The sequence below is a fragment of the Schistocerca piceifrons genome, chromosome 6 (assembly GCF_021461385.2).
Source record: "Schistocerca piceifrons isolate TAMUIC-IGC-003096 chromosome 6, iqSchPice1.1, whole genome shotgun sequence".
Taxonomy (NCBI): domain Eukaryota; kingdom Metazoa; phylum Arthropoda; class Insecta; order Orthoptera; family Acrididae; genus Schistocerca; species Schistocerca piceifrons.
The window spans coordinates 186940477-187084655 of NC_060143.1; positions in this window are offsets into that span (position 1 = coordinate 186940477).

Sequence of the window (144179 nt, forward strand, 5' to 3'; positions counted from 1 at the left end):
GACGTATGCAAATCACTATTTAAATAGGAATTAAAAAGTGAGAGGACAGCCTGGCATAAGCCGACGTCTCAAAAGTATTAAAAATGTTACAATAGCACCATTCGGTCGATTCAGTGGCTCCAAACCATTTTAAACACTTCGAATATTTTCGCCGTCCCAGAAAATGCCGTGTCACCAATTACCACAGGAAAAATATTAGCTGCCAATGACTCACCATGTGCATCGGGAAGGTGACAGAAAATAAGTCCGGGAGGTGCAGCGATCAACCTTCTATGGGATACATGTACTACACTTCACATAGCGGACATCGTCGACATTCAAGAAATGATCAAAACGAACCATTAACTTACACCATGAACACCGAATGAAAAATGACGCTCTGCAGGATCACAAAGGTTTGCACCATCAAGATCGAATGCGAACTCCTTGGGAGTTACAAACCGTGCAAGACGTTCAGCTAGGTATCTTAAGTAGCTTAAAGAATTCGTACAGAATTAAATTGGTGTAATGGGGTGTTGTGAACTGATGGAACGTGATGGCACACAAACGAATGCGAAACGGTCTGTCATGGAACTTATCGCGAAATTGGCTATGCTTTAAAGCGTATCTGCAGATAATGCGATGATGTGCTTTATAGGCACGGAAAAGAAACAAACATCCAGAGGCTGAATTTGTCCAGTGGTTCCTGGTGGTATGAACTGCAACGTCACACACTTTCCAGGAGGGTTGGTTTTCTCCAAAGGAGTATGGCTTTCATACGCAGACCAGGAACCAAGCAAAAGCAATTAATTTTGTCCCGCTATTGGCCAAAAGCAATGCTTGTACCATAGTTGTAGCTCTCTTACACCCATTTTTCGCACTCTTCCTTCTTCCGACGTATATATTCCCTATTGCCCTTGCCAGATCACGCACACGAGAAAGAATCGTAAGGGGCAGAGCACCTCTAACTTCTCGCAGCACAAAAGAATAACTTTGGCGCCAGTCTACCATCCAGGTTAACAGTAGGCATAGTTGTATACGAATGCGCTAAGGCACTGATGTTAGTTGATCTTCATATTGTACAACGCTTTTGGTACCCCCAGTTTCCAGAATTAATTTCCTGTGCATTTCCTCTTCAGTTCCGACTGGTCGGAGTTGAAAACAAATTCCTTACGCGAACGATGGTATAAGTTTGTTAATCCCATCCACAAATTTTCAGGCCTGTATATCGTCAAATACACGCTTTGTTTGAAATTCTGTTCTCTTACGTCATTCAGTTCTGTAGTACTGTTTGAAGTTATGCAACCATGCACTGCTTCCCTTGAAATCACTGCAATCTATGTCGCCCGCAATTTGTTGTGTATAACTCTAATGCACCAGCGATTCTTATAGTCTGCTCCCCACCAATTGGCACACAAGGATCGCTCTGAATGCGTGTAGAAGTGTTTATGTTCTGCCCTTCCAGGTAGGGGGCATGAATCGCGGAATTCGTTAGACATTAGAAGAACCGTTATTTTAGGATTCCTGATATAGTTTACTACCAAGTAATTTAATTTAATGAGGGTAGTGACTACTTTTAGGGAAAGTAACCGATTCCCTCTACTTTTATACTGTTTTTATTCTCATGTTGTTTACAAAATGATTCAGGATACTAATGGTTTACTGCTAATTAAATTTAGAAATGGACACACGAATCTTGATACAAGTATCACATAGTTATAGGTGACAATATTTTGCGCCCGAACAGTTAAAACAAATAAGAACAGAAGTAAACTCTGCAGAAAAGGATTCTGCAGTATGCTTTGCTTAAACAACGTTAATCAACGTAGTTTGACAGCCTTTCCTAACTGAGGTTCAACATTATGATTTTGGTTGGCTGAACACAACACGAAGGAAGATTTAGTATACTACTACAAACTAAACTCTGAACTGGACGAAGAGGCACCACTGTCACAACATCATATGTAACTTACTCCCTGCTCGATTGCAATGCATCATTTCATTTACCTTTGCTGCACGGTGTCTCGTTGGATTTGCTGGACGCCTGGCGACTGCATCTGCAGCAAGCTGCCTGTCAACCTATAAAACTGCCTATTCTTGACTGAAGTGTCAGTCATATACTCTTACCGAGTTCGTCTGTGAAGCAGAAGACTGTTTGTCCCTAGACTGTGTATAATGGCTGTGTACATTCACATTGTTCGTGGGGCAGCATGCACAGTAGTGTCCTCATACTTCTCGCAAGAACGTATTAACTAACACGACTCTTCTTGAAATATCCACTTGGAGAATATACGAAAGTCTCAGCTTATTTATAATCCGTTGTGATGAAATTGACGTAGAATAAATCTCTCTCCACGCCCTGCGAGCGTTAAGCAGTCCATGTATCAAGACAACATTTCAGAGATAGAGAGCTCATCCTTGTCTATAAATTGCATATATCGAGCTACCTCTCCCCTCTCTGTAAAGAACATTGCCTCCCTCTAAATTGGGGTCTATCAAACCAACTGATTCATACAGGAATTGTTTCTCCCACTCTCAGAACATTACTTTCCGTCATCCTATCCGTTGACTCCATCACCGCAAAGAAATGACATAAAACGTGGTATCTCCCTTCCTTCGAAATTTTCAGGCTGTTCTGCCATCTGCCAATGAAGAGCATTCTACGGGAGGCCCCGGACTTTACTAGCTCACATATATATATATATATATATATATATATATATATATATATATATATATATATATATATATATAATGTATTGTTCACGTGAATGCCGCATGCATGAAACAGGTGAGATATGTGTAATGAAAGGCAAAGTTACCATAAGTTCTATTGTTTATTGTAAAAGCAGTAAACACCATTGCTACGCGACTCTGTGGAGACCCACACTGTCTCCTTTGCTGTCTTTATATTTATGATCAATCGCTATCCTTCGAGGTAGGTCTGCAAAGTGGCTTTTAAAGAAAAATCTTGCACTGTGGTTCGTCGCCTCCTCTCTGTTCGAAGTCTGCGTTGCTACCGAAATGCCAGTACACTTTCATTATCCTTTGATAAGCAAATTAAGTCTGTTACACACAAAGTATCATTCCAATCATCTCGTCGAGGATATGTACATGGAAGGTGGTGAAAATGACTGCCGTCTTATCTGGTGCCCATGAGAGACGAAACTGGACTGCCATCTTACAGAACATAGTAGATCACCATCAAGCACATCCTGTAAACTGTACTGAGCATCTTTGAAATGCGCAAACACTATTTTTTGTAACAAGTGCACATTGTCTTCCCTTGAATATCCGCAATTTTTCTTATGCACTACACGATGATATTGCTATAGACTTATCTGAAATTTACTATGCTGTGTATGATCTTCCATGTACGTAATTTTGTGACCAGATGAGATATGTGTGTAATGAAAGTCGAAGTTACCGTAAGTTCTATTGTTTATTACAAATCCTCACACAAAACGAGTGCAGTAGCTGCACTGAAATATAACACGAACATGTTGAATAACATCCTGACAAATTATAGCAAGAACGTGAAACAGTTACAAGTAACTAACGTTGGCGGAGATTCAAGACAAGGAACTGATAATTAGGTTACGACATAGTCAGCACAATGATCCGTTTCACAATCTGTCGACAGCGACTGCCAAAATTTAAGTTTGTAAAATTATGCTTGCCAGAAGGGTGTCTTCCTCCTACTCTTTAACACTCTAATGTTTACTGAGTACATTGTGATCTGTACACGCACAAGCTGATTGCAGATCTTCCCATTTTTTATTGACAGCGTCGTTGTATTGTCCACCAGTACTGCTGTCAGTGGCCATTCTATTGGACGATGCCAGTGAACGCCGAAAAGCTACATAACACAAACTTTACATTGTGCTCCAGTTGGAGCTGCAAGTGACATGACAGATTCTCACACTGAACTTCAAATGGTTCAAATGGCTCTGAGCACTATGGGACTTAACATCTGAGGTCATCAGTCCCCTAGAACTTAGAACTACTGAAACCTAACTAATGACATCACACACATCCATGCCCGAGGCAGGATTCGAACCTGCGACCGTAGCGGTCGCGCGGTTCTAGACTGAAGCGCCTAGAACCGCTCGGTCACAGTGGCCAGCCACACTGGACTCTGCGAGCAGAATTCGAAGTGATTCTCTCACCAGCAGCGGACCGTCTCCTTATATTTACCGTACAAAACAGTCTTGACCACAAATTATTTATTCCGGTGACCGGTTTCGACCACAACTGTGGTAATCTTCAGACCTACAAGTCAAATACAAAGTTTGATCAGAAGGCTACATACATTAAAGAAAAAATATATAAAGTTACAAAGTTATAAAACGATGAATTACCAATGAGCAAGAACCTCCTTCTGGTGGTAAACCACTACTGGAGAAACCAGTGCACGTCTTGCTATACGCAGGGTGCTACAAAAAGGTACGGCCAAACTTTCAGGAAACATTCCTCACACACAAATAAAGAAAAGATGTTATGTGGACATGTGTCCGGAAACCCTTAATTTCCATGTTAGAGCTCATTTTAGTTTCGTCAGTATGTACTGTACTTCCTCGATTCACCGCCAGTTGGCCCAATTGAAGGAAGGTAATGTTGACTTCGGTGCTTGTGTTGACATGCGACTCATTGCTCTACAGTACTAGCATCAAGCACATCAGTACGTAGCATCAACAGGTTAGTGTTCATCACGAACGTGGTTTTGCAGTCAGTGCAATGTTTACAAATGCGAATTTCGCAGATGCCCATTTGATGTACGGATTAGCACGGGGCAATAGCCGTGGCGCGGTACGTTTGTATCGAGACAGATTTCCAGAACGAAGGTGTCCCGACAGGAAGACGTTCGAAGTAATTGATCGGCGTCTTAGGGAGCACGGAACATTCCAGCCTATGACTCGCGACTGGGGAAGACCTAGAACGACGAGGACACCTGCAATGGACGAGGCAATTCTTCGTGCAGTTGACGATAACCCTAATGTCAGCGTCAGAGAGGTTGCTGCTGTACAAGGTAACGTTGACCACGTCACTGTATGGAGAGTGCTACGGGAGAACCAGTTGTTTCCGTACCAAGTACAGCGTGTGCAGGCACTATCAGCAGCTGACTGGCTTCCACAGGTACACTTCTGCGAATGGTTCATACAACAATGTGTCAATCACTATTTCAGTGCAAATGTTCTTTTTACGGATGAGGCTTCATTCCAACGTGATCAAATTGTAAATTTTCACAATCAACATGTGTGGGCTGACGAGAATCCGCAGGCAATTGTGCAATCACGTCATCAAAACATTTTCTGTGAACGTTTGGGCAGATATTGTTGGTGATGTCTTGATTGGGGCCCATGTTCTTCCACCATAGTATAAATGAACATCTTTTTGACTGTACATGGGTTACCATCTCTAGGCCTGTTAGTGGACCATTTGGAACCACTGGTTGCCATGATGAGGTTATACACCGTTCCAAAGATGTGGCAGCATGCTTCTTTCCACTGAAGTTGTTGTAGAGTAGATAGGTAAACTAGTGGTTGCCATGGTGAGGGTGGACGCCATTCCAAAGGTGTGGCAGCAGACTTCTTTCCACTGAAGTTGTAAAGTCGATACAAAAGTAATCCGTTATATGTTTTAAATGAGCAACTTGAATTCAAAGACAAACATTTCTTTGAGCTTTTTGACGATCTGCTTTAGAATGTTCACTCGTCTGTCCCTCGTTTTTTTTTAAATTATTAATACCTTTATGAAATATTTTATTTTTACTTTGTAATTTTTATTATTTTGCAAATATTATTTTTTGACTGACTATCTGTTTTTAGGAAGTTAAATATACCGCTTTAAAACTGCATAACGCTAACTGACATCCATTTATTTCTGACACTACGGCTCGTAGTATTATAATTTTAAATTCCTTCCATTTTCATTATTTTTATTTTTTTATAAGGCTGCCATGCAACATAAGACATAGCAAAGCCTTAAAAATTGTCACATGTAAAAACTGCAATACACATAGGAACTTCATAGACAGTATTTCATAAATATGTAGAAGTACTGTGCCCTCTCGATTACTTTTTTTCTTAGTACTGATCTGTAAGAATTAATTATTATGTATCGAATAATCTATATAAATGGAAGCCTCTTATTATACCATGAAATCGTATCTGTGCAGCATGTACTACAACACGTCAGTTAACGATTTTTGCAGCCTTCTCATTGGAAAGCGCCCTGATAGAGCGTCTATGTTTCAATAAAAACATGTTGCTGCTCAATAGTACGTCGTCTGACGTGACAGTGTTTGCCATTCGACTTTCACAACAACTTCGTTAGAAAGAAGCCTGCTGCCACATCTTTGGAACGGTGTATAACCTCACCATGGCAACCAGTGGTTCCAAATGGTTCACTAACAGGCCTAGAGAGGGCAACCCATGTACGGACAAAAGGATGTTCATTTATCCTACATGTTTAAATATTTTTAACGCTTCTTAACTGACAATAGCTGTTGAACAAGATAAGTTTTATGTGTGTTTATTTTTCTTTTTTGTCAATGTTCTTTTAACTAATAAATTTTACGTTGTTGTTCGACCTACAACCCACTGGTTAGCGATGACATCATTCTGTCAGAAGTGGGCGGAGCCTCCAGTATATATAGTAAGACGTGCATTGGTTTCTCCAGTAGTGATTTACCACCAGAAGGAGGTTCTTGCTCGTTGGTAATTCAGCGTTTCATAACTTTGTAGCTTTATATGTTTTTCTTTAAAGTATGTAGTCTTCTAATGAAACTTTGACTTGTAGATCTGAAGATTACCACAGTTGTGGTCGAAACTAGTCACCGGAATAAATAATTTGTGATAAAGACTGTTTTTGATAGTAAATATTAGTAATAAAATTGATCACTGGTTGCTCCCATAATGTATTCAAATGTAATGAAGTCTCCTTAGTTCCTCGTGTCTTCCCAGGTAACATTCGCTCCTTCTTCATGAGCCTGTCCTGACCCCACACGAGCAGTCATCCAGTGAAAGGTGTCAGTTCTCCTGGAGCGTCCACCTATTTCTCAATTATTTTCAAAAACTACTACATTAGACCAGGCTGACCAATGAAATTCCTACATTTTCGCGCCCAGCTAAAGAAAGGAATGCGTGAGCCACGGCGAGGTTTGTTAGCGTCGCCTTTCGAATTCCTAGCGCCCCTAGCCCGATCCGTTGTGTGATGTCCCTTGGGTTTGAGGCCACGAAAATCTTTGCTCGAGGTTGTTGCTGGGGACGGGGCGTGTAGTGGCGTAGCGAGTTAGGGAGTGGCAACGGAGCGAGGAGGACGGTGTGAGAGGTGCGCCCGGCAAGTACGGCGAGCACTTGCGCAAACTTTTTGGGCACGGTGTCCGGCGAGTGGTTGCTGGGCATATTTGTGGGCCGATTTCAATCTGTGGCTGACTTCGAGTGTCGTCTTCATGCGTGACCTGGCCACCCAGCTCTGGGACGAGGCACACCGATGAGAGAGTTGGAGCTAGTTTCGCTGTACTGCATTCAGGGCCCGCTTTGGAACCGGTAAGCTTCAGCTTCGATTCGTGATCTTCAGTTAAGTTTTGGATTCTCAGATCGTAACTGTTATTTTCTTGTTGGTACATATGTCTGTTGCGATCAATGAGATTTCTTACCTGATCTATTCCACTACCAGTTGGTTTCTTGAATTATGTCTGTCGTGTGCTTTTCTTGAGTCGATACTGGCGTTGGTTGTTTTTTAACAGGATATCTTAAACTGTGTGAGCCGATGGTGTTTCCTGAGGCGGTTCAAATGGCTCTGAGCACTATGGCACTCAACTGCAGTAGTCATCAGTCCCCTAGAACTTAGAACTAGTTAAGCCAAACTAACCTAAGGACATCAACACATCCATGCCCGAGGCAGGATTCGAACCTGCGATCGTATCGGTCGCGCTGTTCCAGACTGTAGCGCCTAGAACCGCTCGGTCACTCTGGCCGGCCCTGAGGCTGTGTGATGACGTGTTTCTTCTATACTGTGGCCGCTCCCTCGACTCGCGACGGGTGTCCCTTCTTCCAGTCCAGCACACACAACAGCCTTAGGCGAACGGTGTCCTATCCGATGTCAGCGTTACCTTTTTCAACCTGCGTTACATTAATGGTGCCCTTGATACTGCTTTTATCTGCTGTCTGTCTGTGAAATTGCCAGCCCATCCAAATGTAATTCTCAAGAAACAAAACACCTACAAGTACTTCATGTATTGGCAATCACTATCAGATAATCTTTCATAAAAACAAAGGAATACACTGTATATCGATAATGTGAAAGTCAATAAAACCGTCAGTTTCGCCGCTTTCAACGACTGTCCTTTACTATGTTTCACTGGACGGGATTTGTGGCTCCCTATTCGACGAGGGTGATGAACTACATGGCTTAACACCCGTTTCAATATCACTTTCACTTGTTCAGCTCGTATCGGCATCATTGTACCGCACAGTCGAGTGTATACGACAGCACACATTCCGCTGACTCGTCTTGCACAAACGCTAATATTTCAACAGCCTCTGCTTTTTAACTTCAGTGTATTCTTTGGGTTCATTTCTGATGAAATGCCAGGTTCATCAACTGTTGTTTTAAATATAATGCAATGTTTGCCTCGTTTATTGTTGTCATTGCTCTGTTCTTCATAAACACCACTAGCACTGTACTGAGTTATTTGTCGACTAAGCAGGTCAACTACCCTCTGTACTACCCTCATGTTGTGCTCACCATTGTATACCTCCAGTCCTGCCCGCTGTTCTCATTAGCAGCCAATATTGTGGCTGTATGGTAGACAATATGTGGAGCTATTGTGAGATCAAACTTCTGTCCATTCCCAGACTGAAGAGATATTTCATCATCCCAGGAGGTAATGTACTGTTCCTACGATTAACTTTCTCAAATAATACAAAGAATGGACTTAGGTCTATAATGGGCTGTTTTTCGTAGCAAATGTGGTCATAATGCAAAAATATATCCGTTATTACATCATCTCTCAGTTAATAAATCACTGTCGCTTCGTTAGTGTAAAACTGATTTTTGAAAAATAGACATAAGTTGTGAAAATTATTAATGCAGTTATTTTTAAGGATTGATCTGACGGGCAAAAATACTTTCAGTAGATTGACTGGTAGCACTCTCCCATGCCACAGAATTTATCTAACACTGGTAAATATATGGCCACACGGTCGCATAAATTAGGCCTCCAATTTTATGCCTTCATTACACTGTGCTTTGATATTAATCAACAGATAATGCGCCTGTTATTAGCTGTAATTAGACCTTTGTGCTATTTAACTATGAAAAATAGCTTTTCCTTCTTCGGCAAATACCGAATTCCATATGTGACAGCAACAAGTCTGCACCATTGCTGTTATCAATACATAAACGTTGTGAAAACAGTAAATATGTGGAGTACTCAAGTTCTTGTAGTAATGCAAAATGTAAACAACAATGTCATACCAGCAGCAAGTGACTATTTGATGTTGGATACATGGGTGCTTACTCAACAGATGTTGAGACCGTTGACTGTCACGTTATGCCCTTCTTGACGTTTAGCCTCACATCAGATTAGTTCTTCTGAGTGCCATTGCGATGTGCTGCCATCAGCTTAGCATGAGTTGTCATACACATATACACACATTATATTATTCCAAATTCAGAAACTCTTCAGTGGATCAGGACATTTCAAACAGAAACGATTTCATTTAACTTTATTACCTATTAAATTTTTTACATCACTGGATAAGTGGTAAAAATTTTTTGTAGCTGTATACCTTACTCCTTTCCTTGGCACTCTACGGCGATGGGTAGTGTGATTTCTCGTTCTGGTATTACAATTACGAATGTTACAGTTGTTTTCGAATGTGATGCTCCCCAACAAACTTCATAAGGGCGTGAATATTCTGTGGGGCTGTTCTCACCGTGTCAAACTGTTTATAGCGTTATGTATAAGGAGTTCAATACTCACCTTCTCAGTGATGCGCTAACCCAGAATACAACATTAGTGAATGAAAGTAGGAGAATTATGTCCACTTTTTCATATTTTTATTCCCAAAATACAGTGTTATGTATAACGCAAAAGTTGCAATACTTAGACAATTAAGAGTATGTGATTTACAGTTATTACTAGAAAGCATTTAGACTGTTCCATTTCATTTATTGGTTTACCCTCATACATTATTTCTCATGCAGAATAGAACTGTATGTACTAGCCGGCCGAAGTGGCCGAGCGGTTCTAGGAGCTTCAGTCTGGACCCGCGCGACCGCTGCGGTCGCAGGTTCGAATCCTGCCTCGGGCATGGATGTGTGTGATGTCCTTAGATTAGTTAGGTTTAAGTAGTTCTAAGTTCTAGGGGACTGATGACCTCAGCTGTTAAGTCCCATAGTGCTCAGAGGCATTTAAAATTGTATGTACTGTGCTTAAGTTTAGAGACAGTGCATGTGCAGAGAACCATTACTAATATTCAGGAATATTTTATTTATGTTTTGTGGGCTTGACTTTTTCCATTAGGTGTGATTATAATATTTGCAACGCCGTCAAAGAGAATTAGATCTGCATCCTCGTCCAACAACCAATGATTGTATGTGATATCTGTGGCCCTGTGCTGCTGATTTATGACCGTTGGTGGAGGTCGTCGTAATAGTCTGTAAGTAGGCTGTTTATGTTTTCTTATTGGTAACGCCACGTAGCGCTCTGTGTGAGAATCACTGGCTGTACTGTGTGCAGTCTGTGGCTGGTTTGCATTGTTGTCTGCCATTGTAGTGTTTGGCAGCGGCAGCTGGATGTGAACAGCGCGTAGCGTTGCGCAGTTTGAGGTGAGCCGCCAGCAGTGGTGGATGTGGGGAGAGAGATGGCGGAGTTTTGTAATTTGTCATGAATTGCTATATATATTATGACTATTAAGGTAAATACATTGTTTGTTCTCTATTAAACTCTTTCATTTGCTAACTATGCCTATCAGTAGTTAGTGCCTTCCGTAGTTTGAATCTTTTATTTTGCTGGCAGTAGTGGCGCTCGCTGTATTGCAGTAGTTCGAGTAACCAAGATTTTTGTGAGGTAAGCGATTTGTGAAATGCATAGGTTAATGTTAGTCAGGGCCATTCTTTTGTAGGGATTTCTGAAAGTCAGATTGCGTTGCGCTAAAAAATATTGTGTGTCAGTTTAAACACAGTCATGTATAATTGGTCAAAAGGGGACGTTTCATATGGCGACCCTTAGCCGAGGATACCTCTCTGGAATCTTCTGATTTTTTCTTGTAGTTTGTGTAATTAGTGTAGCTATTGTTTATTGCTAGCGCGTAATCATAGAGAGAATTTCCTTTGTAGTGGTAGTTTTTCATTGTTGTACAGTAAAACAGTTGTGGCATGTATGTAGATTTGCAGCAAGTATTTCGCAGCTGCAATTAACTAGATACTATTTTCAGTGCTATGGTAATGTGTTCTCTTATTTTTGCTCTTCAAATTGTGCTTTTCTGTGTTATCGTGTGAAATATTGTGACAATAATGGCGTGTGAAAAACGTAACACTAGGCTACAAAGTAAACTGAGAAATAATAGGGACGACGAGCGTACCTTATCAGCACCACTGTGTAATGAATTAACAGACATTCAAAGTGGTAATTTGGTAATGGTGCATAGGGAAATGGAGCGGGTTGCAAATAATGGTGTACACAGTGAAACAATTACTGAACAGGGAAGCATTATCGATCGATCGGTCGGCAACAGCTCGCCTCAGGAATCCGAAATGACAGGAAACAATCTCGCAAATACTGTAGATTCAGGTTTTGGGTCCTCACCGTTTTCTCAAATAAGTCAAGACACATTTTCTGCTTGTCAAAATGTGAATGTTGCCGGTGCAAATGCACTGCCGAAACGCATAGAGGAACAGATTCCAGACACTAATACATTATTATTGCAATTAATGCAACAAATGAAACAAAATCAGAGACAAACTCAGCAACAGTTAGACACAGTGGAACAAAATCTCAAAAAGTTGGACACAGTGGAACAAAATCTTAAAAAGTTAGACTCATTGGAACAAACTCTTGAACAAACACGTGAAGATTCAACTACTGAGTTACATAACATTGAATGGAAATGTCAAAAAGTCTGTAATGACGTAAAAACTCAAATTTGTGAGCATTTTCAACCTAATTTTTCGCGGCATGAAAATGCATTACAGAATCACGAAGCAGCCATAAAAGAACTGCAAATTATTGTTCATGAAAATCATGAGACTTTGCAAGCTAAAATTGACTCAGTTGCATCTACCGATTCGGTTACGCAGCTTGCAAAAACTCAGGAAAACTTAAAGGACACAGTAGAAAGACACATGGAGGAAATTAGTACATTATCAGAGAAAGTAGTTGAACTTTCGGATCAGCTAAATAAATTATCTACGAAGGTAGATGATAATCTGAATGACACAAAACCGGTAGTCTTTAATGAGACAGAATAGTGCGAACAAATTAGGAAACTGAAACAAAATCTGAATCAAATTAATACGCAACACCAAAGAGAAATCCAGGAAGTACAGGATCAGTTGGCACAAGTAATACAAAAATTACAAATTTCAGAGGACACTCGCGTTCCAACACGGGAGGAGGGACTTAGAAATACGGAAAAGCCGCAAAATAATAACACAGGGCATTTCGGAAGTTATGAAAGAAATTGGCAATGTGCACCGAATTTTGAAATGGAACCGCCGAAACGACGTAACAATGACCGATATGCGACTCGCCGACATGATGATTTTGACTATAAGCTGTTCATTACTACACGTAAATTCAAAACGTTTAAGAATTCTGCCAACGACATTCATCCACAAGCATGGCTCCATCAACTCTCTCATTGATTTCCTCCCAACTGGTAGTTAGAACACAGATTAGAATTTATGTGTGGCTACTTAGAGAATGAACCAGCTGTAAGAATGCGATCGGTCATTCATGATTGCCACGGTGAAGGAGAATTTTACCATGCCTTCCTGTCAGCATATTGGTCTCAAGCCACACAAGACCGAGTAAAACATGGCATCATAATGATGAAACATTTCGAACAATCTGAATTCTCCAGTCTTGTGAAATATTTTGAAGACATGTTGCACAAGAATCAGTACCTGTCAAACCCATACAGCCCCTCAGAACTCATCCGCATTTGCTTAATCAAATTACCTGAACATTTACGACATATTATTTTGGCAGGACGTTGCAAAGACGACATTGAAGCTTTTCAGGGACTGTTACAAGAACTGGAAATTGACACTGACAATCAGGGAACACCGAAACAGGAGCACAACAATTACAGGTCACATCTGTCACAATTCCGCGATGAAAGAAATAATAACTGGACACGACAAGGCTATTCTCACAACACATATCGTGACTAAAACAGACACCACCCGTATGACAACCGTTGGCAGAGTAGTAATAATTACAGGGAAAGATCACCTCTCTGCGGTAGTGACTATCACAGAGACAATCAGAGAAACAGACAATATGGGAACCAAAATAATTATTATCAAGGGAGACAGAATAATTTTAGACGCAACGGTCCAGCGTGCAGTTACGATTCAGGGAGAACTTCTCCACCACGTGACCGACAAGAAAGAAACTATGGCATCTATCGATATGACGACACACGATATGATCGTAACGACAGACCTGAATTGCATCAGAACTGGCGGGATTCAAACAGAGCAGGGCTCTCTCGAGGAGGTGAATTTGTAGAAGTTAGGTCTCCAAATCCCAATAACGACGCGCGCCAACAAAGAGACAATAGGCAATGACTATACCGCTGACAGCCACGAAACGTACGTGTGAAACTGACGACGCAGCTGCCGTAGCTAGTAATTACGTCAAAATGGAAGACATTAGGGACATCTTACTCCAGGAACACGACGTAAAACATAACAACATTGCATATGCTGTGATTCACATTACAGTAAATGATGAAAAATTTACGGCAGTACTTGACTCTGGCAGTCCCATTTCAGTAATTGGTGAAACAGCCTTTAGCAAATGCAACAAATCGAACGACTGTCCCACACTTCCGTTACGTAAGATTAAATTACAAGGTACAATCTTTGGAAAAAGTGTAGACGTACGCCAACAAACCAATTTAGAATTCTTTTGTCAAAGCCACAGCTTCTCTATGAACTTTCTTATTGTTCCATTATTGTCGATGGAAATTATATTGGGAGTAGACTTTTTGAATGAATACAAAGCAATCTTAAACTTTCATGATGTGGAAATAAGTTTAGAGAAGGAAGGTAAGTCAATAGCTTTGAAATTTGAAGATTGGCTCTCAAACCATGACGAGGAAACTAATTGGCTTTACCTTCTGTTAGACAACAGTTCGGAATTTTCTATGGAACTAGACACTAACAATCACTCTGCAAGTACTGACAGGGATGATATCGACGGCATATTTGAAATTAATGAGTTAATCCAGAATAAAATTCAAACAATTGAGAATTGTAATGACACTGATAGGCAGGACCTTTTTGAGATTTTACAAGCACATTCCACAGTTTTTACTCATAAAACAGGAACAATCAAGGGGTTTCAATACCAATTTCGTGTTCGTGAGCATACTAAATTTTGTGTTAGACCATATGTAATTCCAGCACATTATAGGGACCGTGTTAGAACAGAAATACAATCTATGCTTGACAAGGGCATTATTGAGCCTGCAGTAAGCTCATACAACAATCCGTTACATGTTGTTGAGAAGAAAAATGGATCGATCAGGCTTGTCTTAGATTCGAGACAAATCAATACTATCATCATTCCTGAAACAGACAGGCCGCAAACGTTGGAAGAACTTCTTCAAAATTTTAATGGTGTAAAATGTTGTCTTCCATTGATCTCAGATCCAGCTTTTATCATATCGAACTCCATCCAGAATGTAGAAAATACACAGCTTTCCTTTGTTTCGGCGTTTGTTATCAGTTTCGGAAACTTCCTTTTGGTTTGAACATTTCTTCGGCAGCATTCATTCGCGGGCTAAATTCCATATTACCTGAGTTCTTAAAACGTCACATCACCTTATGTGTGGACGATATCCTAATAGCAGAAGCTTCATGGGAACAACATAATCGCATCCTTAACAGTTTGTAACGTATTTTTGCAGAATCTGGAATTACAGTTAACTTGGAAAAGTCTGAATTCGGTAGGTCAAAGGTGAGGTTTTTGGGACATATTATTTCTTCTGAAGGCATTCAGCCGGATCCTGAAAAGTTAGAAGCAATCAGAGCCATTCCAGTTCCATCCACAAAAAGACAAGTCCGCAGTTTTCTAGGTCTCGTAAATTTTTACCGTCGTTTTCTGAAAATGCAAATTCTTGTTACACCAAAACTTTGTTCTCTCACTGGAAAAAATACTATTTGGAACAGGGATGAACAAGCACAGTTGGAATTCAATTCTTTGAAAGAATCGCTACTTAATGCGCCAATACTAGCTCATCCAGATCTGTCACAAGACTTCTGCCTTAGCACGGATTCTTCTAAAGTCGGTCTTGGTGCCCATTTATTTCAAGAAGCCACAGAAAATGACATTACTGTTCAGAAAACCAATTCTTTTGCTAGCCGAGTGCTAACAAAATCTGAAAAAAATTATTCCGTTACTGAATTAGAAACTTTAGCTATCGTTTGGGCATTTAACAAATTCCGTTTCTTTCTTTCTGGTAAGCACGTAAAAGTATACAGTGATCATCATGCATTACAATTTCTTATGTCTTCAAAATTAAATCATGACAGGTTAAAACGTTGGGCATTGTTTCTGCAAGAATTCCATTTCACAATAGTCTACATTCCCGGGAAGGAGAACATTGTTGCGGACGCACTGTCACGCGCACCGGCTGGGCTTGAGAAAAGTAACACAGAAGGCAACCTCGAGAAAAATTTCAGTATTCTTTACATTCAGAAAGTCGCCTTTGAAAACTTCATCACCACATCTTTAAAGGACATTGCTCATGAACAAGATAAAGATCCGATTTGGAAAGACATCAAAAGCAAATGGCATGAAAAGACACACACACAGATTCGGCATTATTATCTGGTTAGAAACAACATACTATTCAAACGCTGCACTGTTGATGACAAGCTATGGGTACTTTGCATTCCTGACGATTTTGTTAATAAGCTCATTTGGTACATTCAGTTCAGCTACGCACATTTTGGTCCACGAAAATGTTATCATATTCTTCGAACGACTTGTTATTTTAACAATATGGAAAAAAGAATTCGAAGAGTCTTGTCTATTTGTAAACTTTGTCAAAAGGCGAAACCATCTACAGTCTCACATCGTACTCCGTTGTTTCCTATTATTCCTTCTAAATTAAAAGAATTTGCTGCTGTTGATCTCTTGGGACCGATTGTCAGAACATCTAATGGATTTTCGTACGTTCTAGTCACTGTTGAACTTACTTCAAAATTTGTTTCTTTCACTCCGTTACGTAAAGCCACTGGACGATCTGTATCCAACGCCTTTGTTAAAAATTTCTTACGTGAAGTTGGCCACGTTGCTAAAGTCATTTCAGATAACGGACCGCAATTTAGATCTGCTGTTTGGTCACGCATGCTTTGGAATCATTAAATCAAACCTGTTTTTATTTCATTGTACTCACCACATTGTAACCCATCTGAAAGGATTATGAAAGAAATCAATAAGCTTTGCAGACTTTATTGTCACAGAAAGCATCAGCATTGGGACAGATATTTACACTTATTTGAAAATGTGCTGAATGAAATGCCTCATGATTCCACTGCTTTACCACCTATTCTTGTACTGAAGAATGAAGAACCACCGAACAGAATCAGAGAGCTTTTACCTTTCCCGAATACACGTAAACTTCGACACAAAGACATAATTGATTTGGCTCTTAAAAATATAAAATCTGCAGCAGACAAAAGGAGAAAACTACACGGTAAAGCATATGCAAAGAAATTGTATATTGGTCAGAAAGTTCTCATTAAAGCTCATTCATTGTCACATAAGAAGAAACACTTGAGTCACAAATTCTTTCTAGTTTACAATGGACCTTACAGAATCCGACGTATACCACATGATAATTGCGTTGAAGTTGAAACTCTGCGTACTAGGCACTAGACCACATTTCACATGTAAAACCGTTTATTGAAAGATATTCTGCTTTTTAACTTTGTCTTTGCCATAAAACGTTTCACTTCATGTTACTAGTATGCTTTAGAAACTGTTACCATGCAACAATGTTTGAAGTTAAATATCCAGTCAAGAACCAAGAGAACTTATTTACACAGAAATTACGAAAGCATTGTTATTGCGAACAGACGACACAGTGTTATTGTGTGTGTGCATTCTTGCTTGTTAGTTGCACGATTACGTAACGACTATAAGGCTCACATACTTAGAACATTTACCAGTACTGCTAATGAAATTTTAATGCAACCTTTTGGTTTACTTGAAATTTGGTGTATCATGAGGTAAGTACATTGACTTCTGCAGAACTTAGCTTTCGGAGGACAATAACTACGACACTTCTACAGAGATTATCTCACAACAAGACGCACAGTTTAGCGCTACAGTACACGTATTTGAGTGATTAATATTGTACTTAAATCATTTGTTTTTAAAGATATTTGAAGTACAATGATACAAAGGTTTTCTGTGATACATTTCATTTCATTGTTGTAATCTGTAACACCTGATGGTATAATTACATTAATCCTCAGGGGGTACACGCCTGCTTTGTGTACCATGTGTTTGGCAAGCACAAGGAGCCCTAGCTAATATGGTATTTGCTTATACAACTTTACACATCGGTACCATATTTCTCTAACACATAATTACACAGCTATCTGATCATTTAACTGAGAGAGACAAACTTTTTTACTACGTCAGTGACAGATGTTTACGCAATTACACAGTTGGATAACTTCACACTTATGAAACTGTATTTTGTCTGTACTTTGTAAACTGTTCATATTTTTTTGGAACCATTGTGATACTATGAGAGCTTTGAATGATGTATTTGGTAGGGGATCATGATTTTTAAAGTGCGTTTGAGGCAGATGACACTTTTGACATGAGCAGAGAATTTTTTTAGGTTTTGAAATTATTGGAGGAAGCTACGACGATTTTGAGAGTTGACTGAGGTGTTATGATGTTATTATTACGATGACTATGTGTATTATGCTGTTGCGGTATGTTTATTACGTCAGTGACAGATGTTTACGCAATTACACAGTTGGATAATTTCACACTTATGAAACTGTATTTTGTCTGTACTTTGTAAACTGTTCATATTTTTTTGGAACCATTGTGATACTATGAGAGCTTTGAATGATGTATTTGGTATGGGATCATGATTTTTAAAGTGCGTTTGAGGCAGATGACACTTTTGACATGAACAGAGAATTTTTTTAGGTTTTGAAATTATTGGAGGAAGCTACGACGATTTTGAGAGTTGACTGAGGTGTTATGATGTTATTATTACGATGACTATGTGTATTACGCTGTTGCGGTATGTTTATGATCAGTAAGCTGATGCTACATGAGTTATTTGTTTATGCTATGTATCTGTTATGATGAAATATTGAAGAAGTGTCGACGAATAAGGTAAGGAATAATGAGTAGTGGTTAGGGACTCTGGTTTGTGAAAAAGGTTGTTGGAATCCAAGAATCGTACTTTAAGAGTTATGAGATGTGTGTAAATGCATGAATGTATCACAATGGCAGCGAAAATTTTTGGGACACTGCTATATTCATAAGATTTTGTATCTACACATTTGCAACGAAAATTCTCGACCTCTGAAATTTTTTATATGAGACTGCCACTGTAGCGGAAACTGCTGTCGAAAATATTTCCGTAAGAACGTTAAGTGACCACCTGCACGTAATGCGTTTTGGGCGCCCAGCTGAGAGGTAGATGTCTGACAAAAGAAAGCCATTAGGTGCAAAAAAAAAAAAAAAAGGGAGGCCATTATCCTCACTATTGACATTCCTTTGTAGAAACCATCGCAAACACAACACTCTCAAACTTGAAAACATATGATTATACTGTGGAGCTCTTAATTTATGATATTTACTAAAATGCCTAATGAAACGATGAGAAACATTTCACGGCTATTGTCTTGCTTGTTGAGAGAAATGCAATATGGCTTGCTTTATGTATTTATTTACTAATTATGTTTAATATCTAGTTTCTAGCTGCACTGCAGCATTGGTTAAAATAAAATTTTATAGATGTACTAATATAAATATTTTTTGTCTACAGATGGAGTAAATAATAATTTTTTCCACAAAAATGAGGGAGCACAAAGACATTTCCCTTCACAGGAACTGCATACATAATTTACTTTTCAACTACTTGGTAATTTTTTTTGTAGAATAACTTCTTGTGGTGCACCACTTTAATTACATAGACATTAAGATGTGAATATACATTTCCCTTATCTGCATTGTTGTCTTTAGTGTACTATTTATTTTGCTTGAGCTTTATCATGCTTAGGTATATGTTATAGCATTTACTGCTGCTGTTTGCCAGGCATAGTGCTAATGAATTTTAATTTGTGTTACTCTGCTAAGCCAGTTTACTACTGATTTATTTTTCTTGTTTGCTGCTCATTGCCTTATATTAGTTGTAATTTATGCTGCTTGCTTTGCCTTTTGTATTTTTTATCATTGCTGTTTGTGTTAATTGTTTTGTGCTGCTGCATTGCCTCGTTCCTTAGTTTAGTATCTGAGCTCAGTAGATTTAAGTTAGCTTAAGAGGGGGTAGCCTATAAGAGAATGAATTGCGATGAATTTGAAGAAATGCACTGAGAGGCTATACGAGAAAAGTACAGAAGGCAGGTATAGATAGGACTTTTGGAAATAATGAAGAACAAAGGGAGATCTCCATGAAGTAAAGAAAGTTTTGTTTGCAAGATACTGCAGTAAAACAAACCCTGTCCTTTCCCTTTCTGTTATTCCCTTATGTGTTTGTGTACTCTTGTATATTTGTGTTTTTCCTGTCTTTATGTGTTTAGCTAATAAGATTTATGTTGTAGAATTTCTCTAATACTCAGCTACATTCACTATGATGAGGAATACTGTTATCCTCAAATGTAATTTGCATTAATAATATGTTATTTACTTTGTAAAGATGTTTAGACATTATTTATCTATTGTGTTTTGTTGCTCATGTGTGAAGTTGATGTTTCAAAAGTTATTCTGATCTTTTATGTAGGTACTTATAATTCCTGTAACACTAATGTATATGTTATTTCGATTCTTTTGTAAAGCCTGTATTACTACAAATGTTATCTGTGTTATTATTTTTTAAATGATGTTTTCTGTATCTTTGTAATTGTGTTCTCATGTTATAAAATTGTAATTGTCACCAGTTCATCATATTATTAACTTGTGAGTTACATTTCACTGCACACATTTCTGTTGGTCATAGTATATGGACAATATGTGAGAAGTAGGGACTGTTAGTGTTTGCACGTGTGTTAATAATTCAGCAAGGGACTGGATAACAGCATTGCTGGTTCTAAGGACATTTCAAACAAATTTTTTGTGAGTGGACAAATGGTGGTTCATGGACTTGCTATATTATCCGCGAGACTCTTCAATGGTGATTGTGCACCTGCACAGTCACAACAGATGGCTGCTGGCCGTCTCTACAAGGACTACAGTGGGTCTGCACCTCTGATGGCCCACCAATACCGTAATCTCTACCAGGACTACGGTGGGTCTACTCTGTGATGACCTGCCTATCAATATTCTTCAAAACTTCGAATGACTCTGCTGTGGGTTTGCTCTGTTGTGGCCCATTACCTGTCTGCATGTCGAGAGTCAGCACTGTCTTTCCGTTGGAAGGACAACACCACTTCTTCAAGACTGCATGGAAATCCACTACTTCTGTGTGCATTTTCTTCTACTGCTCATCCTTTGAGAAAAACACTGCAATTTTACTGTGATAAATGATCAGGACTGTCTTTATGGACTGTGAGAAAATTTTAGCTTTTGACCAACATTGTATCAATAAGTGTGTGCATTTGATATCTTTGTTATTGTAATTAAGAAAAATTTTATCAAATCATTATTGGCCACTGCCCAAAACAATTTGTAAAATTTTTTGTGGGGAGCATGGGGGCTATGTAAGTAGGCTGTTTATGTTTTCTTATTGGTAACGCCACGTAGCGCTCTGTGTGAGAATCACTGGCTGTGCTGTGTGCAGTCTGTGGCTGGTTTGCATTGTTGTCTGCCATTGTAGTGTTGGGCAGCGGCAGCTGGATGTGAACAGCGCGTAGCGTTGCGCAGTTTGAGGTGAGCCGCCAGCAGTGGTGGATGTGGGGAGAGAGATGGCGGAGTTTTGTAATTTGTCATGAACTGCTATATATTTTATGACTATTAAGGTAAATACATTGTTTGTTCTCTATTAAAATCTTTTATTTGCTAACTATGCCTATCAGTAGTTAGTGCCTTCCATAGTTTGAATCTTTTATTTAGCTGACAGTAGTGGCGCTCGCCGTATTGCAGTAGTTCGAGTAACCAAGATTTTTGTGAGGTAAGCGATTTGTGAAATGCATAGGTTAATGTTAGTCAGGGCCATTCTTTTGTAGGGATTTCTGAAAGTCAGATTGCGTTGCGCTAAAAAATATTGTGTGTCAGTTTAAACACAGTCATGTACAATTTGTCAAAAGGGGACGTTTCAAGTCTTACGACTGTTTTTATCCGAATAGCATAACGTATCAGCTACCACATAGGCGCTTCCATAAACGTCGATGTAGCCGCCATGACATACTTTACGCATCTCTTATATTTGTCAGACCGTCGCTGCGACAAAAGCAATATTACTGCCCTCCTGAGTCCCACTTTTATTTTATGCATCACGAATTCCGCGGTGTGAACTGTACTGCATACTTCATCTGCATCTGTAAACAGACGAATGCCATGGCCAGGTAGGGCACCCCGCAGGCCGCCGCAGCTTCGTCACACGTTCCCTTTGCTTTTCTTGCCAGCTGCCGGCGACAGCTTTGCGCATGCCCAGCGCGCCTTCGGCGGTCCTGCCGAATATCGAGTTCTGGCGACCGCTCTGATCCGCCCACCTACACACTGACCCGATGCCCAACGAGAGGCAGTTTTCTTTTCCTGTTATCTGTTTCGAAACATTTTACATCAGTTGCACTTCAAAGAACATTCAGTGACAAACGTGGATACAAGAGTTCGATTAGGTAGAACCGATACACATTCTACACTACTGGCCATTAAAATTGCTACACCAAGAAGAAATGCAGATGATAAACGGGTATTCATTGCACAAATATATTATACTGGAACAGACATAGGTTACATTTTCACGCAATTTCGGTGAATAGATCCTGAGAAATCAGTACCCAGAACAACCACCTCTGGCCGTAATAACGGCCTTGATACGCCTGGGCATTGAGTCAAACAGAGCTTGGGTGGCGTGTACAGGTACAGCTAGCTGCCCATGCAGCTTCAACACGATACCACAGTTCATCAAGAGTAGTGACTGGCGTATTGTGACGAGCCAGTTGCTCGGCCACCATTGACCAGACGCTTTCAATTGGTGAGAGTTCTGGAGAATGTGCGGGCCAGGGCAGCAGTCGAACATTTTCTGTGGCCGGAAAGGCCCGTACAGGACCTGCAACATGTGGTCGTGCATTATCCGGCTGAAATATAGGGTTTCGCAGGGATCGAATGGATGGTAGAGCCACGGGTCGTAACACATCTGAAATGTGACGTCCACTGTTCACAGTGCCGTCAATGCGAACAAGAGGTGACCGAGACCTGTAACCAATGGCACCCCATACCATCACGCTGGGTGGTACGCCAGTATGGCGATGACAAATACACGCTTCCAATATGTGTTCACCGCGATGTCGCCAAACACGGATGCGACCATCATGATGCTGTAAACAGAATCTGGATTCACTCGAAAAAATGACGTTTCGCCATCCGTGCACCCAGGTTCGTCGTTGAGTACACCATCGCAGGAGCTCCTGTCTGTGATGCAGCGTCAAGGGTAACCGCAGCCATGGTCTCCGAGCTGATAGTCCATACTGCTGCAAACGTCGTCGAACTGTTCGTGCAGATGGTTGTTGTCGACTGCTAGAGATACGAGGCCGTTGGGATCCAGCACGGTGTTCCGTATTACCCTCCTGAACCCACCGATTCCATATTCTGCTAAAAGTCATTGCATCTCGACCAACGTGTGCAGCAATGTCGCGATACGATAAACCCCAATCGCGATAGGCTACAATCCGACCTTTATCAAAGTCGGAAACGTGATGGTACGCATTTCTCCTCCTTACACGAGGCATCACAACAACGTTTCACGAGGCAACGCCGGTCAACTGCTGTTTGTGTATGAGAAATCGGTTGGAAACTCTGCTCATGTCAGCATGTTGTAGGTGTCGCCACCGGCGCCAACTTGTGTGAATGCTCTGAAAAGCTAATCATTTGCACATTACACCACCTTCTTCCTGTCGGTTAATTTTCGCGTCTGTAGCACGTCATCTTCGTGTTGTAGCAATTTTAATGGCCAGTAGTGTAGCTTATTCAGGTGGTGTATTATTTCTAGGGCTGCTTGGAGAAGAGGTCAGTGCACCACTACACTATACTACTGGTAATGTTACCAATGACTGTGTCATTAAACCGCAATTGCTAAAGACGGATATCCGAAATTCTTTCACCAAAGAAGACAAAGTAAATACTCCAGAATTCTAATCAAGAACAGTTGACAAAATGAGTAACTTAGTAGTAGATACCCTCGATGTAGCGCAACAGTTGATGACATAATAAAGGTATGTCTTCTGGCCCAAATCGTGTACCAGTTAGGTTCCTTTCAGAGTATGCTGATATAGTAGCTCCATACTTAGCAGTCACACAACCGCTCGCTCGTTGAAAGATCAGTACCGAAAGACTTGAAAGTTGCACAGGTCACACCAGGTCTCAAATTAGGAAGTGAGATTAATCCGCTGAGTTGTAGAGCCACATCGCTGATGTTGATCTGCAGCAGGGTTTTGGAACATACACTGTGTTCTAACAGTATCAGTTACCTTGAAGTCAACGATCTCTTCTGCATAGACGTCAACGCTTCGTAGGCCACCTGACGGTGTGTGGCGAAGAGTACTTCTGGCACCACTAACTGATGTCCTTCCCCCCCCTCCCCCTACCCCTTTTCCGTGTTCCACTCGCGAATGGCGCGTGGGAAGAGTCATTGTTTGTAAGTATCTGTATTAGTTATAATTTCTCGTTGTGGTCATTTCGCGAGACTTATGAGGAAGGAAGTAATATGTTGTCTGACTCTTCCCGAAAAATGTTCAAATGTGTGTGAAATCTTACGGGACTTAACTGCTAAGGTCATCAGTCCCTAAGCTTACACACTACTTAACCTAAATTATGCTAAGGACAAACACACACACCCACGCCCGAGGGAGGACTCGAACCTCCGCCAGGACCAGCCGCACAGTCCGTGACTGCAGCGCCCTAGACCACTCGGCTAATCCCGCGCGGCTTCCCGAAGAGTTCTCTCCCGAAATTTCAATAGCAAACCTCTCTGTTATGTACAACAACTCTCTTACAGCATCCGCCACTGCAATTTATTGACAATCTCTGCAACACTCTCGGGCGGTCTACTCTAAACTGTCCCGGGGTAGCCGGCCGAAATGGCCGAGCGGTTCTAGGCGCTACAGTCTGGAACCGCGCGATCGCTACGGTCGCAGGTTCGAATCCTGCCTCGGGCATGGATGTGTGTGAAGTCCTTAGGTTAGTTAGGTTTAAGTAGTTCTAAGTTCTAGGGGACTAATGACCTCAGATGCTAAGTCCCATAGTGCTCAGAGCCATTTGAACCATTTGTCCCGGGGTGAAACGTGCCGCTGTCGTTCGATCTTCTCTATCTCTTCTAATTGTCCTATCTGGTAAGGGTCCCAGACTGATGAACAATATTCAAGAATCCGTCGAACAATCACCTTGTAAGCCAGTTCTTTAGTGGATGAGTTGCATATCTATAAGGTTCTTCCTATGAATCTGTCTGACAGCTGCTTTTCCCACTATTTTTTTTTTATATGGTCATCCCACCTAAGGTCGCTCCAGATAAGAACTTTTACATGACTGTTTCCTGTAATTTGCCATCAGCATTATAGTTGTGCAGTAGTGGATTTGTTTTCCAATGTATACGCAACATGTTACATTTATTTAGATTCAGAATCAAGTGCCAGCACCTACACCAATCACCAATCCTCTGTAGGTCCTTCTGCCAATCATTACTGAAAGCTGGTGTTGATACATTCTTATAGACATCCATATCAACTGTGAACGGCCTTAGCGAGCTTCCGACACATTCAGCTAGGTCATTTACGAGGGTTGGAACTTTAATAGTGGTAACTATTTATTTACAGCTCGTACAAAATAGATACGTGTATCAAAGTTTTACTGACCTTCCAAGTAGTCACCAGCGTTGTGTATAACCCGTTGCCAGCGATGTGAAAGTCGTAGGATGCTCTTAGCAGTGCCAGCTGTGTTGACAGTTTCCCGACGAATTTGTAGCAGTTCTGAAGCGTATGCCGCGAAGTGTTTCCTTCAGTTTAGAAATCGAGTTGACCTCACGAGGGCTTAAGTCAGGGGAGCAGGGGAGTGGAGTAAGTGCAGTATGTGGTATAGCACTTAGGAGCCTCATCAGTCAAACAAATCAGTAACAGTTTGCACTGTACGTGCTTCAGCATGCAACTTCTTCTTCTTCTTCTTCTTCTCTCTCTCTCTCTCTCTCTCTCTCTCTCTCTCTCTCTCTTTCTCTCTTTTATTTATTTATTTTTTTAATATAGTCAAGCACGATTCTCCAGCCGTCCTCACAGCTTCAATTCCGCCAGTACCTCGTCTCCCAGCTTCGACTTTCCCGCGAAAGACAAACGTCCCGAGTTCGAGTCTCAGTCCAGCACACGGTTTTGATTTGCCAGAAAGTTTCACCTTTACATCTGTTGATTTTGTTCTGTTTTTGAATCCAGTCGCAAATCTCGTCCGATACTCACCAAGATCGTATTTTTTACATTAATCTGTAGTGTGGGATATTGCCAAATTGACACATGGATTCAGAAAATATCATTCTTGTGAAACACAAGCAGCTCATTATTCGCACGACTGCTGTCGACAGGCGATCTCAAACTGCTTTCATGTTTTTAACCTTCCAAAAGACTTTTGACGTCGCTCCTCACAAGTGATCTCTATTCAGATTGAGTGCCTGTGGAGTATTGTCTCGGTTCAGCGGCTGGATTCGTGAATAACGTTCCTATCACAAAGATCACGGTTAGTAGTACTTGACGTAAAGGCATCGAGTACAATGGAAATGATATCTAGAATTCCCAAGGAAGCGTTCCAGACTCTCTGCCGTTCGTAATCTGTATCAACTATTTAGGAGACAATCTGAGCAGCCCTCTTAGATTTTTTGCAGATGATGCTATCATCTACTAATAAAGTCATCAGAAAAGCAAACCCAATTGCAAAATAATTTAGACTAGATGTCTGTATGGTGCGAAAACTGGTAATTTACTCTATATAAGGAAAAATGTAAGATCTCCCATCTGAATACTAAATGTAATCCGATAAATTTCGGTTACACGATAAATCACATACATCTAAAGGCTACCAGTTCAACTAAATACCTAGGAATGTGTTGGTGAAGGCGAACAAAAGACTACGTTTTATTGATAGAACACTTAGAAGATGCAAAAAGTCTGCTAAAGAGATTGCCTATACAACATTTGTCCGTCCTCCTCTAGAATACCGCTGCGCATTAAAGAATTCGTACCAGATAGGATTGACAGAGGACATCGAAAATCTTCAAAGAAGGGCACCTCGTTTTGTATTATCGTGAAATTCGGGCGAGAGTATCACGGTTATTGATGTAGCAATAATTAAAACAAAGACGTTTTTCGTTGCAGTGACATCTTTTCACGAAATTTCAATCACCAACTTTTTCCTCCGAATGTCAGATCGTTTTGTTGATGCCGCCCTATATAGGGAGAAAGATTTAAGTGTTCGTTTTCCCTGGTGGCTGTTTGAGACTGGAAAGGTGGTGAAGTAGTCTGGAAGGGATCAATAAACACTCTGGCGGGCACTTGTGCATGAATTGTGTAGTCACGCAGATGTAGAAGAAGGTGTAGAGAATATTAACATAGTAGACCCTAGGAAGGCAGTCAGAGGATAAACCAGACACCAAAAGTATCTCACGGCGAACAGAAGCAGTAAGGATAATAGCAAATTAGATCACCGTGGAGTAACTTTTAGAAAAGTGTAAAGTTGTAAGTCCCTCAGAGGTCTGTTGCACTGTAGGAAACAAACGGGTCAAGTAATGTTGAAAGACCCCTTTCATATTTTTATCGCTTTTAATGCTGCAATGGCATGCTCTTGTTGCACTTAATTTTCGATGTCAAAGTTACACTGGTATTCGAGAGAGGAAGGAATCAAGGTATTTTATCTTATTTTTCATTAAATTCGGCAGTCTCTCTCCTGTATTCATAATGGTTTCCTTTTTCGCCTTGACTGTTTGGCTTGAAAGCATGGGCGAGCTGTTTTGCATGCCTTGTAGAGACCAGGAAATCCCTTTACTTATCCTCCTGAGTAGCAGTACCAACCCCCAGAATCTCGCTTTTCCCGTATGTTTGATGCTGCAAAGAGGTCTCCGTGAATGAAATTTAGCGAATTGTGTCTTCTGGCATGCAGAGATATGTTGTAATCAGAGAAATACCTGTTTGCTAGTTTTCTGCTAGTTTTGCCAGTGAATCGTCTTGTCTTCTCCAAACCACAGTCCAAACAGCTCTAACATTCACTGCTGCATCTTTCGAAATAATTCTATAAGCATTAAACAGAAGGGCTGCACCTTTATGTTAATTTAAACCAGTAACTTTTCCTATTTGTGTGTTCGAGTTGCTTAACAATGATGTTGCTACTGGCTGGCTCTTTCGAATATCCTATGCTCGGAGTATCTGCTGTCATTGGCCGGTGAGATAAAATGACATGAGCTATGATTGGCTAACAAAAGTGCATCACACAGCACAGTCTTGTTTTCAGTGCTTTGGAAACTACCTTACTGTATTTGGTGGAATTCATATTTATACTTCCATAATACAAAAATATGTAGTGTACATGTTGCTGTGCATCAGATCTTTCCCAGTAATGTTGTTTTTTGCTAGGTTTCACTTCCTAAAGTACTGGGAAATTCTACACTGCTGTATGAAACCTTTACCATTCAAAGCAGTGAAAAGTTTTACAGTTTCAGTTGGAAGTATATTGTCACTTAACATTTAAATAATGCATTTTAACTGGTAAATCCAGCAAAAATCTGGGATTTTTTTTCTTGTCCACATATACACCCTGAGATTGGACCATGGATCAGCAAAAGTGTAACACTTGGTTTGATGAATCTTGTTTCTTGTTACACCAGGTCAGTGGTTGTATATTATACTGTGGGGAGGGGGGTGAAGGAGGAGCGGAGGAGTGTTCCTCCGGTCTTTCGTGGGACTTGCAGTGATACTTTACTTTTTTGTGTTAAAAAAAAATTTCTGTAAGTTCTTCAACCCAATATCAGGCCATGTCAAGTGCTCCTTTCTTGTCAAGCCATAGGTCATCAAAGGTACATCTCTGGGGTAGCTGTGACCTTGTAGATGAACTCCCATAGCCCAGACTTCACCACAGTCACATTTGTTGTCTGCTACATCTTTAAGCGTCCATTTAATTAGAATTGTGTTGACTAGCAATCCACTTGTTCTGATGCGATTCTGTGTTCTCCAAATCTTCCAGCTTGATACATTGTCACTAGTTATCTGTTGTGAGGTGTAGTAGTCCTCATTTAGCTCAATAGTAAGAAATACCTTGTAGGATTTAATCTGTGAGATCTACATGAAGCACCATGCAGTGGGCGGCGCCCATTGAAGGTCTGTTGAAACTTTTCTGTGTGCTTATGTGCAATTGTTCAGGTTCAGAATCTGAGAATATATAGCTTCGCAAGTGGTGTGGGTTTCATGCATCCTGTTGTTAGCCTCCTTGTGTGATTAAGTCTTACACTAATTTTTTTGGCATGTTTGAATCTGGACCCAATGGGACATGCATATTCAGTTGCGGAAATGCAAAATGCTTGGGCAGCTGATCTTAATATACACTCCTGGAAATGGAAAAAAGAACACATTAACACCGGTGTGTCAGACCCACCATACTTGCTCCGGACACTGCGAGAGGGCTGTACAAGCAATGATCACACGCACGGCACAGCGGACACACCAGGAACCACGGTGTTGGCCGTCGAATGGCGCTAGCTGCGCAGCATTTGTGCACCGCCGCCGTCAGTGTCAGCCAGTTTGCCGTGGCATACGGAGCTCCATCGCAGTCTTTAACACTGGTAGCATGCCGCGACAGCGTGGACGTGAACCGTATGTGTAGTTGACGGACTTTGAGCGAGGGCGTATAGTGGGCATGCGGGAGGCTGGGTGGACGTACCGCCGAATTGCTCGACACGTGGGGCGTGAGGTCTCCACAGTACATCGATGTGTCGCCAGTGGTCGGCGGAAGGTGCACGTGCCCGTCGACCTGGGACCGGACCGCAGCGACGCACGGATGCACGCCAAGACCGTAGGATCCTACGCAGTGCCGTAGGGGACTGCACCGCCACTTCCCAGCAAATTAGGGACACTGTTGCTCCTGGGGTATCGGCGAGGACCATTCGCAACCGTCTCCATGAAGCTGGGCTACGGTCCCGCACACCGTTAGGCCGTCTTCCGCTCACGCCCCAACATCGTGCAGCCCGCCTCCAGTGGTGTCGCGACAGGCGTGAATGGAGGGACGAATGGAGACGTGTCGTCTTCAGCGATGAGAGTCACTTCTGCCTTGGTGCCAATGATGGTCGTATGCGTGTTTGGCGCCGTGCAGGTGAGCGCCACAATCAGGACTGCATACGACCGAGGCACACAGGGCCAACACCCGGCATCATGGTGTGGGGAGCGATCTCCTACACTGGCCGTACACCACTGGTGATCGTCGAGGGGACACTGAATAGTGCACGGTACATCCAAACCGTCATCGAACCCATCGTTCTACCATTCCTAGACCGGCAAGGGAACTTGCTGTTCCAACAGGACAATGCACGTCCGCATGTATCCCGTGTAAGTCAACTACCCTGGCCAGCAAGATCTCCGGATCTGTCCCCCATTGAGCATGTTTGGGACTGGATGAAGCGTCGTCTCACGCGGTCTGCACGTCCAGCACGAACGCTGGTCCAACTGAGGCGCCAGGTGGAAATGGCATGGCAAGCCGTTCCACAGGACTACGTCCAGCATCTCTACGATCGTCTCCATGGGAGAATAGCAGCCTGCATTGCTGCGAAAGGTGGATATACACTGTACTAGTGCCGACATTGTGCATGCTCTGTTGCCTGTGTCTATGTGCCTGTGGTTCTGTCAGTGTGATCATGTGATGTATCTGACCCCAGGAATGTGTCAATAAAGTTTCCCCTTCCTGGGACAATGAATTCACGGTGTTCTTATTTCAATTTCCAGGAGTGTAGTTGGTCTGGCTCCACATTTACTATTTGCTAGTTTTCTCAGGATGTTTTGGTTGTAATCAGAGGTGACATGAAAGCTGTGAACAGTTCCAGAATGAGATTTTTAGTCCACAGTAGACTGTGTGCTTATATGAAACTTCCTGCCAGATTAAAACTGTGTGCCAGACCAAGTCTGGAACTAAGGACCCCTACCTTTCATGTGCAAGTGCTCTGCTGACTGGACATTATTGCAGATCAGGTGAATTCCTTTATATTCGAAGTCTGCCCTGGTGCTGACGTCAATTCCTAGCTGGGTAACTGTCTGCGTCATGAGGTCAGAATCATGCTACATGGTTTGTGGGATACGAAAGTGAACTCACATTGGTGTCATGAGCAAGAATTTGCCTGATGTGAACCCAATGGAACACATTTGGGATGTGTCTCAGTCACCAGCACCATGCTTACAAACCACTGGTGTACAATTTACTGTAAATGTTTGGCCTTTGGCCTGTGAATAGACAGCTGGTGGTATACCATATACCTCTAGATATCTACCAAGGACTTAAACAGTCCATGCCACACAGAACTGCTACAGTATTGCATACAAAAGGTGAAACAACGTGATATTAATGCTTCTGCAGTAGGCCATTTTGAGTGGTGAATGCTAAAAATGTCAAATGTTTTTAAATTGTCATTAAGTGTTTTATCTAAATTGCCATATATCATGCTGCATTGAGTTCAAAAATATGGAAAAACTACCGCTTGTGTATAGAAATGTGTAGTTTATTATGGAAGACCCAGATTGTCATACTTCTTCACTTTAAACTGTGTATAAGTGATGAAATAATAATTTTAAAAAGTAATATAAATTTGATTTTGTTTCCAGAAGGAAAGTTGCCACTTACCATACAGCGGAGATGCTGAGTTGCAGCTAGGCACAACAGAAAGACTCACAATTATAGCTTTCAGCCGTAAAGGCCTTTGTCAACGATAGATACCCGTTCGATTGTTTCCATATACTTAACACTACATTTGATTTAAAAGCAGTTCACTAATGTCCATAATACCTATATAGATTTCTGAATAAAACGTTATAAGAAAAATTTGTAATGTAATTTACAGAGCTAATAGTTACAATAATTGTACAGTACATTCCAGTCAGCGCGATATATGCAGTTCTGTGTCACCTGACACTTGTTCTGAAGAAGAATACATTTTTCCGAACCGTGTAAATGTTTTCATACTGGAGCACAAAACTGCCGAAGGCAATGTATGTCTTTTGTTGAATCCCATCTTAAGTAAGCATGCTATACACAGGCACCGACTCCAAAGGGCCTGAGAATTAAGAAAATTATTAGTTACATCATGCTTTGTAAAATCACAAAATTATGTTGGAATTTTTTATGTTCCTTGTTTGACGATATGAAAACGAGTGGTGTGAATCACGATAGTGTTTCGGTGCTGCGGACACACTTAGAATTTGTCCCGGTGCGCGAAGCTTCGGGTAAATTGTGGCGCCGGCGGGCTAGCGCTGCGGCCGCAGCGACATCAAAAGGACTGGAGCAGAAGCGCCTGGAATCCTCCGTCTTGCGTCACCTTGACGCTTCGAGACATTACGACGCTGAGGCTATATAAAGTCCGCCCTGCTGTCACAGTCATTCAGTATGGATAGCTTCGTTCAGTGCATGCTGCAGGCGTGTTTATTGTTCCGACTTTAGTGTCTAGTGGACTATTTTATATGACTATATTTTATTCCTTTACTTTAGTCTCTTGGTGTACTGTGAATTAAATTTGCAATGGATAAATTTGTTACCAAAAAGGCGCGCTTGGAAGTTGATGATACTGCAAGTCAACCTCCAACAATTACTGAGTCGTCAATTGCTATGTCCTCTTCAGGCGAGAACCGTTCACATCCAAAACCTGGACAATCCGGTAAGGGAAGATCATTTTAGAAGTCTTGGTTGATCAAATATACATGGCTAGAATATGAAGCATCTACAGACGAAAGTTTTCTGCAAAACCTGCAAAGAAGCAGATGCTAAAAATCTATTAGAATTTTCTTCAAAAAAAGAAGATGCATTTACTTCCATGGGGTTTTCTAACTGGAAAAAGGCTTTGGAAAAATTCCGTCTTCATGAAAACACGTTTACATATAAAGAAGGTGTTCTGAAACTAAATTCTATCACTAACCAAAGTGTGGCCTCCCAATTGAATGAATAGTTAGATAGTGACATGAAGAAAGGGCCGTTTAGCTATTAAAACAATTTTTACTACTGTGCAGTTTCTATGCCAACAGGGACTAGCAATTAGAGGGCACGAAGATGTAAACTCAATTTTTTTTCAATTGCTGGAACTCCGAAAGACTGACATACCTGAGTTTAAAGATTGGTTAGGACATTTGGGGTATAAGTGGACGTCCCACGAGATTCAAAACGAGATCATTGATCTACTTGGAAAGTCTGTTTTGAGAAAGGTATTACCTTCAATCAAGAAGACTGAACGTTATTCTATTATGGTTGACAAAACAAGTGATTCTTCGATTCACTAACAAGTGTCATTTTGTATTCGTACTGTCGATGATTCCTTAATCATTAACCAAGACTTTATTGGCTTATGCAAGACCCCCAAAACTGAATCACAAACTCTGTTTAGTATTTTAAAAGACTTTTTGCTCGTCTTGATTTGTCAATGAATAACAGGTGCCTCGAATATGAGAGGTAAGTTCAAAGGACTAGAAAAGCTAGTTTTGGATATACAACCAAAAGCACGTTATGTGCGCTGCACTGCTCACAGTTTAGATTTGGCAGTTGTAGACAGTCTCCACCGTCTTATGTCTGTGAGGGATATTATGGCTTTAGCCAAGTACTTAATAAAAACCGTAAGGGAATCCAAGAAACGGATGGGTCTTTTCAAAAGTATGCGCTTGGAGAGCGCCACCGACCAAGCTGGTCTACGACCCCTTTTCCCGACTCTATGGACTATGCGAGCTTCTAGTACCTTGAGAATATTGAAACACTTTGAAGAACTTCTAGAATTTTTTGAAACATTTTCTGAGGAGGACAAAACAGAGGCTGGTTACAAATGTGCAGACTACCTTGAGTCGATGTTACAATTCAAAACATTTCTTTTTACGTCTTTATTGCCACGCAATGAACCCAGTAGAGGACGTCAATGAAAAAATTCAGTGCCCTCATCTAAGTGTTGCTGATCTGGAAAAAATATATGAGGGCTTGGTTTGTTTATTGAATGGAAGGCGTGATAGTTTTGAACACTTTTGGGAATTGTATTTAAAAGAAAAACCTTCACAAGTGGATGATTCTTCTCTTCCTCGGAATCGAAGTACACTAAAGAAGTATGAAAACAACAAAGCCAGCTCAGCACACACTTTCAAAACCCCAAAGGAATAGTACAAAGCTATTTACATTGAAGTTTGTGAAACGGTGCAAGCTTGCTTTACTGAGCTGTTTGCTTCAACTGGACTCACACAGGTCTTTGCAGTTGAACAAGAGTACTTGCTTTTAGTAAACAGAGGTGAAACAAATTTGGAAAAATCAACTGAGTTTTTCAAAATGACCTAGACATTGACAGACTGCGCTTACACTTAAATATGTTAGCCGATATCGCTAATGAAAAACAACTGGTCCTAAAAAACATGTGTGATGCAAGAAAGTACATTACACAAGAGCCTGCAGTTGGAGAAATGTTATATGAAATAGTGAAGTGCATTAAGCTTCTCCATGTAGTTCCAATCACAACAGTAACAGCAGAACGGTCATTTAGCACCCTTAGACATCTGAAGTCATATATCTGATCAACAACGGGACAGAAGCGATTGAACAACCTGGCAGTTCTTCACGCCCACCGAGATGTTTTGGATGACTTGAATATCCCGACCAGTCATCAACGACTTCCTATTCAGTAATTCAGTCAGACGTCGGCATTTGCACCTTTCTAAAGACACTCTAGCCCTGATAATGGCATTTAGAGCAATATTAAAAATCTTTATAAAATAAATTAAATACATACGTAATATTAAATTTTCAGTTTCGTAATGTTAATAGGCCTACTACTTCAGTACTGAATTACTATATTACTATAATACTGTATTAGTTATTTTCAAATACTTAAATATTTTTAGGGTGTAAGGCCCAATTAAACCCGCTATTTACATATTTTTTGGCTGAAAGTATTAGGATACTGTATTAAGTTTATTGACTGTATTAAAGCATTAACTTTGAGATATTGTTTTTATTTAATGAACCCTGAGCCTTATTCAAAGTAAGCTTAAATTAGCTATTTCACTTATTAATCAAAGTGCTATTACTGTGCGACAGCAATATATTGTTTTATTCTTTTAATGATAGTTTAGGATTTATTTAAATATAATTTTAGTCTTTTCAGAGCTATATATTCACTGCTCTGTAATAGTCTATAAGCATGATTATTACTGTAAATTAAATTAGATTTTTAAGAAAATATTGACCGTGTTTATGTTTTGTTTCTTTTTTCAAAGCCAAAAGTGTGTCAGGCTTGTCGAGTTTCCCGGAGTGTCGAGTTATCGAGAGTCCAGTTTTCGGGGTTCTAATGTTGATCATATGACTCTAAAATGCTTAAAAAACTTTAAAACTCACTATTTTTCATCTAAAATTTAGAAAATTTCCCGGGGCAGGGCCCCCAGTATGCCCCCCCCCCCCGCCCCCCCCCCCCCCCAAAAAATATTTTTTGTATGTCAGCGCCCCTGATGCTATAAGATTTATTACCTCAGCTATTGTGACATTCTTACATTTTTAAATTGGGCTGGACAAAGTAGCAGCATGTTTAGATATAAATTACCTAGTTCAGCACTTTGTTTCAGTGACAGTTAGTTGAAGTAACCCTACAGTGAAAAGAGACTGAAATGTTCAATAGCAGTAGATCCCACTGGTGACATGTGCTGTGGCCCAGGCATCTCGTGAACTGATTGTTGGAGTGGTAGCACCTGTAGTATTTCAGACGAAATCATTTCAGTATGTCATATATTTTCTGCTCTATCTTCACTTTCAGTCAGTATACCAGCAAGACGATTACTGTCCCTTTCTGAACTGCTGCTACTTTCACTAAAATACTCTCTATTACTAGTATTTTCCGTAACTTACAGTTGTCAATATTAGACACATTTTATAAAAAATGCAAAAGTGAATGAAATAAAAAAAGTGCAAACAATAACTTAAAGAAAAATAGCACTGAAACAGTATTAAATAACAATACTACACAAAAAAATGGCGTTGAATGAAATGACACAATTTAAACAAATATTATGTAGCATGATGTCAACAAATAAACAATGCAGTAACAGAGTTACCTATAGTCAGTTTTTCACTGCGCTGATACCCAGAAGTTGAATTAACTATTGAAGTACACATAAATTGAAATGTTGAGCATCTAGAGATGAATTTCGCAAGCTGAGCAAACGTAACCACATTGGTTCTATCTCATTGGCTGCTGATGATGTCATTATGCCCATACAAGCGAGAAACCGTAGCAGCTCTGGCAGTCAGTGAACTCCTGACGACGATGGCGGAGACTGTCATCAAAAGCTCGAGGATTTTATTCGAATTGACGCGGCTTGAAAATCGAGACGTTTTATTCATGTATGCCGTCGCGAAAGACTCCGAGGACACATAGCTTTCCTCTACGGTTAGGACATAACGCGCAGTGTGTGACTGTTAGAAAAACTGCGGAAAAAGAGATCATATCTACTGAGTTATTTGGCATTTTTACAACGCTGCCAGGACGAGGAGGCAACTGCTCGCTTTGCAGTAATCAAGCACTACATTCGAACTGCTGCAGTGGACAGAATTTTGAAGGGGACCAGTCTCGCCATAGTGAGACAGCGGATACGACAGACAAGGTACGAGCTTGATCATAATGCCAGGAACCTATTTCCGTGTCATCTGTCTTTCTCATCAACATTGTCACCATTCGATTGGGAGTTCGTGGATGTAGCCACGGCAGTGCAACAACACTCAAGTTTATCCAAGGCAATGTGGAAGCAATGTGTCAAGTTCGACCGACTGAATCACGGAAGAACTGTTGACGTATCCGACAAGGCCCGCAGAACGGTTGTTAGTCTTTCCAACCAAGAACTGGACGATGGCTCTATATCTGAGCTGAGTAAAGGCCTCAACTTTTCTCCAGCTCCACGACATCTGCCAATATTGGATATAATTAGTGGAATAGAGCAGTGCATTAGGAATCTTTCGCACGATGCAGCCGAGGACGTCAGGCTAACTACCAGCCATATCCTGGCGAAAGTTAAGCCACCAAAATCTAATATTAGCCAGGAGGAACGGCATGGTTTACGATTATTACGTGAAAATGAAGACTTGATAGTATTGCCAGCTGACAAAGGGAATGCCACCGTGGTTCTGAACTCTGCAGATTACCACCTGAAGATGCTACATTTATTAGACGATACCACGTACCGCAAGCTTAGTTGTGATCCCACACAGGCCATTGTCAGAAAGACAGGCAAGTTATTAAAGGATTCTGCTTTACCAGATGAAGTGGTGAAGAAATTAACGCCTCGTGCCGCCAGACCTCCCAGGCTTTATGGATTACCAAAGATACACAAGGAAAGAGTTCCTCTGAGGCCTATTGTTAGTGCAATCAGTTCGCCCACCTACAGACTTGCTAAGCATCTGGCAGGATTATTAGCACCAAATTTGGGACATTGTAAACACCATGTTGTCAACTCGCAGAAATTTGTTGAGGCACTCAAGAGAATGAAGATAGGCTCAAACGACCTGATGGTTAGAGTGAACGTTATCACTTTTTACGAGAGTGCCAATACAAGATACGCTGCCTCTTTTGGCCCAACATTTTCCATCTGGAGTCATTAAGTTGCTCCGTCACGTTCTAACGACAACGTACCTTTTGTACTGCGATGAATATTATGAGATGACGAACAGCACAGCCATGGGATCACCACTGTCTCCAGCAGTCACAAATTTCTTCATTGAACGCTCTGAGGAGCAGGCTCTGCGAATTGCAACATAACGGCCGTCTTGCTTTCTACGATACGTTGATGACATCTTCCTGATATGGCCTCATGGTGAAGATACACTACAGCAGTTTGTCGATCACATGAATGGTGTCCGTCCCAACATTAAATTTACTGTTGAGATGGAGAAGCATGGGAAGCTACCATTCTTGGATGTTTTGGTTGAGCGGAAGGCAGGAGGCCAGCTTGGTCATTCAGAGTACCGGGAACCAACACACACTGATCGGTACTTGAACGCCAATAGTTTCCACCACCCTGTACACAAGAAAGCGGTCTTGAACACGTTGGTTCACACAGCCAAGATTATTTCTGACGACGACAGAACTTAAAACGTGTTTTCGGGGAAAATGGATACAGCAAAAGAGACATCGCAAACTCTTCCAAGGGCCATTGACGAAAGACACCTGGTGAATCAGTGGAAGAGTCGAGACGGACTGCATTCCTGCCATACTGTGGAGCAACTAGCAGCAAGTAAGGCCGTCTGCTGCAGAAACATGGGCTAAGACCAGTGATCCAGCCCGCCCTCAAGATACGAGATATGTTGCGCCCTGTCAAAGACGACATTGCTCTTCGAGTGTCTGGCGTGTATGGTGTACCCTGTGAATGTGGCAGCATGTATATCGGACAAACAATTCGCACGGTTGCGGATCGTTGTACTGAGCGCAAGTACCATATAAAACAAAGGGAGCTTGACAAGTCGGCCATAGCGGAGCATTGCCTAGAAAACGGACATAAAATACAGTTCGAAAATACAAAAGTGTTGGCTCATGCATCTACATAGTGGGACTCCGTTATAAAGGAAGCAGCCGAGATTCGTTTAAACGACAACAATTTCAACAGAGACCAGGGGTACACACTCAGCAGGTGTAATGTCGCCACAGCAAATACCCTCTACCACGCACCAATCATTTTCAATCAAACCATCCACATTCATTCACTTTGGAAAGGTTATCTGATCTGATTTTCTCGTAATATATGCGGCGACAGCTCGTTTACGCCAAAGTATTTTCTAGTGCATTTATTCTTTGAAATAACAGAGATGCATATATGTATTCTCCATGGTTGTTAGAGTGGTAACTAGGAGAGCTTCTGGAGTATCTGTGGAGGGATTGACGTGTTTCTGAGAGATACATATTCTGCTTTTCTTCTCGCTAAAGCGAGCCGATTAACATTTGTGCCGCTATCGGTTTGTTTTGAAGAGAAAGAGATTGTAAAAGGAAAACAATTAAGGCGTGGAATCACCGGAGATCTCCACCAAAGATTCTATTTAGCTGATTCTTTGTATCACGTAATGAAATCTTATATTAAAAACTATACATAGATAAAGGAGAGAAAGAGAGAGAGCGAATGAAAATAGAGATAATACTAAGAATCCTCCATTAGTCTAATTTTTCGCCTGTCTTATCGCAGATCAGCCAAGAACTGGGAGGGCCCTACTTTACTGTTTAGACTTATGTGTGAAGGTGAAGGGTTCTTAATGTCAACAGATACACCTCAATACAGACAAGACTTTACACAGAGATAGCGGCTAGCTGCGTTAATCATCTATTCTTAGATTAAAGAGACGGCAACTTATTATCCGAACATTAAAATGTTAAAATGGCCAATCCGTGACAGGACGTTGTTTTTGGACGTTGCTAAAATAATTTTGTTCTCTGTTTCATGTCAACTACGACGAGCTGTCTTAACTGACGCTTGGAAAAGAGAGGAAAGACTCGCAGGTGATATAATTGGATCCGCAAATAAAGCCGAAAGACAGATCTCTGTAGCCTAATCTACTTATAGTCCATTCGATGAACCATGGACCTTATCGTTGGTGGGGAGGCTTGCGTGCCTCAGCGATTCAGATAGCCGTACTGTAGGTGCAACCACAACGGAGGGGTATCTGTTGAGAGGCCAGACAAACGTGTGGTTCCTGAAGAGGGGCAGCAGCCTTTTCAGTAGTTGCAAGGGCAACAGTCTGGATGATTGAATGATCTGGCCTTGTAACACTAACCAAAACGGCCTTGCTGTGCTGGTACTGCGAACGACTGAAAGCAAGGGGAAACTACAGCCGTCATTTTTCCCGATCTGGCCTTGTAACACTAACCAAAACGGCCTTGCTGTGCTGGTACTGCGAACGGCTGAAAGCAAGGGGAAACTACAGCCGTCATTTTTCCCGAGGGCATGCAGCTTTACTGTATGGTTAAATGATGATGGCGTCCTCTTGGGTAAAATATTCCGGAGGTAAAATAGTCTGCCATTCGGATCTCCGGGCGGGGACTACTCCAGACGACGCCGTTATCAGGAGAAAGAAAACGCGTTCTATGGATTGGATCATGGAGTGTCAGATCCCTTAATCGGGCAGGTAGGTTAGAAAATTTAAAAAGGGAAATGGATAGGTTAAAGTTAGATATAGTGGGAATTAGTGAAGTTCGGTGGCAGGAGGAACAAGACTTTTGGTCAGGTGAATACAGGGTTATAAATACAAAATCAAATAGGGGTAATGCAGGAGTAGGTTTAATAGTGAATAAAACAATAAGAGTGCGGGTAAGCTACTACAAACAGCATAGTGAACGCACTATTGTGGCCAAGATAGACACGAAGCCCACGCCTACTACAGTAGTACAAGTCTATATGCCAACTAGCTCTGCAGATGATGAAGAAATTGATGAAATGTATGATGAGATAAAAGAAATTATTCAGGTAGTGAAGGGAGACGAAAATTTAATAGTCATGGGTGACTGGAATTCGAGAGTAGGAAAAGGGAGAGAAGGAAACATAGTAGGTGAATATGGATTGGGAGAAAGAAATAAAAGAGGAAGCCGTCTGGTAGAATTCTGCACAGAGCATAACTTAATCATAGCTAACACGTGGTTCAAGAATCATGATAGAAGGTTGTACACATGGAAGAATCCTGGAGATACTAGAAGATATCAGATAGATTATATAATGGTAAGACAGGGATTTAGGAACCAGGTTTTAAACAGTACGATATTTCCAGGGGCAGATATGGACTCTGACCACAATCTACTGGTTATGAACTGTAGATTAAAACTGAAGAAACTGCAAAAAGGGGGGAATATAAGGAGATAGGACCTGGATAAACTGAAAGAACCAGAGGTTGTACAGAGTTTCAGGGAGAGCATAAGGGAGCGATTGACAGGAATGGGGGAAAGAAATACAGTAGAAGAAGACTGGGTAGCTCTGAGGGATGAAGTAGTGAAGGCAGTAGAGAATCAAGTAGGTAAAAAGACGAGGGCTGGTAGAAATCCTTGGGTAACAGAAGAAATATTGAATTTAATTGATGAAAGGAGAAAATATAAAAATGCAGTAAAAGAAGTAGGCAAAACGGAATACGAACGTCTCAAAAATGAGATCGACAGGAAGCAAAAAATGGCTAAGCAGGGATGGCTAGCGGACAGATGTAAGGATGTAGAGGCTTATCTCACTAGGGGCAAGATAGATACTGCCTACAAGAAAATTAAAGAAACCTTTGGAGAAAAGAGAGCCACTTGCATGAATATCAAGAGCTCAGACGGAAATCCAGTTCTAAGCAAAGAAGGGAAAGCAGAAAGGTGGAAGGAGTATATAGAGGGTCTATACAAGGGCGATGTACTTGAGGACAATATTATGGAAATGGAAGAGGAGGTAGATGAAGATGAAATGGGAGATACGATACTGCGTGAAACGTTTGACAGAACACTGAAAGCCTGAGTCGAAACAAGGCCCCGGGAGTAGATAGCACACCGTTAGAACTACTGACGGCCTTGGGAGAGCCAGTCCTGACAAAACTCTACCAACTGGTGAGCAAGATGTATGAGACAGGCGAAATACCCTCAGACTTCAAGAAGAATGTAGTAATTCCAATCCCAAAGAAAGCAGGTGTTGACAGATGTGAAAATTATCGAACTATCAGTTTAATAAGTCACAGCTGCAAAATACTAACGCGAATTCCTTACAGACGAATGGAAAATCTGGTAGAAGCCGACCTCGGGGAAGATCGGTTTGGATTCCGTAGAAATGTTGGAACACGTGAGGCTATACTGACCTTACGACTCATCTTAGAAGAAAGATTAAGGAAAGGCAAACCTACATTTCTAGCATTTGTAGACATAGAGAAAGCTTTTGACAATGTTGACTGTAATACTCTCTTTCAAATTCTGAAGGTGGCAGGGGTAAAATACAGGGAGCGAAAGGGTATTAACAATTTGTGCAGAAATCAGATGGCAGTTATAAGAGTTGAGGAGCATGAAAGGGAAGCAGTGGTTGGGAAGGGAGTGAGACAGGGTTGTTGCCTCTCCCCGATGTTATTCAATCTGCATATTGAGCAAGCAGTAAAGGAAACAAAAGAAAAATTCGGAATAGGTATTAAAATCCATGGAGAAGACATTGTAATTCTGTCAGAAACAGCAAAGGACTTGGAAGAGCAGTTGAACGGAATGGACAGTGTCTTGAAAGGAGGATATAAGATGAACATCAACAAAAGCAAAACGAGGATAATGGAATGTAGTCGAATTAAATCGGGTGATGCTGAGGGAATTAGATTACGAAATGAGACACTTAAAGTAGTAAAGGAGGTTTGCTATTTGTGGAGCAAAATAACTGATGGTGGTCGAAGTAGAGAGGATATAAAATGTAGACCGGCAATGGCAAGGAAAGCATTTCTGAAGAAGAGATATTTGTTAACATCGAGTATAGATTTAAGTGTCAGGAAGTCGTTTCTGAAAATATTTGTAGCCATGTATGTAAGAGAAACATGGACGATAAATAGTTTAGACAAGAAGAGAATAGAAGCTTTCGAAATGTGGTGCTACAGAAGAATGCTGAAGATTAGATGGGTAGATCACATAACTAATGAGGAGGCATTGAATAGAACTGGGGAGAAGAGGAGTTTGTGGCACAACTTGACAAGAAGAAGCGACCGGTTGGTAGGACATGTTCTGAGGCATCAGGGGATCACAAATTTAGCATCTAAGGGCAGCGTGGAGGATAAAAATCGTAGAGGGAGACCAAGAGGTGAATACACTAAGCAGATTCAGAAGGATGTAGGTTGCAGTAGGTACTGGGAGATGAAGAAGCTTGCACAGGATAGATTAGCATGGAGAGCTGCATCAAACCAGTCTCAGGACTGAAGACCACAACAACAACAACAACAGTACAGTTGAAGGTATATGCTTTTTTTAATTAGTGTTATTTGATATTTGAACATTGATTATTTGTGTTCATGTTAGATATAGGAAGTGTTTTGATTGACCTGTCCCAGTTGCATTTATCTGTATGTGTACATTAAGAAATTAGACACAGAAGTACTCTCGTGGGAAGGAAGTTACATTTAGTGACAGTAGAACATTTATATAGTTTTAACTAGGGCAATGTTTAGGATGAGTCAAGCAGAGCAAAGCAGTACGCATCAGCCTTCAGCTGTTAGCACTGATAATAACGAAGCAGTAAGAAGCGTTGTAGGACCGATGGCTACAGATAGCGCAACAGAACGCCCTGTAGACACAGCTGCGGGTGTAACAGCGAGTACGCAGCAGGGATTAGATCCATTGGTAATTATCATGAGACAGATGCAGATGATAACCGAGAGCATGAGTACTTTGAAAACCGACATTAATGCGAAATTTGCCTCAGTTACTGAAGGGCAAAATGATTTGAATACGAAATTAGCCTCAGTTACTGAAGGGCAGGAAAATCTGAAAACCGATATTAAAGCACAATTAGTGACAGTCATTCAAACTCAAGAAGAGATGAAATTAGTCCAGGCTTAGATTAAGCAGCAGTTACAAGACAGTTTTTCCGAATTAGAGTAGCGGATAGAGGCGAAGACCAAGGAACTCAAAGATCAGGCCGAAGAGACGGAACGAAAATTAACTGCACAAATAGAATTGGTGAAAGCACAACGTGAGGTATCTACTCAGCGCGTACATGTCGAAATGAAGGAGTATGTGGCTACTAAGATAGATACCGTACGGGAACAAGTGGAAATGGTTCCGCAATTAGTACAAAAGCAAGACGCCATGGCATGTACAATTGCGCAACTTCCTGAATTGGCACGTACACAGACTAACCTAAAGGAAAGCGTTGAACATCTGACAGAGCGTCAAGACGATATAGACCACCAAATTAACGTATTAACGGGTAAACTATCCGAAATCACATTAGAAAACAAAAGGCTAATGTGTGAAAACGTTGAGCAAAATGTTAAGGCAGCATTCCAGAATTTATCTGGCAAACAGGAAGAGAATTTGTTTGCGAAAGGACTTGAGGAGGTGCGACAGCAGTTAGGCGCTGATTTTGAGCATTGGAAACAAACGATAGAAGAGTCGATGCGCGCTTCACAACAAAGCTCAGAACAAATGAATACAGGGCAGCAGCAGAAGTTGGCAACGACTATAGAACCAGTTACTGCCCATTCGCACACAATACCGACTTGTGCAAGTAATTCAAACATTAAATTGCCACAAGCTGGTTGTTCGCGTGAACTCTTACCTACCGGAGATTACGAAAGCCTTTGCCATGCCGAAGAAAAAATGATAAAGCATCGGCAATTACAGATTTTTAACCCTGACAAAAGGGGGGTCCATCCAATTGTTTTTATCCGAAGTTTCAGAGGAGTGCTATCCAGAAATTGGTCGGAGTGGCAGAAGATCAGTTTTGTTACAGGATATATACAAGGTTCGGGGGCGATCTGGGCCTCGGACATGACTTCTGTTTGCCCGAATATGACGATTTTGAGAAGGCGTTTTTAGTAAAGTTCTGGTCAGAAGGGGTACAGGAACGCCTAAGGCAGGAGGTGCTCTACTCAGACCCTTTCTCCTTTCCGAAAGGAAGCCTTAGAAGGTATTTCGAAAAATATATAAATAAAACGAGATACTGGGACAGACCTATGCCCTTGCCAGACATAATAAACATACTTAAGGCAAGACTACCAACTAGCATCCGGAATCAATTGATTTACGGCAACGACAAAGACTTGGAGTCGTTCCTCACGACGTTAGACCATAGAGATATTATCGAAGAGAACAACCAGAAAGCCCGTAATAACAGATTCCAATATAGGGCGATAGAACCTCCGCCAAACGGTAGGCAAGGCGGATGTATGGGTTATACCAATGGCGATCAATCGACACTTAGAAGGAATGAACAGAGATCGTTAAATAATGGAGGAACCCCTCAAAATCTCAATAGTAATCTTGGCAATGGTCTTGCGAGGGGCTATTCAAGGAACAACAGGAACGGGAAAAGATACAACCCCGTGTGGGGGAACGAAAGAAATTTCAGACCCCAAGCCTGGAATAATAACAATAATAGAAATTGGAATCAACCGGGAGGAATGAATTCTAATAGCCAACATCAGTGGGGACGGACATCTCCGAATCAACCGGTAATTACCGAAGTGACGGATGATGTCAAACAGCAGACAAATCAAAATCTAACAAACTCGTAATGACCGACTCGTGCCTCGGAGGAGCAGTCAATAATTGGTTGAGGGGCAACAGGATATGTGTATCCATGCTAACGTATAATGATGGACGATTACTGCCAGATGACCTGACCGAGGACTTAGAACCACAAGATGAGGATAAGGAACAGGTGGCAGTAGCCGAAGTGCAAGTCATTATGGAGACCGTACCTATAGTGGCGGTTTTAGACACAGCTGCAACCACAAATGTTATTTCGGAGGCACTATCCAACAGGATCAGAAATATAAGACAAGTACCAGTTTTTCCAGTTCAAAATTTCAGAATAATAGGCGCCGTTGGGGCTCGATCGGCTAATGTAAAGGTGCAGTCACTACTTTGTGTGGAATTCGGAAATGTAGCAATATTAAGCACATTCCTTGTTGCGAAATATTTGTAGCTTGCATTATCGGAGTCGACAACCTACTTCAATACAGATGCAGAATAGATTTCAAAACAGGAAAAATTTGGTTGAATGTTAATAAACAAGAAATTGAGTTGGAGTTGTTGAAAAAAAAAGCCTTACGAGAAAATATAATTGTGGGATCAGTGTGCAAGTGATCAGGACGGCCCAAAATTCTAAACAGCACGTAATTAATGAGTTCCAAGTCAAAGAAGATTTCGGTCAATTAGTGTTTGAAAAGTTAAATGAATCCGACTGCATTATCGAAGATCAGAAGAAGCAGCTCAATGAATTATTATTAACATATGAAAACGTTTTTGATGAAAGGCCAGGAGTTATTAAGGGATACATTGCCATCTCTACGTTAAGCCGCACGAAACGTATTGTAGAACTTTCTATCCTGTTCCCTGGAGGTTAAGGGCTCAAGTTCAAAAGGAAATAGATCGCGTGTTGAAATGGGGGTTAATCGAACCCTCTACAAGCCCATACTGCTCCCCATTGTTAGTCGTGCCAAAAGCAAATTGGACTGTTAGACTGGTACTCGACGCCAGAGAAATAAATAAAATCATAATTCCAGTGAGAACACATCTGGAAAACATAGACGAACTTATACAACAGTTCCAGGATGTCAAATATTTGACGAGCATTGATTTGCGGAGCTCTTATTGGCAAGTCAAGCTGGATGAGTCATCATCCACGGCTTTCATTTATTCTGGAAGAAGTTACCAATTCACCGTAGTTCCTTTCGGACTCAACATTAGTGCTGGAATCTTTATAGCAACTCTAGATTATGCATTAGGCCCAGAACTCAGAAGCAGGATAACAGTGTTTGTAGTGATTTGCTTATTGCATCGAAAACTTGGGAGGGGCATATTACCTTACTGAACCGAGTGTTGGACGTGTTCAAAACCACAGGAATAACTGCTAACCTACAGAAATCCCATTTTGCAGGAAACAGAATCAAGTTCCTGGGGCATATAATTGACGCAAAGGGAATTTTACCAACCAAGGAGAAGCTAATTGCGATTAGTAAGTTTCCAACTCCCAGGAACAGGGGGCAATTACAGGGTGTTTCAAAAATGACCGGTATATTTGAAACGGCAATAAAAACTAAACGAGCAGCGATAGAAATACACCGTTTGTTGCAATATGCTTGGGACAACAGTACATTTTCAGGCAGACAAACTTTCGAAATTACAGTAGTTACAATTTTCAACAACAGATGGCGCTGCAGTCTGGGAAACTCTATAGTACGATATTTTCCACATATCCACCATGCGTAGCAATAATATGGCGTAGTCTCTGAATGAAATTACCCGAAACCTTTGACAACGTGTCTGGCGGAATGGCTTCACATGCAGATGAGATGTACTGCTTCAGCTGTTCAATTGTTCCTGGATTCTGGCGGTACACCTGGTCTTTCAAGTGTCCCCACAGAAAGAAGTCACAGGGGTTCATGTCTGGCGAATAGGGAGGCCAATCCATGCCGCCTCCTGTATGTTTCGGATAGCCCAAAGCAATCACACGATCATCGAAATATTCATTCAGGAAATTAAAGACGTCGGCCGTGCGATGTGGCCGGGCACCATCTTGCATAAACCACGAGGTGTTCGCAGTGTCGTCTAAGGCAGTTTGTACCGCCACAAATTCATGAAGAATGTCCAGATAGCGTGATGCAGTAATCGTTTCAGATCTGAAAAATGGGCCAATGATTCCTTTGGACGAAATGGCGGCCCAGACCAGTACTTTTTGGGGATGCAGGGACGATGGGACTGCAACATGGGGCTTTTCGGTTCCCCATATGCGCCAGTTCTGTTTATTGACGAAGCTGTCCAGGTAAAAATAAGCTTCGTCAGTAAACCAAATGCTGCCCACATGCATATCGCCGTCATCAATCCTGTGCACTATATCGTTAGCGAATGTCTCTCGTGCAGCAATCGTAGCGGCGCTGAGGGGTTGCCGCGTTTGAATTTTGTATGAACAGAGGTGTAAACTCTGGCGCATGAGACGATACGTGGATGTTGGCGTCATTTGGACCACAGCTGCAACACGGCGAACGGAAACCCGAGGCCGCTGTTGGATCACCTGCTGCACTAGCTGCGCGTTGCCCTCTGTGGTTGCTGTACGCGGTCGCCCTACCTTTCCAGCACGTTCATCCGTCACGTTCCCAGTCCGTTGAAATTTTTCAAACAGATCCCTTATTGTATCGCTTTTCAGTCCTTTGGTTACATTAAACCTCCGTTGAAAACTTCGTCTTGTTGCAACAACACTGTGTTCTAGGCGGTGGAATTCCAACATCAGAAAAATCCTCTGTTCTAAGGAATAAACCATGTTGTCTACAGCACACTTGCACGTTGTGAACAGCACACGCTTACAGCAGAAAGACGACGTACAGAATGGCGCACCCACAGACTGCGTTGTCTTCTATACCTTTCACATCACTTGCAGCGCCATCTGTTGTTGAAAATTGTAACTACTGTAATTTCGAAAGTTTGTCCGCCTGAAAATGTACTGTTGTCCCAAGCATATTGCAACAAACGGTGTATTTCTATCGCTGCTCGTTTAGTTTTTATTGCCGTTTCAAATATACCAGTCATTTTTGAAACACCCTATAAAAGGATTTATGGGCCTTGCCTCATTTTTTAGAAGATTTATAACAAATCAGGCGATGAACGCAGCAGCTCTAAATAGTCTGTTGAAGAAGTATGTGCCCTGGCTCTGGACATTAGAGTGTCAAGAAGCATTCGAAGAGATAAAGAAGCAATTAGTAAATGCACCGCTTTTGTACCATCCGAACATGCAAGAAGAATTTTACTTGTCAACAGATTCTTCGAATGTGGGCATTGGAGCGTGCCTTTTCCAAGTACGCAAGATAAATGGACAACTCACCTTCTGTCATATTGCGTTTGGTAGTCGTGTTTTGTCCAACTGTGAACGAACTTACACGACGACAGAATTAGAGGCTCTTGCGGTCATCTGGGGATTTAAAAAATTTCATTATTATCTATATGGGTCAAAGACTGTCGTATATTGCGATCATCAATCATTAACGTTTTTACAAATGTGTAAACTGTTACACCCCAGACTGCCTAGATGGAATCTCGCTCTGCAACAATACCAATTTAAGATCGTGCATGTCTCAGGACAACAAAACATTATTGCTGACGCTCTATCAAGGTCACCACAGGGTTTGACTAAAGAGATTGAAGTAAATAATAACTCAGAATTCCCTGTATTGCTGCTGCAGGAAAATCCATATAAGACGTACTACGTCAATTTGTGTGCGCATATGGCACAGTTACAGAAAAGAGATGCTCAATGGGGAAGTGTCATTCAAAGGTTACAACAGCAACCTTCGGATCAGATGGCAAATTATTACAAGCTAGTAAATGGCGTATTATTTTTCCGCTGTGGAAGGCCAAACGAAGTCGGTTGGTGTGTATGTATACCTGAGGCACAAATAGACAAACTCGCATGGTTCACCCATTTAACCTGGAGACATTTCGGTGCGACAAAATGTGCAGACAAGATAAGTGTGTACTGTTATTTTCCCAACATAAAGTGCAGAGTGCATGAGGTCTTGAAGAAATGCATAATCTGTCAAAAAGCAAAGTCGGATTCAAAAGGGAGTAAGCACCCATTACGCTCTATATTAGTCCGAGACCGTTACCTACTTCAAGAGGAGGTGTTAGATATGTGTTGGCATTTCTTGATGTGTGTACGAAATACATAAAGCTATACCCAATAAAGACGGCTACAGCCAAAGTAATTGTAATAAGACTGACAAGGCGATAATAACAGACAATGCTAAGATATTCACGGGACTCCGATGGAAACAGGCTTTGTCTCAAGTCGGTATGAAACACATACTAACATCATTTTACCGCCCACAAGGCAATTTGGTTGAGAGAATTTTTAGAGAGTTCAATCGCTTTATGAGGGCCTATTGCCATAATAAGCAGACTGCGTGGGCAAATTATGTGGAAGAATTTGAGCAGTTATACAACAACATGCCCCACTCTTCCACTGGTTATACACCTCATGAATTGATGTTCGAGGCAAAAGAAGAAAACTTCTGGACTGAACATATGCCCAAAACTCAGGAAACTGAGATGCCTTGGGAAGAAAAAATAAGACAAGCTATCATAAATATGACGCAAAAGGCTGATCAGAGAAAACAACAATATGACAAATTAATGAAGAGGGTACAGGCGTACCACGTCGGAGAGAAGATACTAGTCAAAAGACATACCAAATCATCCTTAATAAAGAAGAGTATAAAGAAATGGGAGTTATTATATACTGGCCCATACATCATTCTACAAATTCCGAACCCTGCGGCTTATCTGTTAGCATACCAGGGATCTAACAAAATTAAAGGGTTATTTTCCCATAATGAAGATTAGAAGACAGGGATGAATGGTGTTGTGAGTGACAGGGATGAACGCTCGTAAAAACATAACAATAAACTGTGTGTGTTTAGTGTTGGAAAACTTTAAACTGAAATAATTAATCAGTGACACAGATTATAGAAATAGTGAATAACTATAACTATCGAGTGATGTAAAGAAGATAGTGGAGATAGGCTTCACCTGTGTTTGGGTAAACATAGAACTTTAGCATAGCGAATGTCATCAAGAATTATAAAGGATCTGAATGACCTTCAAGAAGAAAGAAATATTTCCCGAAAATGACGCTGCACAATCAAAAGAGGTTCCCAGTGAATGTGCATGTATAATTTCAAGTGCACGCTTAGATGTGTAAACGTGTGAAGTGAAGTGATGCGTTTAGGCAGTGGACCACTTTGTAAGAGACTCTCATCAAATGCGAGGGGAAACTGATTGATGTTCAACTTCAAAAAAGTGTCATAATTAGAGGTTAAGAGTTCTTGATTTACTGTTGAATGTCAAAAGAAGTTAATATTCATAGAATTCGTAGTTATTTAATGGGTCTTGTTCACTTTGGAATTTTGTTTGAAAATCCATTTCCATATATGTGCATGTATGAATGCCGGATGAATCAGAGAATAAATGAAAGAAGTGAATCCACATTCCTCGCCACTAATAACTTTAACATTACAGCAATCAAGCGGAGAAATATATGTATTTAGGATAAAACTTTTATGAGTATAGATAAATGATATGACTTTTCAAGGAAGTGAGACATTATGTCTTTGGATAAAATGAACCACACTTTCCATTATTCGATGATTTGAATCCAAAATCTAATGCAAGTTGCATGAATCCTTTAAATTACGAAGAGTAAATCATTGACAGAAAATGTGTCAGAATGTTTGGACTTAGAAGCACAAGTGGTGATTAAGTGATATGCGAAGTCCAAAAGACAATTCAAACTAGAGTAAATATTATGATGTTTTCGGCAACAGCGTTAGTCAATGGATAAATGGAAACCTTAAGCCAATGGCAAAATTCCTTGCAGTACATCGTAAGAAAAGGGATGCATGAAGCCATAGGGATTTTGTTTTCAAAAAGGAGAATCTTGGACGGTGCAACCTAACCAGTTCTTTTACAGGAAGAGTTTCGCTTTTGATCATTGCTAATTCTTTGGGAATGAATGTTGCATGTAAAATCTGGTATCCCTGTCCCTTCTTCTCTTCCCATTGTGGGCTGCGTAGAAGACCGACTACAAATTTGGACGTCGGGGACACGCAAGATCCGGGGGAGTTTCAGCACCGCAAGATATTGTCCTGGGAACAAGACTAAAAAAATAAATAAATAAATAAAAAACTTGAGTTATTGATTGTAAACTTTTTTTAGCTAGAGGCACAAATCACTCTTCTCCAAATCGTTATATAAATCTATCCCTATCTTTCCTTTAGAGATCAATTTCAAAATTATTTTTTCTCTTCTGTAGGCTATCCTTTCATCTATGTTCCGTAGGCTGGGGGTCTAGTCTTAAGAGGTTTCCCAAGGTTTCCCTGCTTAAGAAAGTTCCCGAATGGGTAGAGCCTGATAATAGTTTCATGAAAAATCATCTTCCTTGGTTGTGCACAGCAGACATAACACCTTGATGCACGTAAAAGCAATACAGCCGCAGTACCTGTCTCTTCATTTCTTCCGTTTCCAATGTTTCTTCTCTTCGTCTGTCTTATACATATCTTTTTTTTTTTTCAGTCAGAGTACTGACACTCATCACTTCCGGGTTACCCACACTAATAGATAGCTCGCGAAGTGTGTTCGGTATATCAAAATTAGGCTCACAAACTTCGCTCACTGCGAGGGGCATTGTAATGTCCCCACAGCAAATACCCTCTACCACGCACCAATTAATAATTTTCAATCAAACCATCCACATTCATTCACTTTGGAAAAGTTATCTGATCTGATTTTCTCGTAATATATGCGGCGACAGCTCGTCGACGCCAAAGTATTTCCTAGTGCATTTATTCTTTGAAATAACAGAGATGCATATATGCATTCTCCATGGTTGTTAGACTGGTAACTAGGAGAGCTTCTGGAGTGTCTGTGGAGGGATTGACGTGTTTCTGAGAGATACATATTCTGCTTTTCTTCTCGCTAAAGCGAGCCAATTAACATTTGTGCCGCTATCGGTTTGTTTTGAAGAGAAAGAGATAGTAAAAGGAAAATAATGAAGGCTTGGAATCATCGGAGATCTGGACATGTAATGGAGATGGATTTAATACACGATTACATCCGTAAATAAGGTTTGTGACTTTTTTATTCTGGAGTGAATGAACGAATGAGTTTTTTCTGAATCATTTGTTGATCACGTTGGCCCTGTAATTAGCGGGGAAGTTTCAGCTGTGTCGAAGAGAGCCTGCAATCACTGAGTCTGTGTTAAATCGTCCAAAAAGGCTTCGTGCACATCTAGAATTCGCAATCTTTCGTAAAAGGAACAAATTGTGTAAACTATTGATTCTCCCGACTGACTGCAGTGTTTAACAGTAATAATAAATGTAAAGATCTCTTACAGCAAGCCAGCCGCTGATTACCAAGACGAAGGACTCCACCAAAGATTCTATTTGGCTGATTCTTTTTATCACTATATCACGTAATGAAATCTTATATTAAAAACTATACATAGATAAAGGAGAGAAAGATAGAGAGCGAATAAAAATAGAGATAATACCAAGAATCCTCCATTAGTCTAATTTTTCGCCTGTCTTATCGCGGATCAGCCAAGAATTGGGAGGGCCCTACTTTACTGTATAGACTTATGTGTGAAGGTGAAGGGGTCTTAAAGACAACAGATACACGTCTATACAGACAAGACATTACACAGAGATAGCGGCTAGCTGCGTTAATCATCTATTCTTAGATTAAAGAGACGGCAACTTATTATCCGAACATTAAACAGGGCATGGGGGCGGGGATTGGACATCGAAAGAAAGCAAAGATAGATGTGCGATGCGGGAGCGGCAGTTTCAAACGTGGCGCCTGCCCCTGGCGCCACCTGACGTCACCGGTGTTGCTACGGGCAATAGCTCCGTTAGCTGCCCGGGACGACTTACGCGCGCGCGCCACGTTTGGGCTATCTGATTGGCTCCTAGTGATGTCATCATGCCTATATAAGTGAGAAACCGTAGCAGCACCGGCAGTCTGTGAACTTCTGACGATGATGGCGAAGATGGTCATCGAAAGCTCAAGAATTTTATTCGAACTGACGTGTCTTGAAAACCGACCACGGTTTATTCAGTGTACCAACAAATTGGCACTCTTACAGTACTAGAATCGGTAGGGAGTAATGATAGATTGTTACCTAGACATTCAGAGGGTCAAGCAGATGGTCATAATGGTTTGGTTCATGAGTGTATGTGTCTGTCAGCAGTATAAAATATTTTGTCTCTGTAAGGTAATTATTTGGAAGCTGTTGTCTCTCATAGTTTTATAGTCTTCTGCTGAATTTTCCTCTTAATTCAATTTCTGTAACTTTTGTAGATTTACTGCTACTACACTGTGAAGCTTTTAAATTACTCATATGAACTCTTCTTTAATCCAAGGTGGGACATGATGCAGTGTAACTGCCACTGCCGTCAGGAGAAATATGGTAAGAACTGCTGTCAGCAGTGCCACTGTCAGAACAGTGCTGCCTGCGACCCACAGATAGGTCAGTTGTTGGTGAAATTGTAAATGTAGTGAGGTAAGATAATCACCATTCAGTTGATAGGTGGGCATATTTCTGTAGTAACTAACAACTCAGTTTGTGTGGATTTTCATTTTGTAACCTGCATTGAAAATAATAATAATGGAACTGTTATACTTATCAGATAACTTGTACAGGGAGCCTCAAAACGTTTTGGGTCAAACTGAGGAAGGTGGTAATTGGTCCACAACTGAGTATATTGAGATAGGGAACCAGTCTAATGCATCCATAGGGAACCAAGCTAATGCATCATATTTATTGCGTTTTGGACATCAAGTAATTCTTCAAGGTGATGACTGCGAGTCTTGGTACTGTATTGCAACAATGCATGCAGTTCTGCCATTATCTCATAAAGATCCTGGGTGTATGTTGTACTATTTATTTTTTATTTTTTTTATTTATTTATCTCTTGTTTCGGTGATCCATGTAGTGACAGTATCACAGGATATGGAACGTGTCAATTTTACAAGCTTCTGGCCAGAATTTATGGTAATACATAAAACAAAACAGTAAACAGTAACTTAGGTCCCACTACAAAAAAAAAATACATTTTAGAAATAGATAGAGAATACAAAACAAAAAACAGTAAACAGTAACTTAGGTCCCACTACAAAAATAAATTTTAGAGAGAGATAAAGATTACAAAATAATAAGTGTTACAGAGAAATAAATATTGCAAAATATATGTTTACAATAAAAATATTCGGTATTACAAATACAAATTTGGGCATACATTTGCAATTTACAATACAAGAGATGTTAAACACTGTAGTTCAGGAACTCTTCTAATGTATAAAATGATCCTTGCAATAGGAACTGCCTTAAGGTTTTTCTAAACAGGAGATCATCATCTACCAAACACTTAATTCTTGAAGGGATGGCATTAAAAATCTTACAGCTACTGAAATTGGCTCCTTTCTGCACCATACTTAGATTTGGCTGTTCATAGTGGATATCATGTTTCCTTCTAGTATTGTGACTGTGATATGCACTATTCAGCTACACTGGAACAGGCAGCAAGTGATAAACAGCATTCACCCCTGAAATCAGCAGACAGACATACTTTACGCAACTTAGTTTGTAGCACACATGTCAGGTCATTACTGCATGACTGGTGCTTTGATCTGTGATCCATGTACACCACTATCCCTGGTGCATACATGTAGTCAAAAATGTAATATTACTCATCACGAGATTTGGCAGCCATTTACTTCAGGCACAGTGTGGCAGGATGCAGTGCCTTGTGAAGCAGCATGAGTGTACAAAGAACACTTTCCCTCAAGTGTTGGCCTAATTGGAAGAAGTTTATCTCTGTGCATACCAAATTGTGAGATCTGGGGTCATTCATGCCACAGATAGAAGGCCAAGGTTCTTGCCAAAGAGACATCCGAACACTAGGCTTTGACTAGGAAGTGCTGGATTATGCGAGCAACCACCCAGGAATAAACACTCATCAAACTGCCCATGAAATGCACACTTCAAAGCATATAGTGTGGAGAGTACTGGTAGAATAGGTATTACACCCTTATCATAGAGAATGTGTGCAAGCACTGGGACCAACAGATTTTGAGCCCAGTTTTCTCTTCTGCCTACGGATTATCCACCACAGTGCTGTAGTGCCAAACTTCAAATAGTTTCTATTGTTCATGGATGAGGCCTTATTCAGCCATGATGATGTTTTCAACGGTCACAACAGCCATGTGTGGCTTGAGGACAATCCCCACACCTCCCACATTGGTGGCTAGCAGCAATGATTCTCTGTTAATGTATGGGTGGGCATTATTCAAGAGGAGCTGATAGGACCACATTTCCTACCTCCCCGGTTGACTGGTTCACGTTACTTGGTGTTCCTTCAAGATGTACTGCCACTGTTCTTGGAGACTGTAACTCCTGTTGCCCATGAAAGGATGTGGCTTCAACATGTCAGTGCACCAGCCCATTTTAATCATCTTGTGGTGTTGCAGTTCTTCTTGTTGTGACCGTACTTGCTACAAAATGGGAAGAGGAATTCTGCCTTATGAAAGACACATTTTTTTCTTTTTTGTTTCACCTAGACATATTTCAGCACATTTTGTGCTACCTCCAATGGGTAATTTTTTTATTTACTAACTTTCATGATGCTATTGGGCATTTATTTTCATAGCTATTCTGCTACACAATCTACAACTTATGGTTTTGATATTGCGGTGCTTCCTCATATATTGTTGGCAAAGTGAATAGGCAGATTTCATGACTTGTGGTCCTTTGATGCTGCACTCTCTCCGATTTTTCAAAACATAGGTAGAGTTTTCACCACCATTACATGTTTTTGTGGCTGTTTACAGCTGTGGCTAGCACAATCATCATACATTATACTAATGGACATTTTCCTCTGGTGTTGCATCAAGACATTCTTATATGAAACCTCCATAGAAATATATGAAGACCTGCTTGATAGGTCCATCTGCCTTTCTCCTCGTAGAACAGCCACCAGCGATCTTTTAGAAAGTGTGGCACAACTTGATGCACCATTGACATGGATTATTAGGGACTAGAGATTGTCACTTTGAACAATTACTGTGACTTATGTTGTTGTTATGTAGTGTGCACTGTGTATGTCTGTAACACAACTAATAGTCATTTCTGACCATCAGTTCCATATCTCAATGTAATCTGTTGTGGACCCACTACAACCTGTTTCAATTTGATCCAAAAGGTTTGAGACTCCCTGTAGAAACAGAACTCATGTGCAAAATGAAGGTTAATTGTCTATCAAGTAATTTCTCGTTAGAAATATTATATTTATCTGTTTAGAAAATATGAGATATGTCCAGAAATTAAGTGTATTCAACTGTTTAAAAATTGAAAATTCACATTATGTTTGGATGTTGTTCTCCAAGCACTGTGTAAACTGAGGGATAAGCTCTCTTACTCCTCTGTCAGAAATGTCTCCTCTCCCCCCCCCCCCCCTCCCTCTCCCCATGTCTTCTACCCATTGTATGATGGCCCTCTCGATCTCACCGTCAATATAAAACATACTCTACATATTTAATGAGAGAGAGAATGAAAATATAAAGGGTCCAAATTAGGGTTGTGAATGGAATGTTGATGATGCTCAATCACACGAGTCAAAGAGTTGCTTTGCAATGTTGGCTGTGCGGGAAGGTACATTGCCGTACAATGAGCACACTGCTTTTGTTAACATTTCCCTTCTTTTGTTCTGTGTCATTCTCATAGTGTCTTAGGGTTTTAAAGTACCCCATAACATTATTTTTCATTGGTACAAAAATTTAATGAGGAGAAGCCCTTTATGGCCCAAAAATGAGAGAGACCATGATTTTTTACCAAAACTATAGTTCTGAATTATTTTCACTGATGGTGAGGATTGATGTCACCGCTTCATTGATTGTATTTTCATCTCAGGGGTGTAGTGGGCCACCCATCTTTTCTTACCAGTCAAAGAATTATTATACCTTCCAGTTTGAAGCACTCAAGAGAATTCCCAGGGAGGTGAGATTCTGTTGACTTTGTGCTGATGTGTGAGCTGGTTTGGTATCCTTCTCATGTGCAGTTTTCGAAAACCAAGTGTTCCAGTAATGATTTCATGTAGAAGAGAGAGATTCGTGGAAACATTTCCTCAAACCTCTTCACCACTTTATCAGTCACAATTGAGGAATGCCCACACCTTTATTCATAATGAACATTCTTCTGCCAACTCCAAACTCCCAACACCACTTGTACATACTGGTGTAACTCGTCACACCACCCCCATAAACAGATTCGATTTTGTATTAGATCTGGAATGTCACATTTCACTTTACAAGGAGAAACATTATAGTCCTCACTTTCCAGCTGCTGGTATTTGAAATAGACACATGCATTTCCGCATGGCACTACAACAATATTGTTAAAAACTCATGACTACATACAGCTTCACCACTCAGTTTACTGAGTAATCAGCTGACAAACACTTACGCTTTTTATAAGACTTTTAATGACACTATTACTCATTTCTGTATTGGTTTCCACAGAAATATGCCCAGTTTGATCCTTTAACTAAGTAGCCATTCTCAGTTTGTTTGCATGAACATGTGATTCACATAACCCAACAGGAAATAGTTACATGGCATCATACCGGAAGATGTTCATGGTCAGTTCTGGTCTCCATGACATGACATGACATGACATGAAATGATATGACCCAGAAATTTCTCCTACAGTAGTGCACATTTTTAAAAAAAAAAACTACACATAAATCTACATCTATCCTATGAAGTGCATGGTAAAGGGTACATCCCACCGTGCCAGTTATTAGGGTTTCTTCCCATTCCATTCATGTATGGAGCATACGAAGAATGATTGTTTGAATGCCAATATGCATGCAGTAATTATTCTAATCTTATCCTCATGATCCCTGTTTATGACACACATAGTGGACTGTAGTGTATTCCTAGAACCATCATTTAAAGCTCGATCTTAAGACTTTGTTTATAGACTTACATCGGATAGTTTACACCCACCTTCAAAAGTCTTCCAGTTCAGTTTGTAACAATACTATATTCTACAATGTTACTTAAATTAACTTAACTTGGCCTGGAGTTCATTTGATGAAAGAGTATAACAGTTTCCAACTTCACAAAATTTATTGACAACTGAACTGCATACTAGTCATGTTAACAAAACACTGATTGACATACTTCACAGATCTCTTTGACTGACTGACAACTCGACTTGCACACTCGCTGCATCACTTTATATAGTACCTTAACAATAAATTTCAAAATAACTGATTATTAATTTTGTACAATTCCGATGTTACACTTAAAATTTGCAAAATGTAAAGAAACTAATGTTACAGGCAAATAAGGTATAAAATACAATATCGTTTTACATAAATTTTTATAGTATCATCACTAAGTTTTAAATATGAATATCGATCTGAACTTTAATTACAACATTGTCTCTTGTATTGTTTTAGTTACATAATTAATTACAGTTTCAATTTGGTTACTAACATTCAGTGACAGTACAAATCTCATGCTTTATGTGATTGCATACGAGAAAGTTACGAATAAGGCCTCAAATTCTGAAAATTGTTAAGTTGTGTGATGGAAACAACTTTAGAGTTAATTATAAATGTAATTAAAAAGGATAACAAATGAATATACATCACTTGGTAATAATCTTTAAGCCGTTTCTAAAGATAATGAGGTTCTCTGTGTCAACCCACCAATCAACTGCAATTAAGGTGATTAGAGGTGCCAGCCACTCATAACATCTGTTACTAAACATCTCTTATTTCAGCTTCTCAACTAGGTTTTTGATTTGGAACCGGTACATAATTTTATTAATGACAACAATCCACAGACAATTATGATAATATATGCCCTTCCAGAATAAGACCAGAATAAGAACTGTATTTTGGCAAATTGAACTGAACAATGCGTCCAAAACACACACAAAAGTCTCCAGGAAGCACTGAATCATCCAAAAACCATCCAGATGCATAAAAGAAGATGGTGTCAGACATTTCATATGAATCTGGGATGGGGGGGGGGGGGGGGGGTGGCTGTACCATTATAAGTTCCTTCAATATCTCTGTGACACTCTCCCAAAGATAAAAAAATATTCCACACGTGCTGCCCTTCTCTGTATACATTCAATGTACATTGTTAGTCTTGCTTGGTATGTGTTCCAAACACTTGAGAAATGTTCTAGAATAAGTCACGTGACTGTTTTATAAGAAATTCCTTTATAAGCTGGTTGCACTGTATGTGTGGATGGATATGTGCGTGTGTGCGAGTGTATACCTGTCCTTTTTTCCCCCTAAGGTAAGTCTTTCCGCTCCCGGGATTGGAATGACTCCTTACCCTCTCCCTTAAAACCCACTTCCTTTCGTCTTCCCCTCTCCTTCCCTCTTTCCTGATGAGGCAACAGTTTGTTGCGAAAGCTTGAATTTTGTGTGTATGTTTGTGTTTGTTTGTGTGTCTATCGACCTGCCAGCGCTTTCGTTCGGTAAGTCACCTCATCTTTGATTTTATATATAATGAATATTTATGCAGCTTTTTTCAGACTAGTTCTCCTTAGTTTCAAAAGCATGCTTGTGGCTGGATTAATGCAAATAATGCTATTAATGCATATAATTGTAAAATTTTGTTTCTTCTACATTTCCCAGAACTGTTATATTTCATTGACATTTTCCACAGTACATATTTATCATTCAGATCAGAAGTCTCTCCGCAGACTTCTTCCAACTAGACACTAAGACATTACTGCTACAATTTTAGTAAGAACTTCTCATTACTACTCCTCATTATGTAGTACTCCGTACAGCCTCATGCCCTGGCAGTGTCAGAGCCACAACGAAAAACATACTCTTAAGTTTAATTCTACTCTTATTTTGCTCCTTCATCTACTCCCCAGTTACCTATTAGTGTACATTAAAACTATGCTGTCCAGTGACACCACGGTGTTGCCGTGCACAAAATAGCAGTCAATGGCCAGTGACATCACAGTGGTGTCGTGTGCAAAATAGCAGTCAACAGCTGGAGACACCACAGTGGTGTCGTTTGCATAGTATTGCTCAGTGGCCAGCGACACCACAGTAGTGTCGTGAACATAGTGTTGCGCAATGTCCGGTGACAGCACTTTAGTATCATTTGCATTCAGTTGGTGTTTTGTTTAGGTAACAGTAAGTTACACATGTCAATAAGTTTTTTTTTTTTTTTTTGTTTTAATAAGTACTTGCACCCTTTCATCATGGCATATGAAATAGACGATACGATTATTTACGATGAATGTGCAGATGTCTTGTCTGACATTCTGGATGACTTGGCCAATTGGGATGAAGACATTGGATATCAAAAAAGTGAAAGTGAAGCATAATTGTTGGAAGATAGCAAAATAAATCAGAAGAATTCAGCAAATGCTACAGTTGCCAAATGATTTTCATGAATCAGATGAAGACAGTGCACAATGGTCAGACTTTGATTTACCGAGGACCAATAATAAATTTGAACGACCTCTGGGTCCAAACATATTTCCCAAAGACACACAGAGCATCAAGGATATTGTAGAATTATATATTGGGAATGATCATTTGAATATATTAGCAATGAAACCAATAAGTACTACAGTCAAAATTGCAATAGAAGGACTCTGTATTAAAAAAATCACAAATTTGTCAGTGTTATGGGACCCAAACTTAGAAAAGCAAAATGATGTCCCGCAACCAATTCGGACAAATATTATCATTTTTACATTTTTCTGACAACAACAATAAACCAGATAATGGTGAGAAGCTTTTCAAAGTGCAATTCATAGTTGATTATTTGTCCAAAAAGTTTAAAGAAACTTTTAATCTAAGTCAAAACATTTCAGTTGATGGAGGAATGATACCATGGCATGGATGGTTAAATTTTAAAGTCTGCAATCTGTCAAAAATTACAAGATATGGCACACTCATTCAGATCCTATGCGATCGAGTACAAGATACATTTCCTCATTCGAGATATAATCCAGCACTGGACAGCCTTTAGCAAAAACAGTGATGGAACTGTTGACACCTTCTTATGGAAAGTCGCATCACCTCTACATGGATAATTATTATAACAGTGTAGAGCTTGCAGAGAAGTTACTTGAAAAGAAAATTTGAGTTCGTGGAATGATATGGCAAAATAGAGGATTTCTGGAAAAATTAAATGTGCAAAAGTCAATGTGTTTGAAGCTTGTCATCAATGGAAAGGTGAAGTACTTGCACAGTTATGGAGAGCTTCAAAAACTAAAATGATATGAATGATCTCTACAATACATAATGCCACTTTGACTGACACTCAAAGAAAATGTAGAAAAACCAATTGCACAATAAAAAAACCTGAAAGTGTATTAGAATACAACAAATACTCAAAAAGAGTGGATTGGGCAGACCAATATTTGAGTTATTACCCTATATACAGAAAAACTATAAAATGGTCAGAAAAGGTTTGTATGTACCTCTTTAATTGTACATTACTTAATTCATTCCATACATGTCAATATTTCAAAACAGAACACAAAAGTTTCATGAATTTTTATTGAAAGTGTCTAATCTTTTGATAAAAGACCATGTACCTGTTTCTGAGCAAAACTTGAAGGCTGCCACTACATTTCATACATTTCATCACAATCCAGTTGACAGACTTTCTGGTCACATAAAGCAACACCAACTAATACTTATTTCCAAAACGAATAAACAAAAACAAAGGAACTACCATGTATGTTCCAAAAAGAAAAAGGAACAACAACAAACTTCATGAGCAAGTCTTGTGGAGTCACATTACATCTTGGAGAATGTTTTGCTGCATATCATATGAAAGAGAAATACTAAGTACCAAAGACGATGCTAATAAACAAATTGTTGTTGATGTGGTCTTTAGTTCAGAGACTGGTTTGATGCAGCTCTGCATGCTACTCTATCCTGTGCAAGGTTCTTCATCTCTGAGTACCTACTGCAACCTACATCCTTCTGAATCTGTTTAGTGTATTCCTCTCTTGGTTTCCCTCTACAATTTTTACCCTCCACACTGCCCTCTAATACTAAATTGGTGATCCCTTGATGTCTCAGAATATGCCCTACCAACCGATCCCTTCTTCTAGCCAAGTTGTGCCACAAATTTCTCTTCTTTCCAATTTTATTCAATACCTCCTCATTAGTTATGTGATCTACCCATCTACTCTTCAGCATTCTTCTGTAGCACCACATTTTGAAAGCTTCTATTCTCTTCTTGTCTAAACTATTTATCGTCCACATTTCACTTCCATACATGGCTACACTCCATACAAATAGTTTCAGAAACGACTTGCTGAGACTTAAATCTGTACTTGATGTTAACAATTTCCTCTTCTTCAGAAATGCTTTCCTTGCCATTAACAGTCTACATTTTATATCCTCTCTACTTTGATCATCATTAGATATTTTGCTCCCCAAATAGCAAAACTCGTTTACTACTTTAAGCGTCTCATTTCCCAATCTAATTCCTGCAGCATCACCCGATTCAATTAGTCCATTATCCTCATTTTGCTTTTCTTGATGTTAATCTTATATTTTCCTTTCAAGACACTGGTCCATTCCGTTCAGCTGCTCTTTCAGGCCCTTTGCCATCTCTGACAGAATTATAATGTCATCGTCAAACCTCAAAGTTTTAATTTCTACTCCATGGATTTTAATTTCTTCTCCATGGATTTTTCTTTTGTTTCCTTTACTGCTTGCTCAATATACCAATTGAATAACATCAGGGATAGGCTACAACCCTGTCTCACTCCCTTCCCAACCACTGCTTCCCTTTCGTGCCCCTTGTCCCTTATAACTGCCGTCTGGTTTCTGTACAATTTGTAAATAGCCTTTCGCTCCCTGTATTTTACCCCTGCCACCTTCAGAATTTGAAAGAGAGTATTCCAGTCAACATTGTCAAAAGCTTTCTCTAAGTCTACAAATGCTAGAAGTGTAGCTTTGCCTTTTAAGGAAAGATTTTCTAAGATAAGTCGTAGGGTCAGTATTGCCTCACATGTTCGAACAGTTCTACGGAATCCAAACTGATCTCCCCCAAGGTCAGCTTCTACCAGTTTCTCCGTTCATCTGTAAATAATTTGTGTTAGTATTTTGCAGCCGTGGCTTATTAAACTGATAGTTCAATAATTTTCACATCTGTCAACACCTGCATTCTTTGGGATTGGAATTAATATATTCTTCTTGAAGTCTGAGGGTGTTTCGCCTGTCTCATACATCTTGCTCACCAGATGGTAGAGTTTTGTTAGGCTTGGCTCTCCCAAGGCTGTCAGTAGTTCTACTGGAATGTTGTCTACTCCCGGGGCCTTGTTTCGACTTAGGTCTTTCTGTGCTCTGTCAAACTCTTTATGCAGTATCATATCTCCTATTTCATCTTCATCTACATTCTCTTCCATTTCTATCATATTGTCCTCAAGAACATCGCCCTTGTATAGACCTTCTATATACTCCTTCCAGGAAACAAATTTTGTATTTATTTACATATATTTAACCTTGAAATTTCATGAAAGTAGGGGAACAAGGTTGAGAACTTACAAGAACTAACAACGAGATTAGTAAAACTTAACAACTTATAATCTGCGGATAGTGTCGAGAATGGCCGTAGATGGGCCGAGTAATCCCAATTAGCACTGCCAGTGCCGAGTGAATAAATTTGTGCGAGATGTACAGACGGCAAAGTGTTAATATGGAGTGTGTCCAGCCTTCAGTTTTATGACAGCCTGAACTCAGATGTGGACACTCAGTGATTTGTCTAGATTTCAATGGGGAAATGGCAGTCTATTCTTCCATAAATGCCAAAACCAGAGATAATCATGATGTTGTGTGCTGGGGTCTGGGATAAGATCAGTGTTCTGACTCTAAAGGTACTTTACCACCTGCTGCTTCCTCCACACAGATGTGGGATGTGTGGAATATATCATGCTGTTTTGAGGGCACTATCCATTCTGCTTAACTGCTCCTACAAGTCCTTCGCATCTCTAACACAAAATGTCATCAGCAAATTTCAAAAATTTCATTTCATGTCCCTTAACTCAATGTGTACCAACAATTTTTACTGTGATGGAACTCAGTGAAGTACAGCTGGACAAAGTTAGCTGATTACAGCATGTATATGCCCCAGGACCACCAAGAAATGTGGGGAAAACATGGAATTTTTTTATCTGGGTAAAATCTGGAAATTTTTTAGAATTTCAGGAATTTTTCATTGTTTTAATTTTCAGTTAAACTTCTTGAATTGGGACTGGTAATGGCTGATACTCTAAGAAATAATTGTAATTTAGCCTGCTACTGCAGAACAATACTGAAGCAATAAAATATAAATGAGAGAACAATACTAAAATAAAACTTTGGTTGAAAAGAAAATGCCCTATTTACTACAACAAACCACAGTACACACGTAAGCATCTGCTGACAGCAAAATGTGTCAAAGGCTTTAGGACGAAGACAGTGCAGTACTTCGAACAACAAATTACTTTCAGTGAGTGTTGCATCACAGCTATTTACATTTCTAACAGACTGTGGGAAAATGTTGTGAATGGTGGTTTGAGAATCATTACTTTTAAAGCAAATTTCCTTTTACATGAAATGAATTCTGTTACTTGCAAGAATGTGTGATGAATTTCTTAAATTGTGGAGCTTTTGACTCTGATACAGACTAGTCACTTAGACAACCTACAGACCCTCAAGACCAGCCATTTATGCTATTATTTAAAATTTTACTGGCACATTTGTGTTTGCTATATCTTAAAGAGTAACACACACCAAAGAAGACCAAGCCTCAAGGTTAGTGTTTCATAATTATTTTAGTTATTTCATAGATTACAAGTTATGCAACAATGATGACAAAAAATATAATTAACCTTAAAAAGAAAAATGTGTGCGTTAAGTTTTTGATCCATTTCTCATGTAACTGGTTTTTCTACAGAAAAGTCAAAGTGCTCAACAGAATATGTGTTTCTCCAGGTAACACAGAGAATGTTGAGTGCACAACAGTGAAGTTTATAATAGTGCTTGTCAGGAATATTCAGCTGCTGCAATTTAAGCTGTGGCCTTAGGATCCTGCCTAACCACACTTTGGAGAAAACAGGAAAATATTTTGACCCTCAGTATTATACTTGAAAGCTTAGCTTTTCTTGTAGCTATACTATGTGAATATTAGTTTAAACCATTAACTTTTCCTATTCGTATACTTCACAGTAACGTTGTTATTGGCTGGCAACATTACATGTCCTATTCTCCAAATATCTGTTGCCATTTGGTGGCAAGATCACATGACATGAGCTGTGTACTATCTGCAATGGATAGCTCAGTCTCAATTTCAGTGCTTCGGGAGGTACTGTGGTATGTTCATTGAAATTTGTGCTCATACTTTAGTAATACAAAAATATGCAAAGTACAGGTTGTCGCTCATCAGAGATCTTCCAAAAACACATAATTTTTTGCTGGGTCCCATTTTCTGCAGTGCTGGGAAGTTCTACCTAATGTATAAAACCTGTACCAGTCATAGGATTGATAAGTCTTACATTTCTGAGGAAATGTATATTGTCACTTAGCACAGAAAAAGAATGCATTCACTTGTTGTATAGAGCATTTTCACCCAGAGTATAATGGGTTTTTTTCTTTTTTTTTTTTTTTAACTGGGTAATCCAAGGAATTCTTTATTTTTTGTCTGAGTATACACCTTGTAATTACCAAATTATGCAACAGTATTGATTTAAAAATAAAAAAAAATCACTGCTTAAACAGGAAAATGACTTCCTTTAAGAAATTCACATCAGTTGTGAACCTTTATGTGCAAGACTACTGATACAAAAAGTGCACTTGCGACAGTGCACTGAAATGTGTGGTGTCTGGGTACATGCACATGCTACCCCAGCTATGTGGGGGATCTGTGTGAGCAACCATGTGACTCAGGCTGGTTTGTCCTCAATTGTACACAGATGTGCCCGTGCCACAGCAACAACAGCATCAGCTGTGACCCAGAGACTGGTCGCTGTATCTGTATGCCTGACTGGAAGGGCGAGTCCAAATCTCTGTGTATGTACCCAGAATACTTACTTAGCTCTATTGGCACTGGTTTACGGCACGACTTGCAACTGTACCTCCATATTGACATACATAGGCAATTGGTCTAGGGATGTCTCGATAAAGTTGGAGGATTGAGTCGCAAACATCTGCTGCCCACAATCTATCACATACATGTGATCATGTGATTCAGGTAGGACTGCCTTCTTCCACATCTTAACCTAAAAGTGTCCTGAGTGCACTCAAAAAAAAAAAAAGACTGTCTTCACTTGACTCCAGTAGTGTTCCACCACTGCCTAGTTCTCATTGGCTGAAGGCCAACCCAGCAAATTTACATTGTCCTCATATTCTACAGATATGACTTGACTCAACTTCATCACTTTCTAAACTAAACTAATAAATTATAACAATAAAAGAATGTTACATACATTTGGTCATTGACAGACCATTTATAATAACTATAAATAATAGTTTCTTCATAAATAAATAAACCAGCTTTTTTTTATCCATGAGTGCTCATGTTAATTGGGAATAAAATGTTGTTAAATATTGGTTAACACTTAGACCTGTTTGACAGAAGCTTCTTCTAGCACTCTTTTCAATGTCACTGCCACCTAATACATGCAGTTGACCACTTTCAAACTACAATGGTTTTTAATATCAACTGTAATCAACATTTAAGTAAAGTTTCTGGGAAAATAGTAAAATATTCATTAAATAGTTTGCTGTGTTATTGTGGAGAATACAATTTTCTGACAGGCATTAGCAAATGGAAAATACATGAAAAGTAATTAGTCAGTAAATAGAATAGATACAGATTTGTCACTTTCGTGGATGATAGCATCTATCATCTAAGACATTGTTTGTTGAAATTGCACAAAGCATTTAAAAGCTGTCAATTTCAAGGTTTGTTGTGAAGATGGTCACTGTAAATTATTACATACTATAGATTTTAAGATATTGGAAATAATATTGTTTCAATGGATGCACCTCAATTTTCTAAAATCGCGGATGTGTTCATTTTGCTTTGCTATGGATTTATTATCGAATTTCCAACAGTTGTTAGTAACCGTATTTCAGACTGCCTTAAACACAACCATTACAGGTACATCTTCTGCACCCCAGTCATGTGAGCAATAGTCATCCATATTCTCCCTGTTCTGGGATTACCCACAAGCAGCAATGTGCTGATTGCCTCTGGAGCAGCAGCGTAGCCTCCTCATCAGCTGACACACACCCAGCCAAGCAAGCAAATTCATCTCCCTTCAGTACCAACCCTAGGTGGCCAAATAGCTTGCTTAAATACATGTAATGTTACAGGCTGCATCTTATGCGCTTTTTTTATGTTTCCATACCTCAGTCAATTCCTTATAGTATCAGTTTGTTGTTCACCTGTCTGCCTCACTGTTAAGCCTCCTTTTTTCCTAAGGAATGGTTGGAGGTATAAAGACAGAATTTATGTAAATGCTAAGGTCTACAGTCCCTTGCCAGTATAAATAACTGAAGCCTCTATGCCCATGCTATCAAATGACAGGATATTTCCATTGGTCATTAAACAGTGACTTACATAGTAATATCTAATAGTTTTTGTAAATCTCTGATCAGGCACTTTAAGGCTTTTTGAATTTCTTTTTCCTAATTTTGATCAAGCCAACTAAATATATGCTGCTGCTTCTTCTTCCTCTTCCTTTTCTCTCTTTTTTTTCCATCCCGATGTTAATTATTTAGCATGATTTTATTTTCATTTTCTGTTACGTATGATGGTTGCTAAATAAGTAAAGTAACCCCTTTTATCCTCAGCCAGTTTCAGTTGAAAAATGTGGAATTTGTTGTGGGACATTGCAGAATATTCCCACTTCAGCTCCCATAGTTTCATGAAGTTCAGATAGGTGGCATTCCTACACATAGTGGTGTCTGCAATGGATGTGCATTCCAAACAGAGGGGCATCATTGAGTTTCTTTTGGCATAAAACAAGAGCATTCCAGATACTCATAGGTGCTTGCAGAATGTCTCTGGAGACCTGGCAGTGAATGAAAGCATGGTGAGTTGTTGGACGAGGCATCTGTCATCATCGCAATAAGGTCGTGGAGACCTGTCCAATGTCCCACGTGCTGGATTGCCGCACACTGCTCTGACATCTGCAGTGTTGAAATGGGCAGACACTCTCATCTGAAGTGATTAGCAGATCACTCTCAAACATGTTGCTCCTCAGCAGGACTTCTGTGTTGGTAGTGCTGACACACTTGTCCACCAATTTGGATACTCAAAGTTGTGTGCCTGCTGGTTTCTCACCACCCAATAGAAGACAATAAAGAGCAATGAGAAACTGTCTGTGCAAAATTGCTTGCATGTCACAAAACTGATACTGACAATTTTTTGTTGAACATTGTCACAGGCTAAAAATGTGGGTTCATCACCTTGACCTGGAAACAAAGTGACAATCCACGAGGTGGCACCGCATCATCTCTCCTCTGAAGAAATAGTTCAGAGCCACACCCTCAGCTAGTAAAATCATGGTGACAGTCTTCTGTGACTGAAGGGGTTATTCTGTTTGATGTGTTCCATCATGGTGAGACAATCAACTGTGAAGAGTATTGTGCTACACTCAGGAAATTGAAGAAGTGGCTTCAGTGTGTTCACTATAACAAAAATGGAAATGAATTTTCCTTTTCCATGACAACACAAAAATCGTCACACAAGTCTGTGCACCCAAGATGAGCTCCCAAAACTTCACTAGGCTGTTTTTCTTCATCCACCTGACAGTCCAGGTCTTGCACCTTCTGACCTCCATTGTCTGGCTCACTGAAGGATGCACTCCGTGGGAAGCAAAGCACCACATGGATGATGGAGATGTTACTGATGCAGCAAGACACTGGCACCAGCATTGACCAATAGAGTGATACTGAGTGAGTGTACAGGCCCTCCCAGTAAGGTGGTGTAAGGCCACCACATTGAATAGTGATTATATTGAAAAATATGGTTTAGTAGGCAAAAGAGTGGGGAATAATATGGTGTATTGGACTCCTGAAAAAAACCAGGCTGCTTTCAGCAAAAAAAAACGTGTTGCAGTACTTATTGAATGCCCCACATATTTTGTAAGAATCCATTGCATGTAGTGTAGAAATATTCATGTAATAGTCACTGTACTAGGTGCTTTTGTTAAATGTGGACAAACTACAGTTAACAGTTCATGTGAAGAGAAGGAGCAAATAAGGTCACAGTGACATACATCCTGAAATTTGCCCCAATGGATGTACACCCACATTTTTTTAAAAAAATCTCCAAAATCATGGCACATGTGAGTACATGAAATTACAACATGAAAGTAATAACAGATAAAATAAAATGTTATAAATCCCAAAATAGGCAAGCCATAAGTTTATTAAGTTTATGTAAACATAATCAACAGTATAATACAGGAATCAGCTAATTTTTCAAGGAATCCTCAACAGAATAGGAAGAGTGACCCATGAGAAAATTCTTCAATTTCAATTTGAAAGCACATGGATTACTGCTAAGATCTTGGAATTCTTGTGGTAGCTTATTGAAAATGGATGCAGCAGTATACTGCACACCTTTGTGCACAAGAGTCCAAGTGCAGTCCAAATGCAGATTGTATTTCTGCCTAGTATTAACTGAGTGAAAGCTGCTAATTCTTGGGAATAAGCTGAGACTGTTTACAAGAAATGACAGTTTGAGAAGGCAGTGTCAGAAAACACAGACTAATGAACAGGGGTCAACAAGAGTTTCACGAACTTATATCTTTTATTGCCTGAACTGCTCATCTCTAAGCCAAGAATATTCTTTGAGAATGGGAAGAGTTACCCCAAAAATATAATACCATATGTCATAAGCAAATTAAAAAATAGGCAAAGTAGACTACTTTCCATGTCGAACTATCACTTAATTCAGATAGTGTCTGAATAGTAGAAATGGCAGTAATAAGTCTTTGAACAAGATACAGAACATGGACTTTTGACTACAGTTTATCATCTATCTGAACACCTAGAAATTTGAACTGTATAGTTTCACTAAACACATGCCCATTCTGTGAAAATTAAATGTTGGGTTCTCTTGAATTACTTGTCAGAAACTGTAAAAACTGAGTCTTACTATGATAAACTAATGTTAATTTTCTACAAGCCATGAACTTATGGCATGAAGTGCACTATTTGAAACAGAGCCAATGTTGCACACAACATCCTTTACTACCAAACTAGCATCATCAGCAAACAGAAACATTTTGGAATCATTTTTAATACTAGACAGCATATCATTAATATAAATAAATAAAGAACAGGAGTGGCTCCAGCACTGAACCCTGCGGCACCCTCCATTTGACCATGCCCCACTTAGACCCCACATCATAGCCATTCTCAAAACTGTGGATAATGACCTTTCTGTCTGCTGTTAAAGTAAGAATTGAACTAACTGTGAGCTACTCCCCGTATTCCATAATGGTCCAATTTCTGAAGCAATATTTAGCAATCACCACAATCAAACTCCTTAGTTAAATAAAATACTGCCTAGCATTCAAAACCTTTCATTTACTCCATCCAGTACCTCACAGAGAAAAGATAATATAGTGTTTCCAGTTGTTAAACCACTTCAGAAACTGAACTGTGCATTTGATAGCAAATTATGTAGAATAAAATGATAAATATCCTTACATACACAACCTTTTCAATATCTTTAGGAAACACTGGTGGTACAGAAATAAGTCCAAAACTGTCTGTATTATTCCTTTCTCCCTTTTTATAAAGTGAATTTCGTTTGGGAAAATGACAATTCTTAAAGGAAAAATTGCAAATAAGGCTAAGTACAGGATTAAAATGCGCAGCACAGTATTTCAATATTCTGCTAGGCACTCCATCATATCCTTGAGAGTACTTAGTCTTCAGCAATTTAGTTGTTAATCTTGAAAAGACATTTTGCAAGAGAGCTATACGATTCCCTGCAGAAACTAAGTTCTTATTTAATTCACCAGAAATGCTCAGAAAGTGATTGTTAAATACAGTACATATATCTGATTACCAGTAACAAAAATATTTTTACTACAAACTGACTTTATATCATAGCGTGTAGGCTTTCACAGCCAGCGTCTTCAGTAATTAAAACCTCCCAGCTAAGAGGCCGTGGTCCAATAGTAGAAATATTTCTCCCTGACGTTTCGTTGCCAGCTGCAGGCTACATTATCTGAGGTGAGTCTACGACTGGCTGCTAGGCCGTGGCGGTCCTGTTTATACAGAGTGTGTAGAGGGTGCCACCACTCATCACAATATGTGACGAGTAGTGGCCCCCTCTACACGCTCTATATAAACAGGACCTCCATGGCCTAGCAGCCAGTCGTAGACTCACCTCAGATGATGTTGCCCACATCTGGCGATGAAACATCAGGGAGAAGTATTTCTACTATTGGGCCACGGCCTCTCCGGAAGTTTTAATTACTGACTTTGTATCGTTGACTTTGTGCAGTTGATCAGACACTTCCTTCCCAACTGACCATATGGTTTTACTTTTATCCTATGAATTAGCTATTCTATTTGTGTAGATACTCATTGCCTTCCTAATAACATTTTTAAGCACCTTACAATACTGTTTGTAATGGGCTACTGTAGCTTGCTTAGATTAGATTAGATTAGTACTTGTTCCATAGATCATGAATACAACACTTTGTAATGATGTGGAACATGTCAGGTTAATAAAAGGTGTCTATACAAGATATTACATTAGACAGGGTTGGGAAATTACCCACTTACAATATCCAAAAATTCATCTAATGAGTAGAAGGAGATGCCATTAAGAAATTCTTTTAATTTCCTTTTAAATGCTATATGGCTATCTGTCAGACTTTTGATGCTATTAAGTAAGTGACCAAAGACTTTTGTGGCACCATAATTTACCCCCTTCTGAGCCAAAGTTAGATTTAACCTTGAGTAGTGAAGATCATCCTTTCTCCTAATGTTGTAGCCATGTACACTGCTATTACTTTTGAATTCGTTTGGACTGCTAATAACAAATTTCATAAGTGAATATATATATATATATATTGTGAGGCTACAGTGAAGATTTCTAGCTCTTTAAGTAAGTGTCTGCAGGATGATCTCGGATGAGTTCCAGCAATTATTCTGATTACACACTTTTGTGCAATGAACACTCTTTTACTCAATCATGAGTTACCCCAGAATATGATGGCATACGAAAGCAGAGAATGAAAATAGGCGTGGTAAGCTAATTTACTCAGATGTATATTGCCAAAATTTGCAATGACCCTAATAGCATAAGTAGCTGAACTCAAACGTTTCAGCAGATCTTCAGTGTGTTTTTTTACAGTTCAACCCCTCATCAATGCATACACCTAGAAATTTTGAATATTCTACCTTAGCTACCAATTTCTGATCAATGTCTATATTTATTAATGGGGCCATTCAATTTACTGTGTGGAACTGTATGTACTGTGTTTTGTCAAAGTTTAATGAGAGCCCATTTGCAGAGAACCACTTAATGATTTTCTGAAAAACATTGTTTACAATTTCACCAGTTAATTCTTGTCTGTCAGGTGTGATAGCTATATTTGTATCATCGGCAAAAAGTGCCTGCTTTGCATCTTCGTGAATATAGAATGGCAAGTCATTAATATATATTAAGAACAGCAGAGGACCCAAGACCGAACCTTGCAGCACCCCATTCTTGATTGTTCCCCAGTTTGAGAAATCACCTGTTTTTTGCATATTATGTGAACTGTTTATTTCAACTTTCTGCACTCTTCCAGTTAGGTATGATTTAAACCATTTGAGCACTGTCCCAATTTTACCGCAGTATTTGAGCTTTTCTAGAAGTATTCCATGATTTACACAATCAAAAGCCTTTGATAGATCACAAAAAATCCCAATGGGTGACTTCTGGTTACTCAGAGCATTTAATATTTCATTAGTGAAAGTATATTTTCCGTTGAAAAACCCTTCTGGAAACCAAACTGACATTTTGTTAAAACTTTATTTTTACAAAGGTGTGAAGCTACTCTACAATACATTACTTTTTCAAGATTTTGGATTAGGCAGTCAGAAGAGACATTGGGCGGTAGTTGTTGACATCAGATGTATCCACTTTTTTATGCAGTGGTTTAACAATGGCATCCTTCAGTCTATCTGGGAAAATATCCTGCTTCAGAGAGTTATTACATAGAGTGGCTAAGAATCCCACTTATTTCTTGGGAACAAGCTTTTATTATCCTGCTGGTAATGCCATCAATTCCATGTGAGCTTTTATTCTTGAGAGAGTTTATTATCTTCCTAATTTCAGAAGGAGAGGTGGGTGGAATTTCAGTTGTGTCAAATGGTGTGGGTAAGGCCTCTTCCATTAACTGCCTTGCTTCTTCTAATGAACATTTAGATCCTATTTTCTCTACAACATTTAAAAAATGATTATTCAAGATGTTTTCAACTTCCGGCTTGTTGTTTATCAAGTTTCCATTCGCTTTGATGGTGATGCCGTCATCCTGTAGTCTTGGTTGTCCTGTCTTCCTTGTGATAATATTCCAAATTGTTTTGATTTTGTTATCAGAGGTATTAATCTCAGACATCATGCGCATGCTTCTGTAGTTTTTAATAACCTTTTTTAATGTAGCACAGTAGTATTTATAATATTTGGCTGTTTCTGGGTCATTACTCTTTCTTGTTGTTAGATACAGTTCTCTTTTGTGGTTACAAGATATTTTTATTCCTTTAGTAAGCCAAGGTTTTTTGCATGGTTTCTTATAATTAGATTTAACTACTTTCTTGGGGAAACTGTTTCCAAATTTTCTTACAAGTGCTTTTGACTACTCCTAACATTTCGATACAATTCCACTTTGTTCTACATAATACCCTTATCTCACTTATCAGCCACCCAGGCTGCCTTTTACTGATAGTACCCCAGTTAGAACATTCTAATGGAAAGCAACTCTCAAAGAGCATGAGAAATGTGTTAAGGAATGCACTAAACTTGTCATTTATGTTACTGGCATTATAAACATGCTGCCAATCTTGTTCCTTAACAAGATTATACATAACATTTGTTTGAGTACAAAAGCCTTTTACTGTTAAGATTTGTGCATCATGGTCTGAAAGGCAATTTACCCTTTTACTAGCAGAATGCCCATCTAGCAATGAAGAATGATTAAAAATATTGTGTATGGCTGTGCTATTGTTCCCCTGCACCTAAGTTGGAAAAAACACAGTCTGCATTAGATTGTATGAGTTTAGGAGATCTACCAACACCCTTTTCTTTGCACAGTCATATAAAAAATTAATACTGAAGTCACTAAATTAAACTAATTGCTGGTACTTCATATAAAGTGAACAAATATAGAATTTTAACAGTAATTAATTTATATATTCTTGACAGTGTTAACTACATACTTGCTGAACTACCTAATTTAAGTGTAACAAATGAAAGGCATGACTACTATATAGGAACGTGTATTTCTCTGCTGTTGTCACAAAATAGATTAGCTAAAACTAACAATAGTCATAAGTATATGGCAATTAAAATATATAACGAATTGTCTAAAAATGGGTCAATGAAGCCTGACAAATTATTTAAAGACAATGTTCATAACTTCTTGTTAACTAATCCATTCTATTCATTAGAAGAATTTTTAGAAATGCCCAATATCAACTTAAATATGTAAAAATTTATTTTGTAAAATTAATAGGTTAAGTGAACTGACAAAGTCTATTGCATGTAATAATGCTGAATGACTAATAAAGAATCTGAATCTGAATCAAGAACCCTCTCTAGTTTGAGCAGAAGTACTCTGAAATCAGAGTTAGGGGAACTGTAAACAACAACAATTAGAAGTTTAGTTTCACTAAATTCAAATATCTGTTCAGTACAGTGCCGTGATACATCTATGGACTCAAATGGAATACTGTTTTTTTTACACAAATTGCCACCCCCCACCACACAAGGAACTCCTTGAAAAACAGCCAGCTAACTTGTATCCTGGTAAAGGAAGCCTCTGAATTGTCAAATCATTTAAGTGGTGCTCAGATATACCAGTAATGTCAGAGTCAACATTTATAAGCAGCTCACTACTTTTATCTCTAACACCCCTTAAATTTTGATAAAGTATGCTAATTCATTCACTACTGAAATACCTGACCTTCCCTGAAGGTGATTCCTTTGTTAGAGGAACTTCATTTAAGCAGGGATACCTATCAGCTGACTACTTCTCTACTACTAATTCTATTTGCAACACGTTTTGCAGATAGTTTTCACATACCAATGGTAAGCAACGAAACCTCTTAACTCTGTCGCTCTGTGAAAACCCTCAATTGCAGTAATTAGTAACTCCATTATTAAAGGGAGATTTGAAAGTACAAGGATTTCTCTAATATAGTAACACATGTAGTAACTTTGTCCATATCACTTTATATATTTTTTAAACAACTTTTTTTGCTTCTCCTGCAAAATTTAGCAAAATGGAGTTCCAAGGCCTTCATTGCCTACCATTGATATACCATGGAGTGCAGCAAAAGTGGTATATCTTCTGATGACACACAGTTCAGGAGCTATTATGTCACAAATGTTATTTAGGAGATATGACTTCATAAACATTGAAAGGCACAGAAAACCAACTTTCATAAAATTGTAGCACAAATTATCCAGAGTATAGTCTTTCAGTGTTTAATAATGAGAGCACTTAGTGACTTCCAACAAACTATAAATATAATTTCAAACCTTTTGTCACTTTAATCCTTTCCATTCTAATTTTTCTATTCACTTCATTTTCCCCAAGTCTCATTTATTTTATGCAGGTAAGGATGTGAGAGATTACAGGCTATTATGCTGTGTTTAAAACGATGCAATATGGGGTTAAATGATAACTTTATTTTTTTTACACTAGCTTTTGAAACTACAATGGTGTTTGTTTATGGTTCTTAATATTTTTTTATATGGCACTTCTTAAAAAAGTGCCCAATTTCAAGTTCCAGCTACCTCTTTCATGTTTCACTGCAGAAAATTGTCTCTCTCATCTTCCTCCTTTATCCTTGTGTTTGCTGCAGTCATACAATCCTTTGTTGAGATTTTCATTTTGCATTGCAAAATGTATCTTTCAATTTAGTCTCTCCTTGGCATCATAAGATGATTGTCATCCTCTTTTCTTTGAATTTGTGTTCTCAGTGGCCAACTTGCTGTCTGCTAGATTTCTTCTGTAAGAAAGATGTGTCTGCAGTTGTTCTCTATGTTCATTTTTTGTCTGTTGAGTAAAGAATATAGCTGTTCATTGCAGCAACTTCAATCATTTGTAAGAATAATTTCTCTCTACACTTGTATGAATGTGACAGGAAAAGGAAATTTCATGAGATCAGCCACCGTCATGATAAACTTCCCAGGTATTTGCTACAGGTTTGTTTTCATCATTGCCTTATTGCCTTCCATTCCATCAGGTGATTCTGATGCACTAGAACTTACATCACTGCACATGGGGGAAATTTCTCCCCCATCACTTGCATAACTAAATTCCCCTTTGTCCTCAGTGTCTCAGATACACCATCTGGCAATATGAAATGCCAGATAACTATAGACCAATATCAGTGTCCCTATACTGGGCAAAATCAAGAGAGCTGCTCACACACACAGATTTACATGTATTTTAAAAGCAATAAATTACTTAATGGATTTCAAACTAATCAGTCAACCATAAAAGCTATTGAAAGCCTGATAACTGAAATCCACAATGCTTTTGAAAGGAAACTGACCACCTGTGCAACACTCGTAGACTTGAGCAAAGCATTTGATTCAGTATCACATGAGATAATTGTTAGGAAATTAGAATATTATGGTACTGCAGACAAACCACTTATTTTGATTAAGTCATACCTAAATAACAGGCAACAGTTAGTGTATATGAACACTGATAGGTCAGTTCTAATGAAAATTAAGAGAGGAATTCCACAGGGCTCTGGTCTTGGACCCTTCCTCTTTATTATTTATGTTAATGACTTCTCTAACTATATAGCCTTCAAAAATGTTTTATATGCTGATGATATGACCATAATCTCCACAGGTGAGAATATGCAAGAGATGGTAAACTTTATGAAAAAGTAGGGTGTGGTGTATTGCTAACCAGTTATGTATAAACAACACAAAAACAGAGGAAATTTATTTTAATATGAAGGTGTGGGAAGCAGAGAACCACAGCTGCAAACTATTGGGACTAAAAATAGACCAAAGGCTCTCATGGGATGACCATATAAGCTATCTGACAGGCAAACTTGCACATGTAATATTCCTGCTGTATAAACTAAGATATTCTGTCAGTAAAAGTTTATTGATGATTTGCTACTATGCATTCTTTCAGTCACAGCTACAAGATAGGATTATGTTATGGGGTAATTCACCAGGCAAAAACTGTGTATTCAAATGGCAAAAACAGCCATTAAATGTATACAAGGATTGGGCCCTAGAGAAACCTGTAAGGAGCACTTCGGTATATTCAACATAATGACACTCCCAAGTCTCTATATGTGTAACTGCTTAATATATGTAAAAGAAAATATACAATAATTTACACAGAGAATGAATTTACATTTGCACAGCTCTTGAAACAACTGCATGCTTGATACACCATGTTACAGGCTGTCAATGACACACAACAGTCACAAACACTTAAATCCAAAGTTATATAATAATTGCCACAATCCGTCAAAACCTCCTCCTTCTTTAAATTTAAGGAGGTATTAGACACATGGCTCAAAAACAAAGCATACTATTCAATTGAAGGTAATTGAAAGTAATTTGGAAGGAATGTATAAACAATGAAATAATGTAACTATCATTAACTAAATGTGTAAAACCATATAATTAATTCCTGAACGTAAACTGCATAATGATTATTGCTGACATTGTCTGATTAGTAAGAGGCTTTTGTATTTATGTATATGTAAAATGATGATGTGAGTAATATGTACAAATTCCTAACTATTGAAAAGATTTATGTATATGTATGCATAATGTATAATGTAAAAATTAGTAACAACTATACTTTTATGAAAAATGTAAAATGTATTTTGATGAAGTCAGTGTCATGGGAAATATACTGAACGGTTAATAAATTCAGATTCAGATTCTTTATTGGTCATTCAGCATTATTACATGCAATAGACTTCATCAGTTCACTTAACCTATTAATTTTACAAAATAAATTTTTACATATTTAAGTTGATATTGGGCATTTCTAAAAATTCTTCTAATGAATAGAATTGATTAGCTAACAAGAAGTTATGAACATTGTCTTTAAATAATTTGTCAGGCTTCATTGACCCATTTTTAGACAACTTGTTATATATTTTAATTGCCATATACTTATGACTATTGTTAGTTTCAGCTAATCTATTTTGTGGCAACAGCAGAGAAGTACACGTTCTTGTATAGTAGTCATGCCTTTCATTTGTTACACCTAAATTAGGTAGTTCAGCAAGTATGTAGTTAACACTGTCAATAATATATAAATAAATAACTGTTAAAATTCTATATTTAATGAACAATGGTTTACAATGTGCTCTATTATTTACCCTGGCCATTATTCTGATTGCTTTCTTCTGGATCACCATAATTTCATTTATTTTTCTGCTGTTTTCCCAGAGTATTAACCCATACCTTAGAACAGATTGAAAAAAGGCAAAGTACGCTGTCCTTACGTACTCAAATGTCACACAACACATCAGTCTCTTCAACAAATATATAACTGTTGACAACCTAACCACTATGTGATCAACATGAGAGTTCCATGTTAGACTGTTGTCAAGTACAATACCTAAAAACTTTGCCTTTTGTTTTTCTATTTTTGTAGTCTTTGATAGACTGAACCACATATTCTGGGTCTTTTCCTCATTTAATAGCAGACCATTGGCATTAAACCATGATGTTGCATTTTCTTTCACCAATTTCATATCACTTACAAGGTTATCAAGTACATGGTTTACAGATAGAAAAGTTGTGTCATCTGCATACATATATGTCTTTACATCTATATTTCCTGGTAAGTCATTTATGTGTACAAGGAAAAAAAGTAGTCCCAAGTTAGATCCCTGTGGCACTCCGTGTTGAACCTCGAGTATGTTTGACAGGTGACTTCCTGAACTCACCACCTGTTTCCTTTTATTGAGGTATGATTTGATGAGTTTTAAACTTTTATCACATATTCCATAGTACTCAAGTTTAGAGAGAAAATGTGAGTGGTCAACACAGTCAAAAGCTTTGCTCAGATCACATAAGGTTACCTGTGTGTGCGCATGGTCCTCAAATGCTGCTAGAATGTCTCTGACTAAGGGTTCTATGGTCTGTATAGCTGACCTTCCTTCTCTGTAACCAAACTGTGATGGACTTAACATACCATTTAGTTCTAGGTACTCATACATGTGCTTATATACTATGCCTTCAAAGACTTTTCCTAGAACTGGAATTAGTGAAATTGGTCTGTAGTTTGCAGGATCTGATTTGACACCCTTCTTAAAGACTGGAGTTACCTTGGATAGTTTGAGAGGATCAGGAAAAAACCCTTCTGTGAGACACAGATTTATAGAATATGTCAATGGTGCTGCAATGTAATGTATGATATCTTTCAATAGATTGTTTGACATATTAAAAACATCTGTACTGTAAGAATTTTCCATTTCTTTGACTATTTTAAGAATTTCATGTTGGCACACCTCTTTGAAGTGTTTCAATGATGATCTGGCCCTATTATGATTTAGGTTCGCTCTCTTAAGATAATCTATACATGTTACATTGGGTTTACTGATCAGCTTTTTGATATCATCAGCACAGCTTACAAAATATTTATTGAATGTATCTGCTGGTATTCGGACTGTCTTGTTGAAGTGTCTGACTTCACCTTTAACAGTATTAATTACTGACCAGGCTATTTTGCATTGTTTTTCACTATTTTTTATGAAATTTGTGTCGTATCTTTGTTTCGCCAATTGCAACTCTTTCTTATACAGTTTCCTAGTGATTTTTTTCGAGATCCTTAATTTCATTAGAATTGTTTACTTTGTCAAGGTGCTTCAGCAGCAGTAGCTTATTTTTTACATTCTCCAGTTATTTGGTGTACCAAAATTTACCCTTTCTTGTTTTATAGTATTTCTTTTGAACAAGATGGGCTTTTAAAATACCTGTTAAGTAATTGTGGAATGCTTCATAAACTGTTTGGGCACTGGAATCACAGTTTTGAAATAATTTGTCCCAGTTTGTTATGCTCAGCTGGTGTGTTAGTTTTATGAGATTGTGTTTTGTTAATATTAAGGTATTAGATATGAAACATATATAAAACACTTCTGTACACTCCTGGCATCTAATGGTAATCCTCTGCACCAGATGCAATTCCTGTTTGTCATAAGATATAATTCTTAGCATCATGAGAAGTATACATCCCACCAAATAACATTGTTTTAAAGGCACTTGGGAAGTATACCTACCACCAAAGTAGTTTCTCCAGGACACTTTAGAAATATACTTACAAGAAACTGAATGTGTCTTTTGTGGACCTTGGAAAGCATATTTACTGCCAACTTTTGGGTTTTATAAAGACTTTAGTAATATGCCTTACATCTCAGGTGTGCCTGACATGTTGTGGTAGTACACTGTACCAGTTGAATAAGAACTGCTACAACACTCAGTTTCTGTTTGTCATGAGATTGCTAATCTTTTCACTCGTGAACTCAGAAAAATATGCTATGTTTTTAGCAGTAAATATGGTTACCATCAAATAAAAGTGGCCATGGGAGATATACATACTACCATAGGTTTGGGTCATAAAAGAAAAACATAAAATTATAAACAATAAATTGAATATTGGTTACAGTTCTAATAAAATGCAAAAAGAAATTAGTGCTGAGTCGTAATCACAAAAGGGTTAGAGGGTCTGTGTTGGGGTGTTTATTGGTAAGAAGAAAGCAATTGCAAAAGTTTGACTTGCATAGTGAGACATGATAAGGTAAATATAACTAAAATGACTGATTTACCGGGAATGAAGGAAAACAATCATTTTATAGCCAAACCCGGTGTTATTTTTTGCCACATTCAGTGTTACTTTTTTTCAGAATAGATGTTATCTTCTTCCAAATTTAGTCTTATTTTCAAAAATTAAATAATACTTCTGGCAAATTTGTTGTTTTTGCCAATTTTTGTGTCCCTTTTGCCACATTAGGCATCATTTTCTGCCAAATTCAGTGATGATTTTGAAATTCTTTTTGTCAGTTTCATTGCCTATTGCCAAATTTGTGTTTTCTTGCAAAATTTGATGCCATTTTACTGCCAAATTTGGTGTCATTATATTGCCAAATCTGGTGGTACATTACTGCCAAATTTTGTGTTGTATTTTGTCACTCTCTGTGTTACAGTATTTTTTGCAAAATTTATTGTTGTATTCTGTCCAATCAGGTGACATTTTCTGCCACATTTAGTGGTTTTCCCCAAATTTTGTTACTTTTCAGCCAATTTTGTGTAATTTTTACCACATTCAGTATATTTTGTAAATTTGCTGTTCTCCTCCAAATTCATTGCTACTTTTGCTGGTTTTGGGGGTATTTTTGTCAACACATCAATTTTCATTCATGAGCAACAAAATGTTAGTTTAAATTTATACATTAACCTCAGCCTTCAGGAGATCAGAAGTCAAAACACTGAATAATTATCAGTTACAGTAAACTACCATCCTCAGATTTATAACATTTTTATACGGCAAAATTACGAATTTCACAATATCTCTTAAAAAAATCACTGATTTTCCATTATTATGCTAAAAATGGATAAATCTGTGTTATTTTTCACATTATCATTCTCTTAAAATTTTCCTGACCCTACTGATTTGAAAAAGAGGTAGACAATTTCAAGCACTTTTATCTTGCAGCTGAATGTGTCTGTTATTTTACATCAGAACTGACTTCAGCTATATGAAAATTTCGGTTACAATGGACAAAGGATCTTCCTTCTTAAGAAGTTGAGTTGCTGAGAATCACAGGAATCCAAAGCACAGACATAAAGTTTTGAGGAAAATAGATGGTTTGTGAAAATCAAATTTGTGGGCTATCCATTGGTCTCATGGGTTTGACTTGGTTTTAACCAAGTTTCACCGTCCTATATTTATTATGCAAAAATCATGTAGCCAGTTATGTTAACAGATTTTAATTAATCTTTAGGATTATTATTATTAGTACCAGTTCACCAAATTTTCATGTATGGCCTAATGGCAATAGTGCCTTTTGGACTGTTGTGTAGTTTGTAATTAATGTGAAACCAGAACCGGAACATAGGGAACAGGTACCAAATGCATCACACACACAAATATGACCTATCCCAACATGTCCTGTTTCTTGTTATCATTAGTTTCATTAAGTATATTCTCTGGCTTGAGGTTCAGATGAAACACTCTGTTCACTTAGGATTGAAATCTAAAGTGTTGCTCAGTCTGCATGTTTGAAGTTTGTTACAGTAGTCTCATTGTCTTTCTTTTTGAAGGATGATTTTTGCCTTCCACATCTACACTCCTGGAAATTGAAATAAGAACACCGTGAATTCATTGTCCCAGGAAGGGGAAACTTTATTGACACATTCCTGGGGTCAGATACATCACATGATCACACTGACAGAACCACAGGCACATAGACACAGGCAACAGAGCATGCACAATGTCGGCACTAGTACAGTGTATATCCACCTTTCGCAGCAATGCAGGCTGCTATTGTCCCATGGAGACGATCGTAGAGATGCTGGATGTAGTCCTGTGGAACTGCTTGCCATGCCATTTCCACCTGGCGCCTCAGTTGGACCAGCGTTCGTGCTGGACGTGCAGACCGCGTGAGACGACGCTTCATCCAGTCCCAAACATGCTCAATGGGGGACAGATCCGGAGATCTTGCTGGCCAGGGTAATTGACTTACACCTTCTAGAGCACGTTGGGTGGCACGGGATACATGCGGACGTGCACTGTCCTGTTGGAACAGCAAGTTCCCTTGCCAGTCTAGGAATGGTAGAACGATGGGTTCGATGACGGTTTGGATGTACCGTGCACTATTCAGTGTCCCCTCGACGATCACCAGTGGTGTACGGCCAGTGTAGGAGATCGCTCCCCACACCATGATGCCGGGTGTTGGCCCTGTGTGCCTCGGTCGTATGCAGTCCTGATTGTGGCGCTCACCTGCACGGCGCCAAACACGCATACGACCATCATTGGCACCAAGGCAGAAGCGACTCTCATCGCTGAAGATGACACGTCTCCATTCGTCCCTCCATTCACACCTGTCGCGACACCACTGGAGGCGGGCTGCACGATGTTGGGGCGTGAACGGAAGACGGCCTAACGGTGTGCGGGACCATAGCCCAGCTTCATGGAGACGGTTGCGAATGGTCCTCGCCGATACCCCAGGAGCAACAGTGTCCCTAATTTGCTGGGAAGTGGCGGTGCGGTCTCCTACGGCACTGCGTAGGATCCTACGGTCTTGGCGTGCATCCGTGCGTCGCTGCGGTCCGGTCCCAGGTCGACGGGCACGTGCACCTTCCACCGACCACTGGCGACAACATCGATGTACTGTGGAGACCTCACGCCCCACGTGTTGAGCAATTCGGCGGTACGTCCACCCGGCCTCCCGCATGCCCACTATACGCCCTCGCTCAAAGTCCGTCAACTGCACATACGGTTCACATCCACGCTGTCGCGGCATGCTACCAGTGTTAAAGACTGTGATGGAGCTCCGTATGCCACGGCAAACTGGCTGACACTGACGGCGGCGGTGCACAAATGCTGCGCAGCTAGCACCATTCGACGGCCAACACCGTGGTTCCTGGTGTGTCCGCTGTGACGTGCGTGTGATCATTGCTTGTACAGCCCTCTCGCAGTGTCCGGAGCAAGTATGGTGGGTCTGACACACCGGTGTCAATGTGTTCTTTTTTCCATTTCCAGGAGTGTATATTCTGCAAGGCTTCTACAAATGGCAAAGAAATAACAAATTGTGGTCTCCCTTGATGTGACTTAAAGAAAATGGTGGTGACCTCCCATGACTGCAATGAAGAATATGATACATTAAACAACAGTTCATGGAAACCTGTTGAAAACTTCACCTCTCTAATATTTCTGAAATGTGTATTGTTAACAGGAATATTAACTTTTGGTCTGGTAGTGAGGGAACCATTTTTACTAAACAAGGGGGTGCAGTGGTTAGCACACTGGACTCACATTCAGGAGGACAACAGTTCAAACCTGCATCCGACCATCCTGATTTAGGTTTTCTGTGATTTCTATAAACTGCTTCAAGCAAATGCTGGGTGCTTCCTTTGAAAGGGGCATAGCTGACTTCCTTCCTCACCCTTTCCTAACCTGATGGGATGGATGAACTCATTGTTTGGTCTCCTCCCCTAAATCAACCAACCAACCATTTTTACAATATAGCTCACACCGTGCTCCTTGTGCAAAGTGTTGGATAATGCACAGCTGTACAGAAACTGCGTGGGTTTCCTGGTAGACCTCTAACAAAAAACAAACATCGTCATAATTTTTGAGCCTTCTCCTCTGAATGCTAATGTTGCATGATAATGGAGTTCTTGAAAATGCTGACATGGACCATTGTGGATTAATGCATTTAAAGAATTTTCATCAAACCCTCATAGGTGTTCCTGATAGTGGAGAGTCACTAATGTCAAATCAGTTCTCCTTAAAATGAGAAAATCATTCCTTGCTGTGCTCTTGCCAATGACACTATCTCTAAACATGATGCAAATGTTTCCAATTGCCTCCACTGCTGTCACCTCTCTGACCTCAAACAGAACAACATGCTGCAATTTTTTTTTTTTTTTCTGTACCAATAGCATGAATAGAACTAAAAGACCATATCTCTAATCATTATTTCTGTGTGATGAATAATTGGGGATCCACAAACAAAAAAATCAAGGAACATATTGTTTATTTGGAACTACCTCAGGCCTGTGCCACACTCTGAAAGCCTTCCAGTTCCTTCAGGGCAAACAGATGAAGAAAACGATAGTGGCAGTAAATTGGTTGGCAGTAAAGAAATAACACATCATGAAAGAAAAAAAGTCTTTGTTGCAGGACGCATGTACCTGTTCAACACCACACTTATCAAAAACAGGCAGATTTAAATGATTTAGTGTGTGACGTAGGACTACGTAAGCAAAAGGCAGAAGTGCTTAGTTACAGATTACGGAACACTATCTTCTCCACCAGAGAACCACCTCATTGAATTTAGACAGATAACACACATTTGTATTTCATACTTTGCAGTTGAGGTGGAACTGCCATTTTGCAATGATGTTGTAGGTTTAATGAAAGGACTAGACTTAAAATACAATCCACAGGAGTGCAGACTCTTCATAGATGTGTCAAAAATAAGTCTCAAGGGTGCCTTCTCAACAATGGAAATAAAATGCTCATTGTCACAGTTGCAAAAGTCAGGTTGGCTGAAGAAAGTTACCAAATTTCAGATCAAGCTCTCAAATTAATTACATATAGTGAGCATAAATGGAAGATTTCTAGCAGTTTTGAAGTAATTGCATTTTTACTGGGAACACAACAATGCTAAACAAATATGTTTGTTTTCTGTACAAGTGGGATAGTTGTGATAGAAAATCCAAGTATATACAGTGCCAGAAAAAAACATTAGTGCACACTTTTAAAGGTATCCAATTCACTCAAGATTTATTGATGCAACAATCCATATGAAGTACATGAAATGATTGCATTCACATATCAATAGCATAAGCAGTTCTGAGGTACCACATATCAACCCATGTGGAAACACTAATATTTGTACATGGTGTAGCCTCTATGGGTTGCAGTGTAGGTGCTGACTCTGGCGTCTAGTCGATGGCATCCAGATGACAAATACTGTCCTGGGATACATTATGCCATGCCGGTCTGGCCTGTTCATGTAGTTCTGTGAGAGTTGCTGGTTGACAAGTTTCACGAGTCAAGTTTTGTCCCATCATATCCCATGTGTGCTTGATTGGAGACAAGTGTGGAGATCATGCTGGCAAGGGAACTTGACACACATCTTGCAGAGCTTGTTGTGTTTCATGGGCAATGTGTGGGTGAGCAGTATCCTGTTGGAACAACACATCACCTTCCTGTTGCAAGAATGGCAAAAGAACGTGCCTCACAAAATTCTGCACATACGAAATGCTGGTTAGTGTCCCCACAAAAACACCTAAGGTGAATGAGAGTTGTAGCTTATTGAACCCCAGTCCACAAGGCCTGTTGTGGGATCAGAATATCATGCACAAATGCACTCTATGAGACACCACTCACCAAGTCCACATCATATATGCAAACAACCATCAGGGGTGCAGGCAGAATCTCTTTCATTGCTGAATATCATGGCATGCAACTCAATCTTCCAAGTGCTCCTCTGATGGCAACAGTTGAGTTGTGCACATCAATCCTGTGGCGTGAGTGAAAAGCAGGCTAGAGGTAATTGCATATCCATAGTCCCACTGCTATTAATCAGTTTGCAATAGTTTGTACTGACACATCTGGGCTTACAAGCCCTCTTATCTGTGCTGTGGTAGCTGCACAATCTGCCACCACTGCCATTACAGTACAACAATCCTGATGGGTGTCTGTGATGCATCCAGAATCTTGTCTACTGTTGTGAGAATGTATACATCACAATTGATACTAGCATCATTGCACAACTGATGGAGCATGTCCAAATTGTGTGCCAATTCTCTGAAACAACCATCCCACCACTTGGAACACTGCAATTTGACCCCTTTCTAACTCACTCAGTTGGCTTTAGGAAGCAAGAGTTAGTCTCCACGGCATGGTTCCCTGCTTGCTTCACATGTTTGCAATACACTGAACCTTCTGGCTGTGAACATTCCCTTTTAAAGAGTAGACACAGAAGGTGCTCTGCTAGTTATGCCCTATCAGTGTATAATGTTGTAACCAGTATCAGTAGACCTACTGATCCCCAGGTGGCATATGCTATTGTCGGATCAAAAACGACATTGTCTTTGCAGGTGAACTAATTTCTTTTTTTTCTAGCAGAGTTTTAAAAAAATACTTTGAACAAAATTGTGAAGTGTGTCTGTGGCAATTGGCGGTGGGGATCATGAATAATTAGCATCAAAGTCTGGTAGCTTGTGACAATATCATTGCATCTATTCACATCAAATTCAGTTTAATTAAACAATTTGTGAAGGTAATGGATCAAAGTGGCGGAGGGTTTGCATTTCTTGGTGAAACATTCTTATTTGAAATCTTCAGAATATTATGGATAATGCAATGCTCTTGTGCTCTGCGAGTGCATTTACAATACTATACGTGATCTGAAGATGGTGTTAAATATGATTGAGACAAGATATAGAAAATTTTGAAAGTTTGAAAAAGCTTTATAGACATTTTTAAAAATACTTATAATTTTACACTTGATTATATGTTTATGTCCTATTCTGACAATGTCAATTACATTTTACTGTTAACATTAGTTGACACTCATATCTCAGTTGCCTCCTTGATAATGCTTTTCCAGAAACCATTAGCAGAGCAATGGCTGTTGTCTTTTTGATACTGAGCATGTGCTTTTTCATTAAGCTGTGCTCAGCCATTGCAGATTTACTTTTCAGTGCATCGTACATTGCGTATACTTTCAGTGTAATATTGGGAAGCATAGTGCTGCATCCATCTGATGTAAGATTTTCCACATTCACACGGAATGTAATGGATCCCAGGTGTATGAAGTCTAAGGCTAGCTTTCATTCTGCATAAAGGGTTCCTTACTTTTTTCCAGGTGCTCCAAGTTTTAGCTGGGTATCCTTTTTTTCTTTTTGCCTACTTATACACCTATAGTCTGCAAACCACTGTGAACTGTATGGCAGAGAGCACGTGCAATTGTACCATTTATGTATATACGGACCATGGGAAGAATGATTTTTTGAATGCCTCTGTGTGTGCTGTAATTACTCTGATCTTGTCCTTACAATACCTATTTGAGTGATACATAGGAAGTTGTAGTATATTCCTAGAGTAATGATTTAAAGCTGGTTCTTGAAACTTTGTCAGTATACTTTCTCATGTTGGTTTACAATCATCTTCAAGAGCCTGCCAGTTCAGTTTCTTCAGCATCTCTGTGACACTCTCCCATGTGTCAAACAAACCTGTAACCATTTTGCTGCCCTTCTCTGTATATGTTCAATATCCCCAGTTAGTACTACTTGATGTGGGTTTCACACACTTGATCAATATTCCAGAATGGGTTGAACAAGTGATTTTTAAGCAATCTCCTTTGTATACTGACGTCATCACTCCATTTCATATCACTTTTTTGAGTCATCACACTTCTGTCCAGTTCGATGTTGTTGTTGTTGTGGTCTTCAGTCCTGAGACTGGTTTGATGCAGCTTCTCCATGCTACTCTATCCTGTACAAGATTCTTCATCTCCCAGTACTTACTGCAACCTACATCCTTCTGAATCTGTTTAGTGTATTCATCTCTTGGTCTCTCTCTACGATTTTTACCCTCCACACTGCCCTCCAATGCTAAATTTGTGATCCCCTGATGGCCCCAGAACATGTCCTACCAACCAATCCCTTCTTCTAGTCAAGTTGTGCCACAAACTCCTCTTCTCCCCAATTCTATTCAATACCTCCTGATTAGTTATGTGATCTACCCATCTAATCTTCAGCATCCTTCTGTAGGACCACATTTTGAAAGCTTCTATTCTCTTCTTGTCCACACTATTTATCGTCCATGTTTCACTTCCATACATCACTACACTCCATACAAATACTTTCAGAAATGACTTCCTCACACTTACATCAATACTTGGTGTGAACAAATTTCTCTTCATCAGAAACGCTTTCCTTGCCATTGCCAGACTGCATTTTATATCCTCTCTACTTCGACCATCATCAGTTATTTTACTCCCCAAATAGCAAAACTCCTTTACTACTTTAAGTGTCTCATTTCCTAATCTAATTCCCTCAGTACCACCCGTCTTAATCAACTGCATTCCATTATCCTCATTTTGCTTTTGTTGATGCTCATCTTATATCCTCCTTTCAATACACTGTCCATTCTGTTCAACTGCTCTTCCAAGTCCCTTGCTGTCTCTGACAGAATTACAATGTCATCAGCGAACCTCAAAGTTTTTATTTCTTCTCCATGGATTTTAATGCCTACTCCAAACTTTTCTTTTGTTTCCTTTACTGTTTGCTCAATATACAGATTGAATAACATCGGGGAGAGGCTACAACCCTGTCTCATTCCCTTCCCAACCACTGCTTCCCTTTCGTGCCCCTCTGGTCTTATAACTGACATCTGGTTTCTGTACAAATTGTAAATAGCCTTTCGCTCCCTGTATTTTACCCCTGCCACCTTTAGAATTTGAAAGAGAGTATTCCAGTCAACATTGTCAAAAGCTTTCTCCAAGTCTACAAATGCTAGAAACATAGGTTTGCCTTTCCATAATCTTTCTTCTAAGATAAGTCGTAAGGTTAGTATTGCCTCACGTGTTCCAACATTTTTATGGAATCCAAACTGATCTTCCCCGAGGTCGGCTTCTACCAGTCTTTCCATTCTTCTGTAAAGAATTCATGTTAGTATTTTGCAGCTGCGACTTATTAAACTGATAGCTTGGTAATTTTCGCATCTGTCAACACCTGCTTTCTTTGGGATTGGAATTATTATATTCTTCTTGAAGTCTGAGGGTGTTTCGCCTGTCTCATACATCTTGCTCACCAGATGGTAGAGTTTTGTCAGGACTGGGTCTCCCAAGGATGTCAGTAGTTCTAATGGAATGTTGTCTACTCCCGGGGCCTTGTTTCGACTCAGGTCTTTCAGTGCTCTGTCAAACTCTTCACGCAGTATCATATCTCCCATTTTATCTTCATTTACATCCTCTTCCATTTCCATAATATTGTCCTCAAGTACATCGCCCTTGTATAGACCCTTGTAGTGTAACGACGTATTAGGTTTTCGTTTGATATATGTATGACCATGTGCAGACTTCGTCACCTACGTCAGTTACCACCCACTTCAAAAATGATTCATATTCTTTAAATTGTCATAGAATGGTTCTTGAACGAAACTGTAAAACATCAGTTGAGTCGTGTGCAAAGAATTACATCACTTGGGCCAATTGGTTTTTGTAACTTTTTCGAATTTAAATTTCGTTTGTTTCTCCTCAGAAATTATATTGACACACGTTATCTTGATCTAATCGATATCAGAATCACACATTAAATAAACTTTTGAGATTCAAAGTTTCGGTGAACGACGAAGAATCACTAATCTTGTCAAATATATTATTAATCCGTTCACATAATTCTTCATAAATAAATCTTCAAGACACGTGTTTCAACTTTAGTAGCATACACTATTTTATTAGCTTCCTACACATACAGATGTGAACTTGAGCGTTGAGAGTTAGTGACTGACATTTCAATAAGATTAAGCTCTATATGACGTCATTGTTGTACAAAAAGAGTATAAAACTTCATTTTTAATTTTTAGAAACACGACGCAACAACTCGGTTCCAGGATCTTCTGTTGCTCCTTGGCTGTCGACCCGCGACATATAGCGGCCAGCAATTTCCTCTCTGGTCGCGGCAACGAAGATGCTGTCCCCGTTCGTTGCGCCGACCTCTCCGTACATGAAACACATAAAAAAAATACAAAACTTTTAAATAATTCACATCTATTACAAATAATAAGAAAACACATAAACAAAACTAAATTAAACTTATAGTCACCTGCAAACTGGGCTGACTTTGGTGGATGGGTGACGCTTAATTTCGTCCCACTACATACCCCACCCACAAGCTCAGTTTGTCAGGTTTTAACCGAAATTAAAACTTTTCAATATACAATATTTAACTGTTAATACATTTTCCTCACATTTTACGTAACCTAGAGTCCTTGCTCTTAGATAGATTTAATCCTTTTAATACGATATTGTTGTGACTATTTGTCATTTACTCTTAATTGTGCTATTATGGTAATTCGTAACCGAATATAGGGAGATTACTCCTCTTCAGTTAATAGTTGCTAATAAATACTAATTTAGTACGTTCTTTAACGTTGTTACATTAGGACAGAGCGTTCATATTGTGATAGATTAGTTTGTTTCATTTATTTACTAGAGTTATTCTTTCCAAAAATGTATATTACTACTAAGTTTCTCACAATAACTAATAGTACTATTTACTTTACGTCATTCTTTTCCCTAATGCCTTATTTATACCTGAGGTCAAGAAGAAATCAAGCAAAACTTTCTTTAGAATCTCGGCACGGCTTTCTTTGCCTTCGGACACCTTGTTGGGTAATGGCAATTTATTTAGGAGAAACAAGCGAGAGTGCCCCGTTTGGTGTGTTCTATATTAACACTATTACAAACCTCTATTAAAGGCACTCTGCTATGTTCTCGTGAGCCGTATAGCTCTGGACGCCCATGGTCCCTAAACTATTAACCATCCCCTTTGGTTCCTACTATCCGAGTAAATTTAAAATATGCAAAGTTCCTTTTGACCTAAGAGCAAAATTTCTTCCATATAAATCCCCCTTTTGGTTATCTTTCTCTTTTTGAAGTACCAGTAGATTATTGTAGAACACTTGTTTAAGCTTTCTGTTCCATTCTTTAAAATAATACGTAACTATCACGAAAAACTTCACATGAATAAACTATGAACGCTCTTCCGTGTGTAACATCTACTAACTATTAACTTATTTAGGAATGAAGGGTTTCATCTGATCAACACTATATAATCCTTTAATTACACCTGATGAAGGTTCCATAAGAAGTAATGCTTTGGGATGTACAATCTTATGTACAACATATGGACCTTCAAAGATAAAGAAGAATTTTCTACATTCCTTACAGATCTTAGAACTTTTAGGATGAGATCGTACTAACACAAGATCTCCTACCTGAAATGAGGGTTCTATAGCCTGTTGATTATAACTTTTAATTCTCCGTTCGGCATTTTTTACAATCTGTTCGCAAATTTTTTCGTTTGGATAGACAATTCGTAGATTAACATTTTTCTTTCCCTTATGTAATACGGTAACCTACTAATTAGGACTCGTATTAGGTGACTTTCAATAATTGGTTCTTCAATTAATTTAGCACGGTTTAAATGCCATTCAAAATAATTCCTATAACCTCCCCACCGTTTAGAATATGGAGGAGGGTCTAACAACTCTAAAGTTAAGTGTTGTTGTTTTCCTCTTGACCAATAATTTTGTTTAAACTGCTTAACAAAATCATCCCAATCCCTGAATTCAGTTCTATGCAGTACTGCCCATTCCGCAGCTTCTGCTTCTAAATATCCTATTACAAATTGAATGCGTTTTTCATTACTCCATTTAGGAGATAATGATGTTTCAAAAGCTTTTATAAAGATTATAGGGTGAAGTTCGCCTCCTGGTTTGAATACAGGAAATCGACTTGCTACATTTGAATTTGTCGTTATGTCATCCAGACATTCTGCGAGAGAAATAGTCGGATTTTGTTTAGATTGCAGAGACGGAGTTGCATCGGATTGGCTTGCCGTGATTGCTTTATTCATATTGTTGTCGTCCGTGCTAGCAAATTCGATGCGACTGTTGTCTCTGATTATGTTATTACCTCTGCTACCTGAAATGTTCTCGTTATTATCTAATTCCGATAACCGTTTAGTAATTTCCTGTATCCGCATTTCTGTATTGGATACGCGATTAGCTAATATCGATTCTTCACTGTGCTCACGATGTGAACGCTCTGTACCTTCATCAATGTTATTATCTTTGGCAGTCTCAAGGTTACTGCATATTTCAGTAATTAAAAATTTCATGTTTTCGATTTCGGTATGGTCCTTTTCTACTTGATGGGTTAATGTCTCTAATTCTACATTATCTATTGAAGAAATCTCTACAGGTTTGGTAGAGACCTCTTTAATAGATTTCAATAATTCTCTGCGAACAGTTTCTGTTTGCATAGAAAATTCATCTCATAACATATCGTTATTTTTCTGTATTTCATTTACAACTAAGATATGGACACTAGATAGTCTCTCGGTTAAGTCAGTGATATCGTTTCGCATGCGAGCTCTTTCCTCGCGCGATTCCTGGATATGTTCTTCTAACCTTTTACAATTATCAGCAATCTTATTACTAAGTCCTACTAATTTTGCCTGCATTTCAACTTTAGAAGACTCTATTTTATCACTTAATTCTCGACTGGTTTCATTAAGATATTCCTGCAACCTGTCTGTAGATTTTGTTAGCTCCCCTTTAAGTCTAGCAGTAGATTCCTCGTTAGACTGTTTTAATTCCTGTTTTAGTTCCTCTTTTAATCTAGCAGCAGATTCTTCGTTAGACTGTTTTAATTCAGCTAGAAAATCCCCGTTAGATTGTTTTAATTTAGCGATCGCCCTAAAAAGGGATCTCATGCTCCTATCGGACATAGATTGCTCTTCGTCTGACATTTCACTTCCCGACATTATTGTAAGATATTAACTATTTACACACGCAGACTTGGAATCAACAATCCTATAAAAGCACACTCCCTATATACAACACTCCACTTCCAACTTGAAACAAACTCACCGGACACTTAATATTGTAATTTGTAGTTCTCGATGATCAGACTGCTGCTATGGGGCTGCAGAAGAAACAGCTGTCGATGCAGCCGCTGAGATGCTGCGACCCCGCTTCCGCAACCGGCCAGGACGCTGAGTCGAACACCGGAACGTCACCGGCTGCCACCACGTTCGGCACCGCCGTAGACAGGCGAGGCCCTCAGCAACACCTCTAATACCAGCCGGAGGAACACCCCGCAGCTGACGTACTGGGCCTATTAGTTTAGTGAGAAAAAAGGTTGTCGGGTTTTGCAGCGTTCAGCTACTGCCCAACAGACGCGCCTTCTCGTGGAACAACTGCGTGACCGTACTGCTTGGCTGCGCTCCGTCAGTTGCCCACACCCGCGAAGTCGCCGCTGGCTGGTGCAGGCTCCACGAAAACTCGCGTTGACTTCCGAAGGACTCTTGATGCTTTGTTTCGTACCTGTGTGCCTTAGTTGCACACAAGTCCTGTTTCTAAGGTCGCCACGGTGTAGTGTAACGACGTATATGTATGACCATGTGCAGACTTCGTCACCTACGTCAGTTACCACCCACTTCAAAAATGATTCATATTCTTTAAATTGTCATAGAATGGTTCTTGAACGAAACTGTAAAACATCAGTTGAGTCGTGTGCAAAGAATTACATCACTTGGTCCAATTGGTTTTTGTAACTTTTTCGAATTTAAATTTCGTTTGTTTCTCCTCGGAAATTATATTGACACACGTTATCTTGATCTAATCGATATCAGAATCACACATTAAATAAACTTTTGAGATTCAAAGTTTCGGTGAACGACAAAGAATCACTAATCTTGTCAAATATATTATTAATCCGTTCACATAATTCTTCATAAATAAATCTTCAAGACACGTGTTTCAACTTTAGTAGCATACACTATTTTATTAGCTTCCTACACATACAGATGTGAACTTGAGCGTTGAGAGTTAGTGACTGACATTTCAATAAGATTAAGCTCTATATGACGTCATTGTTGTACAAAAAGAGTATAAAACTTCATTTTTAATTTTTAGAAACATGACGCAACAAATCGGTTCCAGGATCTTCTGTTGCTCCTTGGCTGTCGACCCGCGACTTATAGCGGCAACGAAGATGCTGTCCCCGTTCGTTGCGCCGACCTCTCCGTACATGAAACACATAAAAAAAATACAAAACTTTTAAATAATTCACATCTATTACAAATAATAAGAAAACACATAAACAAAACTAAATTAAACTTATAGTCACCTGCAAACTGGGCTGACTTTGGTGGATGGGTGACGCTTAATTTCGTCCCACTACACCCTCTATATACTCCTTCCATCTTTCTGCTTTCCCTTCTTTGCTTAGAACTGGGTTTCCATCTGAGTTCTTGATATTCATACAAGTGGCTCTCTCTTCTCCAAAGGTCTCTTTAATTTTCCTGTAGGCAGTATCTATCTTACCCCCATTGAGATCAGCCTCTACATCCTTACATTTGTCCTCTAGCCATCCCTGCTTAGCCATCTTGCTCTTCCTGTCAATCTCATTTTTGAGACATTTGTATTCCTTTTTGCCTGCTTCATTTACTGCATTTTTATATTTTCTCCTTTCATAAATTATATTCAATATTTTTCTGTTACCCAAGGATTTCTACTAGCCCTCATCTTTTTACCTACTTGATCCTCTGCTGCCTTCACTACTTCATCCCTCAGAGCTACCCATTCTTCTTCTACTGTATTTCTTTCCCCCATTCCTGTCAATTGTTCCCTTATGCTCTCCCTGAAACTCTGTAGAACCTCTGGTTTAGTCAGTTTATCCAGGCCCCATCTCCTTAAATTCCCACCTTTTTGCAGTTTCTTCATTTTTAATCTACACAATAGATTGTGGTCAGAGTCCACATCCGCCCCTGGAAATGTCTTACAATTTAAAACCTGGTTCCTAAACCTCTCTCTTACCATTATATAATCTATCTGATACCTACTAGTATCTCCAGGATTCTTCGATGTATACAACCTTCTTTTATGATTCTTGAACCAAGTGTTAGCTATGATTAAGTTATGCTCTGTGCAAAATTCTACCAGACAGCTTCCTCTTTCATTTCTTAACCCCAATCCATATTCACCTACAATGTTTCCTTTTCTCTCTTTTCCTACTCTCAAATTCCAGTCACCCATGATTATTAAATTTTCATCTCCCTTCACTACCTGAATAATATCTTTTCTCATCATACATTTCATCAATTTCTTCATCCTCTGCAGAGCTAGTTGGCATATAAACTTGTACTACTGCAGTAGGCATTGGCTTTGTGTCTATCTTTGCCACAATAATATGTTCACTATGCTGTTTGTAGTAGCTTACCTGCACTCCTATTTTTTTATTCATTATTAAACCTACTCCTGCATTACCTCTATTTGATTTTGTGTTTATAACCCTGTATTCACCTGACCAAAAGTCTTGTTCCTCCTGCCACCGAACTTCACTAATTCCCACTATATCTAACTTTAACCTATCCATTTCCCTTTTTAAATTTTCTAACCTACCTGCCCGATTAAGGGTTCTGACATTCCACGCTCCGATCCGTAGAACGCCAGTTTTTTCTCCTGATAACGACGTCCTCCTTGGTAGTCCCCGCCCGGAGATCCAAATGGGGGACTATTTTACCTCCAGAATATTTTACCCAAGAGGACGCCATCATCATTTAACCATACAGTAAAGCTGCATGCCCTCGGGAAAAATGATGGCTGTAGTTTCCCCTTGCTTTCAGCTGTTCGCAGTACCAGCACAGCAAGGCCGTTTTGGTTAGTGTTACAAGGCCAGATCAGTCAGTCATCCAGACTGTTGCCCCTGCAACTACTGAAAAGGCTGCTGCCCCTCTTCAGGAACCACACGTTTGTCTGGGTTTTCAACTGATACCCCTCCGTTGTGGTTGCACCTATGGTACGGCCATCTGTATCACTGAGGCATGCAAGCCTCCCCACCAACGGCAAGGTCCTTGGATCATAGGGGGGAGTTTGATGTAGCCCACCAAAAATTCCTCTCATCTGCCAACCTTTTCATCTCAGAGCAGCACTTGCAGTCTACACCCTCAATTATTTGCTACATATATTCTAACCTCTGTCTTCCTCTAAAATTTTTACCCTCTCCAGCTCCCTACAGTGCTGTGGAAGTTAAACTGTGATGTTTTAACATGACCTAATGTCCTGTCCCTTCATCTTGTCAGTGTTCTCCATATAGTCTTATCCTTACAATTCTTCCTAACTTCTTACCTTACCTGTCCACCTAATTTTCAACATTCTTCTGTAGCACAACACCTAAAGTGCTTCAATCCTCTTCTGTTCCCATTTTCCCACAGTCCACATTTCACAACCAATCCCCACAAAGCATTAAATGCAGGTATAATTGTGAGTTGGCTGATTCCAGCAGTGACTCATTGATATTATATTCATAGGATACTACTTTTTTTTTTTTCGTTTTGTGAAGTGAACAGTGTTAAATTTCTGAACATATAAAGCAAGTTGGCAATCGGTTGCACCAGTTTCATCTTATCAAGAACTGACTGAATATTTGTGCAGCTTTTTTCAGACAGTACTTCATTATAGATAACTGCATTATGTGCGAAAAGTCTGTTGTTGCTAATATTGTCAACAAGGTCACTAATATACAATATGAACAGTTATTTCTACATCTGATGATGACTCTGCATCCAAGGAAACATGCTACCTCCTTCCCACCAAAAAGTCCTCAATCCAGTCACAAATTTCCTTTATACCTCATTTGATTATACTTTTGACAATAAGCTTAGGTATGTTACTGAGTCAAATGCTTTTTGTAATTGAGAAATACTGCATCTACCGGCACGCCTTGATCAAAACCTTTCAGTTTGTCATATGATAAGTGCAAGTTGGATTTCACATGATCAGTGTTCTTGGAATCCATGCTGGTGGGCACAGAGGAGGTCATGCCTCATTATGTTTGAGCTCAGAATATGTTTCAAGATTCTACAATAAATTGATGTCAAGGATATTGGATGGTAGTTTTGTGTATCACTTCTACTGCCCATCTTGTAGATGGGTGTGACCTCTGCTTTCTTTCAACTACTGGGCATGATTTTTTGTACAAGGAATTTATGACAATGTGTAGTTAGATGAGGGGCTAACTCAGCCTCAAATTCTATATAGACTCTAACAGGGATTCCATTGGGCCCTTGAGCTCTGTTCTGGTTTAAGGATTTCAACTGTTCTCAATGTTACTGGTACTAGTAGATATTTCACTTATCTTTTCAATGGTACATGGATTAAATTGAGGTAATTCTCTTGAGTTTCCCTTTGTGCAGGAACATTTGATAACAGAATTAAGTATTTCAGCTTTTGTTTGGCTACCCTTAATTTCAATCCCTGTCTCATTTGTGAGGGTTTGACTCAAAATTTGGTGCCTCCAATGCCGCTTTCATATGACCAGAATTTCTTCTGGTTTTGCGAAAGATAGTTTGACATTATTCTGTTATGGAAGTCATTGAAGGCATCACACATTGCTCTTTTGACAGCCAAATATGTTTCATTCAGCATGTCTCTATCTGTCATTCTTAAGCAGAGCTCAGCTGTTTCTTGCAGAAGCTGCACCTACATACAGCAAGAATGCGATCTTTTGTTCTCTTTCATCGTTTTGTTCTCTGCTGCTCTCATTGTTGTCTCTGTGTGCCCCAACTGCCTCCTCAATTTCTTTAGCCACACCAAAGATAGTCATTATAGCTTGCACTTCACACTGGAATTCAGGTATATTTATGAGTCTTACTAAAATGTCATTAGCCAATGTTTTAACTTACATCTGGTTTAGTCCACAATTTCTGTGTACAGATTTCACTTCAGTGTTTTGCCAATCATTGCTGGTGATTGTGATTGCGCTGAGCTTTGTGTCTTTATTCTGCAGGTATTAGTGCATGTGACCCAATTACTGGGCAGTACTTGTGCAACTCAGGCATTACAGGGTTCACCTGTGCCTAGTCAGTACATACGCCCCTAACTGCCAGAAAAAATGTGCCTGCGAGAAAGGCTTAGAACATCACCACATTACAGGTTAGTATACAGTGAGATTATAATATATATATTATGTTTGTATGTGCTTACAATTGTAATGTGATGATTTTCATAACTCCACAAACAAGTAGAGCTGTTGAGTTTTCCAAGCAAAATTTAAAGAAATTATGTTAGTGCTGTTGCACAATTGTTCAGCATTCATTCATGCTGTTATTGGTGTTATTGATCATTTATTCTATATTTATGTAATGTGATAATGACATTGGCACCTTCCTTTCCCAAGACTTATATGATTTCGAATTCTAAACGCTAACAGTAAGGTGCAGTAGATGAGTACTACTTTTCCCTAATTGCGGTAGTGTTGCCAGTGCAAGATTTTGTGCACAAACTGACCTCTCAATTATGTCCCATAAATGTTTAGTAGGTGGCCAAATCATTTGCTAAATGTGCAAAATCTTCTTCAAACCAGTTGACAACAATTGTAGGCTGGTGACATGGTGCATTGTCATCCATAAAAATTCCGTTGTTGTTTGGAAGCATTAAGTCGATGATTGAATGGCTGCAGATGGTCTTCAAGTAGCCAAACATAACCATTTCTAGTTGACAATCAGTTCTGTTGGAACAGAAGACCCAGTCAATTCCATGTAAACACAGCCCACACCATTATGGAGCCACCACAATGCCTTATTGACAGCTTGAGTCCATGGGTTCGTGGGGGTCCACACCACACTCTAACCCTACTATCAGCTTGTACCAACTGAAATTGAGACTCATCTGACCATGACACAGTTTTCCAGTCATCTGGGGTCCACCTGATATTGTCGCAAGCCCAGGACAGGTGCTGCAGTCTGTTATGGCATTAGCTAAGGCACTCATGTTGATCATCTGCTGCCATAGCTGCCATAGGATAATGCCAGTTCTTGCAAAAACATGTATCTGAGTAATAGCTTCATTCTCTTGCAAAATATCACTTAGTTAGAAACTTGCTGAAACTTTGTCTCAGCATGAAATGAGTTCTTGACCAAGAACCCAGAAAGACTTGTTCATTGAGAGACCCTGCTTTTACAGAAATTCTTCTTGTACATGGATATGAGATCCTTCTACATAACTAAATAAAAGACCATTTGTTTCATTCCAAATGCATTATACTTGTTTTTATTTATTAAATACCTTTAGTGCTATGCAATACAGATTTGTTTTATGTATGTAATAATTGTGTCATATGTTTCTAGATATGTAACTACATTACAGTTTTTCATTATTCTGTTACTGTTAGGTAAGAAACAACTTTTGGAGTGCAAGTTTTGTACGGTTAAATTACTGTATGGTTCTTTTTATTATTTTGTGATGGTATTATTCCATGTGTCCTCTTGGAGATGCACTTACTTGTCCTGCAACCATCAGGAAACCCCATTTCTAGCATTTTTGAGCACAATTCACTTCCACTGTATATATTACTGATGGCTATCACTGCGTGTTTTGGTGTCTACATAGCAAAGCAACACATACAGTTGTGGCACTCCTGATCTTTTTTGTTATATGCTGGAACAGGTGCACACTGTTGAATACAGTATCTGATGAATGTGTAATTCTCATTTATATTGATTTGTAACATGGTTTGTACAAAAGGGAACATATGGAAGTGCAGTAAATTGTAGTGATAATGAAAAGAACACAAGGACTACCATAGACATCAAACAGCATATTATAGGATTGTTTAGTTATGATGTTCTTGTGATCTTCAAACATGTATGGAAGAATAACATTTTTTTTAAGAAACTAAACAATTAGGGAGGAAAGGAGACCACTCACTGAATAGTGGAAGCATTGAGTCATCTACGGGCAAACTTTTCATTCTTTTTTGTGTGCCTGTTGACAAATCAATGTTTCAACTATTTGGTTAGTGTCTACTTTATTCCTAAATTATTTGCATTTTGGCAGAATGCTTTTTCTAAGAACAAGAAATACATAGTATGCAACAGAGGACATGATTAACTGTGGAAAGATGTTATGAAATTTTACTCATTATGCTTTGAAACAAACCAGATTGTGAATTAGTAAAATAGAAAACCAGTATGGAGTGCAATATCTACATTATTTTATGTAGCACATGAACCAAAATGAGTGTGGCTGAAGAGAAAACTAGCACAAAGGTGTGATGATAAAATGACAAAAACAATATCTTTTTCCCCCTCTCAGAAGAGACCAGTTCTGCAATTGTTGCTACATCAGAGTCGTAAGTGTCAGAATTTTTCAACACAAACATTTTCCTGCAAAGAATAATTATATTGAACAAATATTTGTGAATGGGAAAGTCAAATGAAATGCAGCAAAATTGTCTTTGCAAGATTGGTGCTTTCTCTGACATGCAACAGGTTTACACAAACAGTCAGCAACTGAAACATAAGCTTCTTATAGGTGAAATACTGAGTTTAAATTCTCTTGTTTTTATTGGGATAAGTTGCAGGTGTATGTATGTTTTGGGAGTATTTCTTCATGAAGGCAATGTAGTTTGTGTCATTTCCTTCATTAGTTTTGACCCTGTTTACATTTATTTTATGATTATTCAGGTCTCTTGATATTTTACTAATGACTAGGATTAAAAAATATAACTATTTTATAAATGAACTAGGAAAACAACTGAAAATGGCCATTAATCTATTCGCATATGGCAATAAGTGTCAAATGGCTTCTTAGCTGCTAATGTGTCTTCAGCTATCAGAAAATAACAATTTGATGGTTGTGAATATCAGTATCATTACTGTATATGTTAGATTTTGGTACTTAGTTTGAAATCTGTTTGTTACTTATGGAGGTGTGTGGGGTTGGGTTGATTTGGTGGAAGAGACCAAACAGTGAGGTCATCGGTCTCATTGGGTTAGGGAAGGATGGGAAATGAAGTCAGCTGTGCTCTTTCCAAGGAACCATCCCAGCATTTGCCTGAAGCAATTTAGGGAAATCACAGAAAACCTAAATCAGGATGGACAGATTGAACCGACGTCCTCCATATTCTGCATCTCATTTTGTTATTATTTTAATGGCTAATGTGATCAGAGAGTTGTTACTTATATTGATGAGGTTATAATGGTACAGCCTCTCCCAACATTCATATGAAATGTCTGATACCACCTTTTCTTTTATATGCACCCGGATAGTTATGAGACAATTCAGTGCTTCCTAAGGTCTTGTATGTGTGTCTTTATGTATATCATTCTGTCCAATTTGCTAAAACACTTTATATTCATTGTGAAAGAATATAGAATATTCTGGAAGCACATGCATTGTCATGATAGTCAGTAGAGTGTTGTCATTAATAAAATTATGCACATATGCTAAATTAAATATCTAATCAAGAAATTGAAGTAATAAATATTCAGTAACAGATAAGAAGAAGCTGTGGAAATGTTGGCATAAATAACTATTGCTTCTAATTGCCATAATTGCAATTGAGTAACAAGTAAACACACAGAACCTCATTATCTTGACAAACAGCTTAAAAGGTATTACCAAGCAATGTATTTATAGATACATACTTAGATACTGTATAGATACTTTACAGACACACACTTAATAGATTAAGCTCATTCATTACTGATGCTGTAGAACCAAGTGGCTGTGTGTTAAATGAAATATGATTACAGATAACTGAAGCAACATGCTACAGCACCAACTCTGTGCACACTTACCTCCAAATAAACACAAAATAGATTACTTCTCTTTATTTTTTTCATATGATAATTTCAACTTTATGGCTACTGTTCATACAGACTGTGCAACATCCCTGCTTAAAACATTTTTGTGACAATAAATTATAAGTGTAGACAACCTCCAATGTGGTGTACCCCAGGCATATTATTCCCCACTCTTCTGGCTACAAATCTCCATTCGATGTGTTGGCCTTATGCCACCTTACTGGCAGGGCCTGTATGCCCACATGGTATCACTCCACTGGTTGACTTAAGAGCCAATGTCTTGTTGTATCAATAAGCTCCCCATCATCTGTGTATTGCTTCCATTGGAATGCATCCTTGATTGGGCCAAACATGTGGAAGCTGGAAGGTGTGAGATCCAGACTGTAGGGCTGATGAGGAAGAATATTCCAATGAAGTTTTGTGAGCTGCTCTTGGATGCACAGACTTGTATGTGGCCTTGCATTGTAACTGGGAGAGAGAAGTTAATTTGCATTTTTGCAGTGACACACATGCTGAAGTTGTTTCTTCAGTTCCCCAAGGTAGCACACTACACTTCAGAGTTGATTGTTGCACCGTGAGGGAGGACATCAAACAGAATAACCCCAGAAGACTGTCTCCATGACCCTACCAGCTGTGGGTGCAACTTTGAACTTGTTCTTTGGCGGAGAAGTAATGTGGTGCCATTCCAAGGATTTGGTTAGAAGTGATGAACCCATCTTATATCTCCCATGATGATGTACAACAAAAAACCATCATGATCAGCCATGTAATGTGCAAGAAATTCTGCACAGATGGTCCTTCATCACTCTTTATGGTCTTCTGTTAGGTGGCGAGGAACTCGGTAGGCACACAGCTTTGAATCCCTCAGCTGGTGAACAGATGAACAGATGTGTCATCGCTACAAACAGAGAAGCTCAGTTGCACAGCAAGGTGTTTGACGGTGCTCCCACATATTCCAACATTGCAGCAGCCACAGCTGCATGCAGCTAGGCATCCTGTGGGAGACCAGATGGGTTTGTGCGGTGAACTAGTTGCTGCAATGACAGATGCCTCACCCAATGACTCACCATGATTTTGTTAAGTTCCAACTCTCCATAGACATTCTGCCATCACCTATGAATATCTGTGATGCTCTGTTTTTTTGCAAAAAGAAATTCAATGACAGCTCGCTGCTTGGAATGCATCTCCATTAGAGACACTATTTTAAGGCTACATGTAGTGCCAGCACTCGTCAGAACTTCATGAAGCTGTAAGGGCTGAAACAGGAATATTCCACCATGTTTGTCAACAAATTACACACTTTTTTAACCAAAAAAAGTTTTATTACTTACGGGCCACACCTGGTATGTTCTTGGTGCTACAAAAGCTGGGTACAGGTACCATTAGTAATAATTAGTATAAGTGGAAAAAATGTGTATTCGTTTACATTTATCTGCAAAATGCAGTTTGAAGTATATTGTTATCTTTAGTACACTGATGTATCGTGCTCTAATATTTGTGGGTCTCAATTAGATTAGAACATTCATGGAAGCAGTGCACGAATTACATGGTTTCAGAGATCCTGCTTGCAGCACAATGCCAGTACCCACCTGGCTGTTTGGGCAGTGACTGTTCAGAGAGGTGCCCAGAGGACACACATGCCACAGGCTGCAATCAGCACTGCATGTGGTAGAACAGTGGGAAGTACCGCAGCAATGATGGTGCATGCCACTGCACTGCTGGTTGGATGGGCAAGCACGCACACGAGTTGAGGACAGGGGTGAGAACTACTGGTATTTGGGTTTATAGATGTACTGTGTTTCTTGTTCACTACATTTTAGCCTTAAGTTCTGATGATGTACAAGGGGACACGCAAAAGAAACTGACTAATTTTTTGATGGGCAGAGATTTTGCAGCACCATGTTTTGCCACTATGAGCACATACAACAAATGTTCCAGAGTCTGTATGATAGGTGCTGTTACTGAAGGGGGTTCAGGACTAGTTGTGTCAGAGCTTATAATGACAACTGTTTTGAGTGATTGCAAAAATGACAGTGGCTGAATGGCTGATTTTCATGGACAGTGTGCGGCAGTGAACTTGATATATTAAAAACCAGCATAGTATGAAACAGACCACTGAAGAAGTACAACACACACACACACACACACACACACACACACACACACACACACACACACACAGAGAGAGATGTCAGTCTAGGCGGAAGTACAGAGGCAAAGATGTTGTTGAATGATGACAGATGAGGTATGAGTGGCGGCAACTTTAAATTAGCGGAGGTTGGGGCCTGGGGGGTAACGGGAAGAGAGGATATATTGAAGGGCAAGTTCTCATCTTCGGAGTTCTGAGAGGTTGGTGTTAGTGGGAAGTATCCAGATAACCTGAACAGAGTAACACTGTGCCAAGATGTGCTGGCTGTGCACCAAGGCATGTTTAGCCACAGGGTAATCCTCATTACCAACAAACACTGTCTGCCTGTGTCCATTCATGTGAATGCATAGTTTGTTGCTGGTCATTCCTACATAGAAAGCTTCACAGTGTAGGCAGGTCAGTTGGTAAATCACGTGGGTGCTTTCGCACGTGGCTCTGCCTTTGATCGTGTACACCTTCCGGGTTACAGGACTGGAGTAGGTGGTGATGGGAGGGTGCATGGGACAGGTTTTACACCGGGAGCAGTTACAAGGGTAGGAGCCAGAGGGTAGGAGAGGTGGTTTGGAGATTTCATAGGGATGAGCCAAGAGGTTACGAAGGTTAGGTGGACGGCGGAAAGACCCTCTTGGTGGAGTGGGGAGGATTTCATGAAGAATGGATCTCATTTCAGGGGAGGATTTGAGGATGTCGTATCCCTGCTGGAGAGTCACATTCAAGTCTGATCCACTCCCAAAAAGTATCCTGTCACAAGTGGGGCACTTTTGGGGTTCTTCTCTGGGAGGTTCTGGGTTTGAGGGGATGAGGAAGCGGCTCTGGTTATTTGCTTCTGTACCAGGTCGGGAGGGTAGTGACAGGATACTTTCAGGGACTGGATCAGACTCTGAATGTGGCTCTCCAGCAGGGATATGACTTCCTCAAATCCTGCCCTGAAATTAGATCCATCCTTCATGAAATCCTCCCCATTCCACCAAGAGTGTCTTTTCCCTGTCCACCTAACCTTCATAGCCTCTTGGCTCATCCCTATGAAATCCCCAAACCACCTTTGCTACCCTCTGGCTCCTACCCTTGTAACCGCCCCCTGTGTAAAACCTGTCCCACGCACCCTCCCACCACCACCACCTACTCCAGTCCTATAACCCGGAAGGTGTACAGGATCAAAGGTAGAGCCACGTGTGAAAGCACCCACGTGATTTACCAACTGACCTGCCTACACTGTGAAGCTTTCTATGTAGGAATGACCAGCAACAAACTATGCATTCACATGAATGGACACAGGCAGACAGTGTTTGTTGGTAATGAGGATCACCCTGTGGCTAAACATGCCTTGGTGCACGGCCAGCACATCTTGGCACAGTGTTACACCGTCCGGGTTATCTGGATACTTCCCACTAACACCAACCTATCAGAACCCCCATTATGCACCAGGCCTCAACCTCTGCTAATTTAAAGTTGCTGAGGTTCATACTTCACCTGTCATTCAACAACATCTTTGCCTCTGTACTTCTGCCTCAACTGACATCTCTGCCCAAACTCTTGTGTGTGTGTGTGTGTGTGTGTGTGTGTGTGTGTATTTTTCCCATGTGGAAATATACATACTGTGTTTTTTATTGTGTCTATCAACAGACAGTAACTTTCTCATTTGGTAAGTTACTGCATCTTTGTTTTTATATGTATTTTTCCCACGTGGGATGTTTCCTTCTAAATCCGGGTTCAAGACCAAGTGTGGTACAAACTTCCATTATTGTCATTTCCATTATATAGCTGATGGTTATGTACATTTGCAACTGCAGATATGTTTGATGTATTTCTTCAGTGGTCAGTTTTTGATCTTTTTTTATGATTGCATGAGTGTTTTCAAAATTTTCATGTGTTCAGGCAATGATAGGATGACATGAACAAGGTTAGTCATCAACTGGCATGTCACCATTTATGAAATGGGAAAACCAATCAGACTTCATTTTTCCCCCACATCACCCCCATACTATGCTGGTTTTTAATATATCAAGTTCACTGCCGCACACTGTCCATGAAAATCAGCCATTCAGCCATTGTCATTTTTGCAATCACTCGAAACAGTTGTCATTATAAGCTCTGACACAACTAGTCCTGAACCCCCTTCAGTAACAGCACCTATCATACAGACTCTGGAACATTTGTTGTATGTGCTCATAGTGGCAAAACATGGTGCTACAAAATCTCTGCCCATCAAAAAATTAGTTCAGTTTCTTTTGCGTGTCCCCTTGTACATCATCAGAACTTAAGGCTAAAATGTAGTGAACAAGAAACACAGTACATCTATAAACCCAAATACCAGTAGTTCTCACCTTTGTCCTCACCTCGTGTGCGTGCTTGCCCATCCAACCAGCAGTGCAGTGGCATGCTCCATCATTGCTACAGCACTTCCCACTGTTCTACCACATGCAGTGCTGACTGCAGCCTGTGGCATATGTGTCCTCTGGGCACCTCTCTGAACAGTCACTGTCCAAACAGCCAGGTGGGTACTGGCATTGTGCTGCAAGCAGGATCACTGAAACCATGTAATTCGTGCACTGCTTCCATGAATGTTCTAATGTAATTGAGACCCACAAATATTAGAGCATGATACATCAGTGTACTAAAGATAACAATATACTTCAAATTGCATTTTGCAGATAAATGTAAATAAATACACATTTTTTCCACTTACACTAATTATTACTAATGGTACCTTTACCCAGCTTTTGTAGCACCAAGAACATACCAGGTGTGGCCCGTAAGTAATGAAACTTTTTTTGGTTAAAAAAGTGTGTAATTTGTTGACAAACATGGTGGAATATTCCTGTTTCAGCCCCTACAGCTTCATGAAGTTCTGATGAGTGCTGGCACTACATGTAGCCTTAAAATAGTGTCTCTAATGGAGATGCATTCCAAGCAGCGAGCTGTCATTGAATTTCTTTTTGCAAAAAAACAGAGCATCACAGATATTCATAGGTGATGGCGGAATGTCTATGGAGAGTTGGAACTTAACAAAATCCTGGTGAGTCATTGGGTGAGGCATCTGTCATTGCAGCAACTAGTTCACCGCACAAACCTGTCTGGTTTCCCACAGGATGCCTAGCTGCATGCAGCTGTGGCTGCTGCAATGTTGGAATATGTGGGAGCACCGTCAAACACCTTGCTGTGCAACTGAGCTTCTCTGTTTGTAATGATGACACATCTGTTCACCAGCTGGAGGATTCAAAGTTGTGTGTCTACCAAGTTCCTCGCCGCCTAACAGAAGACCATAAAGAGTGATGAAGGACCATCTGTGCAGAATTTCTTGCACATTACATGGCTGATCATGATGGTTTTTTGTTGTACATCATCATGGGAGGTATAAGATGGGTTCATCACTTGTAACCAAATCCTTGGAATGGCTCCACATTACTTCTCTGCCAAAGAACAAGTTCAAAGTTGCACCCGCCGCGTGGGATTAGCCGAGCGGTCTAGGCGCTGCAGTCATGGACTGTGCAGAGGTTCAAGTCCTCCCTCGGGCATGGGTGTGTGTGTTTGTCCTTAGGATAATTTAGGTTAAGTAGTGTGTAATTTTAGGGACTGATGACCTTAGCAGTTAAGTCCCATAAGATTTCACGACACATTTGAACATTTTTATTTTAAAGTTGCACCCACAGCTGGTAAGGTCATGGAGACAGTCTTCTGGGGTTATTCTGTTTGCTGTCCTCCCTCATGGTGCAACAATAAACTCTGAAGTGTAGTGTGCTACCTCGGGGAACTGAAGAAACAACTTCAGCATGTGTGTCACTGCAAAAATGCAAATTAACTTCTCCCTCCCAGTTACAACGCAAGGTCGCATACAAGTCTGCACATCCAAGAATAGCTCACAAAACTTCATTGGAATATTCTTCCCCATCAACCCTACAGTCTGAATCTCACACCTGCTAGCTTCTATGTGTTTGGCCCAATTAAGGATGCACTCCAATGGAAGCAATACACAGATGATGGGAAGCTTACAAATTCCCAAACTGTGCTCAGTCCAATCCTGCCATAAAATGATGATGAAAGTATGAGGACAACACAAACACCCAGTCATCTCGAGGTAGGGGAAAATCTCTGACCCCGCTGGGAATTGAACGCGGCAGCAGGTGCTCAGGAAGCGAGAATGCGACCCTGAGACCATCAGCTGCGGACTATGGCGTTATTGGAATCATGAACAGCACCAACTTGCTTACAGAAAAAAAATGTGTTGCATTACTTATTGAATACCTCTCATAATTATCTGTCACAAACAGAACATGACCTCAATCCTTAACACAGATGTAAGAAGAATAATGTATATAAAAAAATGTACACTTTGATAGAAACATGACACAATAGTGCGCAGCTGAAGCTGCCCGATTTCTGACAGCTGGGTGACTTTTTTTTCCATTGTGAAAACACCCCTGCTCACACACCACTGTCTGTGTAACAGTTTTTGATAAAAATTGGTATGGTCCCTGTTTGTTATCCCACCCACTCACTGATATTGCCCTGTGTGACTTTTTTGCGTTTCCTAGAATGAAAAAATACATGAAAGGAAAGTGTTCCACTGATATTGTTGAGGTGAAGAAAAAAATGATGGACGCTCTGTCAATCATCACAAAAGATAAAGTTAAGCAATGTTTTGAGAAAATGGAATAAAAGATTAGGCAAGTGTATTAGTGCAATGGGATTGAATTTGTGCTTAAAATGTGAATAAATATGTAAGAAAATAATAATAAAAATAAAATAAGAAATGTTTGGTTACATTGAGGTACCCCCTTGTATGTTAAACTTTCTTCACTTTTAACTTCTATAGCTCTCATTTGCCCATATTTTAAGTTTGTTTACTTGGTATTGGGTCTTCAGTAGCCTCATAGTGATAACTGTCTTCAATCTGCTGAAGGATCAGGTGACCACATGTCAAATAATTTATGCAAAACTGCCATAATTAATTTGCAAACTCATCATGTTTACTCATAACCAATGTTCCCTTTTTGGTGATCAACTTTGTTTCAAATTATGGTTAAAACATTTGCAGCGGGCAGGCAAACCTCATTGATAGATAGCATATAGTGGCAAGCTAACATAATGTTTGATAGTCTTGTAGGTCAAGGAGATTCACATTTTACAGTCTGGCACTGACTGACCAGTAACACATGACTTTTACATTTCAATATCTGACCACAGATTGTCTCAAAGCCAAGGTACACTTTAACGCGCTGTTGACTATGCAGTGTATATCTTTTGGTAGGCTAATGCCCCCTTTTAACAGCTGTGTACCGCAAGTCTCTAGAGGAATGGAAATTTCCAAATGATTGGAAAAGAGCACAGGTAGTCCCAGTCTTCAAGAACGGGCGTCGAGCAGATGCGCAGAACTATAGACCTATATCTCTGACATCGATCTGTTGCAGAATTTTAGAACACGTTGTTTGCTCACGTATCATGTCGTTTTTGGAAACCCAGAATCTATTCTGTAGGAATCAACATGGATTCCGGAAACAGCGATCATGTGAGACCCAACTTGCTTTATTTGTTCATGAGACCCAGAAAATATTAGGCTCCCAGGTGGATGCTATTTTCCTTGACTTCTGGAAGGCGTTTGATGCAGTTCCGCACTGTCACCTGATAAACAAAGTAAGTGCCTACAGAATATCAGGCCAGCTGTGGGGCTGGATTGAAGAGTTTTTAGCAAACAGAACACAGCATGTTGTTATCAATGGAGAGATGTCTACAGACGTTAAAGTAACCTCTGGCATGCAACAGGGGAGTGTTATGGGACCATTGCTTTTCACAATATATATAAATGACCTAGTAGATAGTGTCGGAAGTTCCATGCGGCTTTTTGCGGATGATGCTGTAGTACACAGAGAAGTTGCAGCATTAGAAAATTGTAGCGAAATGCAGGAAGATCTGCAGCAGATAGGCACTTGGTGCAGGGGGTGGCAACTGACCCTTAACATAGACAAATGTAATGTATTGCGAATACATAGAAAGAAGGATCCTTTATTGTATAATTATATGATACCAGAACAAACACTGGTAGCAGTTATTTCTGTAATATATCTGGGAGTATGCATGCGGAACGATTTGAAGTGGAATGATGATATAAAATTAATTGTTGGTAAGGCGGGTTCCAGGTTGATTCATTGGAAGAGTCCTTAGAAAATGTAGTCCATCAACAAAGGAGGTGGCTTACAAAACACTCATTCAACCTATACTTGAGTATTGCTCATCAGTGTGGGATCCGTACCAAATCAGGTTGACGGAGGAGATAGAGATGATCCAAAGAAGAGTGGCGCATTTTGTCACAGGTTTATTTGGTAACCGTGATAGCATTACGGAGATGTTTAGCAAACTCAAGTGGCAGCCTCTGCAAGAGAGGCGCTCTGCATCGTGGTGTAACTTGCTCGCCAGGTTTCGAGAGGGTGCGTTTCTGGATGAGGTATCGAATATATTGCTTCCCCCTACTTATACCTCCCGAAGAGACCACGAATGTAAAATTAGAGAGATTTGAGCACGCATGGAGGCTTTCAGACAGTCGTTCTTCCCACAAAACCATACGCGACTGGAACAGAAATGGGAGGTAATGACAGTGGCACGTAAAGTGCCCTCCGCCACACACCGTTGGGTGGCTTGCGGAGTATAAATGTAGATGTAGATGTAGATCACTTGTAACACACTGTTAATTTTCTGGCAGCGAAACAGGAACTGACTGACATGCCTAGTCATGTTAGGTTGGTGCACAAGTTTGTAGAACTTTCGTTCTGCGTGTTGATATTTCAGTTGCTATGGGTTTATTTATTGGTTTTCAATTTTCACTGTTGCCACCTCAGTTAACATATTGTAATTTTGTGACTTGGGGATTTTGTCTCACCAGGGACTGGGTGTTTGCATTGTCCTCATCATTTCATCATCATCATTCATAATAATGGCTAGATGGGATTTCATTAAAAATTTGGATTGTGTAAAAATTGGGACTTTCTACAGGTGCTGATGACTGCACAGTTGAGCACCCCACAAACCAAACATCAATGATCAATTTTGTGACTCATAGATAGTGAGTGCAACTGTGGACAACAGAATATGGAGTACCAAGTGGAAAATCAGGACACTTCCAATATATTCTTCTATTTGAGTTCAAAAGAGTGGTGGCAGCAGTGTAGACAGTCAGAAACATTTGTGCTGTGTATGGGGATAATGCCATCGGACAGAGCATGGGAAGGAAATGGTTTTCTCATTTTAATTAGGAGTGTTTTGACATTAGTGACTCTTCATGTTCAGGAAGACCTTTGGGATTTGATGAAGGTCATTGAAATGCATTAACCCACTATGATCCATACCAGTGTACTTGAGAACTGGCAAATATGATGAACTGTGAACATTCCATCACCATCTGTCATCCGCACATAGTGGGAAAGGTTCAAAAGTCAGGTGTATAGGTACTGAATACTTTAAGCCAAAATCACAAAAATCTATGGGTGGCCTATGTACATCTCTGCTCGCTCATCATCAATTGGCTCATGAACAACACTGATCATTCCTGTTCTGTATAGTTACTGGTGATAAGAAATGGTACGGTTTGGTTGAGACAAAACAAAGCAGCAACTCCCTGAAAAAAGACCTGCGCACATCCACAAAGAGATAATGTTGTGTATCTGGCAGAACAGTGATTGTGTGGCATACTACAAATTGCTTCCCCATGGTGTATCTATCACTACTGACATTCATTGTCAACAACTGAGATGTCCTGCACAGTCCAAGAAAAATGAACAGGAAGACTACATGAAGTAATTCCGCTCCATGATAAAGCCTACCCGCATTCTGCTGGACTAACAGAAAACACCAAAGAATAGTTAACATGAAGTCATTCTGCACCCACCTTATTCACATTATCTTGTGCCCTCAGATTTTCACCTTTCTGCTCTCTATTGAACAACCTTTGAGGAACTTCCTTTCTCAGTGAAAATGTGCTCTGAATATGACTTGATGAGTCATCATCTCAAAACCACATGATTTCTACAGGTGTGGAATTGAAAAGTTACCAGAGTGTTGACAAGTATTGTAAATAATAGAATAGAATATACTACTGCTAACTAAAATCTCTGTTATGTAGATATGTTGTGTTTATTAAACTTATGGGAAAATGCTATGACGTAGAGGTGCATGATATTAAAGACTAGAAGTTGTTAGTACCTTTCAAATGTAGATGTAAAAGGAAAAAAAAAATAGGACACAAAGTCGTAGTAGACAAAGAAACAAGCCTGTTTGATTATGATGTGTACAGTTGGAAAATAGCAAAAACAATATCTACTACTATATGAAGGTAAACTTCTGTGGACTCCCAAACCTCAGAGAAAAGTTTTGAGAAAGTTAAATGTTTAAAATTGAATAATTTACAAACTAGCAAGTTGTTCTAGTCAAAGTAGACATTTTTTGGAATTTGAAAAATCTGTGCTACAAGATTAGAGTACCAAATTTTAAAAATAATCACTAGCTGACTTATCAACTTCTGTGGAGCCATCAGTGGCCACAGCTGGCAGCTCTGCTGCACTGCTGTCAGCCTCATGACAGTCAGCATGTTGAGACTGGGACAATCTAGTACACGAATACTATGAATATGTATAACTTTTGAGATAAAATATTTGGAAAAAGTGGGATATTTTTTAGAGGGCTTTCAAATGAGCTGTATTACTTTAGAAATAAACAGTTGTTTCCTCACTGAAAATGCCATCTGACAGTGTTTTGTCTGACTTGTGAGTCCTTAATATTTCTTTAAATTAAATATTTTGATAAAAAGTAAATGTACTACTCCCATTAGCATACCTTAAAATATCAAGTGTATAATAAATTTTGGACTGATAAAGTGTGAATAAGAAATTAGCTGTTTTGTTGAACTATTATGTATGTGCACTTAGCAAAATGAGATCAAATAGAGAAAACATTATATTAATACGAGGAGTGGTATAAATAAAAGTAGGAGGCTTCACCTTGCTCTCTTACAATGTGCTGTCCATTATTGTACAGGGTGTACAAAAAAGCCAGCTAACAAGATTAGAGTAGCCTGAGGGATATCAAATTGAACTAAATTTTCTAAATAACTGGAATTGAGAAATGAACTGTTTTGGAGCACTGTCCAAAAAATGAGAAAGCCAACTGAAGACAAGTATGCATTAGGCTCATTGCAGATGAGCAAGTAACAACCACATTTGCTCATCACATCATCAGAAATGTTTCAGTACACACATTGTGACATTACAGTAACAATATTGTGCAGTAATAATTGACTGGAAGGCAAACTGGTGTGGCTATAAGCTGAAGAAATCAGGCAGTGTGGCTGCTACATAGTAAACCAATGATTACATTAACCGTTATTATTGACTGAAGATTTCTGTATTCAAGTGAAAGGGCTCTTGCCAGGACACAAAGCATTTGCTGTATAATTCTATTTCAAGTTTTTAATGACCACATATGAGAAAAAATTCCCCCAGCACAACACAAACATAAAATAATTTAACAGTGATGAGTCTTTATGCCTTTTCGTAGTTGATCCTGGTATGATGCAAAATCCTCACAAAATTTTTCAGGCTCTTTATACTGTGTAGATCTGTTCTTAATCTTACCACAGTACTCTTTGCAAGTTGGATATCATATTTCAGGCTACTTCTTCACCTCTTCAATAAATGGATCCACATTCAAACTGGCTGCATCCATGGTAGCTGTTGCAGGGCTGCAAACAAATGTGTGCTGCCCAGATCTTCCACAACAGCTGCTGCTGCTGCTGCTGCACTAAAAATTAATGCCATTAGTTTGTTAAGGAGATACGCTGTACTGCAGAAACAGCAGTGCACCAAGATAGTAGACATGTTTCACTATAAGGTGCAATGTTATTAATAACGAAATCTAAAGAAAACATGTTTTAATTTGTGATAATTTACAGAGAGAATGAATGAAATTTTAGTGAAGTATAGCAGCCACAGCAGAAACTTAGTCCAGTGCTTCCCAACATTCCTGAAATCATTACCCTTGATTAACATTACAGGGTATTAATACAATAACAATTTCAGCATACAATGTTACCCATTGCACAAGATTTAAAGTTGACTATTATTGTGTACTGCTGGAAGTTAACTGGACTGTACTTCATTACCTGAAAGGTTACGTATTGAAAGGATGCAATAGTTATACTTGTGGCAGTTGAACCAATGGTAGGTTGTTAGAAAAGTAAAAGCTGTAATCATGCAAATAAATATGGTTGCCAGCCTAATTAGGCAAAAGTAATTTCAAGCAGATGAACAGAAAATCAAGTAAATTAACTGTTGTTAAACTTTGGTTCAAACGGAAATTTATTAGATAAATCGAACCCAAAATCAGCAGCATGTTCTATCATGTATTAGCAGAATGATTATTTGTGCTGCTATCTGGTTAAGTTTAATGGCAACAAACTCCTTCACACCAACATGCACCATTTGTTTTATAGTGTGTAAAATAATGCTAATTACAATGTATCACCCAACAGAAGAAAAATACTGATAATTTTGACATGAAATGACACTAATACTTTGTCACTGAAAGACAGTAATTTTGAAAAAGTTACCAGGCTATTATATGAGTCCATGCTGGAAAGTAACACCTCCAGGTTTTTTATGTGACAACTCGTAAAGCATTTAAAATAAACTTTGCTAACATTCTGTATCTTTTCTCTTCATGTCTGCATACTTTCTTCTGAACATACTGGTAGCCACCCTGGTGATGAACACATTTATCCCAATGAAAGACCATTTTGTTGATACTATCACTGCTAATGTTTGACTTCGTTGATGAAGCCACAACCTCACATCTGGTTTCACTGCTTCACTACGATCAAAGTCTCCAGTCCTCGAAGGGGTTCTTTAAGCTTTGAGAAAACATAAAAATTCGATATTCACAAGTTGGGACTTTATAGAGGATGATCAATGACAACCTGAGATGGATTACTGCAGATGTTGCAGCACTCATGTTTGGTGTGGCATTTCCTTGTTGAAGGACAGGGTACTCCATATGTGGATTAACTCTTCGTATCCAAAACTTGATTATAGCACACTGTTTCTCACACACTGACGTAGTTACGTTACATGCCACCATGTTACGTCCTGCAATTCAGTGCCTTCTGCAAATGTGTAGACATGTAAAATAAAGATTTCAAATATTAATAGCATTTTTTTTTTTATTTGAAAAGCCTTAAAAATTCTCGCATAAGAAGTTCAGAGGCATTTCTTTGCAGCACGCCCTTATACTAACTTTGCACTATTAGTATTCATGGAATGCATATAAGCTTTTGCACTGTACAGAACATGAGTGATATATGGGGATCTACTATAGTTGCACTCAGTCATTGCCACTTATATTTTCAATTGTGACCCTGCACCAACTTTCACCATAAAATAGTAAATCATTGTCCCATCAAGTGGAAGGGGGGGGGCTGTGAGGGGGGGGGGGGGACAGGTCTAATGACATGGTTTTACACTAAAGCCCATAACATGACACAAGAACAGTAGACTCATAAACACAGATACACAATCAAAAGCCACAATCAAACCTGTAATAAAAATGAAGACAGTATAGGCCTTTGAAATGTTATGACCTACACTTGGTTTTTGTAACCACTGTTCCACTATGCAACATTTAATTACTGTGCCATGATTTCAATAATAATTTCAATTCATCATTTCAAATAAGCATTTTTATACACTTATTCTTTTGCTATAATTTCACACAGGCCCTTTGATAACCATATGGAACATCTGTCAGGAATGGCTAATTAACCTATTTTAAAAAATCCCTACTCCATGAAATTTAGCAAAATTTTTAAAAAGTTCTGATTGTATAGTTCATTAGCTTTGAGAAAAACTTGGAATATCTAATTAACAGAAAAAGGACCTTATCAGGGTAAATGATTGAGGATAAATCAGGGTCCAAGACACAAGTTAAAACTGTGACACACATTATTTGAGATTTTGGGAAACTTCTGGTATGTGTGTTGAAATATAAAGTTAATATTTACTTTGGAAGAAGGTGGTTACAGTGGCACTCTTCTGTGGCATTGGAACAAAACTGTGTAATGTGATCATAGCTTCTTGACATCAGAGTCCCACATTTCAGAGCAAACCAACAACTGACTTGATATAACAACAAATAGTAGTTCACATCTGAGGCATGTTTGTTTCACTTTTACTGCAATTCTTGCTTTTCTAAGCACTCGGTATGTTAGCTCTTTCAATGCTGGCCACAGCACTGATAGATAGACTGATCGATTGACTGACTGAGTGATACGTTGATAGACCGATTGGTCAACTGGTCGATTAATTGATACGTGGATAGATCGACAGACCGAATGGTGTATCAATTGATTGGTTAGTCGATCAGTTGATCAAATGGTTGATCAGTGGATTTGTCAACTGGTCAATCAATGGATTCGTCGAATGTTCAATCTAGGTGATTGATCAGTTTCATCATTTTTGTAAGTAGTTACAAATTGGTATTGGAAAAGCCAATTTTTGTGAGGTGATGAGATGAGACAACGTGAATTTATGTGTGATGGTTATGAATTGTATGTCTGTGCTAAATAGGCTTCTTGTGCCGCTTTGGATGGAGCCACCTTTTATATTCCAGCCTAAACTTCTTGGTTGAAAAGCAATTTCCCTTCAGCTTATTTCTCATACACTCCATGACAAAAAAATACACACCACAAAGGAATTATCTGAATGGGATGTAAATTGGTAGTTGTGTTATTCACATACAGATGAGCAAATGATTAAAAATTCAGAAAAATTGGATGATTTATTTAAGACAAGCAGCTTCATAAATTGCAAAGACAGAATCACACTGGTCCACCTCTGATCCTTACACAGGCAGTTATTTGGGTTGCTATTGGTTGTGGAGTTATCGGATATAATCCTGCATGATATCATGCCAAATTTTGTCCAATTAGTGAGTTAGATCATCAGAAGCTCAGACTGGTTAGAGAGCCATGCCTATAATGCTCCAAATGTTCTGAATTGGGGCAATGATAAAGCAACCTTGCTGACCAAGATAGGGTTTGACAAGCACAAAGACAAGCAATGAAACATTTGCCGTGTGTGGTCAGACATTAACTTGTTGAAATGTAAGCCCCAGGTGGCTTCCCTTAAAGAACAACAAAACAAGGCAAAGGAAATCATTGATGTACTGGTGTGCTCCACGGGTGCCAAGGATGACAAGCAAATAGGTCCTGCTATGAAATGAAATCTTACCCCAGGCTATCAGCCCTGGTTGTTCAGCTGTATTGCACATGACAGTCAAGTTGGTAGCCCACCACTGCCTGGGGCATCTCAGGACACATGTTCATTGCTCATCATGGATCAGTTCAAAGTGGGATTCATCATTGAAGACAGTTCTATTGTAGTTAATGAGATTCCAGGTTATAGATGTGTCTGGAGATGCCCTGGATAGGGCGGCATACCAATCTGACAGTTTCCTACCACACAGCCTGCTAACTAAAAGTGATTTCCAGTTTTATTTTCTCTGTGTAACCAGTTTCAGCATAACATTACACCATCCTCAGGCCCCCCAACTGACGTGTAGGAGAAATCCTATCTCTCGTACAGTCAAAATAGGGGCCAGTGTACAGTCACTGGTATCTGTAGATTTCTTCTTAAGATTGTGATCCCTTCAACCATCACTTACTGATGTAATGTAATGCTGAAACTTGTTACACAATTTAAATAAAACTGGAAATTTAGATGGCTGAAGACATTCTGATTTGACATTTTATATTTATTTCCCCTGCAACCACCTTGTATAAAGATTGACTTATAGAGGCTAGGAGTTACAGTCTGCAGTGCTATTTCATTTTGTAGCAGAGTCCTTTGGTTGTCATCCACAGCACATCAACTATATTCTATGCCCCATTTTGTTGCATCTCATAACAAGTCACAGTGTACTTACATTTCAGCAAGATAATGCCTGCCTGCACACAGTGATAGTTTCTGCTGCTTGTCTAAATGCTTGCCAAACCCTACCTTGGCCAGAAAGGTCACCAGATCTCTGCTCGATTGACAGCACTTGGAGCATAATGGACAGGGCCCTCCAACCATCTCAGGATTTTGATGATCTGATGCACTAGTTGGACAGTATTTGGCATGATGTCCCTCAGAATGACATCCAGCCAATGCCAGGCTGAATAATTGATTTCATAAGATCCAGAGATGGACCAACGCATTACTGCCTGCTCAATGTGTGGAGTTCTTTCTCATGAATAAACACTCCAACCTTTTCTGAAATTATAATCATTTGTTTGTCCATGCACATCATATCTACCAATTTACATCCCATTTGGATAGTTTCTTTGTGATGTGTCTCTTCTTTTTTCTTAGGGTATACACAGTCCCACAATCCCAAAGCATGAACTAGTTGTTTATACAACAATTTAGTACATACATGCCACAAAAGAACTTAGTTTTAAAAAAGCACACTTACAAAACTGTTTTCGTGTTACATGAAGTTATGGAACAAGAAAAATTACTTTCATACATTTAAAGGCAAAGAACATACATAACAGAGATCTTGCAATATCTGTAAGAAACTTAGAGATTACGTAAATGCATCCACCTTGATATCAGTGTTAAAAGTGGAATAAGATATTAGCTAGAACCCCCTCCCTTCCTGTACCATCACCAGCATTTGCACTTAACTAAACATTAGGAAGAAAAGACTTTTCTTTGAAAACTTTTAGTTTTTTAAATTAGGTAATATAAATTAGTATTTAGGATGGAATGTAACAATACTATGAGAAGGAAAGTTGCTACTCACTATATAGCAGAGATGCGGACTCGCAGATAGGCACAACACAAAGACTCTCACAATTACATCTTTCAGCCATTAAGGTCTTTGTCTGCAATACGTGTGTGTGTGTGTGTGTGTGTGTGTGTGTGTGTGTGTACCTTGTCTACTGCAGTAACCACTGACAACTTGGGAAAGGCATTTTCCTAAGATATTTGAGAGAGAGAGAGAGAGAGAGAGAGAGAGAGAGAGAGAGAGAGAGAGAGAGAGAGAGAGAGACAGACTGACTGACTGACTGACTGACTGACCGACCATGGACACCTCTCCTCCCATTGCCAGCTGGTCAAATATTTCCAGTGAAAATTTTTTTCTACCACTTGATTTGAACAGGCTTACACCCAGGTAAACTGTCACAATACAAGCATGCATTAGTGCCCTTGGCCATTGAACTTGGTTGCGTTAAGGTTGATGTTTCAAAAAAATGTAATTATTGGTGTCTTTTAGTCATAAAATAAAGTTAATAGCAGTGATCTTTTAAAAATAACTTTTATTGAGTGTAATGCAACTGAACCCTTTTTTTTTACATCCATGTCTGCATTTACATAGATACTCCGAAAGCCACCATAAGGAGTGTGGCATGGGGTACCCTATACAGCTACTAGCCATTTTGTTTTCTGTTCCACTGACAAATAGTAAGGGAGAAATGACGGTTTATATACCTCCATACGAATCCAATTTCCTCATGCCTTATCTTTGCAGTCTTTATGTGCATTGTATGTTGGTGGCAGTAAAATCGTTTGACAGTCTGCTTCAAGTGCAGGATCTCTAAATTTTCCCAAAAGTAGAAGTTCCCATGTCGCTGCAATATCCTTTCTTCCAGGAGTGCTAGTTCTACAAGGTCTGCAGAAGGGCTTCTGTGAAGTTTGGAAGGTAGGAGATGAGGTACTGCCAGAACTGAAGCTGTGTGGACAGGTCGTGAGTTGTGCTCAGGTGGCTCAGATAGTAGAGCACTTGCCCACAAAAGTCAAAGGTCCCAATTTCGAGTCTCGGTCCGACACACAGTTTTAATCTGGCAGGAAGTTTTCCAAAAGTGTTTTTCAAAAAGAAAATTGCCTTCTCTCCACTGATTCTTGTTTGACTTCCCAAAGCATCTCTGTAACAATTACGTGTTGTTTGAACCTACTGGTAACGAATCCAGCCAGCAGTCACCTCTGAACTGCTTTGATATCTTCCATCAGTGCGCCTGGTACAGATCCCCCAACATTTGAGCAGGACTCAAGAATAGATTGCACCAGCATCCTATATGTGTTCTCCTTTACAGGTGAACACTTGTTCCTAAAATTCTCTCAATAAACTGAAGTTGACCATTCACCTTCCCTACCCTCAGATAGTTATATTTTATCTTTCAGGGGTAATTATCCCCAAGGTTGTAAATGAAAGGCTTAGTCAGACAAAACCATAGTGCAAGCAATGCATGAAGATCTTCACTTATCAGACAAACTTCTCCATGCTTGCTGCTGATCAGCTGTCACTTTATGGTGATAGCTGCACAAAGTGCCTTCCTGACCTACAATTATCTGGAAAATTTTGCTAGATTCATCACCCCACACCCTGCTGTGACCCTATCAGATTGTTTCTTTCCACCTTATATTTTGATGGATGACAAACAGAGTTGCTACTAGCAGGTGGATAAGTTACATAGATCGAACCAGGGGTAAGATGATTCGAATCCTTGTGGTGGAAAAAATTTTCACTGCCAGTATTTGGTGGTTCAACAAGGGAGGAGAGGTGGTGGCATAAAGTTCCTGATCACCAGACGTTGTGCCAACATCCTAGTTCAAATGCCAAACCTCTCTGCCATCTCCCATGAAGTAAAAGCATGTGACACTGTTGATGGTGATACATTTGTCAGATGCACGAGCATGTGAGAGCACATGCACGCACACTCGCACTCTCTCTCTCTCTCTCTCTCTCTCTCTCTCTCTCTCTCTCTCTCTCTCTCTCTCTCTCTCTCTCTCTCTCTCTCTTTTACCCCTTTTATTTTTCCTTCTTTTTTGCATAGCATACATTGTATGAATATTTCAAAACACCAGCACATTGAGGAAGTTTTCAAACTGCAGCATTTTAGGTCTGAATTTGTCATAATAAAATGAAAGGAAAGTACATATCGGTAGTCAAGGGCTTTCCACGTATGATGCTTTCAGTACCATAGCTTGTGTGTTTCATAGCACACTGTTTGTGCTATGTCACAATGCTGCTCTATGGAAAGTGTGTGGTTTTTTTTTATATATATAATACAGGGAAACATTCCACGTGGGAAAAATATATCTAAAACCAAAGATGATGTGACTTACCAAAAGAAAGCGCTGGCAGGTCGATAGACACACAAACAAACACAAACATACACACAATATTCTAGCTTTCGCAACAAACGGTTGCTTCGTCAGGAAAGAGGGAAGGAGAGGGAAAGACAAAAGGATGTGGGTTTTAAGGGAGAGGGTAAGGAGTCATTCCAATCCCGGCAGTGGAAAGACTCACCTTAGGGGGAAAAAAGGACGGGTATACACTCGCGCGTGCGCGCGCACACACACACACATATCCATCCACACATATACAGACACAAGCAGACATATGTAAAGGATTAGAATGACTTGTTACCATCTCCCTTAAAACCCACATCCTTTTGTCTTTCCCTCTCCTTCCCTCTTTCCTGATGAAGCAACCATAACTACACACCAGAGTCAAAACGACAGTCAAAACAATGGACAAAAGCTGGTGAAAGTGAGGTGATGGCCAAGGTGTCCCCCCCCCCCCCCCAAGGAATAATACCCATAGATTACTTTGAAAAAGGCTGAACCATAACTGGACCCTATTATGCTTTATTGTTGGTGCATTTGAAACTTGCATTGGCTGAATAAATGCCAAGAATGGCACAAAAAGTGCTCTTTCGTCAGGATGCTGCACCATCCCACACTTCAGCTGTAACAATGGCGAAAGTGTGCAAATTGTGCTTTGAACTGGGTCCTCTTTCTCCCTCTTCCCCATACTTAGACTTCTTCCTATTCACTAACTTGAAACTGTGGCTTGCTATGAATTTTCATCAAATGCGGAAATGATAGTTGTAGCTGATGAGTATTTTCCAAAGTTTGACAGAATGGATTTTTCTGACAGGATGAGAAAGCTGGAGCGTAACTGGATCAAGTGTACATCCCTCAATGGATACTATGTCAAGAAGTAAGGCATGTTGTTTACATAACAACAAATATACAGATATTGTTTATGAGACTTATCAAACCACCCTTGTATATAACTGATTTGTGATCTATATTCTTAAAGAAAAAACATGGGAATGCAAACTAAAATGCTTTAAAAAGTAGTAAGTGTACTAGAAAAATATTCAAAAATGTAAAGTATAGGAACTTTGATCTGATTCCTAAATTTAACTAGACCACCAACCCATCAGGGCCAATGTGCTAAATCAGTTCATAGACAGTCAGTCTATTCAGATGTTTCAAAGAGCTAAGAAAGCAGTAAATATTCTAGGTAGTGTGGAGAGTATTTAAAATCATGAGCAGGTCATTCATTCTCAAGCCATACATGACTGAGAAAAAATAACACAAGTTATTATTCAAATATGCTGTAGAATGACCAGAGCAAAATCTGTAATATTTGATGATGACACAAACATATTAATTGATGGTTCAAACTAGGCCTTACCAAATACATCTCTGATGGTATCTAAATATTCCTTCTACTGTTTCACAGAAAACACTTAAATCCTAATGTCACAGAGGTTCATATTCTGCATATTCAAATGTAACCTGCAAACTCCAGATTGGAGGTTAATGTTCACATACTAAATGAAACACTGTATGTAAAATTCTCTGGTATCCAGTTTGATAGAAAGTTTGAGAGCAAATGCATAGATAAATTAATCAAGATGCTCAGTTAAATGTATTTTGTTCATATAGAATATTGATGATGGTAGTACATTGTGTTATTATGGAAATATTTTATTTAAAAAAATATTCTCAATTTATGACTCATACAAAATATGTGCAAATGGCATTTTCAGTGAGCTAAAGCTGTTTATCTTTGAAGTAACAGAGCTTGTTTGAAAGCCCTCATTCTCCTCTTCTCAACAAACATCTTACTTTGCCAAAATATTTATATTTTGAAAGTTATTCATATTCAAAAGTTTATGGGTAAGCGTTGTAGGGTTGCCAAATCCAATGATGCACGCTACACCACATGTAATAAACACTATTTTTATTTCTCGTAAGCACACACATACAGTTGTTTACATTCTGAATTCTCGGTACACGTCCGTACACTTTCGCGCGCGACCACAGACTGGGGCAACGAGCTTGCCAAAAACAAAGATATTAACCGCGACTTGGTCGATAGTCACCACATTAGCCCCCCCCCTAGAGTGTGGAGCACAAACATAAATATTGGGGCATACATGTAAAGGGAACACCCAGGGGGGAGGGAGAGGGTGTTTAATCAGAAACCATACCTTACATTAGTAATTGAAGTCTTCGAGCCAGCGAGGGGGGCGGATGGTCCTGCCTGACCGGGTGAATCCTCGTACAGCAGTTGAGGGATCTGGGGAGGGGATGGTGGGTTGTGAGGGGCCAGGATAGCGGATCTGAATGCCTGTGGCGGTACGTAGGACTTTGACCGTTGATGGGTCAGTACCAACAGGCAAGGGGACACACTGGAGGAGATGAATGTGAGTTAAGTTGTCACTGTGGAAGCTGGCTTGTTCATAGAAGATGTACACATTACCCGACTGCATAACAAAAAACACATTAGAGCTGCAAATAAGATCTGTGTTGACATTCACTACCACTTCCTGATACGGGTTGACAGAATCTCCACACGAGTCGTCATCGGTGACATCACACGCTCTGAGGCTGGTCCCTGATACATCACTGAATCCTAACAGGGGAGAGGCGAGGGGCTGCCTGTAGGAGGGTAAGTCATCACACGCATCACTCTGCCTAGGAATGTCACACGCACCTGTAGCACTGTCACACAACTGGGAGTGGGGAACGTCACACGTGTGGGAATGGGCGTCGCTCGTCCATGGACTGTCGGTAGATGCCTCATGTGAGGTGGGTGCAGCAGGGGATGGGGTCTGACTGGGAGGGGTATCGGGCAGTTCTCCCAGAGTCCATGCAGGTTTGAGGCGGCAAACGGATACCGTTTGAGGCGTGCTGTTAATGAGCACTTCGAACATGTTGGTACGCCATGATATGACTCTGTGCGGGCCCGTATATCGAGGTCTGAGTGCCGGTCGGATGGTGTCATCACGCACCATGACGTGAGTGCACGACGCCAAGTCCTTATGCAGAAATACGGGAGGGGGCGTGTGTGGTCGAGGAGGCGGCACGCGGATGTTAGCAATTAGCTCCTTGACCTGCCCGACGAATGTCGAGTCGCAGATTTGATCTGGAGGAAGTGAAGGCTCAACTAACTCTGCTGGGAGTGTGAGGGGTTCTCCATACAGTACCTCTGCCAGGGATGCGCCAAGGTCCTCTTTGTACGCGGCCCGAACGCCTAACATTACCCATGGTAAGGCATCGGCCCACTCACCTCCGTGGCACATCAGGGAAGCTTTAAGCGTTCGGTGCCAGCGTTCCACAAGCCCATTGCTCTGGGGGTGGTATGCTGTAGTCCTAAATCGTTTCACCCCACACAGTTCACAAAGCTGTCGGAAGAGGGCAGACTCAAACTGGCGGCCCTGGTCGGTGGTGACAGAGACTGGGCAGCCGAAGCGCGAGATCCACATTAACAGCAGGGCTCGGGCCACTGCATCGGCTGTGATAGTAGTGAGAGGAATTACCTCTACCCAGCGGGTAAACCTGTCAATTGCGGACAGTATGTAACGGAAGGGGCCTGAGGGGGGTAAGGGCCCGACGATATCGATGTGTATGTGCTGGAATCTTCTTTTTGCCACATCGAACGTACCCATGGGGGGCTGTGCATGACGTCCTACTTTTGCACGCTGACAAGCCACACATGCTCGTGCCCAACTGCGACACTGTTTTATCACCCCGGGCCAAACAAAACGTTCAGATACCAGACGTGCGGAGGCGCGAATGCCAGGGTGTGCCAAGTCGTGGATACTATTAAATATGTCCCGGCGGAGAGGTGCAGGAACCACCGGGCGTACGCGTCCTGTTGAAATGTCGCATCAGATGGGTGATGAAAACCCAGGAAGTGTCCGTAACTCTAGTTTGAGTCCTGTTTTGATATCGGAACGCAATGCTGCGAGTTCAGTATCCTCTGTCTGCAATTTAGGGAGCTCACTGAGGTCCAGTTGTGAAGATAAAACCGACACCCGAGACAGAAAATCAGCGACGACATTGTCTGCGCCTCTGACGTAACGTATGTCATTCATAAACTGACATATAAGGTCCATATGCCTAAAACGTCTCGGGGATGAGTCCTTACCTGGGTTACAGAAAGCGTAAACCAATGGCTCGTGGTCGGTAAATACCACGAGATGGCGACCTTCGATATCGTCTTGGAAATATTTGATAGCAGCGTAAATAGCAAACAGTTCCCGGTCGAAGGTCGACCATTTACGTTGGGAAGCGGTCAGTTTGTGGGAGAAAAATCTGAGCGGCTGTACAACAGAACCCACGTATCACTTGCGTCTGTAGTAAGCGAGATGGGAGCATCAGGAATGGAGTGAGCAAGTGTAACAGCTGTCTGTAAGGCTGACTTTAGATTATCAAATGCGCGACGCATATCTGGAGTCCACGTGACCGCCCGAGACCCTGATGTGTTTTTTCCTGCGAGGGCATCCGTCAGTGGGGCTTGTATGTCGGCGGCATGGGGAATATGTTTACGGTAGTAATTTACCGTTCCAAGGAAGCGGCGGAGGCCCTGAAAATCTTTGGGCAAAGGCACCGTACTAATGGCCTCCACCCGTTCAGTTAGGGGGCGGATGCCGTCGCCCGAAACTCTGTTGCCCAGAAAAGTGACACTGGTGCGGCGGAGTTGTGACTTAGTATTGTTCACTGCGATACCGTTTGCTTTTAATAGTTGGAGCACTGTATTTAAATGTTGTTCATGTTCCTCGAGGGAGGAAGAAAAAATTAACAAGTCGTCCAGGTACGCATATGCAAAGTCCAGTTTTCCAACCAGCGAGTCGATGAACCGTTGCCACGTCTGTGCAGCATTTTTAAGGCCGAATGGCATAAACAAATACTCGAACAACCCGAACGGGGTGATGATAGCGGTCTTTTCAACGTCCTCAGGTGCCATTGGCAGTTGGTGGTACGCCTTATGACAATCGACTACACTGAAAATTTGTGCCCCATGCAGCTGGGAAGCAAAGTCTTGAATATTTGGGACGGGATAATTATCTAAAATTGTTCTGGCGTTAAGCGCCCGATAGTCACCGCAGAGGCGGAAAGTGTCATCTTTCTTAGGCACCAAATGAATGGGTGACGACCAACAACTAGAAGAAGGGCGGATAGTCTTATTATCTAAAAGTTCCTGAACAACAGCTTTGGCGTGTTTAAGTTTTTCCGGATTTAAACGCATAGCCTTTGCACGTACCGGTGGGCCTTCTGTGGTATTTATTCTGTGGATAGTACCGTTATTGATCGCGAACACCGATGGGGATGCTGGACCAGCACCCGTTGCACTGTGACTAACCTGTAATGCACACGTGTGTGTGTCCAAGGCCGGCAGTTCAGCAGCAGTGGCGGTGATCCACTGGTAGTCCTTGTCGAAGAGCTCGGTGGGGTACCTGGTAGCGTCGCGGGTACAGCTTCCGTCCGGCAGTAGAAATGTCACGCGGCGTCGGCTGCAGGTGCGAGGAAGTGGTGCGGGGGTTGGGGGCGTGGCCGTGTGCGACAGCTGGGCGGTCTGCTTACGCGCGTCCGTGAGCTTGGCTTGCACGGCGGCGATGCGTAAGCGGAGGGCCCCATTGCTGTCCCGAAGTTCGTCGTTGTGTGATCTAAGAGAAAGCACTGCAACAGCAGTTTCCGCTAGCTCACACAGCAGAATGGCGCTTTCGGATGAGAGGGGTAAGATATTTGAACCGGTGGTACGGTCTCCCGAGTTAAAGGTTAGTGTACCTCGTTGTAGGTCGGGTGACAGTGCGTGGGCTAAGAGAAAATCTACCCCAAGCACGGGTTCATCCACATCCACGATAACGAAAGTCCACTGTAAGGGCGTATTAATGTCCTGCAGTTTAAGGCTTAAATTCGTTATTCCATGAGAGCGGATCAGGGAATTATTGGCGGCTCGAAGCGGGGGGCAAGGCTGAAGCTCGAATTTAATACCTGCGGACAAAGGTATCACACTAACCTCGGCCCCCGTGTCGACTAGAAATGAAAGGCAAGACACTGCATCTTTCACGTACAAGCGTCCTGGCGCGTGAGGAGAAGAAGTATTTAGTGATAGGCGTCTGTGCGGTTCAACGCGGCCCGTAGCGCCTGAATTGGGTCGCGTTATTAGTTTGGGAACGCGCATGGAGAACGACAGTTCTTAGCCGCGTCGCCAAAGCGGGAGTGGAAATAGCACCAAGCGGGGCGGCGCGTGGCGTCGCCCGTCGTGCTGGTTGAGGTCGAAGCGGCAGTGGAGGGGGACTTGTTTGTAGTTCCCTCCGATGGCGACACTGCAGTAGTGCTGGTAGGAGAGGAGTTACTGCGGCGGTTGCCAGGCGGCGTTGGCTCCGCGCGCATGCGTGGAGCGAGTCGTGCGCACTCTGTACTGCAGGATGGGAACTGCCGCGCAGGTGTGCCAACCCCTGAGGCCTGAGGGCACCCTGGGGGGGCATGCGGGGGGGGGGGGGGGGCAGAATGTTGTAAACCTGGTCTGCGATCTTCAGTTTGGCATCTAGTGGGGCCGAAGTTACATGTAGAAGGTGAAGTTGAACTTGCGGGGGAAGTTTCAGCAACCAGATGGTCCAAAGTGTAATGTCCGGCATGTGATGCATGTCAATCATAGCGCGGAGATGACGCCAGAGTTGCGACGGGGACCTGGATCCCAGCGATTCCTGACTGATGAGGCGGATAGCTTCCTCTGTCGATGTGGATAGTCGCTCGAGGATGGTGCGTCGGGCGAACGCATATTTGTCCGTAGCGGGGGGCGAAGCCACAATGTCGCAGATCAGATCCAGTTTGTCATGGAGGTGACACAGTAAGCATAGGAACTTCGAATTGTCGTCGGCGACGCCGTGTAGCTGCAGGACGTGGTCGACCAAGGTAAACCATGTACGTGGGTGATCCTTGCGAAGGGGTGGTAGCTTCGGCCAACGGGTGGGAAAGTCTTGACATAAATGTTTATCAGAAACTGTCTCTCCCTGTCCATAGTTCTGCAACGTAATTGTCTCGGGTGCAGTAGCGGTGCACCAGCTTCCGCCACTGTCAGTGGCACGCGGAACGGTAGGCGCGGCTGGCTCGACCTTGGTCGAGAAATCAACGAATCGAGCGGTCGACGGAGTAACGCCGACGGGCGTAGAATGGACCGGCGCGGTAGAATCGACCGTAGTCGACCGATGTGCGGCGAACGACGGAATACAGTTTCCGGGCCCCTCCCCTACAGGTGCTTTAAAATAGTTAAAATCACCTAATGTTTGTGGAACACACGCGGCAGGAACGGCGTGTGCCGTCGGAAACACTCATAAAGCAGCCGCTGGTGGTGTAGGGGGGGTTGGTGCAAAATCCGGAGTTCCGGCAGAAATATGAACTCTCCTGTCTTGAGCGTCCGGCTCGATTTGTACAGTCACTGATTCGGGTGGAAAATTCACACTTGCAGTTGGGAAACCTGTAAACATAGTCACTGGGGTTTGAGCACATTGTGTCGGCTGTTGAGCACTCGGAACACGTGGCTGTGGAATTGTATAAACACTGTCCTGTTGAGTACAGCTAATCGATGTGTTCGGAAACTGCGTAGAGCTATTGCGGACGCCCGGTGGATAATTGTAAAACCATGCTGAAGCGTCCGTTGGAACACTTAGTTGGCACGTGGTCGGTGTAGAAGGCGGCAAGCGCTCCATTGTGTACTGTTCGACGGTATAAGATTTCGTTGTAGCACTCGCGAACAAAATTCGGGGTCACCAGTATGGGTAAGCGTTGTAGGGTTGCCGAATCCAATGATGCACGCTACACCACATGTAATAAACACTATTTTTATTTCTCGTAAGCACACATATACAGTTGTTTACATTCTGAATTCTCGGTACACGTCCGTACACTTTCGCGCGCGACCACAGACTGGGGCAACGAGCTTGCCAAAAACAAAGATATTAACCGCGACTTGGTCGATAGTCGCCACAAGTTTATGTTCCATAATGTACCAATCTTAACTAGTGATTATTTCCAAAATTCTGTACCATATTTGTGTAGAATTGAGTTTCTTGGTGTTAAAATGCCTATGTTCAATAGAGAAATGAGTTATTTTGTTAGATGTTCCATTTAAAAAATTTAACTTTCTTGAGACGTTTTCATGGGCTTTGGGAATAACCACATACTTAGAAATTACCTTCACAACTTAGTACCCATTATTTTTGCTTCTCTCTGTTTATACAATTCACGGTTAAATAGAGTTGCTTCTTTACCTACTGCATCTTTGTGTTCTCTAATCTTACTATTGTTTGTGTCAATATTTAAAACTTAATAACAAATCTTGATGTTTAATTTTGCACACAACTAAAAATAACTTTTATGTCAAGCACTGTAGTCAATCAACAGTGTAGTTGATAGTAAGTTAAAGTATATATTGACTTTGGAATGATATGGAATATGAAAGTCATGTGTTAATTGTTAATCAATGTTGGACTGTGTAAAATGTGAATCCACTTGGCCTACAAGAACTGTGCCACCAGAGAAGTTTGTGATATGCTGCCTATGGATGTAGTTTGCCTACAAGGTAAAGATGTCTGGATTATCACATGTGACAAAACTTACCATCAAACAGGAAACACTTACTATAAATGAACATAGAGCGATCAAAAATCAGCTATGTTAGGTTGGTGTACCTATGTGTATGTTCATCACATCATTCAACAAATGGAAGACAGTCATTCATTTTCTTCAGACTTACAGGATTTGTAAATCAGGACTCCTAAATTACTTTCTTAAAGTAGTAAAACACAGTTCTCAAATAGAATGGAAATACCACCTTTGCAAATTACATTTCCAACTACTTTTCACTACAGAGTACTTCATTTATTAACATAGTTGCCTACAACATAAAAGTCTATTGGGTCTAATCATGAAGCCATTTGTAGAAAATTTATTTATTTATTTACATATTTATTTTTTTACTTGCATTTTAATTCCATATTTATTAAAAATGGAAGCTATAATTAACAAATATTGAATCATGATTTTTTAATAAAAAATAGCATCTTTCTATATTAACATATGTGTCCTTGTCGACATGTACACCATCTTTCTATATTTAATTACCAATTATGTGAAAGTAAATTAAAACTTTATAGACATTTCTGTATGTAAGAGTGGCATACAGTCCAAAGACTGGTTCAATGCAGCTTTCAGTATTAGTCCATATGGTACATTGATAATAATGTTAGAGTATTTTATTTTCTATTTGAGTTTCACATCAAACTTAGCGTGAATACTCGTATTTTCTTATAAATAGCTATTAAAAATGGTAAGATGCTGTTTTTATTTTCAAAAATTTTAGATCAGTATTTGTTAGTTAATATTTTATTTTGTTAATAGATATGGAATTTAAATAAAAGTGTAAAAAAGTTTCCGTTAATGAGATTTAAATGTAAAGCCTTACAATCACTTAAGTCTTATGTAAAAGACTTAGTTACTGGCAATTATACTTGTAAAATAGAAATATGTTGAATCTGACAGCTGCCAGAAATCAACTTATTTTTTAAGAGGAATTTTCTTGAAAATTTTGTTATACTGCTTTGGTAAATTGATGTTCAGACACGGACCTTAACATCCTATAAGCATTAAATAAATCAGAGAGTCAGTCCATGGACTACCTTGTTAGTAGTATCAACAAGATTATGAGAAGGGTAGACTGCTACTCACCACAAAGGTGATGCATTGAGTTAGAGAGAGGCACAATGCAATTTATTTATTTTATTTATTTATTCCCCATGGACATATACAAGGATTTTTTTGGATAGTTTACATATTGATCATTTCCCCTTATAACATTGTGGGAAACAATTATATACAATAGGTCTAACAGATAAAATGTTATTATAATGGAAGGAAACATTCCACGTGGGAAAAATTATATATAAATACAAAGATGAGGTGACTTACCGAACAAAAACGCTGGCAGGTCGATAGACACACAAACAAACACAAACATACACACAAAATTCAAGCTTTCGCAACAAACTGTTGCCTCATCAGGAAAGAGGGAAGGAGAGGGGAAGACGAAAGGAAGTGGGTTTTAAAGGAGAGGGTAAGGAGTCATTCCAATCCCGGGAGCGGAAAGACTCCTTACCCTCTCCTTTAAAACCCACTTCCTTTCGTCTTCCCCTCTCCTTCCCTCTTTCCTGATGAGGCAACAGTTTGTTGCGAAAGCTTGAATTTTGTGTGTATGTTTGTGTTTGTTTGTGTGTCTATCGACCTGCCAGATAAAATGTTATGTTGCATTTTTTAAAAAAATACTGTTTATACAAATGAAAGTATTCTACTCCTCTGAGAGGAATTCCTCAATACTATAAAAACACTTATTGCTGAGGAACTCCTTAAAGGCAGCTTCCACTTAAGCTTTTTAATTTTTTTGGAAGTCTGTTATAAAATTTGATCCCCATGTAATAAGGGCTCTTTCTGCACTTTTTGTATTATTTCTTTCCAGGTGATAATCATTGTCCCTCCTAGTATTGTACATGTGCACTTCTCTATTTAGATGACTGTACTGCTTGTATTTTAGCATCAGCTGAACAGTTTTATAAATATATAGTGATGGGAGTGTTAGTAATTTCTTAATTTTAAAAATTGCTTTGCAAGACTCATATCTAAGCTTACACATGATCCTAACTGCCTTTTTTTGAAGGATGAATACCCTATTTACATGCTTGGCAGCAGCACTTCCCCATACTTCAGTTCCATATGTGAGGTATGGATACACTAAAGCATAGTAGATTATACTCATTTGCTCATATTTAAGAAATTGTGACATTGTCCACATTGCATAAATTGATTTGCTAAGTTTTTGGCATAAGAAATCAATATGATGCTCCCAAGAGTGATGCTGATCTAACATTACACCAAGGAAGGAAGTTTTATTTTTCAATTTTATTTCTCAACCACCTTCAGACACAACACTCCACTGCATTTCATCTTGTTTGTGGTGTATTTGAAAGTCCTTTAGATTTGTTTTATTGATGTTTAAGCTTAAGTGATTGTTTTTGAAGTAGTTCTTCAATCCAAATAAGACATCAGAATAATTTTGGGCCAAATCATTCTCATGGGTTCCCCAGTTAACAATGGTTGTCTCATCTGCATAGCTAAGTATCTTGCTGTTGTGTTCTGTGGGCAGATCATTGACATGCATTATGAACAATACAGGATCCAGAACTGACCCTTGGGGCACACCATACTTTACTATAGCTGGACTGGAGCGGTACTTCTTAATAACATTGCCCACTTTGTGTGTGACTTGTGTAACCTGATATCTGTCTTGTAGGTATGACTGTATGAGACTTTTGGCTATTCCTCTAATACCATAAGTTTCCAGTTTCTCAAGTAGCAGCTCATGAGATGCTGTGTTGAATGCACTTGATAAATCTAGGAACAAACTTGCCACCCTTCCTTTTTCATCTAATTTCATAAGTATCATATGTACATCACATATGGCAGATGATGTTGAATAGCCTTTCCTATAACCATGTTGGGTTTCTCGTAGCACTTTTTCTTTAACAAGAAAGTTTTCTAACCATAGTGAAATAATCTTTTCTAACACTTTGCTTAGTATTGAAATTAAGCTATTGGGTCTGTAGTTTTCGACTTTGTTGATACTACCTTTTTTTGTGCAATGGCTAGACCATTGTACATTTTTATTCAGATGGAAACACACCTTTATTCAAACTTTCGTTGAAGAGGTGGACCAGAACAGGTATGAGTGAATGTTTGCATCATTTTAATATAATGGAGGAGATTTCATCCCATCCCATAGAGAATTTGTTTTGCATTTTATTTATTATTCCCTCTACATCAGTTGTATCTGTTTCATATATAAACACTGATTTTTGTACCTGGTAAGGAGTTCTGTAGTCATCAGTGTCAGAGGTCACACACATGTTACCTGAACTTATAAAGTGGGTGTTAAAAACATTGTCGATCATATAAGGATCTGACAAATTTACATTATCAGTCATTAGTTAGATATTGTTGACACTACGCTTTGGTTTTCTGTTGATTCTCTCATTTACACATTTCCATACTGATTTGTTTATGTTATTTGAGGTACCAATTTTTTGCTGTATTGTTTCCTTTGTGTATACATTCAGTGCTTGTTTATAGACTTTTCGACATGTTTGGTAGTTGTCTCTAGTTGATGTGTCCTGGAACTCTTTATATATTTTCTAAGTAATAAACATTTTCTTCTTCAGCTGTTTTACTTCGAGAAGGAAGTCTTATACGGTTTTGAGTATATTTCTTTTTGAAAGTAACTGGACATTTTACATTGAAATGGGCAAAGAAAGTGTTATAAAAGTTATTCCATTTGTCTGCAACATTTTCTGCATAATATATATCATTCCATGTCTCAGACTGCAGTACAGACCCCAACTTCTCTAAACATTTTTCATTTGTACATCTTATTTCAATCATCTCATATGTACTTTGTGAATCATATATATTCAGTATTTCCATTGTCTGGCAAAGATGATCAGAGAGGTGAAGGTTTATTTTGTTTATTTATTTAGTCCTTCAAATCCTATATGTATAGAATATATACAAGATATTGGACATGGTTAGGTATTTACAAGATAAAATACAGTTTGTATTGCAATCCTAAGGACTATAAGTAATTTAGCACAGATTCATAAATAAACAAACATTACAGGCAACATACAAAGTAGAATATTAATAATGCATCTTCATTTTTGTTGTTTGGCTTTTATATATTCTGTCAGACTGTAAAAGCAATGATCAATTAAATATGCCGTTACTTCAGCCTTAAAACTACAGAGTTTACCTATTGATTTAATATGTTTAGATACATTATTGAAAATCTTTATCCCAGTATGCAGTGTGCCTTTTTGGCACAATGATGTTCTCACCTGTTTCATATGAAGGTCAGATTTTTGCCTTGTATTGTGTGCATGTATATCTTCATTTTTTAATAGGATATCTGGGTGTCTATCGATATATTGTTTGATGAAAACTGATGTTTCGTAGATAAAAATCCAAGGAAGAGGAAGAACTGACAGTTTTTTGAATATGGATCTGCATGATTTCGTATTGTTTACCCCTTCAATAATTCTTAGTATTCTCTTTTGCATCCTGAAAAGTTTAATATTTGTTATTGTATTGCCCCAGAAGAGTATGCCATATTTAATTACAGAATGCACATAGGAGTAGTATACATTTAACAGGCTGGCTTTGCTGCAACAAGTTTTTAAGATCCGTATCATGTAACAGGTTTTGCTTAGTTTTCTTTGCAAATATTCAATGTGTACCTCCCATTTTGTGTTGTTCTGGAGCCAGAGTCCCAGAAATTTAGTGCTGTCAACACTTTCAAGAACTCTGTCCCTAAGTTCTATTTCTATGTTTGGGTGGTGTCTTCCTTTTACATTATAGAAGTTCAGGGCTACTGTCTTTTCTTTGTTTATAATTAGCTTGTTGTAGCTGAACCACTGTTCTACACTGTTCATTGTTTGGATAGCGGAGTCTTTTAGTTTTTCTTCTGTTTTACCACTAATAAGGAAGCTTGTATCATCTGCAAATTGGAGGGTAGTTTGGCAACACTCGTTGTACATAAGATCATTGACATAGAAGAGAAACAAAATGGGTCCTAATACTGATCCTTGAGGGACACCATATTTCACATTTTCATATCCTGAATAGTGGTAGCTGATTTTGTCATGGTCAGTATATTGCACTTCAACCACCTGTTTGAGGCCACATAGGTATGTCTTGAGCCACTCATTGGATGTACCTCTAATTCCTAATTGATCAAGCTTCTGCAGTAGGCATTATGGTCAATGACGTCAAAAGCTTTAGATAAATCAAGACATATGCCTGTCACAAACTCACTTGCATCCAGTTTAGTATAGATTTCATTAAGAAATTCAAATATTGCACTTTCAGTTGAATTGCCTCTCCTGAAGCCATGCTGTGAAGGAAAGAGAATTTTATTTTTATTTAAGAAATCAGACAATCTCTTATAAAAAACTTTTTCTAAAATTTTTGAAAATACAAACAGTAGGGCTATTGGTCTATAATTTGAAACACATTCTGGATTTCCTTTTTTGAACAGTGGTTTCAGCTTTGCTGTTTTTTAAGCATGAAGAGAAGGTTCCTGATGCCAGTGAGCTGTTACACAAATGTGTCAAGGGTTCAGCTAAGGCAAGACAGCATTTTTTAATAATTGGATCTGGTATTCCACCAATTCCACATGAGTACCCTGTTTGCAAGGTCTTTATAACTGATAAAATTTCTTCAGAATTTGTGGGTGAAAGGAACAAAGATGTAGACACATTTCTCATACTACTGCATGATGGAGGTGATATTTTGTTGTGTTCTTCCAGTCCACTCACCAGCTGTTCACTTATGTTTGCAAAATATTTGTTGAAGGTCCCTGCAATTTCTGTCGGCCAAGAAATCATTTGTCCTTCACAACATAAGTTCATATTTTTATATTGTTTAGTTTCACTTGTTGTTTGATTTTTTATAACTTCCCATATAGCTTTAGATTTGTGTTTTCAATTTTCAATGTATTTGTCAATTGCCATTGTTTTAACTTTCCTTACAACATTTTTGAGGATCCTCTTGTAGTTCTTCAGGTACAAATGAAATTCATAAGGCATGTTCTGTGTCTTTGCTATATCATGTAATCTTCTTTTCTCTGCACAAGATATTCTAATACCTGTTGTAATCCATTTGTTCCTTTTGAAGTTAGGTTGACATTTTTGCTTTTTTAATGGAAATGCAGCTTCAAAGTATGACATGAAGATTTCCATGAATTTTTCAAACTTTTTGTTAGTATTTTCACAAGTATACACTTCATACCAAGTTTCTTCACTTAGTCTCTGTACAAAAAGGTTTATTTGTTTGTTAGTGAATTTCCTTGCTTCTTCAACAAGTTCCTCTTTCTCAGTTGTTTCACTTGGGGTGTGCAAAGCAATAAACTGTGCATAGTGATCACTGAAGCCAGTATTAAGATTTCCGGCACAGAAATTGTGATTTACATTTGTGTTTATTAATATCTGATCAATTGTTGAGCTAGTTGTTGGTGTAACTCTTGTAGGAGAGTCTATGGTGGCTTTTATGTTATATGTTTCCAGTAGGGTCATCAAGCTTTGCTGGTCTTTTGAGATTTCTTGAAAATCAATATTAAAATCTCCACATATGATCACTGTTTTGTTGAAGTTTTTTATAGTATTTAAAGCTGCTTCTAGTTGATGACAGAAATCATTTAAGTTCCCATCAGGGCTCCTATATACACAAATGATTATTAATTTTAATGCAGATAGTTCAACTGCAGATACTTCAAAAATTTTCTCTTCAGCTAAGAGTTCAATGGGTTTTATGTTACAATAATCAATGCCACTTTTAACAAATATACATGGCCCTCCATGACTGGATGTAATTCTAGAAAATGATGATGAAAGATTGAAGTCTGGAAGTTTTGTGACTGCCATTGCATCTTTAGGTAGCCAGTGTTCAGTTATACACATCACAGAAATGGTTTTTAGCTCATCAGTACATAAAATTTCAACTTCGCTTAATTTGTTTAGCAATGATTGGACATTTTGATGAATCAGCATGAAATTAAAGGATTTGTTAGGCTTTGGCATATTGTTAGACTTTGGCATATTTAATTTATCACTTACCTTTACCTTGTCAATAGAAAATCATTCAGGTGTGCTGGAAGTACTGCTTTTCTTTTCCCGACTGCACCTATTCTTCTATTATGAACTGCAGCAGAATTTTCTTCTGTGTCTGGCTCCCCTGGTAGTTGTTCAGCTGCTGCTCCTACTGTTGATAATATTGCTGCTGGTGTTAGAGCTGGGTCTGCAATTGGTAGAGCTGTTACTGCATTCATTGCTGTTGCTGTGCCTGAATATTGGAGGCACCTAGTTCTTCTTTTGTTGTTGCTGTTGGTGAGTGAGGTCTTGCTGGCGTTGTTTCCTTCAAATATTTGGGGGGCCAATCCAGGATGATTTTGCTTTTGGGTGTTTGATGCCTCTTGATGGTAATTTCTTCAATTTTTCCGACGAGCAGTTTTTTCCTCATATTGTTAACGTGCAATCCATGTAATGTGTGGAATCTGCACCCAATATTGTTAACATTTATGGAGTTCTACATTTCTGAAATGTTTGCAAAGTAATGAAATTTGTTGGTTGGCATTGATTATTTCTTTATTTACGCATGACCAAGACGGTAAGTCATGCCGATGTGGAATGTTCAGCACTAAAACATTTGTGTGTGTCAACTGTCCTAAGCACCTTTTTAGTTCTTGTTTTTCTTTGTGGGTTTCATTTTTGTATACGTCATTTGACCCACCAATTAGCACAACAAAGTCTTCAGAGGATAAGTCAGCAACGTCTGTGGATCATACTTGATTGCAAACTTCAGAAGGCGAGCAAATCAACAACCATGACTGTCTGCCATCAAAACTACTTTTCTTCGTTTAGGTTTCTCTTCATGTTTAGAAGGCTCATCGTCATTATGGCCAAACAATTTAGTATCAGCACTGGACAAATACTTGATATTTAGGTCATGCAAGTGTACTGGTCTTTCAGTTTCATTTCCTTCCATAACAGTAGTTGCGTTGTTAGGTATTCTTTTGGATGTATCACTCTGCGTATTTGTAATTTCATATTCAGCTCAGAAGTTAGTTTTATCACATGCACAATGTTTCTTATCTTGCATGGTTGACTGCACACTGAACCTGCTTGTAAACGCAATATTAGGCTCATACAATAAGCTTCGTTGAGAATAAGGCACTTTGTTTTTCACTTTGCCTGGAATTGCGTGGTTACTGTGAGGTAAATTTGATGTAGGTTCACACTTTCCGGACATAAGTTATTTTAGTTTGCTCATCAGAGTATTAATGGTTAGTTGCAGACTGCTTACACGATCATTTAACTTTCTGATTTCATCACTACAATTCGTGCACACGCTGTTTTTATTGGTGAAATGTTCACTTTTTTTCGCATGAACACTATGCATATCAACACTAGTCAACTCTGCAGTTATCTAAGTTGGTGTAAAAGTGTTCTATACAGCTGGAAGAGTCTTTAGTTAGTCTGGTTGGCCCATTAAGCCTGTTTGACAAATTATAACTACACAGAATATCATTTACTTGTTGATAATTTTTAGTATACTTTAAAGAATCTATATTAAAATCACCAGCTATAACAATACCTATGTTCTTATACTTCCTACATACAATTTCTATCATTTTTCCATGTTTTGTAAGAAATTGTCCACAACACTACTAGGAGATCTGTACAGAGCTACAACAATCAGGGGCACTTTGTTTACCAACAGCTTTATTGCTGAAATTTCAAATGTCATTTCCACACTAAGTTATGTGATAAAATCCAGTTTTATGATACGTACCGGGTGATCAAAAAGTCAGTATAAATTTGAAAACTGAATAAATCATGGAATAAAGTAGATAGAGGGGTACAAATTGACACACATGCTTAGAATGACATGGGGTTTTATTAGAACAAAAAAAAAAAAAACAGAAGTTCAAAAAATGTCCAACAGATGGCACTTCATCTGATCAGAATAGCAATAATTAGCATAACAAAGTAACACAAAGCAAATATGATGATCTTTACAGGAAATGCTTAATACGTCCACCATCATTCCACAACAATAGCTGTGGTCAAGGAATAAAGTGTACAGCACTGCAAAGCATGTCCAAAGTTATGGTGAGGCATTGGCGTCGGATGTTGTCTTTCAGTACCCCTAGAGATGTCAGTCAATCACAATACACTTGCGACTTCAGGTAACCCCAAAGCCAATAATCACATGGACTGAGGTCTGGGGACCTGGGAGGCCAAGCATGATGAAAGTGGCAGCTGAGCATACGATCATCACCAAATGACACGCGCAAGAGATCTTTCATGCATCTAGCAATATGGGGTGGAGCGCCATCCTGCATAAACATCACACGTTCCAGCAGGTGTTTATCAGCCAGGCTGGGGATAATGCGATTCTGTAACATATCGGCGTACCTCTCACCCATCACGGTAGCATTTACAAAACAAGAATCACGTATTTCCTCGAAGAGAAAATGCCCGATAATGGTAAATGTGGTAAATCCAACCCATAATATGACTTTCTCGTCATGCAATGGAGTTTCCACGACAGTTCTAGCATTGTCGGTAGCACAAATTCTGCAGTTGTGAGCGTTGACAGACCCTCGGAGTGTGAAATGAGCTTCGTCGGTCTGCAACACGTTACTCAACCAACCGCCATCTTCAGACATTTTTTGAAATGCCCACACCGCAAAGACCCTCCACTTCACCAAATCACCAGGTTACAGTTCATGATGCCGATGGATTTCATACGGATAGCATCGGAGGGTATGCCTAAGTGCCGACCAAACAGTAGTGTATGGAATGCCGGTGTGACGTGCGACTGCACAAGCGCTGACTTCCCTGTGCGTAGATGAACCCGCTACAGTCTCCATTTCTTCCTGAACTGTCTCAGCAGCATTACGCCTTGTGCTAGGTCAGCCACTACAAGGTCTATCGTCTAAACAATTTGTCAACGGACCTTTACCCATTCTAATCCCCTTCCTATGGCGATAGGATCGTAACGCTGAACTAGCACATTCCCCATTCTGATAATAGAGCTTCACTAAAAGTGCCTTTTCAGGTCATGTCAACATGCTGCTACTGCTGGCACATCTGATTCTCTCTCTCGTTACAGCTCCTTTTATACACAATTGTCATGCACAGTCACTGACGTTTTGCTGTCCAGCGCCATCTGTGGGACATTTTGTGATTTTTCTTCTAATAAAATCCCATGTCATTCCAAGCTGTGTGTCAATTTTTACCTCTCTATCTACATTATTCAGTGGTTTATTAAGTTTTCAAATTTATACTGGCTTCTTGATCATCCTGTAGATGTTCTTTACAATATATGGCAACTCCCCCCACTTTTATATTCTGTTCGACAAAAATTACTACTCAGAGTATAGTTGTCAAACTTAGTCATTGTAATGAAACTATTAGAGAATCCATGTTCTGTAAGAATAACTACATCTGCATTTTCCTCACGTAGTGCTTGCTGTAACTGTATGCACTTTTTGCTTAGGTACTGAATGTTCTGATGTAACACTTTGACACCTGTTTTATTTTTTGTTTCTTCAGGACGCCCCTCCCAGAAAACTGCCTTTTCACAACTTTGTGATGTCTTAGGTGCAGAAATGTGGACATTTTTCTGTTTAAATAGTTTACTATCCCCATCAGGATATATTAGTTTCCCTCCTTTATGATTTTGCAATTGCAAACATCCATATACATTTTACTTAAAGCTGCAGAGCCTAGTCTGTTCAAATGAAAACCATCCCTCCCTAGACATTTATCGTTTAAAAATCTATTAGGATCAATGAATATTGCTCCAAGTCTGTTGCACTGCTCTCTCACACCACTGTTTATTTTGAAAATGTACTTTTCACTTACCGACCTCCTACTTAAATGCCATTAATTATTCTTTTCAAGGATGGATAAGCCCTTTTTGCTGAACAAATCAGGTTTCTGGCTTCATTGATAAGTTCTTCAATGATGATTACACATTGATCTTTTGGTGAAAGCCTTCTTCAGAACAGAAAATGCATGCGCATTCATACAAGCAGGCATACTTTGCACAAATGACTGCTGTCTCTGGCCAGAATGCTACTGTCGCATAGAAGAAAAGCAGCAATTTGGAGAGAGGCAGGGAAGGAGGAGGGATAGCTGGATACAGGGGGAGAAAAGAACCCAGCACTGTATCGCGGAATGTGCTGGGACCCGATGATGGAAGTCACAAGGCTGCCAGGTGCAGTGTCAGGAGACTGTGGGGAAAGGGGGAGGGTGGACGATGGGCAAACAGGGAGTGTAAAACAAGGGGAGCAGGGAAGGAGAAGGAACAGGGGTGGGTGAATTGAGTAGATCTAGCACCTGGGTCTTCCACAGGGATTTGATCCTTGTGGCAAGGGGTTGGGATTGGGAATGGAAAAGTCAGTGGCTAGGATGTTGTGGAGGTTGGGTGGTCAATGGAACACCACTTTAGGAGAAGTGGGAAGGATCTTGGGTAAGATGTTAATTTCAGAGCATGATAACAGATAATCGAAGCTGTGATGAAGGATGTGGTTCAGTTGTTTCAATCTGGGGTGATATTGATTGGTGAAGGAGGTGCCACTTTATAGCTGATCCTTGGGATTTGGGGGGGGGGGGGGGGGGGACAATTGAGGGGTGTTTGGATATATGGTATGGGACATCTGTTAGCAGACTAGGTCTAGGGGGTAGTGCCTGTTTGTGAAGGCCTTTTTGAGACCTTCAGCATACTGGGCTAGGGAGTGCTTGTCACTGCTGATATGCTGTCCTCAGATGGCTGTTTGTAAGGGAGGGATTTTGTGATGTGGAAGGGATGGCAGCTATCAATATGCAGGTACTGTGGGTGGTTGGTGGATTGAGTGTGGACAGAGGTGTGGGTGGAGCCATCATGGAGGAGGAGGTCAAGGTCCAGGAATGCAGTACACTGAGTTGGGGAGGAGCGGGTGAAATGGATGAGAGAGAAGGCATTCAGGTTGTGAAGGAATGAGTACAGGGTGTGTTGGACCCAAATCCAATCCAGTCCAAGAAGATGCCATCAATGAACCTCAATCAGACCAGGGGTTTGGGAGGCTAAGAAGGTTTCCTCTAGATGGCCCACAAACAAATTGCCATGGGAAGTTGTCATGCGGGTGCCAATGGCTGTGCTGCAGATTTGTTTTTATACCATCTGTTCAAAGGAAAACTAGTTGTAAGTTACGTTAAAGTTCGTAAGTTGAATGAAGAATGAGGTAGTGGATTTGGATTCTGAAGGATGCTGGGAGAGGTAGGTTTTAATAGCGGTAAGAATGTGGGCATGAGAGATGTTGGTGTATAGTGAAGTGACGTAACCAGTGATGCGTAGGGATCTGAGATAAAGGGTTGAGGATGGTAGAGAGTTGTTGATGGAAATGGTATCTTTCATGTGGGAGGCTAGATTTTAGGTGGCCGGTTGGAGTTGCTGACCAATGAAGACCCAAATTATTTCAGTGGGGGCACAATAACTAGCTAAAACAAGATTTCCAAGACTGTTACATGTATCTTTCATTGTATTGACTTAAAAATAAGCATGTTGCCTTATTCAGAGTATTTTCTTTCATTGTTGGGACAGTGCATTGAAAGTAAGTAAAATGTTTATTCAGTAGAAGCAACCGTAAGAATATTGTGTAAAGTAGATAATGTTACATCTTACTGAAACCTTTTTAGGATCTTGCGTTCTTACAAGCTTGCACATAATGTGTACTGAGAGATTCAGAATTCCAATCATGTCATTAGCTTTTCAACTCATTATCCACTCTCTTCACAAGTTAGCTGAATAACTAGTCCACGGGTAGCCGCCCATTTTTATCTACTGTCCTCTTTTGTCTCTCTATTAGTAGTAAAATTTTCTAACTGCCCACTGCTTCACAGTAATGGTGTTTTGTAAACTAGGGAAGTAACTTCACTTTGAAAAATTTATAAAACAGAGATACAATGAGTTATGATGTATAATTATTATGAATTATGAATACTTTATTTCAAAATTTTAGGGAAAACTGATGAAATTGTTTTTAAAATCCACACCACCATGAAAACTGAAATGAACATTAGTGGGCAGTAGGGACTAGGCTGACTACCACTGACTTAGACAAACAATTGAAAATATATGTTAGCTACATGCAAGTGACAGTGTTTGTTCTGAAGCTGCCTGTACAGTAAACTGGACTCACTATCTATAAATGTTGGTAGTTATTTTCCTTTGCAAAATACTTTTGTAATGAAGTAAACACTAAGCCATCAATAAAAGATAATCAGCAACTATTTAATATAACTGAGAAAGCAATGATCTCCTTGTGGTCTTCAATCCAAAGACTGCTTTGATGCAGCTCTCCATACTACTGTATACTGTGCAAGCCCCTTCATCTCCAAATAATTACTGCAACCTACATCCTTCTGAATCTGCTTTCTGTATTCCTCTCTTCATCTACCTCTATGATGGTTAATACCCCTCATACTTCCTTATAGTACTAAACTGGTGATTCCTTTATCTCTCAGAATGTGTCCTATCAGCCAATTCCTTCTTCTAATCCGGTTATGTCACAACTTTCTTTTCTCTACAATTCTATTCAGGACCTCCTCATTAGTTACATGATTTACCCATCTAATCTTCATTATCCTTTTTGTGCACCACATTTCTAAAGCGTTTACTCTCTTCTTGTCTAAACAGTTTGTCATTCATGTTCACTTCCATACATGGCTACACACCATACAAATACTTCCAGAAAAGACTCCCTGACACTTAAATCTATATTTGCTGTGAACAAATGTCTCTTCTTAAGAAATGCTTTTCTTGCCATTGTATGTTTATATTTTATATCCTCTCTACTTTGGCCATCATCAGTTATTTTCTGCCCAAAGA